Source organism: Ciconia boyciana, chromosome 15 (assembly GCF_034638445.1).
Source record: "Ciconia boyciana chromosome 15, ASM3463844v1, whole genome shotgun sequence".
Classification (NCBI taxonomy): Eukaryota; Metazoa; Chordata; class Aves; order Ciconiiformes; family Ciconiidae; genus Ciconia; species Ciconia boyciana.
Window position 1 is genome coordinate 14,033,104 of NC_132948.1, and position 144,179 is coordinate 14,177,282.

Below are 144,179 nucleotides of genomic sequence, written 5' to 3' on the forward strand. Positions count from 1 at the left end.
CTATCCAAACCTATTGTAATTGGCAATAAATGAATTTTCTCCAAGTCGAGTTTGTTTTGTCCATGCTGGTAACTGTCTTTTGTCTCAACCCACGAGCTTCTTTATCTTATTCCCCCCTGCACCATCCTCCTGAGAGGGAGCAAGAGAAGAGCTCAGTGGGCAGCTGGCCAAGGTCAAGCCACCACAAGAATATATCAAAATCTACTGCTTATTCTCATTTACTGCAGATAAGGGATTTTAGATGATGAAGTCTTTCTAAAATTGGGGAAAATAAGGGAGACAGTTGTAGAGTGCACTGGAGAAATTTCCATCTTGAGACCTCAAGAAGTTTTACAGAGATCAAAGACCACATTATACCTAGCTTTGTGGGGGTCCTCAGGGCAAAAATGAGAACAAAACAACAGCATCCTTGACCCCATCCAGTCATGTTTGCAACATATGCTGCTCTATCACTGCTAATGGCTGAACACAAGGGTTGTGAACAGTAAAAGTTAACACATCTGGTATCTCCTTGACAGACTTGCAGTGGGGAAATACAGTCCTAATATCTTGGTTTGGATCAGGTCTCCCTGGTATCCAGCTGTCAGGAAGCATAGTCAAAACACACTTGTTTGGAATGAAATTGTTCCCAGGTCAGTCTTCAGAAGCATTTCCAAACTTCCACTTTGTCAAAGTAAACCAGGTCTGTATGTTTGCAAAGCTTCAGCACTTTGGAATGGAAAGTAGAGAGAAGAAAAATAAAAGCCATACTATAAATCGTATTAAAGAGGGAAAACTGTGCTTTGTGAAAGAGAAGACTTTATGTTAGAACATGGTTTTAGGTGAAGAGCTACATTTATCTTACATAGGATGCATGATTAATGGAGGAGCTGATGCTCCTGCTGGTCAGTGGGAACAGCAGAGGGACAATGGTGTCCTCAGGTAACAGTGTTATCACCTGATATATGTACATTTTAGGTCCTGACAAATGAAGCTTAATGTTCCATAGGATATGAAAACAAATGAAGAAAGAGCTACACTAAGATCCAGCAACAAAGTGAGCATGGAAGAAGCACAGACATTAGTGGGCTACAGATAACAGCCTTTTAAAGGTAAATTGAAGTCTGGAGTAACAAAGTGTGGCTAGCGCAGCCATTACTCAGTAAATTCATTGGCACAACTGACACCCAATGCATTATCATTTATAATGCAACCATGCCAATCTAGATGGAGAATCTGCTGAAATCAGATTGGGATCCTGAGCACTGAAGAGCTCTACACAGTGACAGAGAGACCCAGGTAATGAGACACAGTTGCCTAGTGATCCTCCACCACGTCATGCTGAGAGACGGGGACATTGCTGCTGTCAACAGAAAAACCTCACTTTAAGATATATACTGCCTAGCTCTGCCTGGGGATATTCTGGTTTTGTTGTGCAAGATCCCATCCCTACTTTGATTTCTTCAGCCCTTGGCTGGGCTGAGACACAACATGATGAGAGAACTGTGGCCTGTAAGGGAGACAGGAGCACAAGGCCTTCAAAGCGCAGCTTCCACCTGTCTCTGCAGGAATGAGGTATTTCTGTTCAGGGTGATCAGGACTTCAGAAATTATTTTCTTTGATTTTCCAAAAGGCAAATTCTGCTTTTTAACTGAAGTGGTTTTGGTCATGTCTATGAAGAACAGCTATGCTCAGACCTTTGCCTTTCTCTAGCCAAGGATTCCTATGACCCAGAGCTGCAGCATCAAGGAAAGCTTTTGAAAGGCAATGCTGTACTTTTTAAGCCTTGCAACATGCTGAGAAGGAGGCAGGTCACCTTTGCTATATCTATCACCAGTGATAGCTATGTTCCCTGGAAGGGAGGCAATTCTGCTGGCAATCGCAGACTCCTATGTCTGTGTATCTATTTCTAAAACAGCTACAATGCAGATGCTAGAACGACATTTGTTTGGAGCAGTCACCCACCATATTATAAAATTTGCTTTGTTGATGGGAAAGCAAGTCACACCCTAACTGCATGCAATTTAGCTTGAAGACTTTCTCCTGTCACCACTGGCCCCTGCATGCGGTTCTTTACCATCATGTAACAGCGACTGCTGACAGTGCTTGTTCCTACTGCTGCATGAGTTGCAAAGCAAAAGAGAACTGAGCCCATTGACTTGATTTTTTTTCTTACTTATACCAAAATCCGATCCTGGCTCCCACCACATCCGTGGCACCATTCCCTTCAAGCTCAAATCTGCAGGTGTAATTCCTAGGGAGCTTTATCAATAGCTATTAACTTCCTTCTACAAGTTTCTAAGCTTCCAGTTGACTTCTGGGCAACAGTATTCATCACTATTTCTTGCCCAAATACAAAAAAATACTGCTTGTGTCACTTTGCAAATGCTTCATCTGGCCCTAGCTCCACTCCTTCACTCTTCCTGAGCTGAATTCTTTAAAAGTTGCTGATTGTGACTATAGATCTCCTGGCACATGACCAAATTTCTTCTTTACAGTGTTAAAGTCTGTCCAGCTGCCAACCCCCCTTTCCACATACACATAAATAAATGAGCTGCTGAGAGCATTTTCAGCCTGTTGTCACTGTATTGGGTGTTCCACACAGAGAAAACTGGAGCAGCTACAACTCTCACTCCTTTATTTAATATGTATCAATGCCAACCAGTATCTAATGGACGTAGTGATTGAATACTGACAAGCATATTTTTCCAGCCCAGTTCTCCTTTGGCAATAATGCCCGACCAAGATTGATGGCTCTAATACCAAAGCAGGAAGTTTGTTTGTTTCTTCTATAGGCTTCATTTTTCAACTAGCCTCAGATTCCCCTTCCTTCCCCCAAAGAAAAAGGGAATGCAAAATTGTGATGACTGCCGAGGTACCTATATGAGTTCAGTTGCTGTTTCCTCAGGCTACCAAACCACAAAGGTCAGATTCACTAACGCGCTAACTTGGTTTATTCTAGCATAATTCACATGGGTTTATATCAGTATAAAACAGGTCTGTCACAGTGACACATGCAGCTCCCTTGGTGAGGGATTCAGTTACTGGTGTGGACCGAAACCTGAGCAGGGCTGATCGGATCACAACAGGCACTTTTCACACATACTTATCAAGTGCCCACACAAGATTCAAGGCAGTTCTCAAGAATAAAAGAGTGCCAGCAGCACAAACGAAAAGAACAAAACAGTCTCCACAAGCAAGGCATGGTTTTCCTTTTTACGCTGTCTTTCAGAGTCAGCAGCAGATCCCAAGGACATCTGAAAACAGCCAGGCAACACTGACATGCAAAGCTGAGCTAGGAGCCATTTTACAGCAGGGAGCAAGACCACAGTGTATAAGACTCAAAAATAAGACAGTTGAAGTTTGTCTTGCCTAAGGAGAATCCACTGGGAGGCAAAGTACACTGCCGTATGCTACAGATGGCAATTACCTAGAAAAAGAACAGCGGAAATGGGAGAAAGCTCTAAAATAGGAACTTGATGGTATATTTTGCTCTCTAAGGAGAAACCTGGCAACGTTGTATTTGTAGATCAACTCTCCTGTGTTTTTATCAAGAGCAGTTTGGACCTGGCCTACTGCTTAGTTTTGTTGTTGTATCACTTAATTTTTAATATGCTTTTTACAAAAGGAGTCACCTGTGTTTTGGCGTACATTTAAAAAATGAAGACACAGGTCTCGCTCCTTACTGGCATAGCAGACCCATACAAGAGAGATGCTCAAGGGTTCAACAAAGGAACGTATCTGCTTTTCCTGAATCCTAGCCGTGGCAGAAACTGCTTTCGTGTCCCACTGGTGTAACAACAGCATCACTGTGACCAACGTAAACTGAACAACAACAACAAAAAGCAGGGGTCTGTCTTCCGTGAGCCTCTGAATGCCGCACAGTGAACACGCACAGGCTCAGAAACCAGCTGCCTCTTCCTCAGCTCCAGCCAAGATGCAACACATACAGAAGCAGAATTTCTTGTGAGCAGAAATAGCCTCTCTTTAAAATTTCCTGAGTCCCATTTATACAAGATCTTAGAAAGCAGTAGTACTTGTACTTCAGAGCCAAAGACAAAAAGCAATTGTAGAGATGAGTCCCCAGAGGGATCTTTGCTCATCCTTAGCCTAGAGAACTTCTTGCTAGTCTATTATACTGTTCCCAATTTGAAACAACGTGTGATATATAGGAAAGGTTAAATAGGACTGATCAGCAGTAGAAAGTGCATTTTACACTGAATTAGGTAAGGGTAAACAGGAGCCAGCAGCTGTGTTATATAGTAGATCTATACTATAGTGATCCCACTCTCCCTTGCAAATCTTCTGAATGAAGCATGACCACACTTACACGCCTGAAAAAGCTCACAAAATATCACTATGACATGCGTCTTCAAATAAAGATCCATTTTAGTTTTGAAGAGACAAGCAAGAGATTTCATTCTTTCTTGATGACCTTGAGCCATGATTCTCAGACACACATCCCTGACAACATTACCGACAAACTTCATCCAACCCCCTCATTCTACCCCCTTTCTTTGCCTCAGTTTCCCCTCCAGTTCCACCAATATTTGCTGAAAAGTCCTTGAACAGCTCACAATCCTGTAATCAAAGACTACAGATTAGACGAAGGGAAATTATAAGGTCTGGATTGAGTGCAAGGACATTTGGTTAAATGTCATTTAGAAAACACAAGAGCCACAAAGAAAATCCTAGACATTTATTGCTCTGAAGTACCCTTTGCTCTCAGTAATACCTAAATCTAACTCATCTGCTTCTTGTTTGCTTCTCACAGAGCAGAGGTGCCTTTGAGCAAACGTAGATCAACCAAGAACTAAACCTCACTTGAGCAGAATCTGAGAGAGGTTAAATGCTTGGGAAAGGGGGCAGCAAAGTAGGAGATGCACCATTAAAATGTAAATACACAGAGTACCTTATACAGACTCTAGAAATAAAAACAAAGCAAGCTCTCACTATGTTTTTAGTACTCTAGTTGTCAGGGTACTCCAGCGAACGGTGATAGAAACAAGAGGATGGACGCTATTATGTGTCCTCCACAGACACACAGGCACACGTGCATACGTACATAACCACATTTGTACATGGATGAAACCTGAATTTTAAGGATTGAAACCAAATGAACGGCTACATTAATAACAATACTGGATCAAAAAACTCCTGTGCCAGAATCCACAGCATGTGCACCTAATGCTGAGGCTCAGGTACCTCTCCAAAAATGTCATAAAAGTTAACATAGTTTTCCTTACTACGTTGCAGGATCGTTTTGAGTGGGATCAGTCTCATGACCGCAGGTGATAAACTCTACATGCAAATGCTGTGTAACATCCTGCTGAGATGGAACACCATGCAGCACTCCCACCAACATTCCATGCGAGGAAAGAACAAGTGACCACTAGATATCTTGCAGGAATATGATTTGCTGACATTTGTCTTCAAACACTGTTATTACTTTCGATACTCTCAAATGCTGTTCACAGCAAAGGATACAAGTAACTCCTGAAAACAGAAAGAGAGGGTAGTTTCCTTGCCTTTCAGCACAGCAAAGCAAAAGCTAGCCCAGGATTTCAAAAGCAGCAGACATTGATTTGAAATTTTCTTTATTTCACCTTACTGTCATAGGTACAAGTGTGTCCACAGCTCTGGTAAACCAGACTTTTGACTTTCTAGACTTCCACTACTTATTTTAATTCAATTCCCACAGCCTTTTTAAGAACAAAAAAAGAGGAAAAAAAACAGGCAATTTTTTTTTTTTTCACACTAAAAGTGGCATTGCCACTAGCTGCATTTTCTTTTTTATTGGGTTTTTTGTTTACTCTCTTGAGTAGATAGATCACTTGTACCTGTAAGATTCTGGTCTTATTTCCCACTTGGGGTGGGGGGGCAGGCATTTCTTTCACATTGTGATAAAAGACATAGTCACAAAATGCCACAGCTTCCAGAGAGTTTCATATACCATCAACTTCAGCTAATTCTTAATAATTCATGTGTGTAACAAGCGCCAAGGGCAAAAATAGGATGAACCACTTTAATAGGGCTGCTTTTTAATTTGTAACCTGGATCAGACAAAACTTTGCCTGGAAGTGCTCCTTCTCCAGGTGCATCTAGAACTCTGTTGCTAGCAAAACGTTACTGCCCACGTTGTAAATAGCCCAGCCCTGTAAGAATACAGATAATGAGCATCTACAGTATCACTGGGTAAAAATGTAACGGTACAAGAACAGAGAGACTCACAAGTCACTGAAGAGAGCGACTTGGATACAGTCCTGCAGTGCTCTGGTCAAAAGCAAATGCATGAAAAGAGACTGGAGAAAGAGAATTGACTTTTGTCAGCTTAGGTAGAAGCAAGGAATCAAAAGGATGAGAGAGCAGCACAAAGCTCTCAGGGAGCAAACTGAAAACAGAGTTCTGGTATTCAAACAGTTTAATATTAAGCACAGGCTGGGTCACTACTGATATTTTCAATTCGTTAGATACAAATTCCCAAACAAACATAGTCAAGAAATACAGACAAAATAAAGAAATGTTGCTGCTCATCAAATGCATACACAGAGTCTTTTTTTTTTTTCTTTATTTTGCAAGTGCTTGACTCGAATTCAAGATGTGCTTTTCTCAGAGCAGTATGAAAGTCTCTAGCGTTTCTTGTCCTTTGACGGTTTGGTTTGCACACACAACCCGATACATATCTATATGGGTAATTCACAAGAGTAATTTTGCATCATTAAGGCTCCCATTTGCTTCTACAGCAGTAGCACTAAGGTCTTGTTGAATAACAGAGACCCTGCACAGTCACACAGTGTATAAAACTTCCCGAATCCCTCACAATCCAGTTATAACAGAAGAGGTTCAAGTTAGCATAAACACAATCAAGGGCAAAGAGCCTCTACGAAAGACATGTCAAGGGACATCACGCAGGTGGGTGGTAGTTATGGGAATAGATCGCTGCCTCAAAGTCATTTGAACCCCCCGCTTTCTTTGAAAAATAAATATACATCAGCAAAACTCCAGACTCTGCTCCATCCACTAAAATTATCAGTAATTGCCTTAAATCTTATGGATGTCACAGGAGTGGAGCTCTCATAAAATAAGACTTTTTACCTCAAAAAGCTGTTTCATATTTAAAATCATTTGCAAAATATGGGGGATACAGTACAAACTCCAGGGTCCTAGATCTCCAGGTCCTGAGAGATGCCTCGCTGTTAACTTGGTAAAATAACTTCCGATATATTCTAATCCACCTCCAATGTGGTTCAATAGACTTCCTCTCTGTACAATATGGCAGGTGGTGATATGTCATCGGGAACTGTAACTCACAGAATAACTGGCTTCTTTGAGGTCCTTTGAAGTGATGTTACTATTCTTGGGATATTTTCTAAAAGCCCTTGCTAAATGATCCATATCCTCTACAGCAGCTAAACACTAATTGATTTTTCTGTTCTTTCTAAGCACTGTCCCATTGCCAACATATATTTCTCATTTAAGTTCCTGGAGCATTTTGTTGCCTCTCCAGCTTAATCTCGCCTTTCCATAAACTTACTTTATGAGCCTCCCCATCTGTTTCCGAGAGATGTGTGTGCACGTTCTGTATGTGTATCTCTATATATAGCTATTACCCAGACAGGTGTATGTTTGCCGACTGCACAGCATGTACACGCAGCCTGTCAGGAGCTGCCGTGACAATGCTGTAAAATGAGATTCTGAACCTGCTTCGCTGCTGATCCTGCTCCCCGTTTAATATCTGTGACCATGATGAATTATGTTGGACATCCTGGCTTCTCCTTACTGAATACAACATAACAGCCTGCAACATAACATCTCTCCCTGGCGTTGCACGGTTTGTTTTGGGATTATGAGCTCATTGTGTGCATTAAGACTCCATTTTTGGCCCATTACTATTCTGGATTTTATGCTGATAGTAAAGCAGATTGTTAGCATCACATTCCTCTTTATCTGTTTGCCAATAACACATAACATCGAAATACTGAGTGAGGGAATCTTATTGCACTGCCCAACCCTCCTGCTTAGAATTAGTACCTTGGGGAGATGCATCTTACACAATTAAGTAAAGGTCAGTCCTAGCTGGGTTTGGTCCTGAATAAAATGGATCCTCTGCCCCTTAAAAACAAAAACTCAAACATTAGCGTCCGTAACATTAACAAAGAGCCTCACACTGACATGCCCCTGTGGCTGGCTGTGCCCTGGTTGTCAGGCTCTGAAACCAGCCCTACCACATCCTGCTGTCCAGGTGTGGACACCAGCTCAGCACTTGTATAAAGCCTCAGGAGCAAGATCCAGTTTCAAGGGCTGCTTCATTCTTGCAGTAAGAACAGGATGTGAAACCACAGCTTATTTTAATGTTCTTGGGATGGCTTTGTGTACTTAGGTTAGCTGAAGAAAATAGCAGCCAGATATCTTCTGCTCAAACCACCGGTCTCAGCAGGCAGTGTTGTCTGCCAGTAACCTGTCACATTACATCTTCACAGCATTGTAGTTGTCACTGTTTTGGCTAGGGTTTAAAGAGAACGTACATAAGGCTCTTCTTTCACAGAAGCATTGCGCATGATCACCCCAACAACATGAAGCGGGGTGCATGCACTGCGGTCCCAGCTGCTTCATTTTGCATGCACGCTAAGGGTTAAAACACATCACCAGATTTTGTGTCTTTTTCTGCCCTTTGGTGATTTTTCATAACTGAGGATGTGTTTCTCTTCTTAGGTCCTCAGCTGGGAATTTCACCTCACTAAGCTCCTGCTATTGCAGGGACCTATGACCTTCAGCATGCCTTTGGGCCCTCCTGCTCTTTTCTTACAGCATAACGTAGCTGTAGCTTGTGATTTTACTGCAGGTCTTAAATTTGTGCAGGGAAGTGTTTTGTGCTTTATGTGAAGCCATGGAGGATGGATTCTTCCAGACACTGCATTTACCCCCCCACCCCAATCTCTTTCCAAACTTGTTCCTTCTAGAAGTTGAAAGACTGTCAGTTGGAATAAATAGCTGAAAAGCAAAAATACTGCTTCTGGGAGTTTGCAAACCAACATATTTTTCCAGGAAGTGAGCATTCCTCTCCCTGCAGATGAAACACTGCTCAGGATCACCAGCAAATACCATTTAATCATCGGGGAAACATGCATAGCAGCTCTAAAAGAGCCCATGTCCTTCAAGGATGGGTCAGGTCCCTACTTCACCAGATCTAAGCACAGTAAGGTTAAAGTGTCAGTGAACACACTACATCTTGACACTTTCCAATGAGTACTGGTAGAAAGGTCTCCTCCAGTACTGAGACTGGATCATTAAATACAGCACGGCATTCAAGTGCTTGAGACGCTATTTAAGTTCAAGTATTCCATGCTTCTAAAACACTGAACTTACCTGCCCTAGAAAGGGCAAGATCCAGTCTGTGCCTGGCACTCAAGGTAAGTGTTCTTAGGGAAGCATTTCTGGATCCACCTACACTCATCAGTTGGTTTTTTGTTTTGTTTGGGGTTTTGTTTTGGTTTTTTTTAAGTCGACACTTCCTGTAAAGAAAAGTAGAGAAAGAACTTGCAGCCAAAATGCCTTTATTTTGCTGCAAGACACATTTTCCAGACACCTTCTGCTGTTGCTACAGCCAGCCACCTCAGGTGCCACCAGCCCCTGTGCCAGGCTGGCAGCCAGGCCACGCGTCCCCGAGAGGCAGAGGATGGCAGAAAGAAATGGGCAAGCATCTCATTTACTCACGTTGCCTGGACTGTAAGAACCAGGGTGCAGATGGGAAAGGGAAGGAAGGCCATCGAACTAAAAGGTTTGCTTTGTTGTGGGGTTTTTTTTCCCTTCTTAACAAATTAAATAAAAAGTCTAAAGACTACAGCTTGCATAATTTAACATGTCTGTAAACATGGGACATGCATAATTGATGTTAAACAACATGCTAATCACCTCATAATGTGAATAGAGGGGCAACCTACCCTCAGTTTATGTATAAGTAACAAGATGGAAGCCTGCTGAGCTCTGTATAATAGTTCCCCCCTGCCCCCCGCCTTACATTTGTGTCTCAGCATGATGGTAAGCCACAGCTTAGGCAGGAAACCTAATGTATTATTTATGCTAAGCTTTGAACTGAAGTGCTTTTCTCTATTTTATATAAATATATACATTACTCCTTCAAACACAGTGATTGATTCTGTCAGGTCACTGTAAGAATAAGCTCCCTACTATAGTTAAAAAGGGGACAGCCATGCAGAGAATGTCAGTCGTGGGGCGGGATGCTTGTTCTCAGTGCAGCGCAGCAGACATGGTCCCAATCCTCTTCCCATTCCTGTAGCTGCTTTGGAAACTTCAGAGGTCCAAAGAGTTATACAAGTGCCTACACCAGGGAGCACTGCAAGAGATGCCTGCATAGATGACCTGTGATCTTTTACCTCTGCCAACTTTAAGACATCACTGAATCCCCTGGGGAGGAAAGTACTGCCAGGAGGATCCAGAGCTGTTACTACTTCTAAGACCAAAGCCCTGATTTTCTGGTAACTAACATTGACCTTTGCATGAAGTATGCCAAAGCAAACTGTTTGGAAACAAACTCCAGAATTATTCTCTGGTGGAGACACAGACGTTGATATGCAGAGATCCTGATCCACAATCAATGCTGTTGCAAATATAGATGCCATCAGCAGTGAGACAGAAGGACCTTTCCTCCAAGTATTCCCACTCAGAATGAAGGAAGTAGGTCTGTCTGCTCTCACAGAAACCGAGGATTTCTATCCAGAGGAGAAGAGAGGCATTATTAGGGAAATAAGGGAAAGCATCCAGGAAATAAAACCAACAGTAAAAATATTTGGAGCAGGAATTGCAGAGGAAGAGCAACAGGCATGCCCTGCTCCAGCCAGCAAACAGCAGGCATTGCATGGAAGCCAGAAAGCTGTGAACACCAGGATGCTGAAAGCAGGGACAGAGCTCCAGCTGACTGCAGAAGGAGTACGACTGAGCTTAGGAGCAAATTTAACATGAATTTCATCACATTTTCTCCTCCCAAGATGATGCAGATGGGGGCTGAGTTGGACTAAGAGGTATTGCACTAAAACACAGCAATGAATCTGCACGTAGCTTCCATCTAGCTAACACAATACATAGGACTTTTGCCTTGTCAGAGGTCTGGCTTTAATTAAAATCAATCTTAAATAATTTACGTGGCATTTCATTAAATGCATGCTGAGTAGACCAGGGCGCTACCAGTGCAATTTGATGTATCCAGAATATGAGCTGAGAAGCTAAGGTCCTAACAGTGCATTTCTGTTTCTTTCTCCTTTTTGGAATCTGCTGTTTAAAGCTAAAACACCAAATAATTTGTAACCTTGCTCCAGGCAGACCAGCTCTCTCCCATGGAATATGTTAGCCAGATAATTAAAAGACCACAGATAGCCACAAACAGAGGCAAGTCATTCTGTTTTAACGCCAGAGCTGTTTCATCAGTGGCACTTTACAAGTTTGACATGTGTTCCAACATGCCCAAATTGTGCTCTCAGCTGAACAAGGGGTAAATATTTAATGCTGGAGGGGAAAAAAACCCCACACCACAAAAACCCAAAACAAACCAACAAGGCAGAAAGGGAAACAAAAGATTGTATGAAATAAGATAATTGAGTAAAAGCCCTGAAGGCGGCAGACAACATAGCTAGGACCAGCTGTACTGAAGAAAATGTGTCTCCGAAGGTCCGAAGCTATGGACACGCCTTTAGGGTGATGGCTGGATGAGTTAATTGTGCAAACTCTAACTCCAGGCTCATTCCCACTGCCCACTCCACTCATATCTGTTGGGGCAAATCCTCTTTAACTTGGTTCACTTGGACTTCAACATCTTAAGACAGTAAATATTGTGTTTTTACTAATTTGACTAATTTTGGTGGAGGCGGGCTCCAAAGCTCCTGCGCAAGTCTTTGCACCAGCAGCAACCACAACAGAAGGCAAGTAAAGAGCAGCTGTGCTGGTTTTGGCTGGGATAGAGTTAATTTTCTTTATAGTAGCTAGTATGAGGCTATGATTTGGATTTGTGCTGGAAACAGTGTTGATTTAGTTGTTGCTAAGTAATGTTTGCACTGGTCAAGGACTTTTCAGCTTCCCATGCTCTGCCAGGTGCAGAAGAAGCTGGGAGGGGACACGGCCAGGACAGCTGACCCCAATGACCCAAGGGCTATCCCACACCATATGGCGTCACGCTCAGCATGTAAAGCTGGGGGAGAAGAGGGAAGGGGGGGACGTTCGGAGTGATGGCGTTTGTCTGCCCAAGTCACCGTTGGGTGTGATGGAGCCCTGCTCTCCTGGAGATGGCTGAACACCTGCCTGCCCATGGGAAGGAGTGAAGGAATGCCTTGTCTTGCTTTGCTTGCGTGCGTGGCTTTTGCTTTCCCTATTAAACTGTCTTTATCTCAACCCACGAGTTTTCTCACTTTTGCTCTTCCGATTCTCTCCCCCATCCCACCGGGGGGGAGTGAGCGAGCAGCTGGGGGGGCTGAGTTGCCGGCTGGGGCTAAACCACGACAGCAGCAGAGGTAAGGAGAGAAGTGTCTGCACCAAAACATGGACTGTGCGCTGCCAGGGAAGAACGAGCACACAGGACACTTCCATTGGGACTCCGAGAGGCTCAGTCCTGGAGCTGCAAAGGGCTGCAAAGCCAGCTTGGCTTGCTTCGGTACCTTTGTGCACCAAATGCCTCCACAGGAGACATGGATAGATGCAGTAGCTCCAGATTACCTAGAGGAAAGGATATATCTCTGTCCACCATCACTTTTCAGCTTCATACATCAGCCTTTTCAAGGAGCAGAGACATACTAGATACAAAGCCACCTTTGCATTCCCTTCCTATCTTATACCAAGGGCAGCCTTGAGAGACCAGTATCTCCAGCATGCCTAGATCGAAAACAGGTTTTGCTCAGTTCAAGTTAATCTTCCTGTGGCAGAACATTCAATGATGAAGGAGGGGGAAAAAAATAATTTAAAAAATCACAATCTTCAATAAGATTTGCAAAGTCAGGCTCCTATTAGAGAAATCTGCAAAACAAAAGGCTTTGAACTGCAGGGAATTCTCCTTGGCTCCTCCCTCACCCCCCTGGGAAGTAGGGAATGCTCCATGCGAGCACAAAGCCCTGCCTGCCTTTACTCGCAGCCCACGGGGAAGCAGGGAAATGGTGATCAGGAAAGTATGGTGCTTTCTGACTGCACAGCAAACCTTTTCTATTTACAAGTCAATGAAAGAAACAGAGTGTGTGCACATGTGAGAGAAAGATGGATTACACAGAGGGAGATTGGTGCGAGAATTACATTGCTGGGAATGAAATTCATCTCTAAGCCAGATGGAGTCGAGTTTGTTTACGAGCCTGAACTGCGATATCCACTCAGTCCATCTGGCTGACGCTGAAGGGAAGTCCTTCCAGCAGATACCCTGGAAGTTCCGTTCTGCTCGAGCTTGCGTTTCATCATTCCACGTTAATCAGTGTGTTATCTAGACTAGCGGTGAGGATACCATGTAGAGAAAACACCAAGCTATGAAATTCAGCACTGTTCCTGATCAATACTAATAATTTAAAAAAAAAAAAAAAAAATCTCTTGAGCAAACCCTGCCAAATTTCTGCAGCGGTATCTCTGCAAAGTCAGACCATGAATCTCATTTATATAAAGGGTACTTGCCACCCCCTCTTACAACTTGCTAGCGCCTTATTGTGGCTGTAAATTGTACTAACACACCAGAAGTCCTGTACCACTGCCAGGGGATTTAGAGATCTCAAGATCAACAGGAATATTTTTCTGGACTATTATGTTTCCTGCAACAGTTGAGGCACCCTGACTGTAACCACACTTATGTTCAAGAGGGAAGATGTAACATTGGACGTTCTGCCACAAAGTACCGAGAGCCTTTAGGAGACTGTTCTCACAGATACAGTTAACAAATAGCCAAGTAGAGAAAAAAAACCCAACAACTCCTTATAGTCGCAATGAGTTGCTGACATGCAATAAGCAGCTGGTACCTTGGCTCATACTTGCCCATCAGAATGAGATGACGGAGGGCTCATAGCCACCATGAAGAAAGAGCTATGTACTAAAAACCATCTATCTTTGTATTTAGTAAAAACATGCTGTGATACAAAGCTGAGCAAAGACATCTGAGAAAAGTTCACTGCAATTTACGTTCAACTCAGTTTGGCCACACAAAGTTTTAAGCAGATTTCATATTTGGAAGGAAACACTTCAGTGTGGTCAAACTCCCCAATCTGCTTACACAGCTTTGCCAGTAGAGTAGAATTTGACAGACTAGATATACAGAAGAAATGTTTTACAGTGAGGGTGGTGAACCACTGGCCCAGGTTGCCCAGAGAGGTGGCAGATGCCCCATCCCTGGAAACATTCAAGGTCAGGTTGGGCAGGGCTCTGAGCAACCTGATCGAGTTGAAGATGTCCCTGCTCATTGCAGGGGGGGTGGACGAGATGACCTTTAAAAGTCCCTTCCAACCCAAACTATTCTATGAATTCTATGAATTGTGCATAAGCCCACACATAGCAGAGCTGGCTGAGACCCTACAAATGCTTCTGGGACAGCTGATGAATGGTGAAACAAGATCTTCCAGAATTAAAAGCCACGCACCATACAACAGCTTGGTTGTATGGTCCAGACTCTGCCTGGGCCACCCCTCTGCATGCCTCTGTGGAGTCACTGGTGAGGGGCTTCAAATTATCACAAACAACAAATAGGTTATAGAGCAAACAGGTTATATTGCTACTTGTTTTCTACTGGGAAACAGAGCATATCCCTGATTCTGCATTACCAAGTAGGGCCTAAAAATCACAGTAGACTTCCACAGAGATGTCTGAGAAGATTGGCACCAAATCACAGTAGACTTCCACAGAGATGTCTGAGAAATCCAAAAGATTTTGATGCCATTCACCAGGGAATGATAAGGAAACTCAAAAGGAGACAGTTATAATTGTAGGCCCAACATCTCAGGCTTCTGGGAAGCTCTGTTTGCTTAGGAGCTTTCAGGAGAACACTGTTCTTTCAATGCAAATCTTCCTCCCACGACAAGTGAGTGAGTTCTGTTGCCATACTGGACAGCTATGTGGAGAATTATTACGGATTTTTGTTGTGGAGGGATTTTGTTGGTTTTTGTTTGTTTGTTTTTTTAAATCTATAGGGAACCTAGAGGACTACTAAAATTAGAATTCAAGCTAATAGTCTGTGAAGGCAGGGAAACAAGGTCTTCCACAGTCACCACCTTTGTGCTGGTGGCGAGTCTGGAGAGAGTCACCGCCATCAGGAGGAGTCTGGAATGTGCCTCATACAAATCACAGTCTGTCCACTGACTTCAAAGGAACAATGCAGAGGGAAGAGGTAGCCCTTTGAATAAAGCAGCGTCTTGTCAGCATGGTCCAGTTCTCCCATGGACCAGGTATAGTTTTTAACTTTGTTTAGCATGGAGCATTGCATATTATTCCAAACCAGCTTTCATGGTTCAGACACTTGGTATAATTACTAATAATAAAACTCAGTGAAGGCATCCAAAATATATCCTCAGTGCTGGTGCCACAACTTTGGCAGCCTCATTTCTCTTAAGTGATGCAGGCTTAATATTCCAAACTAAACAGAACAAATGAACTGAAAACAAGTACTCTTCTGTTTAATATTTGCTGTGAAAATTGCCTCTTATTTCAGAGGGGAAAATAAAAACAAAACAAGAAACTTAAGTAGGGTAAAAGTGATGATTACTGCTTTTAATTTAGCAGAGCCTGTTCTTCTCCACTGTGGGTGCAGCCAAATTACTCCAGGGAACACCCAGTTTCATGTACCGCAGAGTGAGTCTGTGGGACAGCACCGGCATCTAGTGGGCATCTGCTATTATAACAGTTCTCCCCCCAAGCTCCTTTTCTGCTGTGGGACCACACAAGGTGCTCCTCTGATTTGGTACCACACTCCTGGGAAACCAAGCTCAGAGTCCCCTCGGTGGTCCCACACGAGAAAGCTACTCGGAGCTGCCTCATCACCTCCATCACCTCCTAGTACAGAGCATGGTTCCCTCTGGACTTCCAGACATAAGTGGCCAGATTTTTAGGGACAGAGCTACCCCTACCATACCCTCCCCTACTACATCGTAGATATTTCTTTTTGGCAATCAGTAGAAAAAGACTCCTTTCCAGTAAGGAGTGAAGAGTTCAGGCTGGGAAATATAATGGACATTCATACCTGGAGGCATTTCTCCAATTAAAGCTTGCACAGTACACCAACCTTAGAGATCCCCACGTTAGTACTGTCCTGGATTCAGCTGGGATGGAGTTAATTTTCTTCCTAGTAGCTGGTATGGTGCTGTGGTTTGGATTTAGCATGAGAATAACGTTGATAACACGCTGATGGTTTAGTTGTTGCTGAGCAGTGCTGACACTGGTCAAGGGCTTTTCAGCTTCCCCTGCTCTGCCGGGTGCACAAGCAGCTGGGAGGGGGCACAGCCAGGAGAGCTGACCCCAGCTGGCCACAGGGCTATTCCATACCATAGGGCGTCATGCCCAGTATAGAAACTGGGGGGAGTTGGCTGCTCGGGGACTGCCTGGGATTGGTCAGCGGGTGGTGAGCGGTTGCATCACTTGGATTTTCCTGGGTTTTGTTCCTCTCTCGCTCTCTTGTTGTTTTCCTTCTCATTACAATTTATTATTATTATTATTTTGTTCCAATTATTAAACTGTTCTTATCTCAACCCACGAGTTTTCTCACTTTTGCTCTCCCGATTCTCTCCCCCGTCCCACCGGGGAGGAGGGTGTGCAAGCGGCTGGGTGAGGCTTAGTTGCCAACTGGGGCTAAACCACAACAACTGCCCTCTTCAAAATAAAGCTTCCTAATAAAACCATAGCAAGAAACTTTAATGGTAACATTAGTCCATCACTAAATTCTCTCTTGGGAGAAAACAGTAAAACCGCCAAGCCTAGAAGGGTTGCAGCTACTCCTGAATCGCAGTGTTTAGGTCTGCATCCAGATCTTATTCTGCACGTTCATCACTAAGTCCATCAGCTATTCTCCCACACTCGTTCCTCCAGCGCAACTCTTCTGCCTTCCTCCACTTCCCCTCCGTTCCCAAGACAATATTGTCACCAGGCCCTGCCTCCAGCCTGCTAAGCACTGGACCTTTCTCCTTCCAGAGGATGCTTAGCAGTGGGGCTGCCTCCCCTGTCTTTAGCTGAGGGAAGCAAGGGCATCAACGGAATGAATTTTTGCTATAGTTTCACGTTTTGTCCTCCTCCTGCAATCCCTCTCAGCAGCATTTGGAGCCTGGATGAGGACAGAGCGAGGACTGGGAGCGTCACGTGGAAGTTACAACACTTGCAAGTTTTTGATATGCTGCATCACACTCCTGCTTAAAAGCTGAGTCTTTGCTGTCAAGACACCTGCCTAGTTTTGAGTTGTAGGGTTTTTCTTCCACGTTCTCACTCCTTCCATTTTTCTAGCAGTCCCTCTTTCCTTTCAGTTTTATATCCTGATCAAAATTTCCCTTTATAACACAGTTTGCCCCCCTCCAAAGATATTAACCCACTTCATTTGCTGCCCACTGGGTAAAAAGGTAAGAGGGCTCCGCTTGTATCAATTTAAACTCTCTCTTAATAAAGGGAACCAGAGCATTTATGCCAGCAACTATTTACCTCATTATGTGGCATTATAGCCACATATATACTCCGAGTTTAAAGCAAGTGGCTAAAATCCATTCTCTTTCTTTCTAAGAGAGGGAGCGCAATCAATTACTAATGAGACTCCAGATTCTTCATTCCCAGCAGAGGAGGACAGAGCTATACAGCTATAGAGCTATATAGACAGCTATATAGCTGTCCTCTAAGCTCAACAGCAGAAGAGAAAGTGGAGTCTTAATTCCAAAGCAGCTATGTATAACACAAATTAAACAGCCAAGATTAACTGCATCGCACTGGGATCATCGAGTTTGCTATGATGAATGTATTATATGATCCTCATCAGATCCTACGGGCTTTTAAGATGCAGGGAGGTCAGACACTCTGTCATCGTCCTCAGAGCATGCAAGGCTCCATTGTACATAGGCAAGACCGGAACGCTCTCGAACATCATCTTGAGGTGCTTTTACGAACACCTCCTTCTGAGGGCTATAGCTACTTATAAAATACCTCCAGGTCGGAATCAGCCAGCTCTGTCAGCTGGTTGTCTCGCTTTCAGATGACCCTGTGTATCAAACAGAGAGAAACTTCCCCATCCTCTTGAAGCAAGAAGATGCCATCCTGAATACCAGTTCTTACTTTATCCATCCTCCGAGCTCTACCTCTTGCCAAATAATTGACTCTCCTTACCTAAAAAGATACACTGATGCCTTTAAAAAATGCTTTACCTAAAGTTTCACCTTTCTAAGTTTCAAATGACTGAACATAGTCCGAGCAGGCTCGCTGTGAACCTGCAGAATTCGTGTTTTTCCACTCTTCCCGCTGTGTAAGAGCTGTCTCTTACTTTTTCTGCTCTCATCAGATACATCTGGTGCTGGAAATCCCACAGACATTACCTTTACTTTCATTTTGACTTCAAGAAGCTAAAGGAAACACAAGTATTAGTTTAGCTTCGTGGTGTAGATGGCATTCATTTAGCCATCCTGCAAAAAGTGTTTCTAAGCTTATAAGCTTTACTGAAACTAAAATGAAGTTGTGATCACTGAAACCAGCAACAGCAAAGCAAACATGAAGAACAAGCACTCAGCTTGCTGTATTTTTTTAAACGGGTAGGTGGGAGGGATTCACAATTAGGAGTTGGATCCCAAGCATAAAAACAGCAAAGGAAAACCCTGATACTTTGCTTTAAAATATTCTCACAAGTCTCACTTGAAGCCACTAGATGTCATTCTTGGACTTTCAGTTGAAGCAATTGTTTGGGTTTTTTTTCCCTCTAGCTGTTATGCCAGTTGCCACAAAGAATGAAAACCTTGCTGTCATTTTACATCTTAATTTAGTATGATGGTTCCACAAGAATATATTGGGCTTAATGCTTATGGGAGAAGACACATGCCAAATTCCCCCCGGTATGAGACAGGAACTGGTCTGCTCATAATTCAGCTCAGTGCATGATCTTCTTAAAAGGAAGACCAGCTTCAAGAACTTCTTGTTTAAATATTGATCTTATCCTCAGAATTGTTTAATCCCTCTAGAAACACTAGAAGAAAGCAGTACTTTCCTGTGTGGGGGTTGTTGGGTTTTTTTTGGGTCATCTTCTATTTGCCAAAGCTAGGGGTGTAAAGTGATATGATGTTTCTGGAGGTCTTGTTATTTAAGGAAGCTCTCTGATGGAGGCAGAGCGCACCACTAACCCTCATTGCAAAATCCTTAAAATTTCCCCTTGAAGAAGGAAGAGTACAAGGGGCGGAATCGAGAGGCATAAAGCAGCAGGGTGAAAAAGGAGCAGGAGCAGAGGGGAACACAGCACAGCAAACAGACCAAGGCAGGACACCATGGATCAAAGGGAATTTGAGAAAACACTTTTCAGATTGCCAGCACCAGGATATGACTCCTCAGGAAAGACATCGACATATGGCCATGGTGAACAAAATGACAGAACTGGGGTGTATTCACAAACAAAAAGCATTCTGGTGTCAGGTCCAGGCTATGAGGATAGAAAAGCTTAAAACTCCAGACAGCTTTATTCTGAGTCCAGGGCTATAGCCAGCCCCTTGACACACACACAGGCTTGGATGTTTTGCCATGAAGGTTACTTAGATGCTTGAGTAAATCCATCTGACCCTTTTTTCAAGGTTGATTAATCAACACACTGGATAAACATTCCCTTGCTAGCAGCAAGTACACTTAGCCACGGAGCGATGTGCCCTCTGAGCTGATCCCAGCCAGGAAAGGTTACTGCTTCACGGCCTCACCTTGATCCAGGCAGCAGCTTTGACATGACCAGATCTCAGCAAAGCACAGGTTTCAATCCTGGCAGGATTAACCCAGCTCCTCACCTTGCAATTTACCCATGTTCAGTTCTTTTAGGGAGGGGGCCATAGAGAATTACCCTTAAAACCAGCAGAGATATCTGCCAGCTCCTCCAGTTGGGGTCAGTTCCTCTGGGCCCCTTTTTCCTTTCTGCAGCCAAGCAGGGATTCACTGATCACAGCCCTCCGTGTTTCTCCCTGCATAACTTAGAATGGAGAGGAGGAGGAAAAATAAAAAAATAAAAAAATCCACATGCATTAAGACACACTGCCCTCCTCTCACCAAAGTGTGGAGGGAGGGGGATTCCCATTGCCAGAAGGACTTGAGGGTACCTGTTCTCAGCAAAACAGCAGATGTGCTCCAGTCACCTGAAGCCATCACATTTGTGCTGGCCATCATGACACCCCTTTCCTGTTCCCCTTCCCACAAGATCTCTAATGTTTAAGCAAGTGAAAGTGATGATCTAAAGACCAATATTCACACTAAGGAAAAAAAAAAGACTGAAACCATGAAAATTCTAATCTAGTCAGGAAACAGGAAAAAAATAGCATCTTGCACAACCAAAGCAACCTGATTGCAACAGACTCACAAGAGAAAGCTGCACACAAGCTTTACACAGGGAGACAACTGGAGAGTAATAAACAGATCTAAAAAATGCAGTCTGTTTGGAAAGAGAGTGGGGTTTTTTTATGGAAGGAAAAACATGTTTAACATTGAATTGGAAATAATTCATCCAGCATCAGTGAAAGGTCCCATGCTAGAAGCACCTTTTCTCCTGAGGCAGCTTCAAAAGTGAAAAACTCTCTCACCCAGGGATTGTTTCATTTATTGCAAGCTACATCCATCAGCCACGGAGAGCCCGGTGACCACCGAGCAGTAGCACCACATGAGAGTTGAAGATGCAGCTGAACAAAGATACTTCTCCTGGACATGAAGGCATGAACTTAAAAATAGCACATTCTGTAGCTGAAGAAGCTTTGGTGGTCCTTACGATGGACACGTAGCTATATTTACAGCTAAGCAGCTGCTTGCTCTTAATCTTGACTCAGTCTTTTTTATCATATGAAGCTGCTTCCTATATAAGCAACCAACTTGACAAACAACCCAGATGTTTTCTCCCTCTCCTGTACCATAGCAGCTACATAAACTATGAAGTGCTTCAGCTTCAGCATTCCTTCTCCTGACCAAGAAATAGGACATGTGCAGTTGGAATTTGGGACACGGCATTACGTGGACACATCTCCCTCTCAGAGACTGTCAGCACGTCCCAGTTCTGCTTTGGTGCTGTGAATACAAGGGGCAGAGCAGCCTCACTGCCTGATTAAAGCAGCCTTGATTCATGCAGACAGTAGACCGGAGCTACAGTAAATGGATTTGTAACAACACAACCCGACCGTGTTACAAGGGGTAACTGGGGATGAGTTCAGGGCAGGTGTTCTACAGGATTTCTCATCTACATCTGTATCGTGAAGCAGCAGGGAGCTTATTTAAAAGGACAACAAGGCTGTGGACAGAGTCTGAAGAGTCCTTCTTTCCTTTTTTTTTTTTAAATAGGGGGAAAAAATCCAGCCAGCATTTGCACCGAGCCAGTGGTCCCACTGTACTTCTAACATGCTTAACATAGGGGAAAACATCTTAAGGGAGTTTGAAGTGGTAATGGGCCATGAAGCATATGGCAGTGTTGTGGCATCTCGAGAGCCATATGTACAGGCCTACAAACTGTCGGGATCTGATACACTACAGATAATATCCATGATAAATTATTCACTTAACCAAAAATTGTACATCAACCCTCAACAGCTGGTAAAAGCTGGATCCTTGCCCAGTACATTAAGGAAGTTTGCTTCCTCAAAGCTCTACTGTTCTTTGGGGGATTTGAATTATGCATGTTACCATGAAAGCTAATGCTGTACATATGCATTCAAAGTTATTATTAACCTCATCAGGCAGAGAAGGAGTAGAGAAGGCAGCTGTTTTTCTAGCTCATGTGCTTAGGATGTGGTGATGTTTTAAAGGACTTGCTGAGAGCAAGGGTATAGGAGAGTTTATTTTTACCCTGAGAGTAGCTTGACAGCAGCCAGTTCAGCCTGAAGGGTCTCCTTTGGGGTGGTCACTGACAGTGCTCAGCCTCTTCTTCGCTATTTTTATACTAGAAGAACTAAAAAGTAACTTTTTTTTGTTACCTATGGTATAGCTGTACTGTGCCTTCCATTTAAGGATCTTAAAATGCTTCCAAAATACATGAGAGGCGAGGCTGGCCCTGCTCCAAGAGCAGAGCTGCTACATTTAGTGACAACACCAAACTCCACCGCAACTACTAGAGACCCTTGCTTGAAGGGTACGCCACCGTAGGATTTGATCTTATATAAAATTGACCATGCTGTCTTCACTGGCAGCCACGTTAGCAAGTAGGGAACTGGACCTCAAACCTTCAGTACGCAAAACCTGAGACGAAGCATTATAAAATTATGGTGCATCTTTGGAAGCTGGAATGACTTTGGGGCAGATTTTGCACGTGACTGCAGAGCTCAACAGCTGTGAGAAAAGTGGAAGAGCATTCCACACACATCTACACTAACTCTGAATTAGCTCAAGCAAACACTCAACTGTTTGGTGCTCAAACATCTATGACAAAGTGAATGGGGCTGACATAACAGTTCCTGTGTCACCAGATCAGTACTACATTAATGGCAGGAGCCAGGAAAAAATTAGGAGAAGTTACAGCTGCTTAACCCCTCCCCTCCACCCCCAAAATTGTCCCTGCTTCTCTCTCCTCCCCTCCTCTGAGACAGGTTGAAAGTGAAAATGGAGCTGTCTTCTGTTCAGCGTCATACACAACCACCGCTCAGTCCAGACGAGGTCCAGAATACAGAAAAATGTAAGGCAGCTTTTTCTCCCCATTGCAGTATCCAGTATTTTCTCTCCCCATTGCAATATCCAGTATTTTTCCCAGCCACCAGTTTGCCAGTCTGCCCTTTCTCAGCCTCTCCCAGCCCCTAGGACCGCTTTCCCCCATCTGCTTTAGGGAATCGTCTCCTCATGACGATACCACAAACTTCCCCTTGAGGGTTCAAATCCACCAGGCTTCTACCTTTGATGTTCACACTTCATTATATCAATCCTGAGTTGAATTTATTATTACAGACGCAAAAACAATTTAAGTAGCTTCAACAACCTCTCCTCATCCACACCCTGAATTTCACTGGAGAAGCCTAACTTCCCATTAAAAAGGCTTTGATTTTTCCCTACACAACTTTACGCTGTATCTTCAAATAGTGCCTGCAGGCCTGACATTTTTCTCTTGATCCCAAACAGCGGGAGCATAGCTGTGGCACGAACTGCAGACGGAGTGCCTGGGACAGTAAAGGTAGCACCGTTATCTCCCGCCTGGCATACACATGCTCTTGGCATTCAGTTTCTGTAGCACCCCCCGTCGCACATTTCTCTCCCTTTCAAATATTTCGCTCTGCCAAGAGATTCAAAGCTAGGCTATCCGGATAAGTGACCAGCTGGTGCCATAGCACAGAGCATCACTGGCTAGAAATGGGCTTGGACAAGTTTGGGGGCAGTTTACATCCCTCGGCCAAATTAGACAGGGGAGGCAGACCAGACGGGCGGCTGGGACCTGGAATAAGATTTCGCAGCATTAACTGGTCTATTCTAGCAGCTGCTAGATAGAGCAATAATCTTTGAACATGACTTCTTGGTCTCTTCTTCCAGAAAGACAAGCTAATTAAAAAGGGGTTACAGAGAGATTATGTAGACTAAGGGGAGATTTCTGAAAGGCATAAAGAGCAGTGCAGCAGGCGGATCTCCCCAAAAGTCAATGTGAATTAGGCAACTAACTCCCACTTGCCCTTTGGAAAGCTCTGCTCACAGCTTTTAAAGCTTGTCCTCCGGTTAAAAAATAAATAAATCCCAATTTCTTCTAGCAAAGCTATGCATCACCTAATACAAATTCCTGATCCTTTAGAGGATCAGTGTGCAATCACTGTACGGCAATTTTTGGTAGTGCTATTCCCTTATCCCATCCCCCAAATGATCAATCCTTTAAACACAGCCCAACGACCTTCACTCCATCTTTAGTGAAAGGCATTTAGTAAATAAGGCCAGCACGTGCTTGGCCCTTTGCTGCACACACGAGCGGCGTTCCCTGTCACCGTTTGCGGAAATGCGACGATTCAATCAACGCGTCCCCAGGTTTCCTAGAGATAAGAAAGGAAGGAAAAAGCGCTGAAGTGAGAACAAGGCTCTGCTTGCTCGCTCTCCTCCCCAAGCAGCAAACGCCTTGGGAGCCCAAAGCAGCACCTGTTGCGAGAGCAGCAGCTCCCTGCTGCGAGCCCTTCTCCTGCGAGACCCGAGGAGGAATTAGCAAGCCGCTGCAAAAGCCAACATCTCATCTTGAATGTCAGTGTCATTTACACAGTAAATGTCACTTAAAGCTAACACCAGAAGGAGCTTGTTGGTATAATTCAGCAAGAAGCGGCAACAGCAGCTTAGCAGCTCTTTTCCCACATACATGTGTATATATAAAAATGTATGTATCTAAAACTGGATTTAGACTTGGAGAGGTTTTCTAGTGACGACATCAGAGTGCCAAGCTCGAGTTTACAGCAGTAAAATCTCCTACATGGTACAATCATGTGTCACAACGCAGACATTTTTTTTTGGACACTGTTTCTAAAGACGCAGGCAGTTTACAGCCAGTATCGGCTAAACCTTTGGCAGCTCTGCTCAGATAAGGGGGCCAGCCCTGTCAGTGGTTCTCAGACTAGATAAACTGTCCATCCATAACCAGACTGAGAATCGTTCGCACATTTTACAGTAATCACTGAACAACAATTCAACTCGAGTGACAACCAGTCACTGCTGGTCTGGATTTTAGCTGGGAGCTGGAAACAAGAGAACGGTTTCTCTCCAGCAGACTTGGGCTGCCCGGGCCAAGTGTCAGAGCTGCGCCTCAGCACCTTAAGCCAGCCCATATCCTGATCCCCACTCAGCAAACGGAGTTGATCTTCTTGCAGAGGTTCAGACAGACACTCGCACTAGCGTTTCTGATAAAGGGAGGGAAGGAGGGACACCCAGCACACGCATTTCATCCTCCCTGGCTCACAAGCAGCGGAGGAGCTGCAGAGAGCACTGCCGCCGCTCATTTCCCCTCCAGACTGAAGTAAGGGAAGCTGGCACCGTGCCTGGGGAAGCCATTTCAGATGCTTACCGGGTTGACTCTGACCACACGCTTTCAGCCCCGAATAGAAGATAAAGGTATTTTCAGCATTTCTTCACGAGAGAATCTGAAATTGGTAATTAACACATCCCTTAAACCACTAGATCGTGTGCTGGTGTCTTTTAGGATATGCCCATCTCCTCTCAAACTCTTTCATGCAAGTTACCTGGGACCTGTAGAGCAAGCACAAGGGCAGGCTTGGGAAGCAAATACAGAAGAACTGTTCATCAGACAATAAGGCTTTGTAACCACACATACTTTTCATTGCTCTAAAACAAACCATGTGCCCGACACGTGCAAACAAAATGTCCACCTGTTGAATGGCATTACCTACAGTGATGTGCAGTATATTGTTATAATGTAAAACACAGATTGGAGTCTTCATTTTCTCCTTCCTTGACATAACACAGCTGCACAGAATTGAGACTTAAGGCGAGAGCCTCATGAATCCAGAGCTAAGCTGCAGGAGACCAGAAGCAAATAAATATTTCACAAACTGTTAGCATAAGACACAACAGCATAAATAAAACAAAAGTGTGAGGATAACGGCTCCAAATGCAATTTGGCTTAAGTCATCTGTGCCTTCAGAAATAGAAAGATGATTTATTTCAAGACTGAACTACCCGAGAGGGAAGCAGTGGGGTTTTCTCGGGGTATTTATTTATTTTTAATCATTATCTTTGACCTTTATGCAGGCAGCAGAGGGAGCAGAAGCAGTGGGTCGCGGATACAGTATGTAGGTTAGCACTGGAAACATTTCTCAGTGGTCTGACAGATACCTGATGAAGCTGAGATGATCAGTGCAGTCCCCAAAGCCCCTTTTGCTGGAACTTGTTAACCGTGTGCCTGTGCCATGAGCGCACGCTGTGGCCGCAGCTGATGAAAGCTTTTATATTTAATAGCCCTCAATGGACATTTCTTCCTTGAATTCATCCAATTGCTTTTTGAGCCACATAAAAATTCAACATCTACAACACGTTGTGGCAAGGCAGGCCGCAGCTTGGCAGTGCACTGTGTGAGGAAGGATGTCCTGTTTGATTCGGATCTGCCTCTGATCATTTCATTTGATGCCCCTTAAGTCACACCCTGGAAGAGAAAATGCATGGTCGTTCCCTACTCAGTTTTCCTGTTTCGCTCAGGATTTTACAGCCCTCAGTCACGTCCTCTTCAGTTACCTCTTTCCCAGGAAGAGAGTCCTGGCCCTTTTCTAGATCCACTGAACCCTATTTGAGTCGGAGCAGGGCCCAAAACCGAACACGCTTGTCCCACAGCAGACATCCCATGGATTCAAACAGTGGCAGAACAAGGCTGGGCGTGCTGTAGACTGAAATGAACCCAACTGTTGGAGTGAGGAACGCAACGCTTCAAGCAAAGACTTGCTAAATCAGTGCCCTAGAGCTGACTCGCTCCAAGATCCAAGCCCAGGTCGGAGGGCTTGGCAATTACAGGAGACAAAACACGTCTTTAATGTATTCCTTATCTTGGGGCTTAACCTGTTTTCTCATACTGCCCCAGTTCATACAGAATTAGGCAATATAAAAACCAGGGTAAATCTTCGGCAGTTATAAAGCCTTCATCAAGTATTAGTTCCTAATCTGAAGCGCTGGAAAATAGTAACGAAACAAACGTGAAACTCTGGAATTCACAAAACTTAAATTAGCACAAACTTAAACCTGCAAAACACGATAGACTCAGCTCGTGAAGCAGAGCAGTTCAGGGTTTATTCACAGATAAGCGTGCTGGGATTCCCAGTTACACACACAAATTCCCATGCACCAGAGGACGAGTGTGTGTTACATACAGCCGCATGCCAAGTTTTCCACTATTTGGAGCCTGATGGTGCTTTCAGGCACCAGCAGCCCTCCCCAGCTGCAGAGGAACCGCTCCCATTTTCCACTGAAGTAGCTGGAATTTACCCACTCCGATTTCACACTGCAAGAGGCGTGACAGGCGCTGGCAAGTTGCCACCCTCTTTCAGACACAAATCTCACAGCCCTGAGCCAAAGGCAAAGCTGCATTGGCACCTCCAGCTCTCCAAGCAGCAGAAGATAAGAGCATGGTGGGGGAAAAGGTAAAAACCACATTATGCTTTAGGTAGGAGGGAAGACACGGGTTACACGCAGGCTGGCAAGCGAGTCATTTCCATTTAGCCAGCTGGAAGAACAGTGGCAAGGCGGTCAACACAAGCACCTTATCTCCAGCCTTAATTCCCATCACAGGCTCAAGCTTGCTCCAGGAGGAAGACCCCACTGGGGAATGCTATACTTGGCACCGCAGCTGCTCTGGCAGCTACTTTTAGATGCTCTCTCATGTTAGAGTAGGAGGTAGATTTGAGGAAGAAGCGTGCAGATAATTATTTCCTCCTCTGAAATCCCTGCTTGACTTGGCAATCCTGCAGCAAACGCCTTAGTGAGAGCCAACCAGAAGGCCATCCCTTCTTCCGCCTTCCTGCTTTGAGTGACTGGCAATAACACATCCAAACCCTAAATATCCCCTAGCCAAAAAAAGCATAAAGAAACTGAACCGGTAACTGCACTCCTAGAAGCGCAATATCTGGTTTGAGAGCGGTGCGCTCAGCCACAAAGGCAGTCTGCAGTTTTCCTTTGCACGAACACAAAGCAATAGCGGGTAGTTGACCATCTGCAGTAGGGCTGAAAGGCTACTTAAAAACAAACAAAGGGCCAAATGGCTGCCGCGTGCACACAAATCAATCCATGCAGGCCCAGTAGCTCCGATGGCACATGGCAAGGCCACGCTGACACCCGCCAGGTCATTGGGAAACCAGCCAGGAGGCAATGCTTTACTCCTTTAGCACTGCATTTCTTCTCGAGAGCCATCCCAGAGGAAGCCAAACCAGAACCCAACATTTCCAGGTAGGGAAGGAAATGCACTGTTGGGGTAAAGGCAGCGGTTTTTACTACCATTTTGCAACCTTCTTGTGTTAATACAACAAGTAGACTCAAGGCAGCTGTAAAGCAGCCCAGCCCTGATGATTTCAGGGGACTGAAGCCGATATGCTTCAGTGGAGGACTAGATCCTCAGCATTACAGTGGCAGCCTAATTGAATCCAACCCATTTGACTTTGGGGCTGGATGCAGTAACACAACAAACATCCCTTGACTGCCGAGGGAGCGGAGTTAGGCCAAGGCTGGATGCTTCTGAAAATCCTACCCTGAAGCTATCGCAAGGGCTGGCTTCAGCTCAGGAATTTAAGAGCATAGCAAGGGTTAGAGATGTGACTCAGTAAAAATGGTGGTCACATTCTCAGCTGGTATAATCTGGCATAACTCCACTGACTTCAAGTGGAGCAACAGCTATTTAGACCAGCTGAAAATCTAATCAAATTACTCTGCTTTGGACTGAGAGAAGGTACACAGTTCTCAACCACGGAACACAGCCACATTGGTCAAGGCCATGTATGCACATGTAGGAAAAGGAAGCTCTGTCCAAAATAAACTGTAAAATCTTCAGTGAGATTACCATCTAGTTCATATTGTCTTACTCAATTAAATGAAAAAGAGGCTATAAAAGATTTATACTTACTGAGGATTGTACTTTAAGAACTTCCCCCTCCAGCTCTGCTTGTACCGTTCCCCAAAATACATCATCTTATCTCCTGTAAACATGTCCTACTTGCGTACGCTTACATGGCACAAAGCAATGCCATAAAGACAACTCAATTACACCCAGTTAAGGTTTAAGTAGAGGAAGAGCTCCACCCAGGCAAATAGACCAACCAAGACTAATTAGCCCTACCCGAACTCTGTGCAAGTTCAGCTACGCTGCTTTTAGCATCCAAGCTGGATCATTTAAAACTAGCTAGAATTCCCCATGGCAGTCTGTGCTTTATAGCCATGTCCTTAGCCCCCTTCATGAGGATGTATAGAAAGTTACCTTTGATCTAAGGGTGGTCAACTGTTTTATAGTCTAGTGAGCTTTAGGTTGCCTCACTTGCAATGTGTTTAGGTGGCCTGGTTTTCAAAAGAGGGTCCCTAGCACTTCTTGAATATGAGGCTTCTTCAAACCATCTCAAATCCTCAGCAAACACTGAAAATGTAGACTTCTATTGTCCCAAAAGGCAGGGCTAAATACCCCGCCTTCCAGCAGGAAACTGGACAGCCCATCACTACGTTAACATACTGTGTGACATTTCCTCATAGATTTTATGACCCTAAATGAGGTACTCCATAGTCCCACACTACTCAAGCAGTAGACTTAACTGCCCTAGGCACAGAACGAATATACATAATAGACTTTGTCTTCACATATTTCCTTCAAAAGTACCAGTTATGTAGCTTCATCATCATTTTATTTGCACATGCTCATTCCATCTCCAAAGCTAAAAAGTAATGATGAATCAAAGGCAGATTCATTTCTTTAAAAGCTGTTCTTATACTTTACTCACACACGTTGTCTTGGTTGCTTCTTTAGGCCCACGGCCTAAGGAGAGACGAGAAAGCTCCTCGGGAAAGGACTGCTGTTCGGTTCAATCTCTGTAAAGTGCCCATGGTTGGGATCATCACAACACAGAAGAATATTGAGTTTCCATTGAAAGTTGGCCATGCTCCAAGCAGAGGCTGGACCAGGTAAACTCCAAAGATTCCTTCCAACTTAAATTACTCTACAATTTCCTTACACGTGGGTGAAATTCAATCCACTGTACTTAAGAGTACATAACTGGAGTAAGACTAAAAGTCTTTTTAAATGGTACAACCTACCAGTCTGGTTAACAGGACAATTAAACAAACCACTAGATCAAATAACGCTCAATATCCAAAATTAGCTGCATTACAAATATTGTTTTATTCAGTGTCATGATTTATTCATCTCCTCTGCCTTGAGAGCTTCTACTGACCTCAGATCCACCTCAATGAATCTTGATTTTTGAATGAAAACAGCAGTCAATAATATTTACTTCCTATTGACTTCATCCTCAACAGCACAAGGAAAAGACACAACTATTCTTGATCTCCCTGTCTCAGTTCTAATCACAGTAGTAAGATCCAAGGCACCATCTCTGGGGATCAGAGAGAGAAGTAACACCCAGCAACAACCCCACCATAAGGTGACGGACAACTCGCACATCCAGCAAGTTTATGCAGGGAGGCAAGGAGTTTCCCAAAATCTCATGGCCAGTTCTGTGTGACAAGAACTTTGGTTTAAAAATTATCCTGCTCCTATTGCTAGTCATCTCTGTTAAACCTATCATCAGGGAGCAGCAGCTTCAAACCATGAAACAAAGACTTGCTATAAGCATCTGGCAGTCAAATTTGCACTACCAGAGTGATTCAATTGCATTCCAAGATTACTGCTGTTTATTTACCCCTTTCCGGATGATCCAGTGATTTTAAATGGAAAAGCTTCCATTTGTTACTGCTCACCCACCACCATCAGTTTGACAGTCAGGTATCCTTCAGACAGCCAAAGTCACAGGTTAGCTTAACTGTGACTGGCAATGGGGAAACTCAAACTCTTCCCAGCAGACCTAATGGAAGGACAGACAGGGATTTTCAAGTGCTGAGTTTGTTTTCTGCCTGCAGGACCATCTGTAAACAGACTTGTGAGCCCCGATTCAGGCTTGATGGGTCCTAGGGAACACGTCAGAATCTCTTGCAAACTCACCTTTTGCATTTATCAGCAATTCCCTTATCTACTGGTCATGTTTTGATTCTTAAGTTTATTAGAGTCCCTCCTTCAAATTCACCTTGTTCTTTCCCTGACAAATGCAATCACTGCATTCACTACGAGTCTTGCGTTCAACACCCTCCTGTATTCCCATAAACAGATGCTACGTGTCCTGCCATGACGTTTCAAGGAAGAGCTTGGTAAGGTAGGTCCAGGTACATTCTCTACCCACCTCCTAAATCATGGCTCCTGTTCTCAGCCTCCCCAGTTCTGTTGCCATTTCATAAACCAGAGCCCCCAGACCACAGCACGTCTGCCTTTGCTCGGCTTGCCTCTAAACCACCTGCTTGGGTTTCCCCTTCTGTCTCATCTGCCTCTGTAGAACTTTTCGTCTAGACACATTATGAGACTTTCTTTACAACCACACACACTAAACTAAGCTTATATCCCCCAGTCTTGGTTCCATAGGCTGCAGGCAAAGCAAATGTCGCTGTCAGGGAATGTGGGCAAGTCCCACGTGTCCAGCAAGACATAGCTGTGACAACAGAAATCAAACACTTGTGTCCAGCAGGCACTAGCTAAAATAGTCCAATTGCCTACATTTTTTTTTTCCCTTGGTACACTCAGGCTCAGGGAAGCAGTTCCAGGTTACCCCTCATTAGGCAGATGTTCTTTAAATGATTTATGCTTCTATCAAGCTTGATATCCCCACAGAAGATTGTTAGTGAAAAGCTCTGTGTAATCATTTATAGTGGGATTTATGATGTTTAACTTGGTAACTCTCTGCAGGCCCTCTAACAGGATGAAGGTGGGCTGTGGGCAGTAAAAGGTCAGTCCCAAAGGAAGCCAAATACGATGCTGAGAGGAAACCAGAACAGGGCTCTAAAGGGCTTTGTTCACATTAGAGGATAAGCAGCAGAGACTTTAATCATCCCTGCCAAAGGCATGCACATGCAAGGAACAGAGGAACCAAGCAACATTTTGCCTCAAATTGTCAAGGCTGGTGGTAAGTGCGGTTTTAGACTGTTTTTTGGCTTAATCTTGCCCTCGTTTCTTTCTCTGTTTATATTATTTAAGTTGTCTCAATTACAGTCCTGTATTAAGCAAGCAGACAGTCATGCAAAATTTTTTTTTAACGTTGTTAATTTATTTTCAGGCTAAAAAAACCCCATCCAAGCTAGAAAAACACCAAAATGTGGGGTAAATAGTGAGTAATGAATTGTACCAGACTTTGGTCCCCCCTTGCAGCACCAGCATACTCAGGAGGAAGAGCTGTTAAAGTCACTTCAGGGACACCTACAAACTACCAGGACACTCTGGAATTAAATTACAAGTTTTAGCCATCTTTGTATTTCCCTGTTTCTTCCAGGACTGGGAGGTAAAGTGCTAGAATACACCCAAAACACCAGACACGCCACAAGAAAAGCTCGATAACTCCAGAAGCAGGAATTACCGACTGGCTCCTGGAAACGTTCTGAGTTTCCCTGCTCTGCGGTGCAGCCCTCTCAATGCTCGGATAATTCAGGTGTTTGGATTTTAGCTACCCAGGCTAACCTGAACCACCTGGAAGTGCCTGCTCCTGCAATCCAGGAATCTCACATTTATTATTCTGAGGCATTTTAGGCATCCTTTCTCCATATTTCTGACCTAATGACTACCCAGCTCTGGCCCGGTGCATGAGGCGGCCAGCAGCTTACCATCATGGATGGCATCGCCGGACAGGCCAGGAACACATACTGAAGGAAACTGAATTATAGTTCATCTGAGGAAAGAGCGTTATCCCGAAGTACCTCAGGGAAGGAACAAGCAGCCCTGCATTCTCCTCCCCAATGTACCCGCAGAGATTCTGCAGTGCTCCGCTGAGCTGTTATCTGCTTTCTGTCTCCGTTTCTTCACCTGTAAGATGTGGTTTTGTTTAAAAAACTGTTTCCAGAGCGTGCTGTGAATGCTCCTGGGGTAGCAGCTCTCACAAGACTAAGCAGTTTACAAACCTCTTACTTGGTTTTATGCAAAGTAGCCAAGAGACATGGGTCTTGCAGTTTATCACACAGTAAGGGTGCTTTCTACCCTAGAGAGGTTGCAGGCAAAATAGCCTGGACAGTCCTGCAACGGTGGGAGGAAACAGCAGATAAGCAAGCAGGGGCTCCAGCCAGCGCGCACCCTGCTCGGTGCACGCAGCCCAGGCTCTGCGGCGAGGGCAGATCGTTAACAGTGCTACAACTGGAAACCTGGCTTTTCCACAAAGTCTACAACTACCCTGAGAAAAGGCTCGCTGCTTCCTTCCCACCCACTTCTCCCCCAGGCCGGCTCCGCTGGAAAATCCCATGCTGCCTCCTACACACCACAGAGCAGGGTTTTGACAGTTCCTGGAATAAAACGTTTTAACCACACACTTGCACCTGCAGCGCCTGGCCCTGCGTGTCACCGAATTCAGAATTAAGTAGCACAGCTATTGTAAAAATGAGTTACAGCAAAAGCTCCTTCATCTCAGTCATCACAAGGGCTATATCCCACGTCTGTTTTGGTACCAGATGGCTCAAGGTCTATTTTTCAACAAGTGCTGTCTGCCGTACTTGCTGACACAAAGCCCTTTGAGTTACAAGCCAAATCTCTTCCCTTAATATCTTTTTCATCCTTCCTCCCGCCTTTTTGAGCTCACAAGTATGTCTTTTCTTAAGAAAAAGAAAAAAAAATCTATTATTCTTCAAAGGCCCAGTTGTGTCCTTCATTTACTGAAGTAGTCAAAGAACATTATGCGTCATTTTGTCACCATGGAAACCACAAATAGACCTTCAGGGTTTTGGAGAGGTGATATTATTTTGGAGAGGCCATGTAGGGTTCTCTGACAGAAAATAATAGGGATGGCAAATCAAGGAGACCTTTTATACGGACTGTGTGAAATGCAAAGGGTATCAAACATCATTTCTCTGCCACCGAAGACTACTCTAGGCAGCAGTTTAATATGGTATACTCTGACAGCTGAGCCCAAATGGAAAATTAATGAGGCAGCATGATATATGAGTCTTTTTAAATCTCATAACCAGCCTCCTTTATAGAATAAAAATGACCAAATCAGTTTAATATTAGTGGAGAGGTTCTCTGTGTGTCTTTCTTCAGAGCCTTGTCAGTGCAGTGCTGAAGAGACAGTTTTGTTTTATTGACTGTGTAAGTCTAGCTGTTTTCAAGTTTTGGATTGTCTAAATCAAAATAATTCTGAGCTTTATTGGTTTATCGAAATACAGCAAAGATATGAAAGTCTAAGGAACACCTGGGATCTCAGAGGTGCCGCGTCCTGCCCTTCGGGACCAGCGGCACGGAAAGCGGCCCAAGGGGAGTCCTGCCTGCCACGCGCCGGTGGCCGGGGACAGCAGCCCCTTCTCTGCCTCCTGCCAGCACGGCTTTCCCAATCCCACCCACCGGAACGCCAACCACTTGTCATTTCTGTCATTTTAAGGCGTGCATGAAAAGAGGGACTTCTCCACAGTGACGGCGCTAGCCGCTATGAGAAAATAGCAATGCAGTCCAGGAATATGCCCCAAATTCACCATAACACCCACTAGGTTCAGTCCATGCCCATGCAGACGTATCCCCTCTGAGATATTAGTGTATAGGAAGAGAGCCAATATATAGGAAGAGAGCCAACCTCAGCCACGTAAAGCACAAACTCTCGGCCTGGGTACATGATGCCTACCCCTGCCGCTCCATCTTGGATGGAGTTCTTCACGCTATGGCAATCTGGTAACTCCCTCCGCCACCAGCATTTCCGATTCTCACAGCCCCACAGGTCCTTACCTGCGCTGCGGGTCTGAGATCTCTTTAATCTTTTTTGTTAGGAACCAAACCAAGCCATTCAGCATCAGATACATTTTAAAAGCTCAGCCTAGCACTAGCCTATCAAAATTCATTGAATGTTGCATTTGATAAGACTTGTTCTTTTGCAAGCAAGTCTCTTAATTGCATAAATACCTAAAACCAGGCAATTCCCAGATCAGAAGACCTTTTCTACAGGCATGCTCGCAAACACATTCTCACAACCAAGGGCCAAGCTAAAGACCCGCAGAGGTGAGAGCAGAAGCAATTACAAATGGAGCTTACACAAAAAGATGTTCATATCCTACCTGGTGCTGGATGAATTCTAAACCTACAGGGTACCCTGATGCTTCAAAGGTTGCTGCTACTCTGAATTAGAACAAAAACTCAAGTCATTCTGCAGAACAGAAATTTCAAAATGCTTCTGTTTAGAAACAAGCAACCACTTTACTGAAGCATTGAAAAAACAGCTCAAACAAAACAAAGGAGTCAAAACAAACATTCCTTTCCAAACTTTTCTGCCAAAACATCTTTGAAATAGATGCACCTTCCTGCAAAACATTTCAACTTCAGCAGAAAAAGAGCTTCCTTTGGAAAACTGCTTTATAAAAGATAGTAACTCCGCTAACTTCCCCCGTGGAAGGGTTATAAGCAGATCCATAACGTACAATCACCCGTTGTGGTTCAAAGTTGTGGCTTCCCTGCCATCCCCCAGCTGGAGCAGTATAATTATCTGGGCACCTTCAGCATCCAAGCCTCCAATAAAACACTGTGCTCTCAAGACTGGAACTTCGTAACATTCAAGCAGAGGGATCAGCAGACAAACCGCACTTTGCTAAAATTAAACACTCAAGAATAAAAAAATAAAAAAAAAAAAGAGCATTCAACATGCAGCAACAGAAGGAAATTGCTGTAGACTTCATTTTAGCTTCCCATCTTGTTAAGACACCCCCAACCCCTTTCAAATATTACAGCGGCTAAGGTTCAAAACACACCGATGGCACTTTGCCTCTTACATTACAACTTACCCAGCTCTGGTAATGCTGTGCATCTCTTGTGAGGAACCACGGAGCAAACAGACTCAGAGGAGCAGGAGGAACTCGGGCTCTCGCGGTCTCACCCACACCCCCTCACCCCACTCAACCCCACCATGGATACCCAGCTGTTTTCCTGATTTCTACCCCACCGAGCTCCGTAAGCAGAAGGGCCCAGGTAAGCATGTGGCAGGGCAGGAGCGAAAGGCAGGATCCCCACATAGCTCCTGGGCCACTGGGGGAGGAATTGGATGAAGCTGTGTGAAAAGGGGTGGGGAACGGAGCATCAGCCAAGCCTCAGTGGTTTCAAAGATGCCCCACTTGATATGTTTAAGAAGAATGATGAGGGGGGAACAGGGATGTCAAAAGAAAAAGAGAAACTATTATTTCACTCATTCCTCAGCCCTTTTTAGACAGTGAATGTTTTCTCTTTCAATCATGCTAAAAGCTTATACTGAAATTAGTGTTTGATGCAAGACAGATTGAACCTAGCTCCTCCAGTGCTTTGCGGAACCTCCTGCACCTGTGCAAGGCAGAGGTGATTTCCACCTTTGCATATGCAGTTTTCTGTCCTTGCTAAGGACATGGCTATGTGCTGTAAGGTTGCCAAAGCGGTGTGCGGAAATAGAAATACCCAGCAATGCAGCAGAGAGAGAGAAATGCTAACGAGAAGGTGGGACTGCAGCTGCACTAATACTCCAGGTATCAGAAACACCGGGATATCCTGCATCTTTCCTGTGAGTTTAAACGAAGACCCTGCTTGGTTTCATTTCTCTAACGAACAGCATGATAGTACCAATAAATGTATTTATTGGCTTAATAACATCTCCATTCCTATTTCATCAAGAAGACTTCACTCAGTGGGTGGGAAGGAAGACAAGGAGGTCATTTAGTATTTCATGTGAAAATAAAGTTCATTGCCCAAAGCAAACAGTAAATGAGGAATAATGTGTACTTGTTTCCTTTATCATCTACTGGTGTTTTGCTCGAGCTGTAAATGCCGATGCTGTTTCAAGTCCTCCTGCTCCCTGCAACGCGGGCTGCGCTGCGGTGGCAACATAGATGGGCTGCACGAAGATTTTGCCTGCTTTAATCACCCCGCCTAAGCAGCACCATATCCTGGAAGCAGGACTCTGCATGGCATGAAACGCTGCCCAGCGTCAGCAAGAATATAGCAGCCCGGTGTTTCAGTTCTTCCTCCACTAAGTACTTAGAGACCTTTTCTTCCCTATGCTCCCTAAATGCTTTATAAACATTTATAAACAGCCAGAGTGAAAAATCAATGCAGAGATACTGTGGGGAGGAAGTGAGAGCAGGGAAAGAAAAGGCAAACTCAATGAAAAACGAAATAGTGCCCGTACGTTAGCCACCATCAGCCTTGCTGTTCCAGAGCTTTTTCCTTACTCCTCCCTATCCCAGCCTTTCTGTGCAGGCGGAAAAAAAGAGCCATTTTGTAATGATCAACTGAAAGAAATAATGTGGTTTTAATAACGGGACTGTTTTTTCCCCTTGCCTTAAGCTAAGGAGAGGTTTGGAAACTCAAAGACAGTTGGAGAGTTCTGCAAATAACTCCATTCTGGAGCCCGACGGTGCCTAACTGCGGTACCCGGTGCTTCTGGCCTGGAGCTGCAGGGCCACCCCGGGACCCAGCGCGACGCTCGGCACGTCCCGCGACATCACCGCCAGCAGACATCGCGGGGAAGCCTGCGACGAAGGCCGGAGCCAGAAAGCACGGCTCACCGGCTCGGTGGGAAGCCGTGCCTGCAGCACAGCTCAGCCCGGCCTCGCCGTGGGCAGGCTCATTCTCCCTGCCTGCACCTTGCCACCGGTGCGGGCAGGAGCGGGCAGCACGGCGACGGAGTGGGCAGCGTGTCCCCATGCACCGCCGGCCCCTGCTGGGAACGGCGACAGAGACACGGGAAAAGCCAATGCGCGCTACAGCCCCTCTGCCCTTTCTGTTACTTCTGCTGGTAAATCAGTGCCACGTCCTTGAAAGGACTCAGGTTAAGGGGTTGCACCTCGAATGCTGTGTTCAGCTTTGGGCCCCTCACTCCAAGAGAGACCTTGAGGGGCTGGAGCGTGTCCAGAGAAGGGCAACGAAGCTGGGGAAGGGTCTGGAGCACGAGGCTGATGGGGAGCGGCTGAGGGACCTGGGGTTGTTCAGCCTGGAGAAAAGGAGGCTGAGGGGAGACCTCATCGCTCTCTACAACTGCCTGAAAGGAGGCTGGAGAGAGGTGGGGTCGGTCTCTCCTCCCAGGTAACAAGTGATAGGATGAGAGGAAATGGCCTCAAGTTGCGCCAGGGGAGGTTTAGACTGGATATGAGGAAATTTTACTTCACTGAAAGGGTTGTCCAGCATTGGAACAGGCTGCCCAGGGAAGGGGTTGAGTCGCCATCCCTGGAGGTATTCAAAAGCCATTTGGATGAGGTGCTTAGGGACATGGTGTAGTGGTGGGCTTGGCAGTGTTAGGCTTACCGTTGGACTCGATGATCTTAAAGGTCTTTTCCAACCTATACGATTCTGTGGTTCTGTGATTCTGTGAAGGGGGAGAAAGCTACTGCCAGGTTACCAAGGACTTCTATTTCCTTGGTCAATCTTAAGTAGTAAGAATTAATGATCAAGCAGTGAAAGTTAATTTCATTGCTTAAGAAATGCTTCCACGTGTTTAGATGTCCGGGTGCTTTCCCCGACCTCTAATCAGAAGCTCCAGTCCCCAGTATTAGTGACTTCCCGTCAGACATCCACTTTACTTACTCCAGGTATTTCCCGAGAAGGGGATCCCTGCACAGAGGTTGGCTGAGAAGCAAGCAGCTTCTCAGGGACGTTATTTATCCACCACAGAGTACTTCCAGTGCGAGTTGAGACTGCTGTCCCGACGCTGCGGGTGGGAGCACGGAAACACAGAGAGGCAAAATGACCCCAGCTGGCACCGTGGGTCGGCGACAGCCCCGAGAATAGACTCCAAAAGGGCCATATCCCTACATCCTATACGCCGCTGAAAAGCAGGACTAGGACGCAATGAAATCAGTAGGATTGTGCAGACGTACAACTGAGGTGAGATCAGTCAGATCTCACTGCAGCCCTGTTCTGCTGCCTGCACTTCTCAGGTGAATTCAGAGACTTTTTTCAAACATCATAAACTTAATAATTCAGCCATACTAAGCTCAGAAGCTCTGCACAACCCCGACAAGACATGCTCTTGTCCTGACTTAAGCTGCTGGGAGTTTGCCTTCAGCAGGATCAGCAGCAGACCCTGCAACAACAACTTCTGCTAGGAACGTGCTCGGTGTACCTTGCCCAGGTGCTGTATTTTATGTAGCCTAATGCAAACACTGTTATCTCCCTTACTCTGGCACACTACTAATAACAAGTTTATACAGTTCATCTTAAACAAATATTGGGAAAGTCAGTCCATACAAGGTCTGCTAAATTGCAAAGACGTCTGTGCAATTGCAATTGATGACACGGTGTGGAACTATACAAAGGAAGAGGTCAATGCCAGTAAGGCTATTTCTCAGAGCAGATTGCATGGAGGTCTCATTTAACACTGCCAACTCTGAACATGTGCACTGTATAAAGCAGAGCTTTTATTGTTCTATCACAGGTCCCTAATTTGGCTCTAGGAGCCATCTGCTGATTTAATAGGGGATCTGGATTGTTAGGGGTTTTTTTTCATTCTTATAAACACCTAAAGCTTAGGCATTTAATAGAGAAAAATATTGCAGGGAGATAATCCTCTGTGCAGTAAAAAAGGGGAGAAATAAATGCATTTGGCTTTGTTTAATTTTGTCTCCTAAGCAACCAGCATATTGGACATTGTTGGTACCAAACCTGAAGTGTGTGAAAGTCATTAAGGCAGCCCTTCCGAGACTGCTGCAACCATATTATTACGAAATTTTAGATAAATTACACTGTCAAGACTGTTAAGTATCACCTTGTGCTTTTATCAGCCACTAATTAAGACTGAAACAGAATGTTAATGCCCATCTTACTTCAGCTAAACAAACACAGATAATATACACAATGCTACCTATACACAGATAATAGGCACAACAGCCCCTATACATGCTTTCTTCCTATATTTTCCCATGCATGCCTACATGATCGTTAAAAGCCCACTACTGCCAGAATAAGGAACCTTGAAAGGGTATTTCACCTACTGAGCACCGCAGCCAAGGCTGGTGACATTTTCATTTATCATCCAAGGCAACAATCTTAAGACCGTGCTTCCAGATGAGCACGACAGGAGAAGTGGGTTCAGCCGTTCACCAAGCCCCAGAGCTGGACCTCTCCACGCAGATGATCTACTGGTGTGATTTTTTAAAAAAAAAACCTGAGCCGACACAAAGGGACGCTGGGCCCAATTTGAACAGGAGTGGCAGAGCAAAGGCAAGGCTTGCACAGGACCGCTCCGACAGCTCAAGCTTTGCAAACGCCAGGGATAACCCCCGTAAGGTGCTCCCCAAACCTCTCCTCCCTTCCTCGCTTGGGTACGAGGGCACACACATGCCCTGTGAGCTCTGCAGCCCCAGCAGCTCTGCTCTGCATTATTCAGTGCAAGCGTTTCTGGTAAGACGAATGCCTGCAGCGCACGCTGCATAGCAACTGCTCCTTGTGAACCCGGGCAGTAACTCATGAAACAAAAGGTCTCCTCCTGCCGCTCGTCCTGTGGTGCCCAGCTGTGCCTGAGAAAGGAGTCGGCCAAGGAACCCTGACCAAGAGGTCTGAAGCAAAAGGCTTCCCTATTCCCTGTGAGCTTCCACCCATTATCACGATGTAATCACATGAGACGTCACACCCCCGCTCCCCTAAATAACACTGGTTGCCCCCAGCTCGCTCTTTGTTGGCAACAATTTGCTTCTTTCACAGTAGCCGTCTGCTTTTGCTTAAAAACTTGGGTTGTGTTCGCGTGCTGTCAGCCTGAACCATGTGTCCGGCCCTTCGCAGCTGGGCTTGCATTATTAATGCTTCCACGTGCAATCAGTGCAGCGCAGGTCTTCCTCACTCGCACACCAGCTCACCGGGAAAGGGGAGTAAAACCTGTGTGGGAGCGGCAGGAGTCAAGCCTCCGTAGCTGTCTCTCCCATGCAGAAATAACGTCTTCAGCCACCACCATTTCTCCTCCTTGCCTGCGTATCGTCTTTGTAGAAATGGCTGAGAGCCCCGAGTTGGTCCCTAACGAAGCTGAGGCTGAGTCACGCATACAGTGTCTGTCTGTGCTGTAGGTGGACATCAGCTGCCCAGCAGCAGTACGGAATGAAGACTTCATCCGATGCGATATTAACACAGTGCCGCTGAACTCAGCCCGCCTTCACCGGCGCTCCAATTCAATCACGTTCCCTCATTTATAAAGGGTCTTGAGCAAACACTTTATGCAAAGGTCTCGGATTTCTCATTTCAAGGGCTGTGAATCTCACAGGCAATTCAGGGAGTACAGAAGGGGGTTAGAGGTAATTAACTGGGTTGCACCTCAATTCCCTCCCGAATCCAGGGCAAGGAATGAGCTGGCAGCTGAGCACCTCCCCAAGACATTTTGCACAAAATCAAGGGCAGTTTCGGTAGTCGTGTGTGTTGAAGCAAGATAGTATGAATGACCACTGGACGTGACAGCACACCTCGCCACCAGGATTTCTCCAAGATTTACTTCAGTAAACAGGTTTTACCCTTTATTCATGCAGTTGTTTGCAGGTCGAACATGTTTATCTGGGCTATTTCCTTGATTCAAGCTAATAGGTAGGAGCACAAATAAGCAAACAAATAAAAAAAGAATTGGAGACCTAAAGCTAACATGTTTTTGTTACAGCAGTAAAGATGAGAGAGAAAACAATTTACCAACCAATTTACTGAAAAGCTACAGTACATCTCCTGCTACTTCCATAATGGAAAGTGCTTTGAAAATGGGTTTCCATATTTCTCATTTGTGGCGTGTTATGAGCACAAGTGGATTTAATATCATGGGCAAAATTGTTAATTAGACAAGAAAAAGTGTGCCTCGAGTTCATAATTCTTGTGATCCAATATGATTCCTTCTCATTCTCAGTCCATGGTTCAGACAGAGAGACCTGAAGCATTTCTGGGGCCCAGGTGGGAAGAGGATCCATCTTATCCAGCATCTGAACACATTCTAGCTCAAGGAAGAGGGGTTAAATTAGTGATGAATTACACCCTGATTGAGAGCAAACCTTTTCAGGTTCACTCAAATTTAAATGCTTCTAACTAAGAAAACCTGAATGTCTCAGTAGGACAGGTGTCTCTCAAGACGGCTTGAACCTCTTGGATGTGACTGGGAAGACAGGATTTTCCTAACAGCTCTGTCCTGATCTTGGCCCAGCGACAAATGCATATGGTGGAAAATTAGCAGGTGACTGAAGGATAAAAAAAGCCCTAAGTAATTGTGCTCATCCCTACTCTAGAATGGAAAGTGTACTCTTCGGATGTCACTCAGGCAATGGCACAGCTTTGCTCAGAGTGTTGCAGTTGTATATTTGCCTCAGTATATTTGCCCATATAACACAACTCCCCAGCAGCTGCTCCACAAGGAGCTGAGCTACCCCAGCAGCAGGGGAGGCGAGCTCCGGGAGATGGACACAACAGAGCAGACATCTACAGCCAACCGTGCCGCTTGCGAGCATCCCCATTACAGTCCTTGCTGCTCTTGAAGCGTGTCAGGTTTCCGGGGGGGATGGTTCTCCACATGCTGAATGCAGAAGACCATCAGCAGCCAGCCGCCTTGAGCTCAGAGAACACAGCCTCTCCGCCGCAGTCATCTTGGGCAGCCACAGCCTTAATAATTGTTAATTATCCTATAAGCCATCATTCAATGGAGCCGGCGGACCAGCAGCAGATCCCTGACTCCCAGAATATGACCGAAACGTTGAGGCCAAAGAGTCATCGCTGCTTCTTTGTGCAACAGGAAGAGTCACCCCCTTAGCTCTGAGAGGGACACGGCTTTGAGACAGGTCCACGCAGAAAACCCTAAAGTGCTTTTCCTTGTGGGGGTGTGGATTGCGAAGAACGTGACCTGGACCAGAAAGAAAAAAGGTGGGCGAGGGGGCAAGATACTAACACCTTACACGAGTGTAATTCCTGCAATTAGCAGACCATAAGAAGAAAGCCAGAAGGAGAGGTGGGAAGTCAGAGGAGAATCAAGCCTTAGCCTGGGAGCTGGGTCTGTAGGTATGCAGGGATAGACCAGAGAAAGCCTGCTGCAAAACCTGGCACTGCATGCTGGCACTCTGATTGACCTCCTACAAGAGATAACTTAAGAGTCTCTCTGTTTTTGTTCTTTTAAATACACGTACAGTCTGCTCCAGCTGCTTGGCTCTGGTGCTAGCTCACGGTGCCAAGCCAGACATATTTGGCTTTGATACGAAGTTGGCTCAGCCTTCAAATAAACCACTGCTGTATTGTCATTACGAAACAGGAGCTCTTGAGTGATGTCGCTGGAGAGGTCTCAGCGCCGCAATACCAGCCAGTGCTGGGGTGCAGCCGTGCTCGGGAGCAGCAGCAGACCGGCTGCAGGCAACAGACTGCTGAAGAGAAGTCCTTCCTTTTCAACATCTGTCATTTATTCCTCAGTCTCGCATGATTTGTGACACACTGAAAGCAAGCAGCGTTTGGACAATCTGCGTATCAAACGTGATGACACATTAGAGTTTGGGTTCGTTCTAGTTTATTTCAGGATTTTTAGGGTAATACTGCCCAAACCGATGGCTGGTAACACTAAAACTGAGCTCTTTGATGAGCTTTACACAGGAGCGCTGCTAATTAAACTCACTTAAACTTGTGTCATCCTTCAAGGCCAAGATTAGCAGCCAGGCTGAGCAGAGTGGTGGGAAGGAGGTCTATCCTATTGCCACAGTTAAAGTTAGGATAGCCCAAGCACAGGACTTAGGTATTTGCATTGTGTTCGTGATCCTCTCACACTCTTGGTAGGATCACACCTTACGCGCTGGTGGCACAACGTCTCCCTTCTGCTTGCTATGCGCTAGATATGAAACGTGCTGCGAGCACCAGCCAGCTGCCAGAAATCACCGGGCTTGGGCTCACAAGAAAGCGAAGTCCCTCCTGGCATCCCAGTGCAGCAGTTCTCTACTCTCCATTGCACAGCTCACCCCAGGGCACGCCACGGTGGGAGATGGGAACCTTGTGAGGTCTGCCTGCAGGAGCACCGCTGGGGCAGGGTATACCAGGGAAGCAGAAGCAGAACAGGATCAGGTTAGAAATACTTGCCAGGAGCCAACAGAGTGATCTTGCTTTCATCTGCTGACAGAAACTCTGACAACTGTGTATAATCTGCCTGATTTTCTCTAGTCCAAATAGTCTTAAAATAGAAGTAGTTTAGCTTTTAGGGGAGGTGGCCCTCGAGAACAGAAAGCTTGCTAGACAAAACAGTGACCATGGAGAAGACTCCTCTCTCTCATTCTTCCCATCTCTTCAGCATAACAGATCCAGAAAAACAAACACATCCATCAGACCGTTCCCCTGAAGACGGGAAATGCAAGGAGGGAGGGAGAGAAGGAAAGAGCAAGAGACATCCTTCTATTTTTAAACACTTGAGCATGGCTCCAGAACTACTGAGAATGGCATGGAAAGCACTTAGGAAAAATCACCCAAGTACACATCCAAACTCTGACCGACTCCAGCACGGGCCTTGCGCTCGACCCGACTAGGCAGGGATGTTTTCTTTCCTTCTCGCTGGGCTGGCTCACGTCCCCTGCCAGCACCCAACTGAGGAAGAGGAGGCTGCCGCACTCCTGCTCCTCCCCACCATCTCACCTCTCCGTGCCCTGCAAAGCGAGGCACCTCCGTGTACCCCAGGTGCTTTCCCCTTCTCCTTCATCTTGCCTACAAGCCCTATGAACGTTGCCGTTCCTGCGGCAGATTCCCAGCAAACGGCAGGGCAGAGCGAAAGAGGATAGGGCTACGGGGAAAGAGGTGTGTGACCAGCAGAAGCCTAGAAAGGATGGAGTCACACCGTTCTTCCGAACTGCAGAGGACTTGCTTGCTGGAAATCAAGGGTAAAATCCTGAGTGATGTCAAAGGATTCAGCATTTTTATTCACTTCTCTATATTCCCAACATTATCACAACAGTCTAGCAAAATTGAGGAGAAACCTATTCAAGATCTGAGAGTAGGCTTTTTGAATCATGTTCTGGGATTTACACAGGGTTGGGAGCTAAAAATTATGACTGAGTTATGGATTTCATCAAAGAATATTCTATTAAAATGAAAAATGAAATAACTATCCAGATGCTAATACAAAACAGGTGTTAGGCTTTCAACATGATAGCATTTACTGTTTTAGCCACATTAATATTATGGTTAAGACACACTGTACTGATTACAGCTTTAACTTAATAAATGTCAGTGGTGCAGAGCATCATATCCTTTATTTACACATGGCATCCTTCCTCCGCAGAAGAAAGAAACCAGAAAAAACAAAGGGACTTTTACCAAGTGATGTTCACCTCAGACTAAAGAAAGCTCTGCGATATTTAAGGTTTTAACAAAAACCGTGATACGCTGCTGAACTAATGGCAACACTATACTGGGTGCAGTGGGAGTGCTGTGGGGCAGGAGGGCCGCAGTGACTGTCAGCATCTGCATTCCCCCTCTCCATTCTTTTTTCTTCGGCTGTTTTGGGAGGAAGAGGGCAAGAATCATGTTCAAAGAAGAACCTAGAGTTTGTGGAACACAGTGCACCACCCACTTAGGTCAAGGGGAAAAGGCAAAGACAAAAAAAAATTAAACAAAAAGGAATATTCTTGCACAAAATTAGGGGAAGAGGTGTCATGAAACCCTGATGCAGTGGATTTAAAAAAACAAAGCCTCAAGAACCCTTGGAAGCTCTGACAAACCTTAAAATTACAAGATAGAGAAAGAAAGAAGAAGAGAACACACAAGAAAAAAGACAACACACAAAGACTTTGAAAAGAAAAGAAGCCAAGTACCGCCAAGGTGTAAGTTTAATCATCAGTAACTTTCTCTGTAGGTAATGACCCCCCAAATAAAGCTGCCGTTTGCTAACAGGCACTGGGTCCCCACAGCAGACCACAGTAATGAAAGCAAGCTCACGTTCACTCCAGAGCGGCTCTGCAGGGTCAGCCAGCCAGCCACATTAAGGAAGGGAGGAGAGGTTGATAGCCATTGCTAATAGCATTTTGCAAAGAATGTTTGCACAAACCATAAGAACAATAGCAATAACATTCTGTTGTCTCTAGGTTTTAGAGCCACTAAGACTAATGAGTTCATTTATAGCCCTGATGGAAGTAATTAAATCTGAAAATCAAAGCACAACATTCTTGTTTAGTGCTCTTTGAAACCAATATTCTAATGGAATGCTATCAACAGCTAATTGAAGCACTAATCTTGCCCAGGGTTGGGCCCATTGCCCAGATGGCTAATACATCATTTTCTAGTCTGGCAAGCAACATATTGCACTGGCTGGATAAAGCTGCGATTAGATATATCTAAATGATACAATGGAAGCATAAGAACTTTTCCAATCAATATTTTGATAAAATTGGCATTTAGTGTCAATCATGTGATAAACTTCTTGCTGAAGTACAAGGACACGTCCTTGGCTTTATAAATAAAGCTGCCTTATGCAAATAAAAGTTCCTACCAACTGCATAGGAATGGCGATACAGAAACATTAGCAAGATAAATGCCCAGTGATTGGTATGACGACAACTGGGAAGCTAAACAGCTTAATTTTCCTCCTATAGTTGAATAACTTAACAAATAAAGGTGACAATTTTCTGCCAAAACTTTCTGCAAGTTTTGGCATATTGTGTACTCTGTCAGAGGGAGGGGTTCAGGAGAGTGCAGTCATGTGTAAGATATGTCTGACAGGGGTGTCGGATCACTTGTACAGACAAGAGGATTCTCGTCACTTAATATTCATTATATGGTGCCTTCATCCTCTGTGCTTGGGATGCAATATTCTGCTATTCTCAGAATTGGAGGTTAAAAGTGTCAGGGACCATGTTCCCAAATTTTACGTGCAAGCAACACGACTAATGTGATTTCAGATTAGCATATCAAATTGTAAACAATTTTTTCCCGGCAGGTTGTTAATTCCTTTTTTTAACTTAATAATGGGACGGTTGTTGGCATCTGCTTTAGGTGTTCAGCAACGTTGGCCTCTATTATCCCTTTTCCCACTGTCTGCACATTCAGGTATTTTCATTCAGCTGTATAGTGTTTATTCAGCCCGATCCTCAGCTGGTGTAAATCAGCACAACTCTGCAAACACCAGCGGAGCAGTGCCAGCTCACACCAGCTTCAAACGGGCTTCGGAGCGTTTGGTGCACTTAGAAGCAGGGAGTCAATGAAGCAAGATAACGGAAAGAACATCCTTAAGGTGTCCAGTGATCTGTGTCTGCACTCTCTGAAATCGCGTTTTGAACTTCAACCTTGAACCATGAATTAAGAACTACTCGCAGCACATGTTTTTTCTTGTCAAGCTCCGCGTGAACCCTGGATTTTGCAGGCCGCACGGATGCTGTTACGCTTCCGTACTTGTGCGTGCTGCTCACACAAGCGTTTGAAACTGTACAACTGTCTGTGCAAGCACACAGTCCTCTCTAGAAGGCATAAATAATCTCAAGAATATCCTGGTTTATTGGTAGTTTTCCAGCGGCCCGGTCAGAGTATTTTAAAAGTTAAAAATATTTTTAAATACTAAATGGGATATGGCTTAATGCCAGTAGGAGTCCAAATGCAGCATTATCTGGAGCCCTGGCAGGAGGCAGCAATGGCTGCCTATCATGATACAATGCTATCTTAATTGAGAAGACAAGGATCTTCCTTGAGAAGTGGTAGAAGTGAGAGAACTAAACTTCTATGTTCATCTATAACTTTTTTTTTATATGTACATCAAAGATTTGGTATTTCTGGCCCTCTACCCTTAATACATATTTTGTGGCTTTACTTTCTATAATATGAGCTTAACACTTACTGTTAAGCATTATTAAGTATTTTCCTGAGGTGTCTAAGTCAGAAGTGTCATCATCCAAGACTCCCTCAAGAACAGGGACAGAGAGAGGCAGCTTCCAAGGACTGTTCAGCCCATCGAAGATCTGAATTGCCCCTCTCTCTGCCTCTCTCTTTCCCTCCACTGAGTCTGGGAGTAGCCTAGGACAAGAGTTTCCCAACTTACATGTCACTAAGTAATTGTCCAAATTCCAAGTGAACTGGAAAATAAAGGTTAAATATGAATCTTGACCCTTAAAAACTCAAGAGCGAGCCGGTGAAAGAGTGAAGGCATGCTCAATGCACCAAAAAGAAGCATTTTTTCTTCAGCATGTATCTCAGAATCAAGTAAACACACAGAAACAGCAGCAGATTTGGCATTTTCCAATACCTCAGGCCAGATGCCCTGTAAATCTGGCATAACAGACCCAAAACAACGTTGTCAGATGGCCCAAAGGACTACTCGCTCGGTTTGTTCGCTTCGTACCTGGGTACTTTCCACCACATGAGGGATCATCCAAACTGAAACTGCAGGCAAGGAAGAGTAAGGTCGGGTTTAAATCCCCACCATGTGCTCCACTTCTTGAAAAGGAAATGAAATCACATGCCCACACTTGACTGGGGCAAGGTGATCTGGCAGGGCACAGATCTGATATTAATGACTGCGGAACTACATTTTTCGGTCTAAAGGAAACCTGAGAACTAAGTCACAGGTTTAGCAGCCAGGGATGTGATCCTGCTTCCTCAAGAGCCCTACTAAAAAGAAACAGAGAGATTAACCTCTCTGGAGGATTCGAGTTGCTGGGAAGCCTTCTTCAACAGGCATAAAAATGACCCCATCAAGAGTCATTTCAAATGTTTGGTTTACAGTCCGTTCCTTTCTACAGATTTAAGAGTGGATGCAGATACAACAGGTACCGACACTGGCATCGTTCCCCAGAAGCCTTTTGAAGATGTCAGAGATCCATTGGCTTTCAATGGCAAAGCTCGTAATTCTTTCCACTCTATTCTGAAATGCTAAGTTACCAGGATACATTTCCTATTACTTTCTTGTTACCATCTCCATTTAAGTTCTTAATTGGGCAGAATCATTTCACTCAAGCACGGAGAAGAAAACCCACACGCGTTATTGTTTTAAAAAATAACTAAAAGGCATGGCGAGCGCTCCTTCAGCACAAGCTCAATCCAAAAACATATTAAAGCCTGTCTTGAAATCTACCCACCGGGTCGAACCGCAGCCGAGGCGTGAGCGGGTCGCACGTTGGGAGCCAGCACACGGGCGTCAGCGTGCAGGGGAAGGGAAGGGGCAGGGAAGGTGTTGCACAGCCACGCTGCTGAGGTGGGGATGTGAAGCGCCTCGGTGACAGCCGCTACGAATAATGAACTTGACGTTGTCAAAGGCCATCATTATTGATAATAACCAAGTTCAACAGCATTATTATAGGATTTCACAACTGTTAACCTTTATTACTGGAAGGCTAATTGTGACCTTCCTTGTGTCTCTTTCACACCTAATTAGGTTTCTGTTATAAAGAGATAAAAGAGTGTTTGTATCAGTGGGGCATCTTTTTCTGCAGCTGAATGAATTCACGAAAGAGTGCGATTGTTAAGAGAGAGACAGAGAGAGGGCAGGGGGAAATACAGAAAAAGGCAGGAGGCATTAATAGACTTTAGAATAAAATCCTGACAGATTCAAATTGATTCTGCTGCCGGAGAAAATTGAGTGCGGAGGGAATTAGATTTATGCACTGTTAAATGTAACTGCCTGGCAGTATCCATACAGAAAGCTGTTAAAATGGTAATCTTTAGAGATGTATGAAAATTGTGTGTGAATAGACCAATGAACCATCACTCGGAGCATGCCTCTTCTAGCCGAATAACACAAGACAGTATTATTAGTATTAATAATGTATTACAAACACTATGCATTATGTATGTAATTTAATCACAGTATCTAAATGTATAAACAACAGCACAGGCACTCAGTAACTTTTTTGTGCTTGCGGTTATATATTAACTTTTTCTCTTTTAGGACCCCCTGAGGAAACGGAGAGTGCCGCTGGCAGCCTGGTACAGCTTGTTACCGGCTGAGCCAGGTCCCTCGCACCCCGCATGGGAGAGCCTGGCTGGGCGCGAGGGGCTGGGACGGCTGCTCGTGGTGGGCGTCCATGGGTGTTTGGTACTGCAGCGTCCACGCAGGGCAGGAAAGCAGCAGATGGCCCGAGAAGGGGCTCCTTCTCAGGAGGATAGCCAAAGTATCTCCGATGGGATTTTTTGTTGTTATTGTCTTAACCTTCTCCACTAAAAATACCTGGTTGATAAACCTTCTAAAGGCTAATTTCTAGCAAGAGGCATGGACAGCACACGAAGTCAACGGGAGTTTTGAGTTACCATCAAGGAAGCTGGGAACAAGTTTCTAATAAACATATCCGTAGCTCAGATTAAGGGGAAAAATCAAGCTAGAAATAACTTCTTGATTCCCCCATTTGAATTCAGATCTGTGGCTCTTATGTCAGGCTTATCTCTGGCATCAAAGCAACTCAGAGTGAGACGATGTTACCACTGATGATAGGGACAATCACTGATTGATCTTTTAAGATCTGATTTAGATTAGATGCTGTCGTAGGCTCTTTTTATAACTCTAATGGTTCTAACTGTGCTCTACCCATATTTAGAAGTGCACTCTCCATAGTAATTGAGCTATTTCAGAACAGAGCAAGTTGCTCTTTGGTTCTTGCTTCATCCCATCAAGTACCGGGGACTGGGAAAAGTTGTAAACCTAGAAACACTTCCAGGTGAGCCAGATAGCTTCTTCCTTTGGACCATTCTGGTGCCAAGCTCGAGCTCCTCACATGCTTTCTTCTGTTGAGAAAATGTCATTTCTACACAGAACAATTAATTCACTAATGCTTTGCAAAGAAGCATAGCCATTTCCCAGGTCCAACCCAATAAACCATCAGCTAGTACCCGGTGCAAGGGTCTGAACAAAGCCTCTCACATTCTCAGCCGACTCTCTTATTTGCCAGCTGTATGGTTATCTTGAAAGGCGCGCTTCATGTTCGTGTTTCATGAACACTATTCCAGTTTTGTTCCAGTGTAAATGCCAACAGAGTTAGTCATGTGGAACTTCTGTTTTTCAGCTACCCTGATGATGGCACTGATGCACTAGTCAAGAAGTAAGACAGTATTCAATGCTCCAGCCTGAATGCTGCATCCCTGTCCCTGCCCTAGTAGTAGTAGTGGCATGTTCCACTTAACAGTCGTAAGGAGTTACGCTGCCAAATGGCTTCTCCAGATGATCTGGTTGGAGTCAGTAGGAACCCTCCTTGCATATATCTGTAGTTCACACTGCCACAGCAAAACACAGTAAACCAGCATTTGACTGAGGCACCGAGGGGAATCTCAGCATCTACCCATAGGGCCACCACATCCCACATGTCCACCACACCAGCTCCTCTGTGTTTTCCACTCTGTTTGGTGTTGGACTATCCAAGGCTCACCTCCATCCTACCGCTGTGCACAGGTGCCAAGAAGTACAGTATAAGCACACATAAACAGAGCATTGGATAAAACAACGTGGACCAGCTAAGGGTGGTTCACTTGCCATGACTTCCCAGCCCGCCTACCACCAACAGCACAGTGACGCCACACAGACGTACCCACTGCTGAAAAACAGGAACGTGGACAAAGTTTTGGCTAACATGAGATCGTTTTCCCTCCTGGTTGATTTAATTTTCTCTAGTTCTTATCTTCGTTCTTTATGAGGCAGCGCTGAAAATAACTTGCTCGACTTGTAACTGAGTCACCCAGAGCAGTTTGCTTCTGTGCCTTTGAAAAATAGGTGTAGCCCTGTGCATTTAGCTAGGAACACAATTCAGGGATATCTTTCCAGCTGAGCTAAAATGTGATTAATCTGTGTTAAGTTCATGCAAACTAGTAGAGGATTTAATCTCCAGCAGATGGGTTTTTCATTCTACTGTGTTTTAGCAAAGGACAATCCTCTCTGGTTGCAGAGCAGTTGTGATATTAGGAATTCCTTTTATGAGAGCTTTTGGAAGCTCTGAATGTAAAAATATCATAAAATCCACACATTTGTTGGATATGAACTGAGACATACCAACTTCAAAAGGAGGTTCTTTGTTTTAAACTGTTTAAAGAGCTGGAACTAGTTAAAGCACTCGCTGATTATCCGGGAGACCAAAGCACCAAAGCTGTGCAACAGCCTTCTTTTCTTGAAGAGTGTTATTCTAGGCTGGCCCAGCTCCTCATAAGGGATTTGAAAATGTAGGAAGAGCCCTTGATCCTCCATGTGATTCAAAATCACATACATAATATAGGACTTGAAGAAAATCTAGTCAACACAGGCACGTGCACCTCTGCTTTTGAATTCCCTGAACTTAGGTATAAACCCCAGGAAAGCCAGTGGGATTATCATCTATGATGATTGTAAGCAAGTTCATATCTAGTCTTAGACACAAGAGGAACCAAAGAATACCAATGCTGGAGTATTAGCATTGCCAAAATTGGCAATGTATAATTTCATGTCTCATCTCTGAAAAACGCTGGCATAAGGAACTGAACAGACGGAAGTAACAAAAATGAAAAAACTAGGCAACTTGCAGAGAAAAGCCATTCCTGCCCAGCTCCCACCCTAACCCGCGGCTGGAGTATGCCCTGCTGTAAGGCTGTTTATATCCTCCTCTGGGAGATAAGATACGTTATCTACCGCATCTGGTTCCATTCCAGTAACTCCAGAGTCAACATACTCCATCACGCTTCCTGAAGCTGCTAAGCGAGAGAAACAGGAGTACACTATCCACGCTTTGTCAGATAAGGAAAGAGCTTAATAAGCAAACAGAGAAAGAATTTTGTTTTCAAACATCCTGGAGAGAGCTACTACATGCATGTTATAAACATAGAAAAATATCAAAAACCCTTACTGGTTCCTTACTTCAAAAGTATCCAAAATGCTTTCCTGGTATAAAAAGCTGGATGAGCTGATAAAAGTCTGTCTTTTATGGGCTACAGACTTGACTAAAGATACATTTTCATGCATATTTGTGGAAAAACTTACAGAAGAGCACAGAGAATTAGGGTCACAAGTACTCACCATTACTGGGGTTTTCTGCATAGGGATTTTTTTACTCTTGCTGTAGACAGCTCTAAGGTGTTCCCCACAACTGTCCTGGTTACACCCTGGGGGAGCACTAACCAGGTGCAGTGTAGGTCTGATGGTGGGTCTAGATAGGCAGGTTCATTGTCTTGTTTCATTTGCAAATAAAAGGGAAAAAGTCCCAAAACTAACTGCATTAACAGCTTTTCAAACAACCAACAGCAGCAACATTTAAAATGTTATTTCGGATCAGCTAGCGGAAGCCATGCAGTGACTGCTCCACCCAGGCTAGCGGAGCAGCAGGATTTTTAAGGATAAACAGACAGTTTGAAGGCACAGCTGATAAAGATCCTGGCCACACAGTAGGATTCAGTTTTGAAACCTAAATGCTCACAGCCAAAAAAAAACCCCAAACCAGACAATGGGAGAAGAAACTCAAATACAAAAACGTGAACTGAAAGTAGACGCCAGAACTGAGGTTAAGAGCAACACATTCTCTAAAAGAAAAACTACCTCCACAAACAGGGTGATCGAGGGCTCGCTCAGAGGCCAGCGTGCGCTCGTCTTCAGGTGAAAATGCCACTGTTCGGAACGGCCCAGAAAAGGAAAAAGGAGTTGAAACCAAGGTCAAAACATGACTATAAAGTCACAGTGCAGTGAAAGCTACCGAGTCTCTGGCTTACGCCGTCCTACTCCAGCACACAGGGCCGAGCATGGCACAATATGGCAAAGCACAGCACAACAGCGTCTGCCCCATATGTACCGAGTACAACACCGATGCTCTCACCGGGGGCAAGGGCCGTGTCCCAGACCTTCCCGAAGGCAGGCACAGCCAGATGAAAACGAGCCACAGAGGGGGGGAATTTTGTTTAGTGTTTCATTTTGGTTGAGCAGATGTTTTCTGGGCACCACAGACTCCTGCTTTAATCTGCCTTGTTAATAATATGGAGCAGAAAACCCTGATTAACAAAATAATTAACAAGCATTTGAAGTCTTTCTTTTTTTTTTTTGGTAGCATGTTTCATTGTAGCAGTTACTGTAGGTCGACTCTTTGAACTGGAGGAAAAAATGGGGTATGGTTGAAGCAATAATATATTTTGCTCAGCAAATCTGGTGAAGGGCAGAAATAACTTCAGTCTTTGAGAAGACTCCACGTCATACTTAGAGACGTACCCTAAAGTGATCTACCCCCTCCAAAATCTGCTTTCTGCTTCCTCTTCCCAGTCCATCCCAAAGGACCCATGCTTTTAATGCCAGCTCTGCATGGCCCACACATCCAAAAGGAACCCCAAACCCATGCTCTGGCCCCAACAGGTCTCCCATCCAGCTGCTCCACAGGGCTGCCCTCCTCCATCACCCCCTACAGCCAACCTGCACGACCCTACGGGCTCTGCTGCTGCCCCATCCTGCAGAAGCACTAACCTCGGTGCTCCGTCCTCACGCGGCATCCAGAGGAGCGCACAGTGGGACGAGGCCAGAGCTGCGAGCGCTGCCTTATGCAGGAAGAAGATCTGGTGCCAGGGGATGGGACAGAAGCAGCGTCTGTCCCTCCGTTGCCACCGAGGCACCCAGCCGAGCCTCCCCCGCGGGGTGGGAAGCACCTGGGCACCATCTCACACGCACCATGGCCCGAACCAGCATGAGAAGAGCTCCTCAAAGCACCTGCCGTGATGTGGTTCAAGGTCATGAGAACCCAAGCAGACGCTTGGGCTGCCTAAGAATATATGAGGAATAACCTTCCCTTCTCCCCTGCATGTCCCTCCTGGACTTTGGGGTCAGGAATTACCCAGCGCTGCCTGCTCATGACTTCCGTAATCCCCACCTCGAATCAATAGGAAAAGCAAGTGCTCTGGGAATGTACTCAAACTGGTTTACTGCTTAAACAGGCATATGCAATAACGTGTTGACAAAAACGTATGGGGAAAATATTCTTCAGTATATTGCTCTGTAGAGATAAGTATGCTAGCAAAAGCAAGCATTATGTTTTATTTACCAGGTCGGCTCATTTTCAGACTAGCTTTCTGAAACAAAAGAGTTTAATAATATTGTTGAAGGCAAGAAAGATGCCTATAAATAGGACCAAGACCTGTCTGTGGAACTTTTACATGAAACTTTAATGGCAAGAGAAATAGCCTTAATGTATCGCACTTGGCAAATTCTTTATTGCGTTTCTGCCTACACTAACTTAGTGTGAAAGTAGGTAGCAGAATCCAGAAAAGGTTTCTTTGTGTGTTCATGACTCAGTTTTCTTAAAGGCTTCTCGACCCCACAGCCTAGGTACTAGCCCCTGTATTACTTCTCTTGCTCTGCCTTTGGACTCAGGGAACGGGACAGTAACAGCGCTGCTTACCAACACTGGCAGTTACCTGCTGAATCAGTTCCCATCCTCATCTAAGCACCTCTGCCTTCCCCTAGATCAGGGACAGTTGGACACCCCAGCCAAGCAAAAGGCAGTATTTTCTTCAAAGGAAAAAAACCCAAACAACCCAGCCCACAGCTTTCTCTAGAAACCTGCACTCCCGCCACAGTGACCAACAGTAGGGCTCACCAAAGGTCTGCCTCTGGATGAGGGTCCCAGCAGGTGGGGTTCATGAAGCATAGAAGGCTCAAGTCCAAGCCATCCACTATTTCTGTATTTAGTCACACCCTGGCCACGCACAGGGACTCTTGAAATGAATGACCCATTCATTTCCCTTCATCTGTTCAGGTGGCCATCGCTGTATCTATTAACTACCGAATCTCCAGGCTATCGAAAATGCAATCTGTCTTCCAAGACTTTAAAGATTTTATCTATGTGCCCTCTACACATATACTGCTACATCAAAACAAAAGGGATTTACTTGTGGGCAGTTCAAATGTTACATATAGCCCATTAGGAATTTCGGGTGAAAAAATATTTTTTAATAAGAAATGGTAATTTCTACTCCTAATTTCCATTTTAATAATTTTATTTATGTATATTACATATCAATTACCAAATACTGATAATAAGTATCATTGTTTTAATTACTTATGACTAATAATTATAAGTGCGATACCGTAGATTGCAAAGCCCTTTGTCTCTCCTTCCTCTTCAATCCCTCCCTCTCTAAATCTTTGCAGTGCATGTAATAAAAAAGCAGCGTGCCTAGCCTGAGATTGCTCAGAAAGAATCCAGAACTGCATTTCTATTACTGGCTGCTGTGCATGTTTATATGGATGTCCGAGAAAGATTATAAATGTCTCTACCTTTTAGTCATTTCACTTCCTAGAACTATACAGGAATATTTCTGGTTGGTGCCACCGCTCATCTGTCAGGCACCTCAGTCAGCGTCTTTATGGCGTGCGCGTCTCTAGTCCCACAGCTCTCGTCTTCCCAGAGGTTTTATTTTCCTTTAGACGTGCCCCTAGACAAGGCAGTGGAAAACGTCACATATCCCAAATTGCTTTTACTCCTCCACAGTCCTGTGAAAGACGGGAATTTGCAAAGGGAGCCTAGGGGAATTCAGCACCCAAATCCTATTGATTTCAAATGGGTTTGGGACACCAGCATTCACAGCCTCAAGGAAGACTGCAGTGTTGCTGAATTCCCAAATATTTCAGAGCAGAGCCAATAATATTATCATGTCAATGAATAACTAGCACGGGGAAGGGCTGGGCAAAGCATGTTTTCAGCTGGAATTTAAAATACACGGGAAAGCCCTTTGCAGAGGGGCTGGGCGGGCTGTTCCAGGGAGGAGCAGCAGCGGGACCAGAGGGTCTGACACTGCCAGGGATTTGCATGTGAGCAGAGGAATTGGGAAAGGGCCAGGGAGAGAGAGTACATCCACCCGATCTGTGCAGAAAAGGCTTGCAATAGCTAACGTAAATCTTGATGATGACAGCTCAGATGATAATTTCTCCTACCTCTCCCTCATTCATGATCTTATTTCATGATCAGAATTACAGACTGTCACTACGCCCACAGTGTTTAAAAACCAGCTCGTGGTTCAAGGAAAATCACTTCTACAGCAAGCACACAAACAGATGCTTCGGATCTCACACAGCCTGAGAAGAGGCAGGCGATGGTGATGGCTTTCTTAGTTCAAGGGGTGTTTGAATCTTGTGGCCAGAGAAACAAACCCCTTGGGCGTCTCTCTGCAGCATCTTCCATACAGTTTTTCCTCTCAAAGATGACTTCATTTTACAAGTACAAAATCACCTGGTAGTTTTGATGTCCTCGGTGTCTGAGGACTAAGCCACCAATAGCTGTTTCCTTCTGCAAGAAAAAAACAACTCCAGCAACACAGTTTATGCTAACACCCACCTAAGTTTTGTCTCCCCAGCTGTTCAGGTCGAGCAAAACCTCATTTGCAGCCCTGCTACTCAAATTCTCTATCGGGTCCCGAACTTCCAACTCCATCACTTCTCGCTGTCACGGTCAGTGGGTATCTCCTAAACAGGGGCTTGTAGCTGTAACAGCCCTAAACCCGAGCGCATCTGGGGCCAGCCCGGGTAATCCGGCTGGCTGCTACCCCGACACCCTCCTGCTTTCGCAGCTTGACAGCAATGCCTGGCTGGAAATCACCGGCCGCTGCTGCGCACCAGGGCCAGGCGGTGTTTACCTAATCTGCAGACCAGGCACATCCACTCAGGGAGAAAAAAAGAAAATCACAGGCAATTTGTCAGAGCATTAGCTGATAATTCAGACAGAAATGTTAGATCTTGAGGCACAGCTCCGGGCTGCAGGGGAAATGTTATTGACTCTGACAGATCCCTGATGACATATCCACTCCCTCTCCCTGGGGCAAGGCTACATTTAGATACACTTAAATTTTCATTCAAATTCCAGATTACCACAGCAAGTGGACAGCAGGGGAAAAAAGGGAGAGAAGGTTAGTGGAGGAAGAGGGAGCTTACATGGCTGGGGTTTGGCTTTTCATCCCACCTCTGTAATTGTGGCCTAATTATTTCCTTTAAAACTCATTGACTTCACCGTGGTAATTATTACTCAAGCTTAGAAATAAATATTCCTTCTGCTCAGAGACAGCCATTCCTGCCTACTTAATGCTACTTATTCGCTGTAATAGCTCAGAGTCCAGATTTAGACAACACTGAATTCTTTGGAGACTTGATCAAATGTTTCACAGCTATCTTCCCATCACCTCTGGCTTCCCAGCCAGCTGCATTTATTCATTGTCTCTAAGGCAGAGATTTTAAGCGCCTTCAGGTTATTTTTTTTTTTCTTCTTATATGTATTCATAGCAACCTGTCCTGAGCCTTCAACGACAGCCGTTAAGTAGCAAATAATAGTAATAATTGGAGCATATCTAATTGGGCTGCAGTTTTCAAATCTGGGTGCCTAAGGAGGTGCATTATCGTTGAGCATGGCTCTGCTCCTGATTCACTCAAGTTGCCTTGAAAACAACACACTTGCCATCATAGTTAAGCACCGAAAGAAACGTCTTCATTTTTGGAGAGGCTGAATATTAATTTCAATAAACCTTGGGTCTGATACCTCTGAGCATCAGAATAACTTCTACCCATCTTTAAGTGTATGTCCTCAATTAGATGGCTTTCTTGGACATCTGCATACAAAAATATTGACTGTTTCTATCTGGAAATGATGTTCACGGGTTTCATTTCCCTTTACCTCTGTTTCCACACCATTCAGCACTAAACCCCAGTTCTGTGAGCGCATTTAGTATTTCTCAGCTTTTGCTTAATGATTTACTTCAGCCAGCAATTCTGCTGCGAGTGGCAACGTGCGATGATCCCAGACGCGGCTGCTCTGCGGCCGGACGTACTCCTCCGCTGGGCGAGTGAAACAGCCCGCGAGCGGCGTTCCCACGAGCAACTGGTGGCTCCCGACCGCTGGCAGCAGCAGCGATGCCCCAGAGATCAGCGTGAGGGTTGAATTCAAAAGCACACACCTCCAGGGAAGGCTTTTCTCCTGCTTAACCTCAAGATAGGGAGATGACTGCATAATCTCTAAATGCCTTCTTGGCTCTTCCAGATTGTACTGAAACCGTCAGCTACTGGGTTCACAGGGAATACAGTCCCATTGCTAGTCCTCACTAGTGGCTTTCTCATGTGGCTTCTTCCTCAAAAATTCAGGACACTGGCAATTTTTTATTCAACCCTAGGAGAAATCTTGTTTGATTGCGGTTTTCTTAACTGGACTTGACTTTTGATGGCTTCTGGGTTTACAAAAGATATCTTTTTCCACCATATCTTTGGGGGAAAAAAGCACCTTTCATTTGATTTTTCCATCAGAATTGGGCAAAATTTTGCATACAATTTGTTTTTTTTAAGCACGTGGTTTGCCCCCCCAGTTTGTCAAGATTGAGCCTGGTTAACATCAAAACTTTGCAAACTTTAGCATAACCTTAATGAGATGTGCTGCACAGTGGTTCTGATACCACGGAAAGCACCCACCTTGCCCCACCTAACATTTCACCCCTTCCAGTAGACGGTGCTGCCTTTCAGGCTGTATGTTCCTGTCACTGCTGCCCAGGTATTTCCACTGATTTTGGGAATGCTCTGCATGGATTCAGCTAAGAGCTGCTTGACTTTTGGCAGGTGACCAGACCCAGCTGCTCTGGTGGCTATTAGTGTGTTTAAAATGGCATAAGGACTCTGCTGAAGCAAGCACAAGTGCTCCCAAAGCATCATGTACCCGATGAATCAGGGCCACAACGACCACGAGGGAAACAGGATCCCATTTAATCCTGGACACGGGCAATAATTTAAAGACGACCCTCTTACATCCCAGCTAGCACACAGGATGCAGCTGTTAACTTTCAACATGCTAAAGGCCAAAGACAATGAAAAATCCAGACACCGCGGACGTTAAATCAGTGCATCATTTGACAGGGAACTGCGAGCCATTAACCTTTCCACTGGCACTCGCAACGAAGAGCTGGAAGATAAACACATTGGGTGGGAAACAAATTGGTTCATTCGAATGCTATTAATGTGCGTGCCCTTGGAGGCCCTATTTATGCTTTTGGAAAATTACACATTCATGCATAATGAAGTGAGATATAGCTCACCGATTACCAACAGGGTGCAAAGCCCACGATACGGATTTATAGCAGGTGCCTAATTCTCTAAACATTTGCAAATTAAGTATTCACAAGCGTAATGCTGGCTATTTTATTGCCAGTTTAAGTTACCATCATTTGAGCTTTTTATTTTGCACTGAAACTGAGCTGAGCATTTAACATCCATGATGTGTAATTTATTCAAGTATAATTTGGTGATGTTATAGTGGGAATTAGGGCAATACCCAGAGACCCTAATTATGACACAACTACGTATAAACATAGGAAGAAATCTTCTGTCCTAAAGAACTTCTTCTCAACTGATAAAATCAGATAAAGATTGCAATACACACTGCAGAGTGGGGAAACGTAAAGAGAAATTAAACAACTTGCACAATGCCACATGAAATGTCTGTCATAGCTAGAAAAAAAATCCCGGTCTCCTGCCCTATACATCTGGGGCATAAAAGTAGATTCTTTTACGTGCTCACAGATGATGGGTGACTCTCCCAGCCTGAAGACCCTGGACCTCAGCATTACTGAATACAACCATAAAGTACACCCCAGCTACTGAAATAACTTGTTCACTTGGGAAGCTATCACAGCTTACAAGTGAGCAAATATAAAGATTTCAAGGAATACTGAATAGAGAGAGCATGCCTAAGAGGTGAAAGTATGGCTAAAAGAGAATATGCTAACTAAATATTCCTATTGCAGCTATTTCCCATGGAACATTCAAGAAAAATATGGGGATTTGCTCTGCGGTGAGTTCTTAAGAGAGATTTTGCACAGCAGCAAAGGGACCAGATTTCATGATCCAAGAGATCCTTTTCAGGCTAATGTTACTGTGAAAACACATTTTATAGTCTGTGTAAATGAACATAAGCATTTCTGTAAGTCACGCAAGCAATTTACACAACTTTTTTCCATAGAAAGACTGTTTTTCATACTGCACCATTTTCTAAGCTCTTTCAATGAGGAAAAGCTCCCATGACTTCTGCTGAAAGACCACCCCTAGGTCTGAGGTGAAGGACCAAGCCCAGACAGCTCATAGCCCCTCCCTACAAGTGGAACTGGGAGACCGTCAGGAACAGCCCAAAGCTAGAGAGATGTCACGGTGACCTGGTCTGGATGATGTACGGTGATATTTGTACCCAGTACCCTCATTCGTTCCCCACTAGTCGGTGGGGTTTATCTTGTTTAACCATTTCCCGCACGCCGCATCACGCGCAGATCAGTGGGCGTACCTGGAGGAGCATCAGCTCATCCCCAAAGAGGAGCTGCCTGTGCTCAACCAAAACCCAACTCGATGTCTTTAATATTCCCCCTCTCCCGCCTCCTGCCGCAGCTGCTGCAGCCTGGCTGGACCACAGGAATGGGCTGTTTGCTTTGGAAGGCGCCCAATTCCCCCGGCAGCTCCATCTACAGCCGAAGGAGAGCATGGATGGGCGGTTGAGTTTCAGCCGTGGAATGGCTTTAAAACTCAACATAAATGACTCCCAGGAGGAGGAAGGGATGGAATGATTCACATTGGTATTCTTCTCGCAGGTGGAGGGAGCACGTCTGTTTTTCTCGAAGGGAAGGAGCGGGATCTCTCTCCCTGCCTGAGCGGCCGGTGACATATTCAACCTGTCAACCTCCTACCCTGGATCCGCTGGTCAGCCCTCCGGCTGGAAGGTAAATAATTCCCCTGCCTCTCCCCTTCGTGTTTTGAGGAGCTAACAGTTTAGAAAGAGAGGAAGAGAAAAGATTACTCATTCATTAAAAATGTGGCTTTGAACCAGGTCTAAAGTGTTATTCCAGGACTCTCGTAATGAAACACATAAAGGCCGCTGCTTTTTCTCTCTGCTGAGCATCCCCGGCGTAAGGAGCTATTGCTCTTCAGGAGATGTCTGCGTGTGCGACAGACGCCACTGCACGCCCAGAGAAATGTCCCCTGTGGCATCTAATTCAGCCCCTCCGGTATAGGTCTTAGCAGGAACTACACACCGTTAGGTACGCGGAGAATGAAATTGCAGTGCATTTCTCGGATACTTAATTCCCCAGTTACGTTTCTCTCCTTAGTGAGGTCTCCGTGTGCCCACAGGAGTTTCCCTGAAGATGAATACAGGTATTGGGCTGCTTCCTCAGGCAGTTCCCCGTGCCAGTTCCCACTGCTGCTGGATGCCAGCAGTATCCTAAGCAAATTAACTTAAGGGTCATGACTTAAAGAAGCAAATCTTGAGCTATGAAATCTCTCTTGGCCAAGTCACCTCTTAGTCCAAACCAACATAGTAATTGCCTTTTGACATTGCCCAGACGCACGTGAAAGGAGCAGACTAGTCTTTGCTGCACATAAATACAGGTTCCGTGAATCAAGATAGAAAAATCTGACACCTTGCCTACCGCAGGTTTTTTTAAAGATGAGGATCAACTAATCCAGATGAATTCATGCCATACCCTGCGAGCCACTAAACATATTAAGTATTTCTGGTCTGCTGGAAAGTGGATAAAATGATAACATTATGGGAAAACTGTTAATGCACAGTGGTTCAGGAAAAAGGAGAGGAGGGAAAGAAACCAGATAGGACTGGAACAACTACCAAGTACTTAAGCTGTTTCCCAGCCAACGCTTATTGAGAATGTATTTTCAAGTGTAGCAAGGGATGCTGTTAATAATTGGTGAGTAAGCCCTGATGCTAAGTGCTGCATATAGGTTTAGAACAATTGACATTTGTAGAGGTTAAAATAGGGATTCTTCATCCATAAGATGCTACTTCTTTTTCTTCCAGAGATGCTGAATGAAACACCCATAGCTACAATGACAGATTCAGAAGAGCTGTTAACACCAGAGCAGCATTTAAAAGCACCTATTTTCCTGCAAGAAGCTAAGTGGGGAAGCACACACAGGTCTCCAATTGTTTTCCTTAAACCAATAGTGCTGCCTTTCCATTCACTCTCATGAATTCCCCTCTCCTGGGAAAGACAGCAATAGAAAGGCAGGCAGAATTTTCAACATTTGAGTTGAATTTGGTGACAAAGCAAAGAGGTCAAGGCTATGTGACTTTGAAAATCCCATCCTTTATCTGGGGCTGAAGCAATGACAGAAAAACAAATGGAGAGATGGAAGACACAAAGTGCAGTTCCACTCTTCTGAGATCAAAACAGACCTCCATCCACTAGCAGAAAGCTCATGGACTATTAACAGGCCTCGCGCACCTTCCCATATTGATTCAATATGAAGCATTTAATTCCCTCTTTTTAAATCATTCTCAGTTTGAAATTGTTCTTCTGTTACTTCTTCAGACTATCTGTTTTCCCTTCTGAAGCCATTATTCTCATCTTCCTGTCGCTTTACACACATGCAAGCTTGGGATGGTAAAGAGCTTGAGTTTTAACTACAGCGTGCTATAAACACACAGAGAATTCTCTTATCTCCTCATTTTTTCCATCATTAATCCAGATTTTCATGGGACTTCTGTATGAATTCGCGAAATCATCTCACTAAACAGCAAAACATTCACCTGGGGGAAAAACTTAAAGTTAGAAGTGTTAAATGAAGTACGGGCCATGCATCAACAGAAGAGTTCTCGCAGCTCAGCCAGGTCAGGTCGACAAAAATGAGGGATCCACACCAGAAGTGCTGTTGACGGTGTTTATCTTCACTTTCAAGATCTCTCTTTCATCCTCGCAGGGTTTGAAGATCTTCACAAACAGAACACGCTGAAGTCGAAGACTTGGTTTTGGCATTATTTCAAACCACTTTTACTTGTTTTACTTTCAGGATAGAGACAAGCCCAGGTATCCAGCAGTACCCAACAATTTTGCATATTTTCAGTTCTAAAAAGCCTTATTTGTCAGAGACAGGGTGCTCAATGCATGTGACATCCAACCCTGATGAGATGATCAAGCTGGGCCACTGAAATCACTATTCACTAATCATTTCTGAAAAGGGAAGGAAGATCTTACAGCCAGCACCATGCTAGCAAGTGGAGGAGGAAACTTCCTTCATGTATACAGCGAACACTTAAAACTGCGCAGCATATTGATGGCTACAATCAAACATTTTTATTGAAGCGCTCCTCCCTTCAACTACATGAGTGGGCAGGCCTGGCTTATCACCTGTACAAATATTGTTTCTGAATGTAGTTAAGCCTATGCTGGGACTCTCTTGAGAAATAAGCCTAGAGAAGCCAGTGATTTGTCACGCACATCCTGGATGTGTTTATAAGGAGTCTATATGTGAAACAAAAGTCATGAATAAGCACATGATTTTGCATAGACATATGAGAAGATGTGGCCGGGTACCTATAAAAACGACACAAGACTGGAGCAGACAAGCTCTATAAAACTTGTGAGGAGGTAAGGATATGATCTTGGAAAGACTGACAGAAAACTATCACAGAAAGAACCTTTTCTCCTAAAATATGACTTGTTTGAGACTTGTGATCATTCTAACCTTCCAGACCAAAAAGATTGAGAGCTTTGAGGCTGGCAGAAAACTTGGTCTACCCTGCATTTACTTTCCTTGTTCGCAGTACAAACCTTTGCCCAGTAAGAAAGATACCTTTCTCAGAACCAGGAGAGATACACTTATTCCCAGTCATGCTGTACGTGGACTTTTCTTGCAAATTTGTTAAAGAAACCTGCTTTTATTTTAAATTACAAAAGCAACCCGAGTGGAGGAGGGACACTCATAAATCAGAGTGAACGCGCATTGAGGTGATCAGACAGAAAGCACCCTAGGCTGGCGATAAAACAATTGAGATGTGGTGATCCATCCCCATGCGGTTCTGGACCACGATTCGTCCGTGGGCAATCACACGAGAGAGGTTATTCCTCCTGTCCGCAGAGGGAGACAAATACCTGTGAATCTCAAAAGCCGAAAACAAGCTTCCTGTGAAAGCAGAGGGAAAACAGATGAGTCTTCACCCAAACATAGAGCCGGGGAACGTCAGCTCCTGCCACAGCCTGGTGGGATTTCTCCATTAGGAAGCAATGCCCCAGTTCAAACCTGCTGCTGGGAAGCCAGCGCCAAGCTGAACGCAGAGTGCCCAGGGGCCGGGACAGCACGGGGGCTTCACAGAGCCTCAGTGCCTCCTCCTCGTTAGCGTCATCTGAGACGAGGGCCCCATCCCGACCCCCTCCGGTGGGCCTGCTGGCCTCGGTATCACCAAAGAAAAGCATTTGCTGAGATTTTCTGTCAAACTGTCAAGAACCAAAATCCGGATCGGCTCACCTACCATTTACAATCACTTGGCACCCCCTCCTTTGGCTGCTTCGTGTTCGCCCCCAACCAGCACGCTGCAGCTCATAAGGGTGTTGGTTTTAATTGCCAACATAAGGGTGTTGGTTTTAATTGCCATTTTTATTCTTTAGCTTAAAAGCAGCTGAAGGAGGAAGTAAAGTGCTGGTGCGTGCTTCCTCCCGCGGGCGCAGGTCACCAGCCCTGCCCCAGCACGCCCGCCGCCCCTCACCCCAAATGCCTCAACCACGCTGTCCACAGCGAGGCGCAGAATTCAAACACGGACCCGTCAGGGTACGAGACAACACTTCGGAGCGGTGAAAGGCACTGCTGCCAAGCGGGAGCCCCCTCCTCTCCAGCGTGCACGCTCCTTCCCCTCCAGCTGAAAAACAATGGGGGAAACCTGTACAAGCCTGACTGCAAAACAACCCCGCGCCTCTGAAACAAAGCCAGATGTGTTCGTGTGAAACAGAGACAGTTGTCAGCCCAAGCGAGGCTCACGACGGCAGAATTACATCTCTTAATTATTACCAGCCTGGCTCCCCAAATGTTTGCGTTTTTTCACAGTTACTAAATAAGTTAATCACTTCATGAACAAGGAAATCTGCAGATGCCTTTGAGGCTTTGTTAACATAGTGCCTAAGCCAGCTTTACACTCTCTTCTAATCCTCTTTAAGACAGTATGAGGCAGAGAAGTAGCCTGTAATCAGTTTTTAAGGTTATAGACAATATCCCCACTCAAGCTGGTTGCCTAGAGCAACAGTGCAGGAACTGAATACTAGCAATGAGATTGGATTACTTGCCTTGTTTATTCATCCATATATATTTATCCTCTGCTCTGCCTACAGCAGAAGCAGGGATTTTTGTAGCCTGTGCCATACACGTCCGGATGCAGAGCAGAATTTATGTAAAAAAATGCAGACAGGCTTCAAGAATTAATCTCTTTCCGTTTCTGATTTTCTCCTTTCCGTCTCCACCTCAATACCTGAAAGTTCAAAACACTCCCAGAATTGAGATTGCTTGCACTGTCTCAGCAGCAATAACAGCCTCCCCACTGCTTCACGTCTACACGGAGGTGGAAAGCCCTCTTCCACGAGTGCTGGCATCACCAGCAACCTTTAGGCACCCTGAACTGCCTCTGAGCTGGTGTGCGCTCGCCGGCAGGCAGCAGGAGCTGCTATTGCACCTTCGCTGAGGATCTGTCCCAGCCTGACCGACCGGAACCCCCGGCTACTGTTTGCATAAAGCAAATCACTCTGTATTTGAAATCCACTGATGAGAACTCAGCCCCTGCCCCTCTTTCTCTCAGTTACAAGCATTCTAACTTCATCTTCTTTCCTTGAAAAGCTGGATTTTCCCTCTGGCCAAAACCCACTTCCCTTTTGTACTTTAAAGCTTAGACATAATTTTAACCAGAGTCAGAACAACTTCTCTATCCATTCTTGCCTGCAGCGGCTCTTCAGATTGACCTGGTGTAACTGGTGTTAAATCCAGGCTCTTCCTTAGAAAACAAGGTGATACAAAAACTCCATTACAGATGGAAGGCTCATAGCAATGACGCGAAGACTGCAGTCAGCGACTGCCCAGTCGTTACCGACAAACTTGAGAGCTAGCAGGTGGCCAAAAAGTAATTCAAGCAGCATCCTGAACAGGAACAGCCTGCAGGCTTCCCCACACCTACAAAAGGTCCAGTGCAGGGTTTAGAGCAAACTACAAGAAGGTGAAATCAAGCTGCTGTGGACTGGCTTTCAGGAAGATCTACTCCTACTGCAAGAATAAATTTCAGTAGGGTTTTGGTAGTCCATCAGCCTCTTTGAAAATCCCAAAGTGCACAGAAAAGTATATCCTAAGGCTGCCACACTTCTCCTTATCTGAGTCTTCTTGGAGTTCACACCTTCTGTATCAAACTTAACCAGTCTCTCTTATGCATAGGCAAAAATACCTTCTTGGAGCTTTCTTGAACCTCAGCCAGCAGAGAAACCTCAAAGTCAGTCGTTAACGGTAAATCCAAAAGGATCTTCACCTCTCACATTCCAAAACTTCCCTGGAGCTCGGCTGCGTTCAGTGGCCAAACCGATCTACAGAGCTGACCTCTGCTGTGCAGTGGACATCATTTCTCAAAGTAGCCTCTCAAAGAAAAAAAAATTCACCCAATTTCCTTCCACAATTGGAGCATCGCACCCTCACGCAGCCCCGTTACATGAGGCTATGTTTGATTACACATCAGCTCGCTGAGGCACTGGCGTTTCCAGCTCTTAAGGGAAGAGGGGCTGCAGGAAGGCAGGATGGAGGACCAGGTCTCAGGGGAACCACCACACACTTTTTAATGTAATCTAGGACATGTCACTTTGGAACTCAGTTCTTTACCAGTAAAATGGTGTATTCATTCAAGGAAAGAGATTAGAGGTTTGACAGATAATAAATTTGCTGAGAAACTGAGTTTTAAATAGATCTAACTGAACAGCAGATGAACTCAGGAAATGGTTGTCACTGAAGCAAAGAGAGTGAGGAGCGGGAAGGTTGCTGCTGGGAGGGAAACCCCAAAAAAGAGTTCAAGATACTGCATTTCAGGACACTGCTAAAATGAAAGGCCTCATTTTGGGAAGGATGAAGTGTATCCTTTCAATATTTTCAAAAAGAAACTTTCTGGCTTTTCAGTTTGAAGTGTTTTGTTTTTTCTCACATTAAAAGTCACCTAAATTAAGAGCAAAGAGGAAAAGCAGGAGTTAAATAACCCCAAATCAAAACCGAACATTTCATTTTGGATCTAACCGGACATTTCAGGTTGACCCAAAATGAAAGTTTTGTGGCTTTCATTTCACCGAAAAAACTGAAAACAAAAATATCGGCCTCAAACTGACACGAACCGTTTCCCCCCACACCTCCTGCCTTGAAACCCGTCTTCGGTTTCTCAGCTAGCAGAAAAGACCAGTAATTCTCCCATATTATTGCCTGATTTCTTGCACCGTTCATCCAGCTGGTGACGTACAGCCTAAGCTGTTTGGGACCCTCTACCGTATGTCTGTGAAGTCTCTCACGGGGGGATCCCGTGCCACGTGCCGTCTCTCTGCTTCTCCCAAACCCTCAGAAAATGAGCTCCCACCTCATGGTGGGAGACCCCTCCTGCCCCAGCCCCCCGTGCCCCCCGGGGCTCCCCTGCCGATGGCACCGCGGGAGCGCCCGAGCCCCCCGCAGCCGGGAGGAGCCTCCTCGCCCCCCGCTCCCCGCGTTATCCCTGCACTCAAATCATTTCCTTGGCCTACTTTCTACTTGTTTGGGGTTTTTTTTCCCTCCCAGAGAAATTATTTATCGTAGGGATTGCCAGCGCTTAATAAACATCCCTCCAAGAATAAATTTGTTTATCTAAGGTATTTTATTATGCTGCCTCAGATAAAAGAGAGGGGGGAAAAAAAAAATCCTTGCCAGAATAGTTTTGACTGTGCAAACAGTGGAAGAGCAGTGTCCTTGAGCACAATTTTCAAAGGGGAGGTTTGTCAGAAGCCATTTCAGCTGTTAAGGAACGAGTTATCTTCCAAATGAACAAAAAGAGGTGGCGGCGTAGGCCCTGGCAATTGATCCAGTGTGACAGAGACAGATTTAGGAACCTCAAAGCATTTTGTTCCAGGGGCTGTGCTGGTCGTCCTCCTGTTTCACCTTCTGTTGTCATCCAGACTGGGTGGCGGGGGGGCGGAAGATGGAAGCATTTTAAATTCAGGTTGCACAGGTTCGAGTAGCAACACAAGACAGCAGGTCATGGAAAATCAGGACTTCTGTCACTCAGTCCCACGGCGTTTTCTGCCTCTGCCTCATCCCCCTCCTTTCCCCGGTGTAGGAGCCTGTGTCTCTGTGCTGATGAGCAACGCACGAGCTAGCAGATCCGCTACACCAGTCAGGCTCCCCACGCCACAAAGTCATCGAGCAACACCAGCTGGGTCCCTGGCAAGAGCAGCCCTCGGCTGTGCGAGGAGATAATGCAGTGAAAGGAATGCTTATTAGAAGCAGGAAGCCTGGCAGTAGGATTTCTCATCCCAAAGACGAGGTTTGCAGCACTATAAATAATGCATGTCAATTGCCAGCATCCTGAAAATTAGTTAAAGTAGGTTAGGGGGGGGGAAAAAAAGAAAAAAAATAATAATCACACTCCAATGCTCTCCATTCAAAAGGAGTTAGCTGCTCGTAATGGGCCAGTATGGAAAGAGGGGACAGTAATTAAAGCCTCATCTTTTGTTGCATGAGACCGTGCTAGCCTTATTTTTCCAAGTATTATTATATTTTCCAAGTATTATTTCCTTATTTTTCCAAGTTTCCAAATATTTTTCCAATATTTTCCAAGTTGTTGGACCCGGCCCTTCAGGTTCTTGCCCAAACTGCATGGCGTTGCCCTGCCTGTCGCACGTATGGCAAATCCTGTACCTTGGGTCAGAGCAGGCCACCCAAATGTGTGTCCAGGTCTCCCTCCAAGAAGACCCCTGGAACAAACACTGCTGCCACAGCTCCCAGGGCTCCAGCGCCTGCTCAGGGTCGGGGCAGCGCTGGCCCATTTCCCCGAGGAGCCACACCACTGCCGGCGGGCAAAGCCCTGCCTCGGGTGCTCAAACCACGCACAAGTCACAGTCAGGGAGCAGGAGGTGGTCTTCCAAAGCTCTGAAAAGTCTTCACTGAATTGGTGCTTTCAGCCTCCAGAGTTTTGAAAGCTTGCCAGAACGGGCCACTTTTCCCCCCGGTAAGTGAAGGAGGGGAGAGTCCTCGGCTGCTGCGCTCACCCATAGCAGCCCCACCTGGGGACCCGCAGCCCAGGCCAGCATTGCACACCCAAGCCCTACAAAGCCAAAACGCGAGGTGCCAGCAGACACGCAGGGAAACTGAGCTGAGCTGGGAAGGCCCAGCTGAAGCAGGACCTGGCCGGAGCAGTCCTGCGGGCACAGCGGAACACAGCTGGCACAGCACGCCCGCCACGGAAATGCAAAGGCCAGACACCGAATGCACCAAACGCTCACTATCTTCAGTGGTTTCAATCAATTCCATCTTTGGGTTGGGTGATAGGATTTGCCAGTGAAGTGTTCGATGCCCCGAACGTCGCTGCTAGGAACCTACTTTACTTTCTGCGTGTTGTTGCTCAAGTCTAACCAACCTACAGCCTAAGCAAAAACAATTAAGATGGAGCCTTTTGAATTCCCTGTCTTCATCCTATAGCAACCTGAGCACTGTAGATATAATCAGCGTACTGGAGGCCAGCGGCTCCCTCTGACTAGTCAAAAGCAATTTCATTACCAGCAGCAATTCGAGCAATGAGTCGTCCCCTTCAGATTTATCCAAATTCCAGCTCCCATTGAACTCCCCCCTCCCTCGGCTGCAATCTTCTCCCTAATCTAATAATAATTCCACCAGCAATAAAACACAGCCACGCTGGTAGAATGCTTCCTTGCTAAAATGCCTCTGTGCACGCGATGATCTCTGTGAAACTGTTACAGTAAAAAGAACATCCTAACAAAAAATGCTGAAAAACCTGCATCTTTTTCCATTTAATTTTGATCACCATGGCTGACTTCCAGCTCCTCTGTCTAAGTGCATGGGCCTTTAGAAAGTACTAGATAGCATGAAAAAATGGTCCCCGAGGAAAGCTAAGCACTAAGCCAGTGATTCTCTCAAAGAATCACCATATGCATGAAAACATACATCTTTCTGCATATGGCACCAAACCTTTCACTCCTGCTGGACCACACATATGTCTTCACAGAAGTTTTCCAGGAACGAACGCCCAACCAAACATGCAGGATACCACTGTCTGCTCTACCAGGCAAGAACATGTCTTCAGCCCAGCGGCTGGTAGATCTGTCAGCATTACAGGAATTAAAAGCTCTGATTCCATCGCAGCTGGGGCCTCCAGAGACTAAAACTCCTTATAGCATGGGAAGCAATTTGACTCAGAAAATACAGAAACATCCCCATCTGGCTTCCTGTCTATCCTGACCCAAACTTTGGATGCCATTCAAAAACACATCAGGGATCCAGAAAACTGCTGGAGCCGCCTCTTTCACATTGAAACAAAGCATCCATTCAAAACATGGCACTTCCAGTGCAGATCCTGGGAAATAAAACATTTTCCGTGTTACTTCTAGAGGATAAAGTTCCATGAAAAACAAATGGGACCCAGGGAGCTTTTTATTTAAATGAGAAACCTAGGTTTTTCCTCTTCAAAAACTGAATGATTCAGGATAAGAAAGGCGAGAAGATGTGTCACACCTTGTAGGCAAGGCAGAATACCTTTCTCCCAAACTAAGTTATGACCACTTTGGCTTTTTCCCTGGCTGTAGGTGTTCACTAGGTCCCAATCCTTTTTGCAACCAGATTAAAAGTATTATGGGTGGGAAGCTCGTTTCAACTGGGTCACATCCTCTGTGGAGTTAACCCATTCAGGCTCTACTGCGCTTAAAGACCAAGCAGCTCTTAATGAAGACGGCATAAAAATAGGGCAAAGCCCCTCCAGGTTTTGCCGTACGTTTCCAGCCAGAAAGGAGTGAATAAGTCACGGAGTCAGAGGATGCACTCGATGCCAGAGTCAGGCAAGGGTCACGAACAACCTTTTATATATTCTTGAAGGATAGCTGGACCCTGGCGTTAACATAAGATAAATGTTAATGAATATGATCAACAGAACTACCCAGGCCATCCCTATGTGTACAGCTAAAGAGAAGCACCTGATTTAGCTCTTCAACTGAATCAAGCCCCATAAGACTAGCAAGGCGAAGGCATTTTTTAGGAGGTATTCACTAACTTCCCTAGATATTTAGATTAGTCCTGAACATGCTGCACTTCATACCCTCCAAGTGAGGCTACGCTTCATTTTGTATGGCTTATATCACGAGGCAGAGCTCCTGAACTAAAATTAAATCCACACAGAGTGCTTTGCAGTCTTCTCTCCCAGGGCGTTTCTGTTGGGATGGGACTTTGCCTCCATCTCATTTTTGGGTGGCACTTAGCATAGTGAAGCCTTTTTCCAAAGCGGAGCTTCTCCTGGGGAGGAAAGCACCTGGATTTGCATCTCAGGAGGCTGCATTCAGTTCCTGGTGATGTCAAGCCTCCCAAGGGGCTGTGAGTAATTGTATGTCTATGTTACTTCGCTGTAAAACAGCAGTAATAGTTCCTCTTGTGTCCTTTGCTCATTTCTGTTAAGACTGAGCTATGCATGGCAAAAAGCATCTCTTGCAATGGGTAGTTACAGCATCTGGAATAATTCACCTTCCCCACTTCTGTTGAGATGCTTTTAAGATAAAACTGAATCACAGTAGAGTAACTGAGTTCATTTTCCACTTAAAAGAGAAGTCTCATCACAATATGGTGAAGCTTTGTAATGAATGTACTTCTTATGCTATGTTATAAAAACAGTGTTCAGGGAAATTCATATCATAATAAATAAACATGTTAAAATGCCATTTATAGATTACTGTGTGACAAGTTCAAAAGCAGAGATTCTAGCACTGGGATCAGACACATTTCACAGAACCACAGAATCGTTTAGGTTGGAAAAGACCTTTAAGACCATCAAGTCCAACCGTAAACCTAACACTGCCAAGCCCACCACTACACCATGTCCCTAAGCACCTCATCCAAACGGCTTTTAAATACCTCCAGGGATGGCGACTCAACCACTTCCCTGGGCAGCCTGTGCCAGTGCAGGACAACCCTTTCAGTGAAGTAAAATTTCCTAATATCCAGTCTAAACCTCCCCTGGCGCAACTGGAGGCCATCTCCTCTCGTCCTGTCACTTGTTACCTGGGAGAAGAGACCGACCCCACCTCTCTACAGCCTCCTTTCAGGCAGTTGTAGAGAGCGATGAGGTCTCCCCTCAGCCTCCTTTTCTCCAGGCTGAACACCCCCAGGTCCCTCAGCCGCTCCCCATCAGCCTCGTGCTCCAGACCCTTCCCCAGCTCCGTTGCCCTTCTCTGGACACGCTCCAGCCCCTCAAGGTCTCTCTTGGAGTGAGGGGCCCAACACTGAACACAGCATTCGAGGTGCGGCCTCACCAGTGCCCAGTATAGGGGGCAATCACTGCCCTGGTCCTGCTGGCCACGCTATTTCTGATCCAAGCCAGGATGCCATTGGCTTTCTTGCCCACCTGGGCACACTGCTGGCTCATGTTCAGCCCCAGGTCCTTTCCCACCAGGCAGCTTTCCAGCCTCTCTTCCCCAAGCCTGCAGCGTTGCATGGGGTTGCTGTGGCCCAAGTGCAGGACCCGGCACTGAGCCTTGTTGAACCTCATACAATTGGCCCCAGCCCATCGATCCAGCCTGTCCAGGTCCCTCTGCAGAGCCTTCCTACCCTCCAGCAGATCAACACTCCCGCACAACTTGGTGTGGTCTGCAAACTGACTGAGGGTGCACTCGATCCCCTCATCCAGATCATTGATGAAGACATTAAACAGGAGTGGCCCCAACACCGAGCCCTGGGGAACACCGCTTGTGACCGGCCGCCAGCTGGATTTAACTCCATTCACCACCACTCTTTGGGCCTAGTCTATGCTATGAAATAGCATATGAAATAGCATAGCTATGAAATAGCATAGACTATATTTAGTGGCGTTGTAACCAGAAGATAATTTTGTGGGATTTGGAACCGAATATGGGTTACCTCCTACAGGTAAAGAAGAAACAAAACCAGCTTAGTTTGACTGTGCTCACCATTGCCAAACAGCCACTGTGAGCTGAGCAGGCTCTTTTAAGTTTTTTCCCTTATTTGCTTAGGGAGCCTGGTTTGAATTTTTGATTTACAGTGGTCAAGTGCAGATTTTTTTGCTTAAGCAGAACAAATAAAACAGTAATATGAAAATTGCTCAGTTAGTAGAGTCTCACAGTCAGCAGAGGTGTAGGATTGCTCCTCGTTCCCCGCAGACCGGTTGCCTTACATGCCCCTACAGTGCTCTGTATTGAGTACAGTAATTACACCACTTCCTTCCCATCTGGGATTCAGGCCAAAGACATTTTACCAAGTAACAATGCTTTCTCTATTCGCCCTCTTCAGAACAGCATAGTATTGTTTAGTTTAAGTGGGCTTCCAGCCAGAAGAAGGTCAACCATAACAAAGCACTGACATTAAGATAAAGGCTAAAACTATGCTTTATGAAAAGTATCCAACTCTTGACAGTTGGCACTTGAGTGACAAGTTTGCACTGGGGGCGTTTCATGTACTTAGCTTTTGTAATTTGGGTAGTGTTCGATTTCACATTTGTGTTTATTTATTGCAAACCACAGAATCACCCTCCAGGTTTTCTCAATTTTCTCTTAAGGAAAATACAATGTTCTATTGCAATTAAGTAAACAAAGTTGGTTTTAACATACACTTTAAAAAAACATTGGTTTTTAAGCCTGCCAGTGGCTCAGCTTGTTTACAGTTCGCAGACTCAGGCATTTTCCCTGTGGTTCTCTATATGGTAATTTTGCTGTAGAAAATAGCTGGCATTGTCTAGTCTCCTTTCTTGGTGATGTTTGCAAGGAAAGCTGTCTCTAATAAGCGCTAAGGGTGAGAATATCTTTCCAGCTATCACACACCTACAGATTAATACTGCTTCTTTTATTTCTATTTTTCTTCCCTAAAACAGCCCCTCTTGACATTTGGTCCAAACTACCCCTCGTGTTTCCCCTCTGTGCTTTGAGACACACTGCTTTCCTCTCAGTTCTCCAACAAGTCTCTGATATCTAGCCAGTATCCTCTAGAGTACCTGTTTGAAGTTTTGCTGTGTCTCATCTTTCAGTCTCTCCATAACTGAACATTTTTTGCTCTTTCAGTGTAGGATTAGATAACCCTTCTTGGTTAATTTTCCATCCACTCTGATATAATGGGTTTCAAACTGAGATCCAAGAGGGGAGGACAGTTACGCGTTTAAGACCCTAGACTGGAGCTGGGGAGATTCATAGTCTCTAGTTTCTCATTTAACCTTATGTATGTCACTCAACGACACCATGCTTCCATTCCCATCTATAAAAGAGGACAATCCTTTCATTTATTCCACCTTTTTTTTTCTTTTTTTTTCTTTCTTGGCTATTTAGAAGGTAGGGGGTTACACAAAGCCCAGCACAGTGGAGCCCCAGGGCGATCTGGGGTTTGCAGCTGCTAGTGTAATAAAACTAACACAGTCCACTTGCTTTTGCATCCTTCCACTGATGTTATGTAGCAGTTATGCTTTCTGATAAACAGTCTTGCAGACAGACGGAGCCTGTGTCAAGTTAAAATGTTCCCGAAGAACGCCTTCACTGCTTACCACATTGTCGCCACCCTCCTATTGCCAAAAGGGCTTATATTAAGAATGAGTACATATTTTTGAAAGATGAGAAGAAGATTTTGTGATACACAACATACCGGCCAAATATTTAATATATGCCTCAGTCAAAAATTCCCCCATTGCCTCTCATATAATCTACATTTAAGTACTCCCTATGCGCTACATCATCTAACTAATTTTTCCCTCCACAGCCAGTAAAGGAAGAATTAACACCTCAACATTACAGTTGAAGACACGCTGAGACCCAGATTGCGCAAAAAGTTTAGGGGCAAAGTCCTACTGATGTCAAATGTCTTGCCCAAGAACTGCAGCTCTGCAAGAAAATAACAACAGCTCCCAGGAGTCCCTGGGCCGTCACCGCACGGACATCTCTCCTGCCCCTCGGAGGTTCTCTCTTGAAATATTTCAGGGTCTAGTACTCAAACCAAAGGTGGTAAGGAGAGAGATACTGCTTCTTCTTATGATAAGACAGGAGAAAACAAACAAACTCCCAGGCACCCAGTCTGTTCAGACCTGTCAGATAAAGACATTTTTGTGAGCTTGTCAGATTTAGGTAACTGCTGTCAGCTGATTTAATGCAGGATGGTATGTTTCCCCACAAACCTTACATTTCTTATATCCTTAAACCACTGTACTAGTAATTCATTTTTAATAATTTATTCCTCCCCCTTCCTGGAAATCTAGAAATATATTAAAATATTCATTTAAAGTATGTTTGTTGAGGGAGGAGGGAGGAGAGGAGAGGAGGATGAACGCGTGTGCGCTAGGGACATCAGACAACACTGGGAACTGCAGTCTTGGGAGAATTGCACTTTTCCGTCTTGCATCCGTCTCTCATCAGCCATATCAGTGCCATCGATAGCCACTGCCCAGCCTGCCGCGCTGCCAACATTCACTAGTCTCTGCTCGCTTTCAAGCAGACACAAAGCCTCATCACAGTAGTCACCCTCGTACTAACCGAAAGCCCTGTTGACAGCATGTGCTATATGCAATCTGGAGAAATTAAATCACCCTTCATCTCTGCGTACGGATCCTTCCAGAGGCTGGGAAGGAGAGCGTTAATGAGGTTGTACGTGATGCCTTGGCTAACCGCAGCTTTGTGGCACACTGCGTGTTGTCTGCTGGCTTTAGTCTCTAAGCTAGTTAAACTGGTTTCATTTGTCAGAACTAAAATTAACTCACACACACTCTCAATGTTATCTTAATTTGCTAAATTCTACAGTTCAACCTAGATTATCCAAACTTCAATTATCCAAAACTCCCTGGTATTCAAAACAGGGTCAAGTCTCTTGACATCCATTAAGTACATTGAAAATTCCCTCAGTTATCAGAGACCTCATTTATATGAACATATTCCATATCCCCAATGGTTTTTATATAATTGAGGCTGAATGTCAGTGAGGTTTTGATTTCAGGATATTTTGACTGATAATTGAAATTTCCAGAGATAGCAATTATTTCACTATATTCTTTTTTGCCTCTTTTGTTTTTTTTTTCCTGTCCTGAGAAACCTATTTTATTAAACGTTCAAATTCTGACTAAAAACTCCTTTTGACACCCCACCAGGCACTTCGAGACCTTCAGCATCACCTGATTGCAACACACGGCACTGCAGGAGCTCCTCGAGGCCCTGCGCGAGCTGGGAGGGAAGCACAGAGGCAGACGGTGCCTCGAGGGGCTCCTCAAGTGCTCCTCCGCTGGGCAGCGGGATGAGAGTTAGAGGGGGGCTCAGATCCATCACAAAATTTACAGTCACGCTCAAGCCCAGCCTAACTAGCTGACTGCACCTTGAAGCACACTCAGCAACTTCAGCTAAGCACCAGGGACATAGTTAAGGTCTCAAACGTAGGTCTGATAATTGAACCGCAGCCCCTGGAATATTAGGCCAGTGCCTTGCCGAAGACCAGGCTTCTCTATGCTTAACTGAGATGCTACCCAGCGTGAGCAGGGTAACGTCTGACTCCTGTGGCACATTCCCCACAAGAAGAGATTCCACGGATGCCAGAACAATTCTTCTGCAGCTAAATGCGGACAGAGTCCACCTCTGTGTTTTCAACCAGTGAGACAAATTTCACTGGATATATATCAAAATGTGTCCAAAGCTAAAATTAATGGCAAAAAAAATCAATTAATATGAAATTCAAATACTTATGAAATGAGGCTTACATAAATATTGCAAGTCAACTACTTTGTATTACAACTTATTAAAATCTACATTCCGTACTTATTTAATTAAAATAAGATACATTGCAATCAGTATAGGTAATGCAAAGTGTACATTCTGCACAAAATTCAAATGTTTTCAGCTGTTTTAGCATTTCACCATTGCAAACAATTTGCATAATGTGTGAACTGGAGATATTGATGTGGCGAGCACGTCCCTGGCAGGACTCATCTGTGAATGTGAATTTTGGAGCCGCTAGCAACGAGCAGAGCACGTCATTCACTGAACTACCCCTGCTCCTCGCGTGTGATGCCATCGGGCCCGGAATGGATCTGCAGAGCTGTGAGTGAGCGTGATGACAATGCTGGGGAAGGGTTACGTGCAGGTTTGAGGAACACCAGCTCTTCACCATTTCCTCATCTACATCCCTAGGAAGGAATGGGTGCTGTATGGATCTACCAGAATTAGAACGGGCGCTCCCTCTCAAACTGGCTCACGATTATGCTGGCAGATGTCTTTCTTCATAACATATCACACAGTGTTTTTAGGTTTCCAAAGCTCTAAACCACCAGCTGCACATCTCTGAGTGAACAGAAAGGCAGTTTGACTTGTAACACACAGAATAATTACAAAGACCTCACACGTGGTACGATGCTGGCCTGCAACCATTCGAGGGATCGGGCTGTATCTCCGGTCATCACGCACGGAGTTTGAGCAAGCCCCCTACACACCGCATGCAAAGAGGCTGAGGAGGATCACAACATTGCACGGGAGCTATAATGAAACACTTGAATATCCTTTATAAACTATTTATATGAGGAAGCATAACCTAAAGCGCTACCAGATAATTAATGGCTGCACTAATAAATTCTTAGTCAAAGTTGCTAGACAGGTCCAAAGGCAGAAGAATCAAGAGGTTGCTCATCAATACTCCTTTCCCCCTACCTGCAACACCTGCTCCTGATGCTCAGAGCACACTGCCTTATATGTAAACGTCAATAACATTTGTTAACTGGTTATTATTCCTTCCTCACTGGAACCTTTAGGAGTGAGCTTAAGCATTTGGTGAGTGAAAGATTGCCATAATTATTGGGATGGAACTGTGCTCTGGAAACTGCTTTTTTTAATTGCACGCTGTGTGCATGAAAAATATGTTCCACAGCAAACTGAACTATAGCTCCAAATACTAATTCACATGCTTAAACATACACATCTGTGTACTATTTAACTAACTGCTAGCTCTAGCAGAAGCAACACTATTAAGATACAAGAGCTGGTAAGGGAAGGTACTGGTATCCCAGTGTGAAATGATGCGATGTGCAGAGCTGTCCTGGTTTCAGCTGGGATAGAGTTGATTTCCTTCCTAGTGGCTGGTGTAGTGCTGTGTTTTGGGTTTTAGTATGAGAATAATATTGATAACACGCTGATGTTTTGGCTGTTGCTAAGCGGTGTTTGCACTGGTCAAGGACTTTTTTCAGCTCCCCATGCTCTGCCAGGTGCCCAAGAAGCTGGGAGGGGGCACAGCCAGTGTTGATCCAAACTGCCCAAAGGGCTATTCCATACCATATGGCGTCATGCTCAGTATATAAAGCTGGGGGAGAAGAGGGAAGGGGGGGACGTTCGGAGTGATGGCGTTTGTCTGCCCAAGTCACCGTTAGGCGTGATGGAGCCCTGCTCTCCTGGAGATGGCTGAACACCTGCCTGCCCATGGGAAGGAGTGAAGGAATGCCTTGCTTCGCTTTGCTCGCACGCGCGGCTTTTGCTTTCCCTATTAACCTGTTCTTATCTCAACCCACGAGTGTTCTCACTTTTACTCTTCCGATTCTCTCCCCCATCCCTCCCATCGGGGGGGGGGGAGGGGAGCGAGCGAGCGAGCGGCTGCGTGGTGCTCAGTTGCCATCTGGGGCTAGACCACAACAAGAGCACAGAGTGGAGGTGATAATGTGTCACCACCCTTCTCATCCTGATGCTCGTTATTTGTTTGTCCTGTATCCAGGTTGAGAAGGGATGCAAAGAGCAGAGGAGCAATGCTGTGCAATCCAGGAACACTCTGGGCTATCTTTCAGCTCACAGCAATTCCAGTTGATACGAAGTTAGCACGCAATGACAACCACAAAAATGTCCTCGTTAGCAGTGTCCTGGAAGATGGATATTCTTTTTGCTTACAAAATCTTTGGTTAAAAATGGCTGCCTTGCCTAAGCAAAGAGCCTTTGGGATAGTAAATTTGCTTGCACTGTGGGAGGACAGCTCATCCTTCAATATAAAAAAAAGAGAAGAACAAAATGTAGGGACAAGAAAGGAAGCAATAAAAGTAGAATATTAACAGCAACAATAAAAAACAGACAAGGAAGGTTGAAAAAGGTCTCATGAGGGAGCCAGGCCCAGGAAGTTTTGGGAAGGAGAAAAAAGGACTGACTGTGCTTTTGTAACAAGCAGATCCCTCTTCAACACCGAGTCAACCAACATCAGAAGAGACAAACCATAATGCCTCCTGCTTCTCGGGCTTAAGATAGAAAGCTGCCTTTGGGCGTCTTCTGTAGATTTGTCTAATTATTGTATTTCTTATGCTTTAAATAAAACCAAGATATATTCAGAAATTCTGGGAAGGTCCATGAAAAGGATCCCAGAGCTACGCTTGCAAATTTACTTCTTCAGAAGTATTTCAGGAGGAGGTGTGTGTTTTGGTGTTACCCTGAGGAGTCAAACCTGGATCTCTGGGAGGAGGAAACACCAGAAGTCAAGTTCTTGTGAAGTTCTAGCAGCTGAGAATCCAGACATCTGCCTTCATCATGTACCCAAAGTCACAAATTACCAAAACGCAAGTGACACAGAGAAGAGAATTTTCCTAAATTTGCACATTTCAGACAACACGAGACACTCATTACTCACAGGGGGAAAAAAAATCCTTCTGGATTGTTTTCAAGACACGGTGTCAGGAGGGGAATCCCAATCTGTCCCTTTGAATTGGAAAACACCCTTGCACTCAATAGCACTTGACTAGCGAAAGAATTACAGAAACAGATCCTGGCAGACAGCAAATCTGGTTTGGATACAAACTACACAGCAGGGTGGCCGGGGAGGGAGGGTTACTTTCATCTACCTTGAGTCAGTCTTCAGCACGTTACCCTGATAAAGCTAAAATATATCTTGCATGGCCTGCTTTCATAGGCTTTATCAAGCAAAGTTATTTTCTGCCGATCCGCAGCTGCACCAGCAGGAAGTGAGCAGCTCTCCTCGCCAGCCCCATGTGCATGCCTACAGTAACCACATTAACCGCAAAGCATGTTTTTATCTTGTTAAGCCGCTAAGCTCTGAAGTGTTCCGTTTAGTATGGTAATAACAAGGCTGAGTGATAAAGCTTTTAGTGGGTAGAGAAATACCAGCCAAGATCTCCTGTGAACTGGGGACGTGCAGTTTGTTTTCTTTACACGGATTCTTCTGGACATGCCAGCACAGAAATAAATCAAATTCCATACGCTAGATAACACCCTGGCCATGAGACAAACCAACAAAAGCCGGGAATTCAGCATTAAAGAGAGGCTGTTAAGTAATTTAGGCCAAGAAGTTGACCTGTCAAACCTGATAAGGAATATCATCTAGATATTAACCAACCAATAAAATAAACCACACTATTTAAGTACTCAGATGTTTTTAAATAAAGCCAATACATTGTCGGTATCTGCAGAAAGAAGTTATTTTTTTCCTGTTTTGGTTCTGCATGAGTAGTTCCCTAACGAAAACCGGAGCAGTAAACGCACCCACCCAATGTTCTGCCACACACACAAAACAGTCATTCTATCCACCCAAAATAGTCGCATCATTCAAATCAGGAGACCGGTCGAGACCCTCTCGCTAATGATTTAGACCTGGAATAAGGGTCAGGTGAAAGAGTTCAGGGCTGGAATAACCTCAGCGGTGGTGCTGCCTTCCCCTGTGCCGGGCAATGCACATCAGTTCTCTGACCCTGGGCTCCTCCTGGCTCCCAAAGATGCACCTCCACTTTTCTTTGATCTCCAACAATGCTGGAGCAGGTTGTTCTTCAGGATTCAGATCTTTCTACAGGTCTCATCAATGTAAACTGCTTTTCATGTTTTGAGCTCAGGCCTCACTGATTGCAACGTCCTGTTACAGATCAAAGGCGATGTTCATTTGCAACCCAATTTAAACTAATGGAAAGTTATGCAAGTATCTGCAGATGAAAGAAACCAGACTTTAATCACTTCTATTGCTATCGCACCCCTCCACTTCAACTAGCCTGCTTCATCCCAAGGCAACTACTCTTAGACAGCTGTAGATCAGTGGTCCATTTTTCACCACCACATATTTGTGCTCTCTCTCCAAAAGGCAGACCGTGTGTATGACCATGTCCTGCACTCACAGAGCAGTTTCAAACGAAGTTAAAAAGGACAATTTTCATAGTGTTTCTTTGTTTCGATCACTTGCAATAGAAAATAAAGTTAACAAGGAAAAAAAAAAACCCTCACAGATAAGCTAGAGCTCTGGTTGCCAGCTCCTAATCCTTACAAACCATGCGATTAGTGCTCCTCCAGACTGCTGCGAAACAGGATCCAAACCAGCCATGTGCATGAAAGGACCGAGCCCGCTGTCAGCCTGCTGTTAGTGATGGGATAGCGCGCGCAGCGCTTCCACCATGCAAAGAAGATCTCATGAATATTCCCCTTGGCAAAGACACTTTTATTTTGCACAGTGGAGATCTGAGGACCATGATGGTCCCAAGAGATGCACAACCTTGCTTCAAATTCCTGCTGCAGATTGAGTAAGGAATAAGATCTTTAAGATTGGAGCTCTTAGCACTTGGAATCAGCTCCAGGTAGTCTGTGTTTTGGTTCATTATTTTAACATCTCGCTATCTCGTCACAAACAGCAGCATCAGTTGCTAATTTGCAGATAACTGTTCCGGTCACAGAAGCCAATGCCTTCCATCTCCAATATCATTGGCCTCTGCCTTTTAAGATAAGAGAAACTATTAATTTTTTTCTTTTTCCCTTTTTTTTTTTTTAGTTTAATCACTGTGAAACAGTCTTTTGGACGCATAAATTACACCACTTCTGACTTGCCAACTTTCTGTTCAATGCAGTTTTGCAGCAATGCACGTTTCCTCTGTATCTCTACTCCTGCAGAAAACAGAAGTTCAGATAACGAAATGGTGGAAATATCTTCAGATTTAAATTAACCATGTTCTCCTGCAGACAGCAGAGCTCTTGTCAAGTATATGGCCTACTGCTTGCATGAACTTGCTTCCCAGAAGTTGAAGCTCTGCAATACCGGAGAGTGAGGCTTATAAATTCACTGTTCACATCCTGAGAGGCCAGGAACAAAGGAACTGAGATCTGGTGTCAGTAACTACACCTGTCCCCACACATAGCATACACATACCTGCAGAATATTATTCATACAAACCGCATGAGGGGCTTGGTGGGAAACTGGAGTTCACATAGTGGGGGACCTAAGTGAAGAAAAATAGGTCTCCCAGCATAGGCTTACTCATGTACGTGCTTCTGCCTGATGTTTTTCCAGACTTTATTAAAAAGGGAGGTTTTACAGCCCCCAGCAGTCTGCCTGCCAAGACAACTGCCTATTCTGCCAGTGCCTAGTGCTGCCTCTGAATGGCAGGGACAGAACAGAAGGAAGGAAAAGGGAAACCAGAAAAACACCGAGTAGATCACCAAAGCCAGGCTCTTGCTGCAAACACGTGCCTTAAAATTGTCATGACTCTTCCAAGACGAGCAAATCTGGGGCAGGCTCCAAACCAAATGCTCCAATGGTGGAGCAAGGCTGGGGGACGGCACCACTCCCTGCCATGCCAGACCAAGGATTTGGCTGCTTTGCAAATCAACAGGATGAAAACGCTCAGAAGGGTCAAGTGCCTTCATCTTGTTTGTCAAGTGCCATAGGATCTTTGGCTGAAAGCAAAGGGTGGGATGCAAAGAACAAAAATAGCAGAGATTAAACTAGTATTTTTTAATATTTTTTTTTCAAGGAGACGTGGGGCCCACAACCCCCTTCAGAAATCCATCAATATTGCCGTCCTTCGGAACTGTAGGCGCTTGCCTGGGAGAGCAGCAGCTGGTGTCAAACTGGCTAAGCTTGAATTATCACAGTCTGATTGGCAGATTAGGCTGGATAAGGGCTCAAAGCCGTCTTGGACTATGAGTGCTCCCAAGAGGCTGCATCTCTCTAAACAGCTCCGCATGGCATGGCTGGTACCTTAGCTGCAGACAGCCCTGGATTAAACCCCGCAGAGTCCACTCAGCCACCCAGGAGATAGTTTAATCTCTAAGAAAACTGACGAAGCACTTGGAGCGACCGCAAGAGAAGCCTGCAAGCTTGGGCTCTGCAAGGGGAGCTTTCAAGCCACCATCCAGACACAGACGTGGGTTGCCATGTAGAAGCAGGCAGGCTCCATCCTGCTGCAAGCCAGCTGGGGGAGGAAATAAATCTCCTCCATCTTACACAAGCACAAAGAGTTAAAGTGATTTCCAGCCTCCCCTTCCCAGTTCCCCCTGCACAAATAAAACCACCGATCAAAACACTAGCAATCCCCTGCTGCAGCAGGACTAAGCCACTTCTTTTGCCCACAAGGAGTTAAGCGGGAACATGGCAGCCCACTGCAAACCACCCCACTGCAACTTCTTCAGCTGCACCACCGAGTAGATTTGCAGGAGTCTCAGCCCCTTCTTCACACTCATAGTGCTCTCTTCAAACACCATTTAGCAGACTGTGCCAGTCTCCCTCTGCTCACCCAACAGACTTCCAGCACCCTGTCTGACACCACACTCAGTAATCCAGGTTGGTGCAGAGGCAACACGCGGTGACCAAGTTCTGGACCATAGTCTCTTCCCCGATTCCCAGTGCCCGACATTTCTGGTAGTTTAATCAACCAGCTCTCTTTGCATGTGGCTTTTTAATTTCATTCCCCACAAATATTTTTTTTTTCCATTCCTTTACTATTCTTCTCCATCCAGTTATCTCCACATCACATATTTACTCTTTCTGACCTTGCCACCTTGCACCCTTTCTTCTCGACATTCTTCTAAGCATATGCTGCTCTTCCCGAGGCTGTATTTTAAAGAGCTGTGATTTACTAACAGCAACCTATGCTGAAGTTGCAGAGGGGTTTATTGGCATCATCTGGTGAGTAGCTGACAGCAGACGACAGGCTGCAGAAGACACTCTGCAGGTCTCCAGCACGGCTCCACTCCAACCCCTGTCCAGACCAATACCCACCCACTTAGGCTGGGAGAGCTTACGGAGCAAGGGAACACACTCAGCAGCTTGCAGAAACAGCAGCAACAGACACTCCTGTCTCACATTCCCCCTTCATAAATGATAACTTGAAGCTTTCTGCCCACACTATGAACGAGCGAAGGGGCTGAGGCAATGACCAGTAACAACCTGTCCATTACCTGCAGTGGGTTTGGATAAGGACTGCCCTGAAATAACAACCAAAAAGTGAGTAAAACCCCTGGGGATATTATAAATTCTTAGACAAACGGTAACTTTACAAACAGACTATGCAAGAACATTTCGGCGCCTGCAACTTATGAGGCAGATATTCCAGTATTCTCTTTTCCATAACATTTTAACTCCCATTAAAGCTCACTCGAATGCCTATCCCGCCAACGCAAAGCACGGAAACAAAGGAAATAAGCAGTTAAGTCAGTCAAGCCCCAACTCCCATACAGTCACCAGTTCCCTATCGTAACCTCAATTACCTCCCTCTCACCACCCACAGCCCACATCTCCCCACCCGCACCTCGAGGAGCCCGCACGCACGCTTCGTTCCCCTGGCAATCACTGCTCGTTACAGCTGCTTCCACGCGAAGGGGTTGACGTGGCTTTCTTCACTTGGGCTCTAGAAAATTAGGGTTGCCTCGTACAAGGGCGACACAGAACTAGGGTTACTGCTCAGGTTTCCCCCGATGGGGATTGGATCGGGTTGGATGGGGATTGCTCCAAGAGCTTCAGGAAAGCCTCCAGGTGCGGTGTGTGAATTCCACCAGAGACTTCAGCCTGAAAGTAATCGTAAGCCTGTGATTTTGGCTTGGTCTTTTTGCAATGACTGGGCTGCTGCAATCCAGTGGCAGCCTGTAGTTCAGCTGCTCACTCTTTTAAAAATATGACTGTCTGGTGGGCATTGCTCTCACGGTTGAAACCTTGCACAAATCAAGCACTCGGCTAAACCTCAGGGGACTTGCACGGTGCAGGGCACTGTGGATTCACGAATGAAGACAGCAGCAGAGAGTGGAGAGAAGGGAAGAGAGGAGGAGAAATTAAGATCTTGGGCACTAAGATTTGACTAACTGGATGAGACAGGATTATTAAAAAAGGGGGAATGGGAAGGGGGGAGGGGGGAGGCAGACAATTTTCCCTAACCTGCCCCATCTTGCCATTAACATTTAAATTAAAATGATGAATTACCGAAATAGCCATGGTCAAGGCCTCCGTATCCTCCCCCATAGTAAGTACCATGATGCACTGTCATGTGCAAACAGCTCCTTCATGAGACACCAAAAGGCTCTTAATAATGGATATTACACTTCTGCAATGATCGCAGTGGAAAGCACCCAAAATTACCAGCTTTCTTTGCAGAGTAATTTGTTATTTTAATGCTGTCAACCTGCAGAAATAGATTTATTGTTATTAATAATAGTGATTTGCCACATTTTGCTAGTTAAATTACAGTGCTGTATAGTTAGTTCCACAATAAAGGACTGGAAGTGTGCCAGGAGATTGCTCATAGCTCAGCGTAACAGCAGTTGGCACCGTTCCCATTAAGGCATTAAAATTTGAGTCAGAAACATAACAGATGCAAAACAAAACATGAGGTCGCTCGCGGGGATTATATAAAAACAATTAAAACAAATTAATTACCAGTTATGTTAGTGTTGCTCGGTGTACACGTAGAATGATTACAAATCCATGCAGAGGTCTTTTAAAGACCATAAAAGTCAATAAGGATCCCTGAGGGACTACGAGGGAACTTTTGGTTTCCAGCACAGCAGTGGGTTTAGGGAGATGAAATATGGGGAGGCGCAGGCTGTGGGACAGGCCCAGCTTCCCAAGAGCAGAAGCGGCTTCCGAAGGCTCCTGAGGAAGACCAGGTTACGAGCGGAGAAGAAGCCACAGTCCCTTGGTGCTACAGATGGTAGAGGAGCCCAGGCGCACGAGGCTATGAGCGCTTTGGGGCAGCCCTGCCAAAGCACCTGGACCCCAGCTCAGAAAAGCTGAGCCAGAGCCAGTGAGATAAACCAGGGTTGAGGGGATGCTCAAGAGCACGCAGCGGGATAGACTTCATATAAATGAGCAGTTTGTGGAAAGAGACTGCGTTGATTTTCTCCCCTCCTTGCCCTAAGCAAGCCCGAAGGTTTCTGGTCCGTGCAGAAAACTCACTGGAAAGCGTCTATGGAGAATCCCTGTGGGGAGTCTGCCCATCTCTATGCTTGTTTTCCAGCCGTACGTGCCTCTCTTTGCAAAAAAGGGAAATTGTTTTTAGGATGTTAATACTCTTCATCATTACCCTGCAGTCAGGGGCAGAACTTGCAGTTTCCCATAGAAGCAGGGATCAGCCACTACCACATACTGCTGAAGACCTCCTCTAAAGCCCTGCCTGTCCTCCTGCTACCCCAGAAATAAAACACTAAGGGAACCTTGAGGGCCTGAACTTCTTACACCGACTTCACCCACCGACTTCAGTACTGCTGCTCCCAACAGTCACTGTCAGTTTGCTCCTGCCATACTCTCTCCCCACATCCACCTTACCAGCGGGCCAGCACAGCTCAACAGAAAACAAGTGTCAGAGCAGGTCCTTTACACCCTAAACCTGTGACGTGGCTGTTACAATCCTTGTCTCCCTGAAATCAATGGGAAAAAAACTGCCTTTGAGTTTTCCATTAATTCTTTGGGCCTCAGACAGTATGATCTCAAATCATGTCAGCCCCCTCCATCCCAGCGACACAGGTAGAACATGCGTTTTCTCAAAACGAACAATTTATCTGGCACCACAGATTTATTTGATGTGGTCTGACCAGCAAAGACATAATCATTTTGCCAAATCCTAGAAGCTGAGCTTGAATAAACTGTCTCTTAAAACTAAAGAGTGTTGAACGTGGTGTATACTTCTGGTTTCTCAACAGGATTCTCAAACCATTTGTCCATCTGTACGGATGTGTGCCATGGTTTTTACCTATGGGATATCTTGTCTCCCTCTTCTTGAGACCGTGGGGATTATCTGCATCTTAATACATCCAAACCTAAGCTTTTCCTTTAGAACATTACCTGGTATTTTGTGAAGATGTAAAACACAGCGTCACATCAGAAACTCCAGGCACACACAAACCAGAGAAAGTAGTAGAGAGGTACAGATTTCCTGAAGAGAACCAGGACTTTCTGGAAACAAGCATGCAGCGGCTGCAGCTTTCAATTATACCAAAGCTTCCAGAACTGAAAGAAGACTCTTTGGGCAGCATATGAGGTGCTACCTTTCTGTGTGATGGTTGTTTCTAGTTTTATATTACCAGGGAAAAGAAAAAGTGCATTGGTATTTTAGCATCTGACTAATGGTGTGAAAACATTATCTCACTATTACTCTCCGAGGGGTGATTTAGTTCATATTCTATCCTTTGGAAAGAAGCAGGTATGGAATAATCACACTGACTCTGCTTATTGTGCATGTATAATATCTGATCTTAAAGAAATCAAATTCAGACTCACTGCAGGCCTCTCCCTCTGTCCCCCATGGCTGCACACCCAAACCATCATTTTTCTTACTAGTTCTTTGTTAAGCGTCATTTATATGCTTGCTGCGGTATAGGAGCGTACCCAGTCCCTGCCCTCAGGGGCACAGCTATCTCTTTTTTCAAGAGACGTAACGGCAGGCATCGAGCGTTCACGTCAGCACTGAGCCTGGGAGGTGGTCCAGGCCTAAAGCCACTTATAATCCCTTGAAGGGAGGAATAACCTGATTTCTTTCCAACACTCCACGTATTTGAATTAACCCGTAGGAATCTCTTTTTCTGAATGGTTTTAATTTGCATGAATACTGGGAAGGAGGGAGAAAAAGAGGCGACACGCAACTCCGTGGCACGCAGACCTCCAGGTGACGACAGATGGGTCAGCAAGCGTCCTCCACCACCGTTCAGAGGAAATGTGCCCCTTTTGCCCAGACCACATCCCCAGGTGCAAACTAAGCAGCAAGGCAGGGAGAGACGGTATTTAGTAAGGAAAGAGGAAAGGTTCGTTATCGCCTCCAGCAGGACGTTCAGGAAGGGAGAAGGGAGACCAGAAGGGGTTCTGCTCCCTCTTCTCTCCTTCACTGGGAGGAGGCCGTGGTCTGCAGGCAACCTGCCCATGCCGATTCCCCTGATGGCACAAGGACCCACAGGGAATAAACGCTGGCTTTAACTATAGACCTTCCACTAACATTTCGCTATTTGACTTGGGAGCATTGACAGAGAGATCGGCAAAATGCTTCTCATCAATTGAGAGCACTTTCCATCTTACTTAAACAGTTTTCCCCTAATAATTAGAAAGGCTGAACCAGTTGGGATAAAAGTAAGGCCTAACCAAGCGACTTGAGGTCTGCAATGGAATAACGCACTTCCAGCAGGGACTGCGGCCCCCGCCCGTCAGGACGCACTAACGGGAGATGCGAGAGGGGCTCAAGAGGAGTCACGGAGATTTGTGTCCCTTCTTCTCACCCGAGAGGCACCGGGCAGCTTGCCGCTCCACTTGCCGCTCCACACGCAGCACCCTTCTCTGCCAGCGACGTCCCTCTGCATCCAGCCTTTGCCCACCAAGCACCAGCACGCCGTAGCACCGACATGCCCAAACCGGAGAAAGCTGGCTGCCAGGAGCAGCCCTGGCAGGCCTCGAGTCAAACCCAAGTGCTTTGCTCTAACTTACTTCTCAAGTAACAAGGAATTTGCAGACTCTTAACTCCACCCTCTCAAAAAGCAGATGGAAACGGGAAATATTGATGGGTATCACCAGATGTCACTGTTGTACAAAGTCATCCAAGTTGCACTTCTTGGAGAGCACATGGCAGGCTTGAAAAGGCACCTTAGGCTTTGCCCCTTGCCTGCCCCTTGGCCTCTCCTTGCCCTCAGCAGTCCGAGAAAAGGTTCTACAAGAGGAGCCGCAGCACAGTTTTTTCTCTGGCATGGATGGTTTTAAAGCCGGTTTCTTAAAGCAGAGGCATGCTAGGCTGTGGTTTGGGGAAGGAACCACACTGCACCACGACAGCTTTTGTTTCAGGTCTGATATGTTTATATCAAGCTTTGTTTTTCTAGTTTTGTTCCAACACCTTTCTTTCTGCTGGAAGGCTAAATTGCAGGGCTGCAACCGCTGCTATCAGCTAGCAAAGAGATAACAATAATTAATACTCGGTAATATTGAGCCTAGAATGTCTTTTGCGTGATGCTGCCTTATTAGTTTCAGCAGGGATTCTCTGAGATAATCAAACCCAGGATTTTAGAGTTCATTTGCTTAAAGCCTGTTTCATACAGATTTTGATGTACTTCTAAGATGGCTTGGATATGAGCATTTGCTTGCCAATAATAAAGTATTGTTCCCTATCTGCAAGATATCTATCGGAAGAGCAGAGCAGTAGCTAGATGAGCTTAGGGTTGAACAAGATATGTGCAGAGCAGTGTCCTTTCAAAAGCAAATCTGTTGAGGAAATAATTTCAGCTAAGAAAATAAACATAACTGGCACTGTATCAGAAGAGCAGCACAACAACGTTGATCCGCTAAGGGAACACACTTGATGTTTTAAAACAAAACAGATCTGTGCAAGGAAGTGCTTGCTTAAAATGTGTGTGTATTTTTATTCTTCAAGACACATTTAAAAACAGAAAGAAGACAAAACACACACGCACGTAAAGCCCTTCAGCCCGAGCATGCTGCTGCTGGTTTGTTATGTATCATTAGCTATTCCCAAGGTGACAAGTGTTATCTGAATGCGGTTTGTGCAGTAATCCAGAACCAATTATGTATAATAGTTCTTCAGCAGAGTACATTGAAAAAATAAAGAAAACGCGCTGATTGACAAATACACTTCTCCGCATGCAGGTCTCGTGGCGGCACAGGCTCAGCGGTTCCCCGCTCTCCCCCAGCTCGCCAGCAAAGCCCACAGCCGCAGCAGCCCCCAGCTTGTGCTGGCAGCAGGGGCCAGGAGAGGTGGCACCGAGGGGACCCAGCCCCCAAGGAGCGGAGGGACAGCAAGGTGTCACCCCCCCAGCCTGGCGGCAATCCCCCCCCCGCCCGCCCGCCGAGGAACGCACGTGCTGGTCTCTTCTCCCAGGTAACAAGTGACAGGACAAGAGGAAATGGCCTCAAGTTGCGCCAGGGGAGGTTTAGACTGGATATTGGGAAATTTTACTTCACCGAAAGGGTTGTCCAGCATTGGAACAGGCTGCCCAGGGAAGGGGTTGAGTCCCCATCCCTGGGGGTATTTAAAAGCCGTTTGGATGAGGTGCTTAGGGACATGGTGTAGTGGTGGGCTTGGTAGCGTTAGGCTTACCGTTGGACTCGATGATCTTAAAGGTCTTTTCCAACCTATACGATTCTGTGGTTCTGTGTCTTGCTGACGAGAGGGTGACGTGAGGAGAGATGGGGATAGCTGCTCCCCAACGGTGCCCCAGAGGCACTGGCCACAAAGACTAGTCAAGCTATTCCTAGGGCAAGCATTAATGGCGGTTAGCCAGGCCTCTGCTTTTCACTATCAAGGCGTCTAAAAGACAGCTCTTTCTGCCACCAGTCCTGCAGGGAAACAGTCTGCAAAGTTTGACCTTGGCACCGCGTAGAGCGTACAGTAAGTACATTTGGGGTTAAAGGCAACTCCTAATGAACCTCCCGTTGTTGTCAGCCCTCACGCTGGTACATCAGCTGCGCCTGAGCAGGCACTCGCTCCACGCTGCTCGGGGACGACAGATTTTACCAGCGTAAGACTCATCCTCCTCTTCCTCCTCCTCCTCCTCCTCCCCGCAGCTGGGCGGCCAGGGATGCACACACCTCTTTGCTAAGGCTGCGCCGCAGGTACCCCGGCAGCGGCGGGGCCCCGCACCTCGCTCCGGCACAGGCACGGCGCCCGCGGTCGCACCGGCGCTGCCTGCCGCTGGTTCTGCACCGCCATGCGGCCAGCGACATGCGGCCAGCGATCAAGAGACAGGGTTCGCTTAATCCGAAGATCACAGCGTCTGAGCTGTGCTGGATTGATACCTTGAGTACTTATCGACCTTAACATGAGCCGTCCCCTCCCCTCACAGCTGTGTTTTCACAACATTGGGCTATTTTACCCCACTCCTCATTTCACAAATGTAGAGCGATTTTTTATTACTCATCAGCTTCCAATTTGGCTCAGCTACACACACCTCCATCCCTGTTTCATTCTGCCTTAAGCGTAATGAACAAAGGAAAAATAAGGACCAGAAATGGATCAGCTTGAAGGGAGATACTCATGGGATACTACCGGGATTTGTCTGTAGCCTAGTACAATTTAAATTATTTTTATTAATGTGCTGAAAGTGGAGCAGAGAGCAAAAGGTACAGGAATTAAGTTCAGATCATTCCAGAATGAAAAGTGTGGCAAAGAGAAATAAAAATAACAGGCCTGGGGAAGATCACAAAATACAGGCATGAAGTGGCAAAATTATGTTCCAGCCAGAAAAATGCAGAACTAATGCGTACTGTGGAGGCTGGAGAAATAAATCTCACGTGCAATAGTTTGAGGAGAAGGAAGATGCTCGTGAGGCACGATCAGGGGAGCGCTCTGGGCTGACAGCAAGCCCCTCTTCTCCAGGGGGCCAGCACCACACCGCTGCTAAGTTCTCTCCCTCCTCCCACTACCCCCTCGCTTTTCCGAGGGTCATACGGAGGGACACGAAGGTAGTCCAGACTTCTAACAAGAAAACATACAGCAAAGAGCTTTGGGAATAAGACTCCTTGTTTCAGGATATAAACCAAGAGCAAACTACCCGAGGTTAGGCGGTAAGCAGCCTGCCGTCGGGCTGTAATTGCCTGCCGCAAGATTTCTGACATTTTCGTCTCATACAGCTGGTAGCACAGTGGGAGACAAAACATTATACTCTGATCCAGTCCATGAGTAGACTTAATCTCTCATGCTCTCTCCCCCGCCACCCTTCCGTAGTATTTTCTAATAAAATGGAAGCACGTGTGCTCCAAATAAAAAAAAAACAACGCTTCGTTTTGAAAGTCTCAAGCCAAAGCTCAGTAATGCCAGCAGCCGGGGTCAGCTACAGAACTATCCCAAGGTCGCCCAGGCAAGCTGGGGCCGAGTCAGCAAACCAACCCAGACCTCCTAAATCCCAGCCCCACCTGCCGGAACTTTTTAAGACTCTGTCTCAGTCTGGCTTTTTCACATTTCTCAAGGGCTCACTGCAGGGCAAGTTTTGCTGGAACACTGGGTATCTGCCCCTTCCCTCCCTGGAGACCAGAACCCATACGAACCCCGCTGGCACGCAGGATGCTCAGGGCTGGCGGCACTGCGGCTGGATGCTCTTTCTCCAGAATCGTGTCTGTCACGCTCGCCTTGCTGCGTCCCTCCTGTCCCCACCTCCGTCCCTCTGTCCCCACCTCCAGCCTGCTTCTTCCTCATACATCCTGCATCGCCAGACCCACACAGAGCCCCTCCAGCTGCTGTCCTGGGACATTATCATCACCACCATCGCTAAACACAGGGGTGACCTCAGAGCCGTCCTGCAGAGGCACTGGCAGATTCATAACTTCAGGAGGAACCTACCAAGCACGTCTCAGCCCAGCTGCCTCCCACTCCCACTGACTCACTGCCGTCTCGGTTGCCAGCTCTCGGCAGGAAAGACACCAACGAGACAGGGAAGAAAAAAAATCACAGTGGAGGAATGGAGGAAAGCCCAAACCAGAAGAGGAACAGCCCTTCGCGTTTGGTCTCGTGCATGCTGCAATGCATCAGTCTGCAAAGGAGCGGGCTCACAACAGCCTCCACGCGAAGGAGGAGAGTGTGATAAGGTATCGTGCGTTCATTTGTAAGCCCCTTTTGGCTACTTCTCTGACTAGACCAGCGTGAATGGGTCTTAGACTGTGAGGTCCCAAAACACAGCAAACACAAAGCAGTGAAAGAGAACGCTGCATTTTCACTCTTTACACAGGCGGGGGCTCTTCTGAAAGGATTAAAGTTTACTGCAGGGCCCTAAAGACAGAGAACTGGGTTTGCTCCCTTGTATCCATATGTTCAGCTCCAGAATTGTTAGTGAAAAGCTGAGCAGAAATACGGGATGTGACACACAAAAGCTCAGCCATAACATGAAAATCAGTCCTATAGGAATCAGCAGAAAAACGCATTGGTTTGAGAGGATGAGAATATAAGCTCGACTGCAAAAAAATCCCCCCTCCCAGCCATGACCAGTTCCCAGGCAGGTATGGGGCTGACAGGATGAAGGCACTACATCCAAAAAATGTCAGACACTTTGCTGAGACTTCCAATCACTTCAGCTCTCAACAGGTCACAGCAGGAGCCTGAAAAATCCCCCCAGACTTTCCCCCAGCTCAAAGACACCTTCTTTAGGGCAACCGCTGACACCCAGGTGCCCACCAGCGCTCCCTGCTCCCGCTGAAGGCTCCCTCCAGCATCTGCCCTGCAGCACCGAGCACCAACACACCAGCACCGGCGGCAGGTTTGGCTCTGCAGGAGCAGGGGCCGTTCCTGGCCAGCGGGGTTGGGGCAGACGGGCATGAGGGTGTTAGCTTGGGAGATACGGCGGAGAAATGAGAATAGGGGTAGGAAGGGGAAAGAGAGGGAGAGGCAAGGCCCTTCCTAAATGCTTGCACACATAAGAACAACGCTCGCCTGAAGCTGACCTCTGAAGTGATTTCCCCCCTGCGACTGCGCGGATTTTCTTTTGCTCTCCAAAGAGGGCACTCGGTGCCAGTACAGATGAGCAGCACGAGTTAGAAAAATCCTAAACCAAGAGAACACAGCAGCAATGCTGCAGACTCCAGCTGCACTGGAGGGTTCCTAACAACAAATGGGTATTACAGAGCTGGCGCAGCTGCTGGTCTTTGCTCCTGCGGCCTTAACCCCTGCAGAAGGCTGGGAGAGCAATTACAGCCTTTCAGAGCTGGTGGCTGGACCCTCCGCTGACTGCCTGCTCCTGGCCCCCCACTCCCGCTTCCCCCTGACATTGCAGCCAAACCATTTCCCTCCAAAGGAAACCCCAGCCTCGCTACCCTTACGAGGCACTGGGGCCAGCTTGGCCTGGGAGAGAATAGCCAAGCGCTGTTGAACGGCTGGAGCGCTGACACTGGATAAACGCTGTCACCAAGCCAACAGCAGAGTCATCGGGGGCTAAAGAAAAGAGCAAATGTTTGTAATCAGAGCTGCTGCAATATTACTGGTTCCTTGCTAAGCCCTAAGAAAAACAAAGAGATGAAAAGTTGGCTTCTGCTCTTTTTAGTAGGCACTGGAAACGCCTTGGCTCAGTGCGAACCGATGGTGTTTACATAGCCTCCCCCTTGCCTCCTGCCTGCATTCACTCCGTGAGCGGCTTCTGTTTACAAGCAGCAGGGAATGGGATCCCTGTCCATGAAAATGGATGATGTCAGGGTTAATTAATCCGACCTGAGGTGACACGGCCAGGAGCAGCCACTACGTCTCCCGCTTGGGAGAAGCTATATATAGTTCCGTGACACGATGCGACGTATCAATCATGGAGCAAAGAAAATAAAAAAGCACTTTGATTTAACAGCAAATTCGGCTTTGTGATCCCAGGAAGGCTGGCCAGCTGAAACGGTGCATGACAGTCGACTACGGTGCAAAATGTGTTTTCAGATGTGGCATTTTCTGGTAGTGATTTGCACCTTGAAAGAAGGGACTGTTAGAAGATTTGTGCATCTTTAACAGGGAAATTTCCTTATTAGTCTGGAGGTCACAGCTGTGCAAAACACCCAGCAGCTTTGCTTCCGAAGGGTACGTGAACATCGCACCCAGTTCAAGCTGCAGACCTTGTCTCCCCCTAATTTCTCTTGCAAATCTGCCTGAGCCCAGAATGCAAAGCAAAATTCAGTCAAATACCCAGGTAAAGCCATGAATTTCACACGGTTCTTGATGGGAAGCTCTAAATCCATCTAGGGTTGCCCCCAGATGTTTCCCAAACCTTCAGGGGACTTTTCAGCTATTTATTTCTGGGATTTCAAACACAGGTCGCAGCTGAGCTAAGGTGACACTCTCAGGGTGCTGGGTTTGTTCCTGAGCAATTTTCAGAGCTGATGGGGAAAACCAAAAATCCTCTTCGCTCTCTCTTCCTTCTCACCAATTACCTGACCATAAATCCAACTCACTGATCAGCGCCTTCAGGGGACATTTCAGGAGTCAGCTGATGTTGTTGTACAAAACAACAACGAGAAGAGGCTGAAATTTCCCTTTAACACAGCACAACGTGATTTCACTACGTGTGTTGTAGAGATGCCCGACAGCCCCAGTATGTACCGTCAACAAACACCAAGAAGAGACGACCGCTGCCCTGAAAGCCTACAATCCAGCATCAAAGGTCCATATTAAAAAGAAAAACAAAAAAAACAAAACACAGAGAGAAAGGGTCGGCGGCAGCAGAAAAATAAAGCCTGGAGCAGTGGTGGCCGCAGCGTAACGCGGGGTAAGTGGACATTAGCTTACCCTGGGTGCAGATCCTCCACAGCACCAGCACGCTGGCAGCCGTCTGGCTCAGCTCTTACTGTGCCGGACAAGAGAAGTGGGAGCTCAGACGCGGTCTTTAGCCCCAAAACTGAGCAGAGAGCCGATGCAAGGTGCGGGAACAGATCGAGGAAAGAATGGATACTCAAAACCGACGGGGTCCTCACAAGGCAGCAGCTTTGCTTTGGCTGCAGGTTGTTGCTGCTCCCTGGGAAGAAAGTCAGCAGCTCAGAGCAGCATTTTAACAAGCAGCCCGTTGCGCTGATGAGGGATGCTCCTGCAGGGAGGCAGCTTGCCTGCGTCACACCAAGGGCTAGGAGACACCTTAAATTCAGACAAATCCCACCAAGGAAACACCTGCCCTTGTTGCTGGTTCCTGCTCCAATCAAGAAACCGATCCCCATACCCCGAATTGCAGTCAGGATTGACAGCAGCTATGATTTTGTTTGCGGTGCCTGCAGGCTCGGGCTGACGGGCCGGGCTGCAGACGGCTGATGCCTTTCTGCAGCCTACGGCGGGCAGAGTGGATAATGATAAACACTCCCTTTTGGCCTTCAAACAGATTAATCTATAAATATTGATAGCCCTGAAGATTTAAGTGCTCTGTTTATCCACAAAACAGGTGAAATCTTGGCAACAGCCAAGTGTCTTCCTGGAAATGGCTCGGTTTTATGTGCTTTCCCAGCCTGGGGAGAAGAAATCTGCAGTGTGGTGCATTACCGGGCTACCCAGAGATTGCCACCTAGCACTAACGCCGCTGCTGGCTGCTACAGCAAAGCCAAAATGAACAGCCAATTTGTGTTACAACAAAAACAGAGCTGTGGGATGGGGCATTTTCCAGCCTCAGCTGAGGGACAAGAAGGAAAATTATTAAAAAATAAAAATAAAAAATTTCAACAACCCTCCATCTCTGAAGTAAAGCTCAAGTGACTGAACACGGTAATGACATAGTGGAGGTGCAGCAGGGATTTGTCAATGACAAACATGTGCGAGAAGAGTGTATGTTTATCCTGTACGTACACTGTGCAAAATACAGCCCCCATCGGTCCCACGCCTGAGCACAGCCCTGCTCAGCACAGCCCGCGGATCAGGACAGGCTGACAGCTGGGTATTATTTATGGCAGCTTTTCCAACTAGGTAGACATTTGCAAATCAAAATAACTGTCATCTGTGTTGTCTGAATGCAATTTTCGGTGTGTTTTATCCTCCGCTTTCCCCCACCTACTGTATTATTAACAGCCTTTGGCCTCTCCCTGCCAATCTCCATCTCCCTGCAGATGTTTTCCCGGCACGCTGCAGCCCCTGGAGCGAAGCCTCTCGCCTGGCAGATGGCACGCAGCAGCTCCCGGGAAACCCACGCGCTTCCAGAAGTCCCTGCCCACCAAGCAATGATGGGGTAATTGAGATTGTGTTCCTGCTGACACCAGCTCAGGGACGCTAAGCCCGAGAGCCCCCCAGGGCTATCCCGGGAAACCTGGGGTGCAGCTCCCCGCTGCCAGGAGGGCTGCGGGACACGGGGGGGGTGCTCTGTGGTCACCCCAACCCCTCCGCAGAGCCCAGCCTGGGCTAGGGGATGGACACAGCACCCGCTTTTCCAAAGTACATCAGCCACGGCGTACAGCTGCGAGGAAGGGAGAAGTGGGGTGAATTTTGTACTGTCCTTTAAAAGCTGCTAGAGGGGAGGTGTTACTGCCGCTTAATTACTCCGAGGTTTGTGGGAATGGTCCAGGTCATGGCTGCCGGAGACTGCTTCCTCCCTCCGGGATGTTTGCCCTGCAAAGCCAAGCGTGGGGTGGGTCATGCTACAGACCTGGAAAACACCCGCAGGGAACGTGCCCCAGGAGCAGAATTTGCCTGGCAGCCTCTCAAGAGGGGAGATTGCTTCCTCCAGCGCGCAGCAGCCGACGCTGAATTCGCCTGCGCTCCCCCCCTGGGTTTTCTGTGCAGCCACACAGGAGTGAGACCCGGTGATAATGAAGCAAAGTCCACCCGCAGTTCTGCTTTCCCCCATGGCAGTTTCATTATGGGAATAAAAATAAATAGATTAATAAATAAAAACCCCTCCCCACCTCCACTCTCCAGAATAATAATCACCAAAAGGCTGCACAGAAAATTTATTTTTAGCCCTTCACTGCAACGGGAACATGCATTTGTTTCCTAAAAATTGCTTCTCTCCGTATGATGACCCATGGCCTGCCTGTAAGCGGTACCTGCCTCGAGCGGTGTGTGGTACAGAGGCACACAGGGCCGAGAAGCTGGCGGGGGGCTGGATTAATGAGGGCTTAAGGAGGCTGCAGCCCTCCCCATTAGCTCTCTATCATGTGCAATAAGAGCAGCCGTCCTACTGTGCAGCCCTTCCCATTCCCATGGAAACCATTGGTGCATCCAGCCAGGAGTATAAATAAACCTTTCGTATGAACTTCATCCTCTGTGTTATTTTACAGCCTTCATGGCTAACGCCCTTCCTTATTCAGGGACACGGGTGCCCCTGCGTTTGCAGTGCACCGGCACAGCGCTCTTCCCCTTTGTACCTAAATACAAGCCGAGGGAGAACGCGCAGGCAGAGGCACAGGAGCCCAAGGAAGTGAGGGACCACATCGGGGAATAGAACAAGACATGGGCAAACACCACATCTAAGAACTGTGTAGAAAAAATAGTCTTACCATCAATTTTAATTGTCCTGGGTGAATTTTTAAAGTGACAACAGAGAACAGTGCTGAAGAGACACCGAAAATGCACGTAATTAAGGAGCCATGCAAAAACCAGCCCAGCATCTTCCATTCCTACTGTGCTCCCCACACTTTTGGTAGGGGAGCACGGCTCACCTCGAACGTTACAACCCCTCTTAGATACTCCAGATGATAGGGAATATCTGCTCTGAACTCACCTACAACGCAAGACAGGGACCTTGGGGCAGCGAGTCCAGCGCTCGCCCGTAAAGCTCTAGTGCTCAGCAAGCAGTTTTTATTTCATTTTAAGGGAGATTAGGATAACTTGCAGATGATTTACAAAGGTCAAGTCCTGTGGGACACACAATACCCTTAACGGTAGTTGTAGTGCTCCAGCTTTTGTCTACACACGTATCTGCTCACATGCGCACACCCCCCCTTTCCTGTCTTTCCATAAAGATTTTTCCCAGGGAAGGGCGTCTGTCCAAACAATTTCCATGTGTGCTTTACAGAAGGGATTAGACACTGCACAGTGTAAGATCCCCTGCTACTGCACATCGGGATAAAAACTGTAAGAGCGATCAGCTGCCACGCAGTGCTTCTCATCCCGGACTCTAGCCCTTACACACAGTCAGAATTAATCATTAGAAGGAATGGAAGCAAAGAAAACATCAAACCTTTCCGTTTTTTTTTTTTGCCAGGTCCCCAAAGCCTGCTGCCACCTCCACTTTATCAATTATTATTATTATCGCTAATAATTATCAGATTAAACTTCATGCAGAGGAACTTCTCCAATTAATTACAGCTACAAATAGTAACCACAAAAGCATTACCACACCTAGATCAAACTACTTGATGACTCTGTGAACCTGTGTTACAGCGGTGAGCCTCTGACAGCAAGGGAAAAAGCCCTGCTTGGCTTTGTCGGAGTAATTTTATTAACTCTGGCTGGTTCTGTTAGTTGACAAAATGACAGGATCCTGGGGAAAATTTCTCTGTGTGTTTAGTACATCTTTGGCAGGTGTCAAGGTATATTCTCTGGCTTGTCACTCACCGCGCTGCCCTTTAGATAGTTATTATTTCATGTAATTATGATTATTACATGCTGAGATGCCACCCTTATGAATAGCCACTGGTTGCTGTCACTCACTGCAGTGTGATGCAGGAGGATGAGTTGTCTGGAAGGAACTGCAGGGTATGAAAGTGTCACATCCCTCTATTTTAAAAAAAATAACCCCACACTTTTGCTGATCATCCCATTCCAGTTACCGAGTGGCACGCTCAGGACAGAAACACTTGGGCAGCACGGACAGAAAATCATCTGCTATGAAGCACCCACGCCAGAGTCACAGAGTAACAGCAGCCATAGCGCGCCTACAACATAATTGTGACACGAAGCCGCCAGGAGAAGGAGAAAGGGTAATAACCCTAGAGCTGCACGCCAGCGCTGTATTGTGAATTCTCTGCAGCGTTTCTCTTCCAGAGATGCTTTCTCCTTAGCTGCTCAATTCAAAGTAACTTCTGCGTTTGCCCTGTGCCTAACCTCCAGGTGAGATGCAGTAGAGCATCGCAACGTCATCCATCCCAGCTTCACGCACTTACCTGACAGCTGAGCTGCCTTTTGGAGGTGGCCCACGCTCCAATTCCTACAGAGCAGGCAAATTACACGGGATTTCACACCGCCTCCTCCAAACTCAAGCGTTCAGATAAAACCCTCAGTTCTGCAAAGGTGGGGTTTCTAAAGCAGACATACCAATCATTCCTGCTCTGGGGCTGTTTCACGCCAACCAAAGCATTTGACTTGGACTAAGTCATCTTTGATTCTTTTCTGAAGTCTGCTACAGACACTAATGGACCTTGGGCAAGTCATTTCGTACTTCTGTGGCCCTGTTGTAAAATGGAAGTCATGCTATTTTCTGAAAACTCTTTGGACCAAGTGTTCCTTCATACAGGATGTCTGAAAAGTGCAGCACAAGAAGGCTGCAATCTTGACTAAAGCCTTTTGGAGTAACTGCAATATTGGAAAAAAAAAAAAAAGCACTTCTTCAGTCGATTTCAGATACCTAACGCTTCGTACAGTACAAAGCTTCCACAGGGAGATATTCACAATTACAAACGGATCAATGTTCATAAATCATCTCCCTACAACAGCTGAACAAATAATTTGTAATGATTCATTTCCTTGATGGATTTCGCCTCTTTTTCTGTTTGCAAATTATGCGTGAACAGAGCGGGATTTTCCAAATTGATTTTTTTCAAACTGTTTTCAACCCCATGTAATTTCTGAGAACAGCTTTAAGCCTTAAAAGAACTCCAGACCTGGTGTCCTTGCCTGCCCAGAGCTGACGGTCAGACCACAGCCATCATTAGCAGCAACCAACTCACTACAATCGCGATTCCCCTACTTGGTTTAACGGCACACATGAGCTGCTCCGCTGCTCGTGTTTCTCGCCAGGATGAGTACAGCAACCAGCATCAAGTTTCTAGTGCAAATACTTAGAATATCTAAGTTTGAGGTCCTCTTGGAGATGAATTTGATCAAATATTTCCCTTCCCCATGAACACTCCTGCCTGTAAACGTGCTCGCTAAAATATTCACAGAAAGCTAACCAAAAAGGACAAAGCAAAGGTAATATTGAAGCCAGGCCTGCTGGAGCATTTGCTCAACTTAACACCCGGTCCAGCGCAGACACAATTGTCCCTGCTCAGCTCTTTTCCCGTTCCTGGAGCCATGGATGATACACTAAGCATCCCAACTCATGGATGCTCCCCTCGCTGCTCCGAGCCATCTGCTCCGAGCCAGAGATGGCTTGGAGCAGCCACAGCCATCGCTCCCTCCTCCCCAGCGTGCAGAGCCATTGCTAGCCACAGCAAACTCGGAAAGGACGAAGAGGCATCTCTCAACGCTGCAGTTAAACATTTGCCTCTCATCCAGATTTATCGCTCGAGCAAGGCCTGCAACCTAAGACCCAAGGAGCAACTGACTAAAAATAAGAACAGAAGAACGCCCTCGGCTACAATTCCAGACCAGAGTAGCACAGATAGGTCTGCGGCGCAGATCTATCTGCAAGCGCAGGGCAGAGCGAGCTGCCCTTTGCACGGACGCTCGGTGGAGCCCTGTTGGCCCTGCCTGCCCGGCCAGGACGGCAGCACGGGGCACGTCTCCGCTGCTGGCTCCAGCCAGCCACCACGGGGAAGAGCCCCCGCAAAGGGGTGATGGCGGTGCAGACGCATACAGCCTGTGCGAGTTGACACCAGTAATAAAACGAGGAGCCGCAGCGTGGAATTGCAGGCTGTGAGCCCAGACGATGGGACTCCCATCTCCCTTCTCGTGCCAGGAGCCATTTCCCTCCCCCTGCTTAGCCAGCCCACCTCCCTTCCTCCGCAGCATCCTCGGGTTTATTCTAAGCCCTCGGCACCCCAGCCGTGCTACTGGGGTTCCTCGGCTCCCCCGGCTCCGGGACCCGCGCTCTGGCTCTGCACCTCCGCCCTTGCCTCCCGCAGCCGTCAGCGATCCTGGTGCCACTTCGCCGGCACCGAGATCCACTCTGCTCCACGGGGGCAAGGCAGATTGATAATTAAATCCGCAATTGAGATATTCACATTCTGTTCCCTTGCCATTTACGCAGACATAAAACATTTTATTATTCTGCTGATTTAGGAACCTGAATTTAAATATTAGAGTATTAAAGCAATACTTAATTAGTTGACTGAATGTTCTCCCTTTTATCAGTGTTGACAGATCTTAATTATAGCATGGGCTGTGAAAGCTGATAGAACAGCTGATGGCAGCAGCACCGCCAGGAATACTAAAGTGTGTCAGAATTACTTGTCTGTTTTCCCTCTTCCCTCTTGCTCTGTTCTTCAGGCATGCTCTGAAGTCCTTGGCAAATACAGCCAATGCTGCAGCCAAGCCTGAGCAGTTTGGCATTTACTCTCAAGGACATGAGAAACTGCTCACCCTTGAGAGAGCCAGGATAATCCACAGGCCCAGACTTTCAAAAGGAAAAAAAACCCCAAATGATGGGAAATCATCTCCCAGTTAATCATTTTCCTATCCACTAATCAAGCAGACATGGAGATTACCATGGAACAAGAGTACTGAGGTTACTTATTCAATTAACCCCCGCTTTAAAATACAATTTAGACACGTGGGAACAGTTGTCCCAATGAAACCTGACCTTAAGGTTTTCCGTTGCCATCATCCATGGCAAGTCCCTGCTCTAGGGACAGCAGGGGTGGCTCTGAGGACCAGCCATGCCAGGTACACCAAGGCACACCGCTGGCTCCTATCACCTCAGCCAAAGCCAGCCCTCACCACTTGCCAGCACGGAGCCACCATGCCGGCACTGCGCCGTTTCGATGCCACCCAGAAGAGGCTGACGGTTCAGTCTACTTATTGACAGCCATGGGCTGGGCTCCTTCCTCCGCCGAGCCGCAGGGATGGATGGCTCCGGCAGGAGGCCTCTGCTGGGGTGAATTACATCTCGCAGGAGCACATCCTTCACCTTCCTGGGATAATAACAAACGTCCCACCTTTGGGGAAGGTGGCTGGCAGCGAGCATGTCTTGAAGAACGTGTATTTTACCTGCCCCCTGCAGAGGCCAAGCCATTCCCTCTGAAGCAGTAGTATTTAACACCATTTGCAGCAGTCACAGGGACAAAACACACCGCAGGCAAGAAGAGCGAAGAAGTGGTAACTTGGTTTTGGGCTACGAGCCCATGAAGTTGGGCTAGTCACTTGTCCTGGATTCCTGACTCACCAGCCCACTTGCCTGAAACCCACCATCAAGCCCGGCCAGGGCAACACCAGTATCTGACTTTGATTTTATTTTCCTATCTATTTCTTTTAACACAAATTAGGAGATCTGCAGCTTTGTTTAGATCCTGGTGTCCCACACGGCACTAGCAGAAAAACTCCACGTCACCCAGGAAAGACGTTCAGCCCCGCTCAGTCCCCAGCCACCCCGAGGACAGCGTACACTGTCCCCCAACTGCTCAGGCAGGGATGGGGAAGGACCACCGAACTCCAGGCTCATTTCTGCAAGTCTGCTCCTTAGTAACTAGCCTAATAGAGTCTGCTTACATTATGTCGTCTGCAGAAAAAATGGCTATGAAAAATGTGAAGTAAACAAGGTAGAAGCAATGTGTTGGAGCCAACTGCCTAATCAACTAAAGTTACAATCATAAAACAATCCCTAGACACCAGAAATACAGCATAGTTCTCCAAAGTGCTGAACGCTGACTGCATTTCAGCTCTGCATCCCCGTCCAGAATACTTAAGAATTGTTAAATTACCCAGATCCAATTTTATTCTGGGGAAAAAATGTGGTAAAAATAGTGAATAAAATCAGTATTTTTCATCCGTTTGTGTATCCTGCCTTTAGCTCCTTCCTTTTAAGGCTGGAGAGGAAGAGAAGTTTAAATCCCTGTGGTACATTGATGCTTTATAAGTTATTCCAGCATGAATGATCTCAACCTCAGGAATGATACGTGCAAGCGCTGCCAGAGTGGAGAAGGCAGGCTTGGAAGGAGAAACCCTTTGTTGTCACGATTCAGGCACGTGACGGGTTGCGACACCTTTTCTCCGAGTACCATCCATCACTCGCAGATGTTCAGCACAGAGCCATGCTACCTCCTCGCCAAAGGAGCATTGATTTCCACTGCCAGGCACAGCTCGAAACAAGCCCTTTTCCTTCCCATTATTGAATGAGGTAAGAAATTACTTTGCACTTAGTATGCGCATCACACTGGGCAGGCAGAGGATCTCTGCACTGGCTCAAGGCACCTCTCTGCTGCCCTCTGTCACGGCCACTGCTCCGGTAAGTGCGGCCATGTCCCGTGAGGACAGCAGGACACTTGTCCCCATCCGGTGATGGCCAAGACTCTCCAGGAGCTCAGCAGGGGATGCTGCATGCGCTCTGGGCTCCAGGGGATGCACCGTCAGCAGGTTCCCATAAACACCCATGTCCTTTACCAGAGTAACAAGGGATTATTTTACTCAGGCTGGCAAAGAGCCGAGGCACAATTATTTTAAACAGCTACAAAAATCCAGCCATTCCTAAGCCGGCCACCCAGACCACATCCAGGAAAGCAGAGGCTGGGAAATCTGGAAATTAACATCAGAAGGAAAAAACCAGTGCAGAGGCCATTCCATAAGACTGTTTTCCATTTAGCATTCAGCCCTACCAGAAACACTAGTTCTTCCATTACTTGTGCCACAAGCCCAACAAAGCAACAAACACCGATTGCCCTTTGGTAACAGCTTTAGAGCAGCCTAGCCAGGTGGTCAGTTTTGCAAGAGTAGATGTTCCTCAGACACGGTTTCTTATTGCCTTCTGCCTCTGATGGCGCTGGAAACCCAACTTCTTACCTTACAGTGTTTTCAGCATTTCTGCTGCTGGCTAGTACCCAAATAAACTAGAAAATAATGGCTTAGAGAGGAAGGGAGATATTTACTCAGCTTCTACTAATAGTCCCCAAAAGTTCAATTGGCAGCTTTGACTTGAAGCCAAATGATTTTTCCAGACCGGGCCTTCCTCCATCAAGGAGTCAAAGCTGGCGTTTGCTGTTTTCCTCCCCTGTGCCCACAGCTAATTCCAGCCTCAGCTGGGGCTGGGCTGGGAGAACACCACAATACAGTGAAACATCATGTGGAGCGGTTGATGCAGGCACGTGTTTTTCTTTCAAAGGCTCCTTCCCACCCTCCCCAAAACCCTTGCCGCTAGTCCCTTTAGAAAACCTAGGAGTAGGATAGTGAGGAAAGGTTTTGTTCTTGCCAAGGTTTTTTTTTCTTCTCCAGCATCCAGCACTCTGGCCTTTGTCTGGGCCAAAGGAGCGCTGAAACCGAAGCAAGTTCATGAACTTCTGAGAGCAGGTGCTGGCTCCCTGCAGAGCTTTTCCATCCAGATGAGCTGCGCCAAGAGCCCATCGTGGAGCACATTGCTATCGTCAGCAGCAGCAGATGTCAACAGCGGCGTGACATCGGCCAGCAAACTGACCGCCATGCCTGCGTCCAGCTTCCCGGAGCACGTGCTGGGCAGAGCAGCCACGCTCGGCTCCCCCAGGAACCCCACGTGCCGCTGCTCGCCGCCCACCCAAAGAGCCCACGCTGGGCACTGAGGCCGTCCTCGCAGCCTCTGGTGTGCTCTGGCCTCTGTCCAGCGGTGCAAAGCGATGAGTCTCTTGCAATTGATTTAGTGGACTTTAGAAAAAATTATCCCGGTAACAATTCAGTCTGCAGCACGGTCCACGCTAGAGGAAGGATTACTCGGCAATGGCTGCTCCTGTCAAAACCCCAGCACCTGCCTGTACCCTGCCCGCTGGGGCAGGCAGCTCCCTGCACCATGGCATAGGCCTGCACGTGAGCAGGTGCCACCAGGGCCGCTCCTGGCCCCAGACCCATCCCTCCACCACAGAGCAAGGCAGCCCTGCCGCCCCGGGGCCCCAGGGAGGGTACCCCCATCCACAGAGCACAACGCTCTCCATCATCGCCACGCCGCGTCCAGCAAGGCACGCAGCCAGTCCTTGGACCTGACTCGCATCAGGCTTTTTCAGTTTAAAAGTTAATCTAGCTGGGAGCAGAATTACCCACGCCGCATTCCCCTGCCGCTGGCTCAGCTACAGCAGCAGGACTGGATCAGCGGGGCCCTCCTGGCTCCTGGCCTTGCCTTTATAAACACACTTAATGATCAGCAATGATGTCTTGGCGGCTTCACCCGCTTACACGAATGCCCATGTGCTAGAAGGGCATTTTGCCTGCTCGCAAACAAGCCAATCCCATTTAACAGGGCAGAGATTTAAGCGAGACAGCCTGCACGGCGCAGCCGAGTGCCAGGCAATCCTCTCCCCGCAGCAGCCCGGCTCCCTGCTGCCACAAAGCTTCTTCGCTTAACGAACCTGCCTCCCCCGAGGAGGGAAAAGGCATCAAGGGAGGGAGCGTTTCTGGAGGTCTGCTGGTGCTGGTTCACAGCAGCCCTTTTCAACAGACGAGGAGACACTTCATTGCCTCCCCTGCTCCTCCATGCAGCGACTGGGACGCTGGCTGACAGGGACGGGCAATGAGTTAATTTATCGAGTAGAGGTTTGCAGGGCTAAACGCCACGATCATCCTGCCATCCTGCCCAGGCGATAAATCCACCCGCGCTTGGATTCAACCCGCCGTGCAGAGTATCCAAGGCAAGAGGCAACAGGCAGGCAGCGAGGGAAGGGGTCTGCCTGCCTCCAGCCCCGCCAGGATACCCCAACACTTAGGTGCTATTCTCCATCGGTTCTCCATCTCCAACTGCACGAGGATGCAGTTCCTCAGCATCCCCCAGACCGGCAATAAAAAGGCAGCAGGAGGCAGTTACACCTGGGCTGAGCGTCACCAGCTTGCGTTACTGGCGTGGGATTTCTGTTTCACATCGGCCGTCTCCCCGTGCAGCCCCCCGGTTTCGCTCGCACGAGAGCAGCCTCTGACCTCCTGCCTGGAGGATGCTCAGGGAGCGCAGCTGCTACTCGACGACTTCCCTTGAGCAATCCAGCCTTACGCGCTTCAAAGGCTAATGTCATTTTTCTCCAAGGTAGCCCATTACGCAGTCATCCAAAGCAAATCCGGCATGTTACAGAAGAGCACGTTTCAGAGGTCCACGCACCTGGGCAGCTGCCCACAGAGGGAGGAGAAGGAGTTGTCTCAAAATGGGACTAACTGTGTTTGACAAGCCATCTCTCATCGCTGACCTCAGCAAGCTTTTCTCCCACCATCGAAGTTTTTCTGCTGCTACAATTGCACTGAATGAGTTGCAGCTTCTTCCCGGTGTATATTGCCTCCCTTTGGCCACCGTCCAGTGTCTGCCCCACGAGTTCCCTTCCTGTCTCCAAGAAGCTGTCACAGATGGAGCCACAATAAACGTAATGCACAGACCACAGCTTTCCAAAGAGTTGGCAGGCACAGCCAGCAATGATAAAAGATCAACGAGAATTTCAAGTGTTGTTTTAAATGCCTGTTAGGCTGCGAGCTCCCTACCTTTGATCACTAGTCACGCACAGCATTTTCTTTTTTTTCTTATTTAATTTACATGCACACGGTGGCCAAGAGGTTTATGTGCCACAGTGATGAGGGCACCAGAAACAAAAAGTGCTGCCCATGGAGTCTTTCCCTCCGCGATGCACAGGCTGAACTGGAAATACAGAGCCGGCAGATCAATGAGCAGGCATGGACTAAACAGGCCCCTCCACGAACCCTAGAAAGAGAACCTCTACTGAACAAAAACCTCCATACTGTCGCACAAAAGAAATGCCAATGCCTTTTCCTCCGGATTTCTTTGCGTCTAAGACAATATTTTTCTTCAATATCCATCAACGAGAAGGAGCTGCACCCAATTTTCTCAGCACACAGCCTGCAAGCGTGTCTGTCAGTGCAAAGGACTTCTCGCCACGTGCAAAACGGGCCAGACCCTTCCACTGCAGCACGCCAGGCCTGGGCGAACGCCGACTGCTGCGGTGCTACCCTGGCTTACACCAGCTGAGGCTGTGGCCGCTTCTTTTCAATTGCAGTTGGCATTTCTCGGCCTCCTGCTGGCATTGCTCTCGGTGAGCAGCCATAGCTTCTGCGGCACCAATGTTACGGGAGCTCGCTGTCGGAGGACGTAAACCGGTTTGCAGCTGGCTGTAATATCATTTCAGCAAGCAGCACAATAAATCACTGGCTATAAATTAAGCATTTTGTTTACGCTCCACGCAGCAAGGCTCTTCCCCGGGTGCGAAGCCAGCACCAAAGAGCGCTGCCCTTGGATTTCATCGTATCCAGCCTCCGCTGTGCCAGGAGGAGCCGCGTGGCACGGCGAGCTGGTGAGTGAGCTGTTATTGCACTGCAAGGCATTGCGACACGGAGACACCCGTCCAAGGGACTGCTCCGGTCCTGCTCTGCTCCTGCTCCAGGCAATTAGCAGTTTGCTGATGGCTCATGCATGTTCCAGCACTGCCTGTACCGGCTGGAAGGCGCCCAGCGAGAGGTCTGCGCTTCCCTGCCTCTCTCCGGCTGCCCTTGGGAGGCAATACGAAAGCACGCGGGATCCCCGGGCTTGCAGCAGCAGGGCACGTAGAAAGGAGGAAGGGAAGAAGCTTCTGCCATCGAGTCCCACGCTCGCTTGCTGTCGCTGCTGGGGCTGCCACAGATGAGGGACTCTCTCGCCACCACCATGGGAGTTCCCCGCACCACAGCGTCCCCAGCCTTAGCCTGTTCCCCAAAGAAACGCTTTCCCACAGCGTAATGATGCTTCCCCTCGCTCCCACCCTCCTGCTGTGTGAGCGACGAGCCCTTTATTGGCACTTTTTTACAATTTCCTAGTAACGTGTATATGTCTCCCTCCTGGCACTTTACTGCAGAGGTGAGACTTCAACACCTATAAACCACCAACACCAAGAAGTCGAACAAGTCCCTCTCCCCACATAAACGGTGCAGAATAAGCACAGCAGTAATTCACCTGCACTTTCAGGGATTTTTCTTTTTTTTTTCCCCTCCTTTTCCTTTCATTTGAGCTGCCACTTTCACCCTCCCTCCCAGTGCCCAGCTCCCCCATCCCACTTGTGCTATCCATGGCAGTCGCTGGCAGGCACTGGATTAAGGAAAAAGCATGTCAGGAGCTTTGCTGCAATTGTCTGTCTAGCAGTCTGTCTCTACACAGTTTAACCATTATAACCCCTGCTTCCAGGTCAGATGAGGCTCCAGTCCACACAGGAGACAGGTTTGAAAGGTCCTACATGACTGCTTTAAGCTAGAGCTTTAATAGCACTTGGGTATCAGGGACCTCAGAGGACCACAGTACAAGATGCTGCATTGACACAGACAGAGGTAACCCCAAAGATGCACTGTACAGGCACACGCAGGGACAAGCTGGGAGTAAAAACAGAGGCACAAAAATGAGGAGGGGAAGCACTTTACACAGCAAGTCAGGGGAACGACACCCCAGACACAGCTCCGACAGCCTGGCCAAAAACTGGCGGATTCCTCAGGCCTGGCAGAGAAGTGCCACATTCTGCTCTTCTTATTGGGCGAATGAACAAAACCACGCCAGATCAAAGCACCCGCGATCCCAGCGGCCAGCGCTACAGGCAGCAGATGAAGCACACGCGTGCAGGCACGGCTGCACCTTATTGCCACGAGAGGTTGTTGCCTGGAGCAACAACCGGCAGCGAAAGGACCGTCAGAGGCGGACGCTTTCTGCCTTGCCAGAGTCAAGAGCAGCTGCCCAGCCTACTCGCAGGGTGCTGCGGACGTGGGAGTTAGCGTGGTGAGAGACTAAGGACGGACACTGGGATGGCTCTGCCTCCTTCCCCCCCTGCAGAGGATCGTTTGGACATGGGCCCTGCAGGCAAAAGCCCTTCTGCTCCGCGCTAAACACTCGACGCTCATGAAAATCAGGCTGCTGTAGTTTTCCCACTGAACTGTGGCCTTATGTCTGGACAAGCAACCCCGAAAATACCAATGTATGCAATTTGTCTTTCTCCTGCACGTTGGTCCAGGAAGCATTACTTGTATCCTTTCCCAGCCGTGGCTTGAAGGTGACTTGAGCAGAGATAAATGTTATTTCCCAAACCCCAGGCTGGGGAACCACAGGGCTGCAGCTAACGCACGGGCACAGGGGGCTGAGACAGCCATTTAGATCTGCTGGTTCACCTGCGTTGCCCTGGTCCCCAGGCCTGCCTTCTGCCCAGGAGAGAGAATGGTGATCGATGGCCAATTAAAAAGGAGGTGGAGAAAATGAAGTTGAGGTCTACACACACGCTTGTTTCTTCTGCATGCCCATCCCTGTACCTGCTTGCAGCGCGCATTAGGATGGAAAGCCTGTAAAAGGAGTTGTTTCTCCTGTCTCTGACCAAAAGCTGGTCAGAGACAGGAGAAATGGGCAAAACGCTGTTTGCTGGTAACTCGGCCATGCAGCTCCTTCTCTATACTCAGGAGACAGTTGCATTTTAACAGCAAAGCAATCCCTGCACTTACTTGTAGTTAGCACGGTGGTTGCAGATCCTTTGGGATTGGGGACATTACATATGTGAATGACAGCAATATTTCAGAGGATGACAGTGATAGCCAATATAGACTGTTGAGCTCCCTGTGAGGAAGTATTATGAAGGCCATAAAAGCTGCAAAGGACTTTGCAATTGCCATCAATTTAATGGAGAAGATGTTGCAGCGATGGGCAACAGGTAAAAACCTGAAAAGAGATTACCCAGCTGAGACACGAGGGAAATGGAGCATCTCAGCTAAAGACCACAAGAGGAAGAAAGGAAGCTGCGAATTGAAGACTGATTCCTGCATATCGAATCATGGCCATAGGCAATAACATGATGAGATTTCAAAGGGAATTCATTCAATAACTTACTGCGAGGGCTTTGTGGGGGTTTTGTGGTGTGGGGTTTTTTCGTTTTGGGTTGGGTTTGGTGTTTGTTTTTTTTTTTTTCCTGTGGACTGTTGAAAATTGACTATTATATAATTATTTGCGAACACATCTTTTCCACATTTGCAGCCAGCTCCAGCCCTGAGGAGGTGAGAAAGCTATATTTACTCTAGTTCAAGTGCTTTGACTCTCAGCAGAGCGAGTGTGGAACAAGTCCCCAAGCCTCCCAAAGGGAGTGCATGGGCCACTCTGACCTCCTCGACCCCCCTGCAATATTAGCCCTCCGTTGCTCCTCGCATCCCAGCCACAGCAACACAGCTACGCCGCTTCACGTGAGCTCGGAAAATAGCTGGGAGCCTCTAAGCCTCTGCTCATATCTCAGGGAACGCTTTCATTTCAGAGTGAGGTGGGTACAGGTACCCTGGGATGAATTCAACTGTAAATATTCAGAGTGATTCATTGTTTGGTTTTTCTCTCCAACCTAAATAGTCGGAGCTGTCAAAATTGATCTGCGTTTTTACAGTACAATACTTCAGAGAGAGAACAAACCGTGGATTAAATTTGCTGTTGTGGCCCAAAATAGCTTTCAAATATCAATACAGGCAAGATACACATAAAAGACTATTTCCTTATGAAGCAAGGCAAGTCCTCACATCTCCATTTAACTGTCTTTCTCCCTGGAGGTGCACAGCAGAAATCTGAACATTTGAGCTGCCTCCCTCTCCCTTTCCCCATCACTGGGTTAACTGGAAGCCATAGAAAAATCTCTTTTGCTCATGAAAAGTCCCTCCTTGGGCCCGGTAAGCTGTCCAGGGTGGGAGCAGAGCTGAAAATAATGAGTGGCCCTTGCTTTCTTATCATTAATGTAGTGCTTATCAGAACAAAAGATTATTTTTGTTCAGTGCGTATAAATGCTCTGACTTCTATTTCTGCACACTACAGCCTCCCTGTCCCCAGTAGAGAATAAAAAGGAGTATGGGTCATCCAGCTCTCAGGCCCAGGGATGTTCATGAGTTTGTGCACCCTCTGCAAGCACACAGGCCTCCTTACGGCGTCCATGGTCCTCTTCCCCCTCTTCCAATAAAAGGGCCTGGCTCTGCTTCGCCCCCCACTGCAGGGAAGCTGCAGACACAAGGGACTGATGGCAGACTGGAGATGAGTATCCGTAACAAGGAAAAAATTAGCTGCTTACAAAAATAAAGAACAGATAACATCACATCTAGCAATTCCCAGATCCCCAGGATCTGAAGGGGTGAGTAGCCTCTAAATGATTTTCTTCCGAGGTTGCCGCAACGCCTCCAGCAAGGATCCACGTATATTGGCCTGTCACGTTCTGATGGGGTGCGTCACTCATCGCGGGGCTTAATCCTGAGACGCTGCAGGTGACAAAATGCTGCCCCTCTGATTCTGTCGGGGTGGCATCGATAACTTGGTTTCCACCTTTCTTTGGGGTAACCCTTTCTCCACGGATGCCCGCTCCCAACAGACCCTCCTCTGCCTGCAATTCTGCTACAGGCAGCAGGCAGACAGGACCTGTTTTGTCACTTCAGGGAGAGAAAGGAGCACAACAAAGAAAAGCCCTGTCCAGAGCGAAAATGCTCTAAAGTTAGAGACAGAAGAAGAAAACAATTTCTTCCAGCTGGAAAAAAATCCATGGGTGCTTGTCACTGAAGCTTTCTAAATGTGAGCTACTGCTTAGGTGAGAAGCAGTCAAAAATACGGGTGGGTATAGTTGTAATTCAAGGCAGTCCACATCCCACCACGAGCACAGAAACATTCCAATTACACGAAGTGCTAGAGGAAAAGATAACATTTTCTTTTGTTGGTTTCACTTAAAAAAAACAGAACAAGGCAGTTTCTTGAAAGAAGGCCAGCTTTCACAGGAGGCACCTTCCAGCGTTTCATGCAAAAATTATCAAGCAAGCCACTGTGAGGCGATATTATATTGAAAAAGTAAAAAAAAAAAAAGGAAAAAAGCAGCATTGGCAGGTGAAATTTTGTGGAAAGGAAATTAAGAATTCCTCACACAAATATACCACCATCATCAGCTCAGGGATTGTGGGAAAGCAAAAAAGGACACAAGAAAAGAAAAAGCCAAACAATGCTCTCAGTTTTTACAACTATTTTTCATTGTGCTGTTTGGACATCTCCTAGTAAAGCTTTTTCTTTGTTCGAGGACACAATGTAAAAGTCACCAATTTTACCTTTTAAATTTTACCTTCTAATTCAAAGATTCAGCTCGGTGTCGGAGTCACAGGCTCCACCGCATGACTGATGTACTTGGTCAAAACAACGGAGCTGTTAAATCCGGTGAGCATGCAGTGCTCCCGCAAAGGTTAGGGGCAGAGGCCAAGGCACACTCCTTGGTCAGAAGATCAGCAATGATTGTTTCAAGATAGACAGATAAAGCAATTAATGTTCATTACGGATTGGAGATTTGAAGTAAATTGGCCTTCACCCAAGACACAACCATATCGCAGGTGTTTGCACTGTGACGCACAGAGCAGGAGGGGTACTACGGTGACACAGCAAATCAAGAATCCTGAGCAAACTCCCTGCCCACACGGACACCATATAACGAAGAGGCGTTTCCAAGGGAGACACGCACATTTATAAAAAGAAACCTGGAGGCAGGAGGAAGGGGCTGCTTCCCAAAGCACCAGGCTACTCTCCAGAAGCCACGTTGCACGCCGCTGGGCTCCCGGCAGCAGACAATTAATAATGTAGTGGCTGTCTGCTCCTGCAAGGGACCCGGGGGAGGCAGGCCAGCAGCTGCCTACCGCTCCATTATCGAACAGATCTGAGAACAAACGTCATCTGTTTTTCCATTTACTTTCCAGGGATTACTGCATGCTGTCTTTGTCTAGAAACTGTCTCCACTTTGCAAGCCTTCTTCCATCCATCTGCATATCCCTGGTCGGTCTCTGGCTTCTGAGGGGCTCCTGACTTCATGGCACATCTCTAGATCTCAGACCTTCTAGCCAAGCCATGCTGCAAAATTAAACCATGAATGTTCAAGAACTGGGAGAGGAGAACCCAGTTTCACAGGGTTCCTCTGCAGAGCAGGTGAAGAGGAGAGGAGTTGTAGGTGTAACAATTTGGGGAAGGCTTGGAGATAGTGTCTTACGTTCTGTCAATTAAAATCAAACAACCCAAAAGACACAGATTTGGATTTACCACTGGACCACAGCCACCTCTCCTCACCATCACTAACCGAGAGGAGATGCTCCCACACCACCGGGTGCAGGCATGGCTCCAGTCAAACCGGGCAGATCTGCCACTTCACTCACTCCTGCTTTGTTTGCCTTGCCTGAGTAGCAATACCTGAGTCATCAAGGAAAGAGGGACATTTGCTTTTTGATTCACCCAAGACTACGTGCTGTAGCAGAGGTTCTCGAACAACTCTCAGATCACAACTGCAAAGTAAACCCCATCTCTACGTGCATCCAAGAGGGGAGGGTGGAAGAAGACAGAATCTAATAGGATCCCTCTGAAGTATCTCTAGCACCATACCTCTAAGCACCAAGAACAACAAACATCTTCCCAGCAGATCATCTTCAGCTGGATCCTTATGGCTGTCCCATTGCAGATCTACAGAGCGGTGCCACTCCTGCAGTTTATAAACAAGGTTGGTCGGAGCAAGGCTCAGATTTGTTATTGCACTAAGGACAGATGGATGATAAGGGTGACTAATCCCTGATCGCCATCCAAGAGGCTTTTCTGCAAGATCTGGAGCAGAAACATGAAATTACCATTCCCCAGGCTATTTCTACACAGTTCCCATTTGTGTCTGTCAGCAGGTGGCACGGGAAAGAGAATCTCATCTCTGCTGCTGGAGGCAAGGAGACCATGGACGACTCTTACGGATACAAGATTTACTGAAAGCAATCTGTAACTTTTAGGTTCACTGTTTTTGCCTCAGTGCCTCCAGCACTCAGTATACCTTTTCTACATGAAGAAACAGCTTAAAATGTTGTCATGAGCTAACAGACAAGTCTTAATGGGTCTGCACATCACGGCCCAACCTGCAGGCAAATGCTGCTCTGCATTAGAGCAGGGCTATTAGAGGAAGAGGCACTCTTTGGAGTATCAGCTGGCACTTCCAGCGCCAGATAATGCTTTCCCTGCAGAGAGATGAAAACTTAAGAGGAGAGGAAAAAGAAAAACAAGATGAGAAGAAAGAGAAGAAAAATAGATGGAGTCTGCCAGTGTTGCAAGATGTGCTGGCGAGTGGGCAGTCAACTTCTCTCTGCTCAACAAAGGACTTATTATCACGGGTTCAGGCCTCAAGCACTTGGCTGTTGTATCTGGCGTTGCAAGATGTGCTGGCGAGTGGGCAGTCAACTTCTCTCCACTCGAGAAAGGACGTGTTATCACGGGTTCAGGCCTCAAGAACTTGGCTGTTGTATCTGGTAAGCACACATTCACTTTTCTAAAGTTATGTGGCTTCTCTGTAATCACCGCTGGCTGCCAGTATTGCACTACAGAGTTAAGTCTCCATCTAAGGACGTGCTGCCCCATAACAGGACCCTGGCGTTATGGTAAGGTGTTGTTACTTTTGGGTCTAACCTCAGAGCTGAAGGAGTCAGAAGAGCTTGTTTGCCAATGACACACCAGAGACCATTTAAGAGTTACTCAAAGAGGCTCCATAAAGGCCAGGGCTGAGAACAAAAGCCCTTTTGGTACAAATCCATGACAACACTAACGTATATTAATAACGTATAAGGTATATTAACCCACGGCACACAAACCCTTTAAACAGCATGAAGAAACCATTAAGCAAAACCCATCAAAAACATATAAAAACGATGCTTGCAGAACAGGAAAGGGATGGGGGGAAAATGTACAGTGCTTTCTGAATGTCTGGCTGGGAAGGAAATGTTCGCAAAAAAATGCAAAGGCCCCAAGGAATCCATTAAATTCACCATCACCACAATGCATTGCTAGTATGGAAGGCCTAATTACACTCTAATCAGCCTCTTAACCCAAGGTGCAGACCTGCTTTGCTGAGATTTGTACCTGGAGAGGACATGCAGTACTTCTTTTCAGAGATATTTGCCTGCTACAACCTCTTGCTCTAACACAAGAGGATATTTCATGTCCACGTGTAATGCACTGAACCAGAATGCACTCCCATCTCAGCATCTTGAAATAATTGAGAGTCCTTGGAGCCAAACACAGAAGTGGTTTAGCAGCCATAAGGCAGTAGCACTTTGCTCCCATGCTGTGCGTTCATCTGAAGACCTCAAACCTCTTTAAAAACATCACAGTGTCAGAAGGACCTTGCTGGAGCCATTATTAAACTCATTTAGCTGGTGGGTAGATGGAGGCCCAGACAGGATAAACAATCCTTCTACTCAAGATTGATCAGCTCTGTAACGGCAGCCCCAAACAATCAACTCTTATTTTCTTTACTTATCGCAAACACTTTTCCATTCCACTGGTAAAGGGACATTATTGCAAACTTTTCCCTCTCCATCCTAATTCACTCTTCATCGCTGTCTGCTTTGAGACAGCAGTAGCAAGAGAGTTACCATGGCTGCTCTTACCTCTGTGCTACTCAAACAAATGCAATCGCAACTGGAAAACTCTACTCTCAATCTATAATTGTCATGGGCAGAAGACCAGCCTGTAGCATAACAACAGGTTTCGGTAAGCAAGAGTGCTTGCCACGCCCCGAAGTGCTTGGCTAGCAAGGCTGGATACACGGAAGTAATGAAAAGTTTGAGCCATCCTTCTGCCACATTAAGAACATTGATCAATAAAAATGCTATATTGCACAGTGTAAGCGTTGTTAAAGATCATTGCTGCTTCTTTAGCTAACAAGTCAGCCTCTGAAAAAATCAGTTTTATATGGAACCTAAAGAAGATGTATAAACATTGGCTGAGATCACCAGCGGGTGTAAATTGATGTAGTTCCACATATGGCAGTGGAATTGCCTTGATTTAAAATCAGCTTAGGACTTGAGCGTGTAGTATTATGCAGTGGTAAATAATACCCGTAAAAATTTGGCAGAGGGTGAGGGGTCAGACCAGACTGAAGCTATTTGCTGTCTTTAGTCTCCATGCCACTTCCACATCACGGAAGTCTCCGTGACGCTCTACTTGCAATATTGCCAAGATACTCAGGGTCACCCCTAGGGTCCTAGCTGGTACCACTGATCTGCGAGGCTGTATCTCATGAATCTGGCTGATTCTTTCAGACTGAAAACCAAGGATGACAATAATGCAATTCATCAGTTCAGAAACGATCCCCAACTCCTGTCCTGCTGAGCGAACCTTTCCCACCCATCACTGATACCACACATTCTGTCTATCCCATCACGCCATGCAGTTACAGAAGAGACAAGCAAAGATGGATGTGCTCTGGAATATTTTATGACCTGCATTCATAAGCAAACATGGGACTTATGGTGGTAATTTCCAGTTTTTTACCTTAAAAGAAAATGGCTTTGAGTATTCAAATAAACTGAGGACTGCCACCCAACTGCAGAAGTCCTATCCCAGTAGAACGTGCATGGAAGGAGAGGGCCTGAGCACTTGCTTATGCTCAGTTTCTCACTTTGAAAAGCACTAGTGGCCTGTGCCCGGTCTCGCTGTCCTCCCAGTCTGGCTCAGCCCCTTGCTTTAGGAGAACGTCAGCGCGTGGGTTGCGATGTGAGGCTGACCCTCTATCTCAGCCTTTCTGCTCTGTCAGCAGCCAGCACGGGAAGGAAAGGATCTCGCCCGATCTCGGGAGCCCACCTGGGGTCAGGTCCAGTCCGTACTTGGACAGGGCACTGGTTGGGAACACCAGGTGCTGTAGGCTTGGGACCTGACGGGATGCATCCACGAGTGCTGAGGGACCTGGGCGATGTCCCTGTGAGGCCACTCCGTAACCTCTGAAAGGCCATGGCAATCGGGGGTGGTTCCTGAGGACTGGGAGAGACTGAATGCCACTTACATCTTCAAGAACGGCAAGAAAGAGGATCCAGGGAACTAAACCTTGATCTCTGGGGAGGTGATGGAGCAAATAATCCTGGAAACGCCTTCCAAACACATGGAGGATTTTCTCTCCCTGTATCAACCTGCTGGAAAGGGGGGGGGGGGGGGGCGCAAAAAGGAGGAAAACGCAGGCTTCCTGCTCTCGCCATAGCTACTGGTATAACCCCAAATGATTTGAATCAGAAGCCCTGCTCCAAAAAGGGCTTTATTTAAACAAATGGGGCCTCTGTTAGAAGAGAGAAATAGGGTCTGCTTTCGTGACTGTTTGTGCTTCCAGAATTCTCCACCCTGATCCCAGAAAGACCCCCTGAAGGAGGAAAAACCTTCACCAAGATAGCAGACCCCTCAGGGACCAAGTACTCAGGTGGGAGTGGGTGCAGGTTCAAAAAGCAGGGGTAGTTTGCAAAGGAAGTGCCTGCTATGCATGCAGCATCAGCGATCTGCAGAAACCCTAATCTGATCAGCTCAGATTAAGCCCAGTGAGATCATTAAGATTAGCAGGATTCCAAGGCATAATATCAAGCTGACTTCCCACGGGAATTAGACAAGTCCGATATCTTCCCCTTAGGCGCAGGCACTATATTTCAGCTGCCGCAAGCAAACAAAACTGGAGAAAATACAATCAACATAACAAAAAACAAGTTAAAAAAAAGGGTACAATTTCCTGCAAAAGTCCCCCATATGCTTGGCCTGGAAGTGGATTCTGAGGACATGAGTAATACCAATCCCTGAAGAATAAAAGAAAAGGCAAGGCGACTGCAGCATCTCCCATGAAACACTGCAGGGAGAGGGCCAGCATCCCACCCAGGATTTGCCAGCATGCTCCACGAGCCCTGCCCGTGGGTAGCCGAGCTGGTACCACCCATCCAAGGCAGGTCCTTCGGTACCAGCCCAGAGGTGAGTCTGAGCTCAGATTCCTGCCCCCAGCCTTGGCCAGCCACGCCGTGCATGCACGGCGGGTCAGCGGGCTCAGGAGCTGAACCTGCCCTCGTTGCCCCTTCAGGCACCCTTGGCTCTCAGGTATTGTCCTGCTTTAATCCCATGAGCCCCAGAGCTCAAAATAGGCTTTTTTCATCTTCCAAAGGAAGAAACCACTTCACCGCAGAGGGCAACAGATTAGAGGGGGTTTTATCAGGGCCTGATCCTTTATACCAAACAACAGCTAAGTGGGGAGAAAGAGTTCTCCCATCTATCCTATCTATTTACTCCTCTAACCACAGCAGACGTCTTCAGACTCCTCTGTGGCTGGTGCCACCGAGCACGGCAGAGCAGACAAGCTGCGCGCAGCCCTTTGCTGGCATCGTTTGCTGTGCCGCCTTCCAGATGCTGGGCAATCAGCAACTTCCCCAGCCCATAAATTGCACAGGACTCAGAATGAAGTCTCCTGCCTCCTCTCTTGGTTTATTAACCCCATGAGGCATTAGGGGACCTTTTAGAAGCAGAATGACAGATAAAGGGAAAGGTAATAAAGCAGAAGTGGCTCCCAGACAAACAAGCTTTACTCCCCACAAAGGTGCTTTTGGTCCTATCTTTGAAACATTAATTTTAGCTATGGCTCTGCCACCTGCCTGCCTCATCTTCCCCAGCTCTGCAACAGAAATGCACTTAGTTACCAGCAGCGGATGATTTTCTAAAGACCCTGGCATAACCACGAGGGAACAAGCAGCCACGCACCATGTTGTCTTCAGCGGGACATTTCAGGAGCATTTGTGCCTTGCCCACAAAACTCAACTCATGTCTCTATGATCCAGCACCTTTGAACACCTCTCCAGGTGCTGGAGAAGGAGCCCCCCCTCTCCCTGACTTTTAGGAGGAAAATCTCCGACAGCTTCAAAGGCAGCAACATTTTCACCTTATGCGAGCAACAGCTGCCCAGGTGCAAAACAAAGACGCTCGTATCAGCTCACATCACTTGGCATAAAGGAGAGCACGTGGGAGGCTCTGGTGTCACTTCTGTCTCATTCCAGCTACGGTCTCCAGGCAGAGAAAAGCACCGCGACACCCAGACCGGGGCTCGTCCACCTCCTTAGCATCAGAGCCCCATCAGCACGACAAAGACATGGGATGTTACGGTGGCCCGTATCGCTAATAAGCTGCAAGGTCTCGGCATTTCTTCACCTTGCTGCCCCTGTCTAGTGAGCAGCATCACACTAATCTGCTTATTTCACCTCGCCTCTGCCTGAAGTTTCCTGCCAACAACAACAAAACCCATTCCGTGTATTAGGTACGCCTCTGATCGCAATCACCCAGCCCCGTGTTACAGCCCGCTCCCCGGAGAAGAGAGCCTGCCGTGTTTTCCAATTCCGTGCCCCAATCTCTTTAGACAGATTTCACAGTAATTGTAAAGCTGAGCTGCCCGGATTGCATGCAGCGCCTTCGCTTCACTGTTTATCCAAGGTGCCGCAGATTTCCAGCTGTGATCTGTCAGCGATTATTTCCATACCCTTCACTTCACCCTTGTATGCAAGCATGTACCGAGGAGCGAGCAGTAATTAAAAGAATTGGGGTCTATTTAATTACCTTCTGACACGATAGCGCAACGTCTGCCTTCAAAGCAGCGCGACTCCCAGCAAATTGAATCTAACGGCAGTCGAGCAGCAGCGTGGGACCTGCATCGCGTTAGCGCAGGTTGCCTCTGTTTGCAGGGGGGAAAAAAGCAGCAAACTTCTCATTTCCAGTTAGGGCAGGAACGTGCCTCTTTCAGACCAAAACCTATCGCGGAAGATAAGGAAATTTTAAGGGGTCAACTGAGTGCGACCTTTAGGCTGTGGCCGCTTTTGGCCCTGGCAGGTTCAGTGGGGAGCAGGCTGGGGTTATTGCAGACAGGAGCTGGGGGCTGCCCAAATCCACCCACACGAGCCAGAAAGATTCGGTTTCACACGGATTCACAGTAACTCATTCCTCAGGCAGTGGAAAGGTCTTGTCCCACACAACTTTCCCCTCACTCCTCAGCAGCGGTGCCTGTTTTTAAGAAGCTAATAGCAGCTGGGGAAAGCAATGGGGAGAGGAGGTAAAACCTGCGCCTCCTGCAGCCCGGAGACCCTCAGAGGGCTCTGGGGAAGGACCCAGACTGTTCACCCACAGCCTCTCCCATGGGAGAGATGAATTGTGAACGTCTGCCACCATGCAACCTCAGGCAAGGCACCTCAAAGCCCCATGACACGAGTGGTCCCTAAAGGAAACTCCAGTGGCCTGCAAGTCCCAGTGTGAACTCGTGCACTGGGATACTGGGACTGAGCGGTTCCACCTCTGCCTGCTCCCAGCATGCCATTGCGTCAGGACATCATTGCTTCTCCTCGTCACCCTTTCGCTCTGGATCCCATGGGCTGGGTCTATGTGAGTTTGTACTCATGAAGGTCACGGTCCTGCAAAAGGCATCTTATTTTTATCTCCAGTTCAGGCAGAGGGCATGGGGCGGTGGGGAAGGATCCCGCTGCCCTGCCTCCCAGCAGGCAACCTCAACCCTCCTGCTGAAGGAGATGGCTTTTAGCAGCTCTTCTTCCCTAACAAGTCTCACCTCTGAGCCGTACCCTTGATCTTTTCACATACCTTCTGCCTTAAGGGAAGACATAATGATCTTCAGAGATCTTTGGAAATTAAGGCAGGCTGAGTGATGACTCAAACCCCCCTGCACCAGGACCAGCTTCAGGCTCTTTCAGTCCTGCCTTTGGGGATGCTGGCTCCCCACACCAATCCGTTACAAACCTGCGGTGAAGAGACAGGATGTAGAACCCACAAACTGTTCCTCTGCAGAAAGGAAATGAAAACCAAGTAGAAAAATCAAACCACACACTCTCAAGCCCATCAGGAGACGACCAGAAAGAAAGCAAGGAAGGGAGATCCTTCAAGATGAGAGCAGAGTCCGTGCCACCAGCCTAATTCACACCAACTCCAGGAGGAGCTGCAGGTGCAGAGCACCTCTTAAGACAACATGCTTTGAGTTTTGTAACTCACCTAGAAACTCACAAATACAGGTCAGATGTTCCTTGAGAAAGACATGCTACCATTTCCTCCTTAAACAGAAAGCCCTTCCAGAAGCTGTCAGGATATTAAGAGAGTTTTTTGTCATGACAAAAATTGAGTTAGGTGAAAATCTCTTCCCCCTAAACCATTCAATGAATTCTGTCCCCACTTCTTTTTTGTTTCTACTGGTGCAAAACAAGGGAAGAAGATGCCTGTCTTCTCCTAAGCTGTTTGCTGGATGTATTCAAAATACAGGATGTTCTGATTGATTTTGGATGTAAGAATCGATGTCACGTCTCTGTTCTGCAAAGGGCAGTTTCTCTCAAAGCCCAGTGAGAATAGTCACATTTATGACTTGAAATTCATTCTCTGGAAAAGTCCTCCACGCTTTGTTTAAAATTCATTGTTTCTTGTAAACTCATTCACTAGAATCTTAATAGAAGGAAAATATATAAAAGGAAGAAATGCAGCTGACAGGAATTTGGTTAAAAATTCAAACCAGTGTTCACAGGACTTTTCAATTTCCCAGCTCTGGGTTGCATAATTTTCAATGCACAGGCCCTGAAACAGACCCGAATTCTAATGCTATTTTGAAAAGAAAAGACATGACGAATGTTTTGGCAGATTCTTGATTTTCTTTTTAGCTCACTGTGAAGATATGATTGAAAATGCAAAGAGACATCATGAAAAAAAAGAAAGGAGACGAAGGACAGAACGTTATGCAGGAGGAAAGAGCCTGCAGAGCCAAAGAAGCCAAAAATGGTGTTTCTCTTCAAACAAGTTTGGGTCCAAAGCAACCACATTCAAGACCAAATGGTGCACGAAACCACTTGCCTTTGGTGGTGCTCCACAGGGGTGAGGAGACTCCTAAGGGAGACAATTGATGGGACCAGTGGCTGGGAAAACATCCGTGGGCTCCTCTCACATAGCTATGATTTCCATTTGCCTCCACGCTCCAGGGGTGGACGATGACTGTCCCAGTGACCAACCCATTAAAGCATTCAGGTCCTGTAACTAACTTGCATACCATTGTATAGATTTCCATTAGACAAAATAAATACTTACGATCTAGAGTAATATCACTCTAAGTTGCAGACTAAAAGAAATTGGTGGGGAAGGTGGGAGGGAGAAATGACTGAAGTAGTTATTAATGAGGAACTACCCTGTCATTACACAGATTACCAATACCCTGTCAAAAGGCAGCAAAGCCACACTGAACTAGCACCCAAACTCTTCCAATAGGCACCCAAACTCTTCCATAGAACCTCTTCCATAGCCAGAGCTCTCCTTACCACAGACTCTGCAAGCAGCAGAAGACTTGGCCTCACAGATGGCATCTGCTCTCTATCCTCCCCCTGCTTCTCTCCAGCCATAATTGAGAAAATCACCAGCAATCAGAGGAAGTCAGCTGCTCCCAGCCCCTAATGAAAGAGGCCTGGAACAGCTGTGCTGCATCTTTTTACAATTATCTGTCCTCCACCTCTCTAACTAATAACAGTTCCATGAAGAATAAACCTTGCTACACCTGAAATGCTTCAAAATAAAGGGATGCCCTGGCTCTGCTGCACCAGTAGCAATGAGGGGACAGCACCAGAGCAAGCTGCCTTACTGGATCCATTCAGGCACTGCTATGGGTGTGAAAATACCACCTGTAAGAGGGGCTGAGGTGTGGGCTGGCACCACTGGTGCAGGGGGAAATAACACACCTAGGGAGAAAAAAAAATAGCATTCGAAGATGCAAAGGCAGCAAGGTAGGAGCAAAACGAGAAAGGATCTCAGCAACGCACCCTACTCTATAGGAGACATCCCGTTATACTCCAGGACCTCCTGGGATTATTGCTTGAATTAAAGGGGGGGGGATATCTAAAGATATTAATAAGGACTGAAGTAAAACAAGCGGTGTACTAAAGCCATCTCAAGGCAATTTCATATGTAAGGAAGACAAACTGAGGGAAGCCAGTTGCCAAATGGAACCAAACGACAGTAGATAAAGTACTAGAAGGACTACCAGTGACCAAAACACATATCGTGGACCGTAAACAGAGGCTTTAAAATAGCCATTTCCCCTTTCTGCACTTTGTACTGTGAATGCAGAGGCTTGATGTGACTGTGTCACACCAAATAAAGGAAAGGTGGTGAGGGGGAGTATCGTGTGTTCCACACACACCCCCCAAGACCATATAAGACAACCTGAAAAAAAAAATACACACAGTAAACAATAGTAACCAAGAAAATAAATAGCAGAGGATATTTCACTCGGTCTTTATCCAAGGACAGGCAGTTAACCAAGATCACTGCAACTGATCTGGGGCTGGAACATGACCCACAGTAATTACGCTCACCAGTATAGGCCAGAGGAGTGAATATCCCTCATGGAAACTGCAGCTGCAATTTCCAATGAGCAGAGCACAACCAGCTGCACTGGAGTCTGGCTAGGACAGCTGCGTTTCAAGACTTCTTCAGACTTCCAACATCCTTTTAGGCATCTTTCATCTGCTGCGCAAATCCCCTCCCAGAACTCAGCCCCTTGTGAGAAGGCCAGGAAAAACGAACTGTCAAGCGTCAACTTAATGCAGGGAAAGAGCGGGGCCAAATTCAACACCGTCCTCCACCCAGGGCACAACCAGAGAGGAGCAGGTCAAGGGCATTTGGTGAGCTAGCCCAGCAGCGCTTGCCCCGCTGTATAACCGAGAGCAAAGCTGAGGACCTCTGCAGCCCTCTTCCCTCCAAGCTCTGGTCCCTCCTCACACGTGGGCTATGGTCTCTCGCATCATCCATGTCCTGGCACTCCCCGCCCTTTTGGTAGCATCAGACGAGCACAAAGCAGCAGCAAGGAGGAGTTCATCCATAGTCGAGGCTGGGACAGAAGTGCCCAGGCACTCCTCATCCTCGGTGTTTACAAACAGAGGTGAGACCCGGCATCGTACCGCACTAGCAACGTACGGGTCATAGCTCCAAAAGGAGGTCACAGCGGTGTAAAATACCACCCAGAGCAATGTCTGGTGGTGTTACTAAATTAGCCTCCCAGCGCCATCGATACCCAGCGATACCCACGTGCCTGCGGTACCCAGCAGTCCTCCCTGCCGGGCTGAAGGCAGCATCGCTGCGTGGATGCCAGCGAAATCCTCCCACCAGAAGTGGGATCTGAATCCAGTCCAGCTCATTCACCCCCCCCGCCCCGGCCACACGCACACAGTTCCGCAGAAGGCAAACCGCTCTTCACGAAAAACCCCAAAGTTGCTCTCACTTTAGTTGTGTGCTTGGAGGGAATTCTTCACTGGTGAGAAGCACTCACAGAGACTCTTCCCAGGATAAAAATTTGCCAGCACAAAGTGCACACTCCCCAGCAGCTAAAATCCCCATTGCCAAGCGCAGCGTACCTCCGAGCCGAGCGCAGACAGGACGGGCCCCCAGGTACCCGTCTGCATCAGCAGAATGAAGTCTGTATAAACCACAGAGCTGTTATCAGGGGTAAAATTAGCTCCTGTTACTGACAGCATCTATCACTCATTCCTACTCTAATCTCTACCAGGGGAAGGATTTACAAGCAACAATGATGAAAGAGAAAAGGGAACGAAAAAAAAAAAATCAAAGCGATACAGAGGGGAGGGGAAAAAAAAAAATCAAAGCAAAGATAACAAAAGCATTTGTGAGTCTAGAAGAAACAAACTACATTATATTACAGGGACCAAAGGGTCCTTATCGTACCCAGATAAGATTTTCATTCAACGTGTTGAGAATATTTTTTTAACTGCTTAAGAACGTTCAAATACACTGCCAGGTACCTCCAGCTCTATAAGGGTTTTCTTTTAGCCATGCATCATTGCAGCAACTTGCCTCAATAAAAATCCTAGGGAAACACATACAATGGGAAGCGCATCAAAGGGACACAGATGTTGTAAGACTCTTACTAAACAGGTACAAGAACAAGTGGGAAAAAGATAAAGCTCAGATTTTATGTCAATGTTATTCTTTACGAGGTTTATTAACCCTTTAAAAAGGGTTTATTAAAAACCTGTTAATCGCAGAATAATCGGTTGTGACGAACCTAACCCAGAGATCAATGGATAGCACGCTATTAGATAGCATGTATTAGTAAATGACTACGTAATGCAGAAATTAATGAGCCATTATGAAAATCATTCTTAACATAAAATATGACCAGGAGAAGAAAGCAAACCACCAACAGTGCTGCTTGTTGGCTCCCACATACTCTTTGCTTTGTTTGCCCTTAATAAATCTCTTCATTTCTTGGCAGAATTAATCACCACAAATAAATGAAACTTCTGGATGCGCTATCCACTGAGCAGCCTATGGGACAGACCTCTTCCTTAGCTGAAAGCATGCAGCTAATGCTAACTCCACTGGAGTCAAAGGTACCTCAGTCACCCGTATTAACATCATCCAGAAGAACAGCGTGATTAAAACGTGCCTTTTATGCGCAGGTCTCAGAGCACCCAATCAGTAATTATTAACGGAGCCGTACAGCAATCCATTCACACAGCTACTGCGGAAATGATGCTGGTCCTTTCGCCATCGCTGCGCCAGAGGGAGAGCTAGCCCTGAACTTCCAACCTGACTTCATTTCACGTAGCCGGCCGGAGGTGTCAGGGGCCTGTCCGAATCAAATTATAAAGGAGAAGGGGGGGGGGGGGGAAAGAGTGAAGAGCCTGCCCTATCTTCAGAGCTTCACCATAGGCAAGTCTCCCATGAGGTTTCTCTAGCATTATAGGGGACTTCGGCTCCTGAGCACCCATTTGGAAGGGAATGCCTGTAGGATATGGGCTAACGGGAGCTGGGAGGTAGAGCCCAGTGCTCACAAAACATACGCTCTGGAGCTGCTGCCGTGCAGGGTCTCACGATGAAGAGCAAAGAGAGAACGTGGGGCTGTCTTGCCACCCAGGTGTTCCCCTCATTCCTCTCCCTCCCCTCCTGGCAAAGAGAAGGCATCAACATCTCTCTTGAAACAACACTGAAATGAATGTGAGGGAATTACCCACTTGCTAAGAGAGGCTATATGTATGCGTATATGTTTTGGGAAGTTTAATTTGCATTTCTGGGCCTCAGAGTGCCCCTAATAGAATTTACAGTGGGTTGTGAAGATTGCCATCCCAGCTAATAAAATATAATAAATAGCTCTGACTGAGCAGATGACTCTCCTACAGCACTGTGGTTATCAGAGGGATCGGTCTTAATTTGAGACTCCATTCATCAGCCCTGCTAACAGGATTGTGCAGAGAGTGATATTTGACAGAAGTGTTTTCGAAATTCCTAAATGGAGAGTGCGCATTGAGGGAGACAAGATGGATGTTTCCATTACGGTGACTGTGCAGGATGTCTCACTGCCCCCGGCTTCCACCCAGCAACAAACGGCTAACGGACACATGCCATTACAGTGAATATGGTGGCCACAGATTCCTCCTTGTTTTGTTTATCTAAAGAAAAATAATAAATTCATTCTAGGGGTGAAGGGTGTCAGGAACCCGCCTCATGCTCCTGGCTGTACATTACACTGACACACAACTTTGAAGCTCTGCCCAGAGAAGGCGGTGAGGGCAGGAGAGCCCCGAGGGACACGTACACGCCGTGCAGGGAGTCAGCCATGAGCTGCTGCAGCACCTTCCTGCAGCCCTGGGCAAAGGGGCTATTAAGGATTAAAGGCCAGAAAGGACCTCCTGATTTAGTGATCCACGTACTCTGCAGGCAGAAACATCATATAATCCTGTTCTCCAGGTTATCATGTATCCCCTTAAAACCAGTTTGCTTTTTAGACCCCACCACTCTCATGGGCACCCTCACCACTCTGTGTTTTGTCGTGACCTTAACCTGCAAGAATGGTTCTCCCCCATGGACGTTTATCCTTCACCATATGTTCAAGGAGCAGCAGTAACCCCTCTCAACCTTTGCTTTGCTAGGCTGAACGTCCCAGTCTCTTTAATCTCCACTCATAACAAAAACCCAAGTGACTTCTTTTTGCAGCCACGCCAAACTGAGCTCATCTTCCTTGGTCACCTGGGGCAACATCTTTGTACAGCAGCATTAACACATCTTTGCTTCTACTAGAAACACCATAGTGGACATATTTCAGATTTGCATGGGTATAAACCCCGCTTTGGTAACTCTTCCCTACACCTTGATAACCCCCAGTGTCATGAGCGGCTGTGGCGGCAAAGGGAGGGATTCCAGTCTGATTTACACTGCAACAGGACTCAGGTTGCGTGGCGGACCACAACCATGGCACGCATGGGTTTTGGCACAAGTCCTGTCGCAGGTGGGTTTATCCCTTGCCAACGCCTGCCCTTCCCCACCTTCTCAGGAACCTCTAGACCACTGAAGCTCTCTCCAGTTTGCCGCCGCTTCACCGGGACGCAGGGGGATTCGCTCATGCTCGGAAGAGCTGTGATGAAACAAGCCGTTTAACAGCGAGAGGTAGAACTGGCCCGCAGCAACGCGGGCAAGTCAGACCTGTTTGCTTTGAGAAAGCTCTCCCACAGCAGATTAAGCCTGTGATGAGGGGTTAATGAAAGACACGTTAATTATCACCACAACCACCCTAGACCTGCACAGTTTTTGAGATATGGTTGAGAACAACTTTCAGCACAAACATACGCTCTTGCATTTCCTGGGAGGAGGATAATGCAAAGCCATTTTCTCCTTCTGTCAACAGCGTGGGCTGAGGGGCTGATCAGACTCAGCACATTGCTGAAGGGCAGTGTAAGAAACGCTATTCCTGGCCGGCCGCGCAGCGCGCAGGTACCCAAGCCCCCAGGGCACATTGGGAGCAGCGAGCTCTCCTCCCTGCCGCAGCCCCTCTGCTGCCTCGGACCCGGGGGACTGCGAAGGTTGGTGGCTCCTGGCAAAGAACAGGGCAGAGGGGCAGAAAGGAGCAAGACAAAAAAAGGAGCGAGGAAGAAACAGGAACGAGCAGGTTCTCTCAGACGCATCCATCCAGGCAGAACATTTTGCCCCAGATTTTGTAAACAACACAGTAGAAAATGGTAAATCATAGAAGTTAAAGTGATCCCCTGTATTCTTCCCGCCTTCCTTTTCATTCTCTTCATCTGGAGCCATTCTCTTTGGCAGAAACAAAGGGGACATGAAACACGTCGGAAAAGGCTTCTCAGCTCATGCCTGCTTGTTCCAGCAAAGACCTTGAACCTGCAAAGACCAGGGCTGAGAGTTGCTGTCGCAGTGTGAAATGAGAATTGCTGTGAGTCCTCTTCAGAGACAACCCCGTGCTCATGGGACAGTGGGGAGCAGGGACAGGTCAGCAAGGAACAGGGGAAGGAAAAAAGTATTTAGAAAAATAAAAGGAAAGAGGGAAGCTTATTCTGCAAGTCAAAAACAGTTTGGCATTTCCAAGTTAAATACAAGCGAAGCCTTTGTCCGCATGCTTCATTGTAACACTGTTGCTCTAAATCCCCTTTTATTCCTTTAATTATGCATGAAAAAACCACACGACCTCCATGCTCATACGCTCAGCCGAGCAGCGGCTCACAGTGCAGAAGGCTCATTATACAGCTTTAGCGGGGCTGAGTGCTCTGAATTATTTAAATCTCCATTAAGCCTCCGCTATGGCATATCTATGTGATAAACGGATCAGGTGCCGCCGGATTTCTCCCCTGGCCAACCCGCTCTCCCTTCTCCTTCCCCCTCTTTCTCCTTCCTCCTGCACAACTCAGTAGGAAGGGAGATAATTGCCAAGAGGGAAGGAGTTTGCACTCGTGCTATCAAGTGTTTCATTGTCATTTAAAAAAGGCCAACTGAGCCAAGTAATAAAGACACTTAATCAGGATAGCGCTAGAGGGCATGGTAAGGTGGTCAATGCATAACTTGTTTAATGGCCATTTTACTGTTTAAATTAAATAAAACTTAAATCATTATGTTTTACTTAAGTGGCGCAAATGCCCTGTCCCCGCAGCACCACTGCGGGAACCCACGGAAGGAATGGTGGATTGCCAGAGACAGGGGTAGTTGTGATGATGGGGCTCAGCGTACCCAGCGGGGGGGGATCTATTTTGTCCTCCCCGTCCCCTTTTCGCATGCCCGCTGTTCTACAGGCCGGTATCATAAGGAGAGCAATGGTCCGAGGAGAAGCTAGGAAAGGTGGACCGAGAGATCTCAGGGCACAGCCAAAGCGTGAGGCGTTTGTGGAACAGCCTTCTGGCTCCAGAAAGGGGGAAAGAAAAAACAAATAGTCACAGTAAGACATAGCAGTCCCTGCAGCTTCCCTAGGAGCAAGGGAGGTCACCCCAGATCAAGGAGAGGCCCTTAACCCCTGTGAAGCGAAGGGGAAGATCAGTTCTCCTTAGAGAAAGCTTCCTGCTGCCACAGACCTCTTCAAGCACGAAGGGATGGGGGAGAGGGAGGCAAAAACTCTTCATACTGCTATTCAAAACCCCTCTTCACGGCATGGGCAGACCTCCCAAACAGCACCCCAAGGGCCACAGCAGGAAAAGCTCAGGTTAACACTGTTGTTTTCCTTGGTTTCTTGCCGCCAGGGCCAAGCAGGCACGGGTGGTATCAAGTCTGGGCACCTAGCAGCCACAAAGTTTGGAAAAGAAGTAACGTAAGTCTCAGGTAGAAATGCTTTCAGAATACTTTTGGTTTGGGGGAAAAATCCTTTTTAAATGGAAAACAGTGACAGCCCCTAATGTACCTCCTTGCCCATCTCAACACCGGGAAAGAGGAAGGATGCCGTGGTCCTTCCATCACATCCCACCACCGGGGACCAGGGCAAGCTGATGATGAGCTTGGTAACCACTGGCCTCGGTACTCCCGAGAGTTCATCGCCACAGCACATTCAGCTCACCAAGAGCTGTGTAGCACCTACGCACCATCACAAGCCACAGGCACCCGTCACCTGCGGTACAAACAGCCGCACAAACACACCCCAGTAAAACAAACCTTCAGAGCAAGTCCGTCCACAACGGCTGGTAAGGGAAGCAACAACCCAAAAATACAGTTATTACGTCAAATTCACAATTCCCTACCCCCCCAAAAAAATGAACAGGATTTAGATCCTGCTCAACCACCAGTTTCCTGAGTGAGCGTGAATAAGTCCCAGATCTCCGCAGGCTTTGGCTCCTCGGCTGCAAGATGGAGATAAGAGTCCATCTGCTACCCCTCATGGCTGCGGCAAGGCCGGGGCATCGCGAGGGGCTTTTGGAGGTCGAGATAAATAAATGGCTAGCTCTCCCCGCGGCCTCAGGAAGCGCTTGCTGAACGGGGCAGGAAGCAGGTGGAGACAAGGAGGTGCATTAAGTTGTTTATTTGTGAAAGCAACTGGAAAATGTGCTGAGCAGGAGAGAAAAAGTCTTTGGTGTTAAAAATAACCTCTGCCAGAAAAAAAAAAGAAAAATTAAAGGCCTCTTATTTTAAAAGTTTCTCCTCATATTTACTTGAGATAAATGGAGGCAGCACAGTGGCAGCATTTTCTTAAGACTTGAGAAATAGATGGCAGGACTCTAGAGGCAGATTTTGCTCATATATCATTCCCTTCCCCTCCCAGTCTCTGGGGGACACGTGTGGCTGTGACATCTTTTACCGAGATTTACGGAGCAGTCATCCTGTCAGGGATGTGAAGGCAGCCTCGCTGCCACAAAGCTATCGTCAAGCCTGCACCATGTTCAGGAGGCAGCAGTTAACCTTGTTTTCAAGCCACGGTTTCTACCTAGAGAGGCAACAGAGACAAAGGAAAAGCCCAGCCTGCCCCACGTCAAGCCGCTTCTGCAAGGGGACTATTTGCTGTCTACTTACACCACCAGTTTTTAAAACCGGTAGTTATTTTGCTGCTCTGGCAGTGCTTATTTCTTCAAGATGCAGGAAAGCGATTAGAGCCGGGCATCCTGTTCCCCGCTCGCTCCTGGTTCCCCTGCGTTACCTCTGGGGATGGCGGCGGGGGAAAGCCTGGCCTCGCCGGCCGCAGCGGCAGCGCTGGGGCTGCCCTCGCCCACCCTCCCTGCCTCAGTTCGTCTCACTCTTGCCAGCTCCCGCCTGTATTTTTAAAAACAGCATGAGTCGGGCATGAGTCAAAGTCCTAAAACGTAAGGAACTGGCTTTAAATTCAGGCTGCATTTTAAAGAGGGAGGTGCCAGGTTTTTTTGTGTGTGAAATCTCTGGTAATGACCTCTGGGTGCCGAGACTTTCTTTTACGAGTCTGAGATTGATAGTAAATATACAATATTTACAAGCATGAATCATCTAGGTTTATACAAGTGTCCCTTTTGCTGACAACTCTCAAACTAACTTAACTATATCAAGACAACCTTTCCCAGGGAAAAAAAAAACAGAAGGCATTGCCTGCCATTAATAATAAAGGCAGGAGAATTAGGCCAGGAGGGGCACTTAGAGCTCAGGGCTGCACTGGGTGTCCCCAGCCCCAGCGGCTGGCTGGACCAAAGCTCAGGGGCTCTGCCAAGGAGAGGGCACCCACCACCCCGTCCATCCTCCCGGGCAGCCAGCGCGCCCATGTGCTGCTCCCAACCTCAGCAACTGATCACACGCAAGTGCCTCGAGATGGATAACCGGAGAAACTTCAGTATTAAAGGAAAACCACTATCAGTTTCTAATGCAATTAACAGCCCCCTGCCAAGAGAGCCAATAAGAGCACTTCATCAGACCATTATAACCCTGGAGGGTATAGAGAGGCTGCCACTGTAACTCCTTTAATTGCCCTTAATGTTTCATTAAACACAATTACATTTAAACCTAAACTGTGCCATTTGTTGTGGTTTTAATTAGACAAAGGGCAAGATAACAGGATTGGATTAACCCTCCTCTTCCCTCCCTCCCCTCCACCAGGGGCTGGCAGCAGTACGAAACTGGATTGAAATAGGGAGAAAAGCAAAGTCGACCGAAGCACGAAGCAAATCCGCAGACCCACGTGCGCGGTGAAGAGCCGACTTCAAGGACGGGAGAAGATGACACCGGACTCGAACTCATCAGGGAACTTCCCCCGATGGGGAAGGCAAACAGCGGATGTGCCCCCCCACAGACTCGCAGCCCCTCTCCTCCTGCCGCCCGCCTGCCTGCGAGGGCACGAGGCACCCCGAGACCTGAGGTCCCTCCCGGCCCTGCCGGGTTTGCGCGGACGAAGTCGGAGATCAGCGGGTAACTTCCTCGCTCGGCGCAGCGAGCGGAGGAGAGTCCCCGCGTGGGTGGGAGCTCCAGGTGGGCGCCGGCCTGCAGGCATCCCCTCCTTCCATAACCACATCGCCGGGAGCCAGCAACACTCCTCGAGCTCGTGCACATCGTATCTCCCCATTTCACCCCTTTGAAATCACTTCACTAATTTCCCTTGTACATAATCCGGTTTACACCTCTTGCACCACTGATTCAAGTCTCTCCAAGATTACCAGCTTGTTTCCATGACCTGCTCTGGTAGCCTTTGCAAGGGGAGCTGGCAGCACTCCTCCGCTCTCAGCCTTTCTTCCAAGTCCAGCGCTCCTTGCTACAGTCCCAGGCTTGCTTTTTTTTTTTTCCTTTTTTTTTCTTTTTTTTTTTTTTTAATACAATCCTGCAGTTTCTTTGGCACAATCAGTAATTCCCACGGCCACCTAGCCACACTTGTTACTGATGCCTTTCCTCTGTTAGGGAGATGCGTCAGCCCAACACCTCTAAAGAGAGGCTACTCTGCTAGACGTACACTCGGTCCTCCCATATGCTTGTAAAGCCATTCTTGAAAAATAGACAAAAAAGCATGCAAACATTTATTTTAGCCTAATAAAAAGGAAAACCATTTTTTCCTTTACAGAATTTATTCAGTACTCGCTTAAATATTGCTTCTAAATTAGGTCTAAGGCTTAAATGCTGAAACTCTGCACCCCTGTTTGATGTTGCATATAGCTTTGGCAAACCAGGCTGTGTCCTCCATCTTTTCTGAGCTTTTCAGTGACTTAGAGGAAAAACAAAAACAGATTTAGCTGCAGTGCCACACACCCAAATCAGAACAAACTGCTCAAATGCTGCCCTGTTCAGAGATTTATGATACAATTAACATTTTCGTTGGTTTCTAATGACTTCTTTCTTCCTTTTGGAAGCTGACAAGAGAGTAGGAATAGCCACGGGGTATAATCAGACTGTCTGCAAGGTGGAAGGGAAATGAAGCAGAGCAGAAAGGGACCCTCTGAAGCAGGCGGGTATCATTATTATCTCTTTGTGGGAGCATTAGCACCATTGGAGGGCACTCAGGCACCACTGGAACAAGAGCAGCATAAGAACTTGAATAGAACCGAGGAGAAGATGAAAAGAATGAAACAGGCACTCAGTGACAGGTCTGAATGGTCTCCTTTGTGCCACAAGACTTGCTGAGATTTTGCTATCTCTTGACAAGTGCCAAAACTCCACAAGTCTGATCCAAAGACTACATGTGTCAACAGAAAGCCTCCCATTAACTTCAGGGAAACTTAGCCCAAGCCAAGGTGTGATAGATCATGTACCACCGTCACAGGGAAATAAGTGAAATCCATCTTAGAATTCTCACTACTAATTTCCAGCAATTTTTCACAATATATCACATCCTCACAGTGTCTACTCACACAATAAATCAATGCTTTCGCAGAGCTGCGAGTAAAATGAGGGGATGGGGCAGATGAGAAAGGTATTAGAGAAAATGTGTGCCATTGCTGAGAAGAAAGTAATTGCAGCAAGAACAAGCTCCCCTTTGGTCCATTAACACGGCTATGTGCTGCAATAGCACACGGTGGCCTCACCAGTCGTAGAGCAAAGCCTTACCATCTCCACTTGAGAGAGAACTGAGGCACGGACTAGGAGGTTAATCAACATTGCAGCAGGGCAAGAGCTGTGCACACGAGCTGAGTCAGCTCATTTACAAAGCAGAGGTGGGAGACTTGGGGTGGGAACCTGCCTTTGTAGAAAAAGCTACCAGTCTTACTAACTACTAGGAGAGAGAGCATCATTGCTCAGCATGGCGAAAAAGTGCCACCAGCAGCAAAAGAAATCAGAGTAGCCCAGGGAGGAAAAAGCTAGGCTTCCACTCTGAGGTTGTGGACAGAGCGGAGCACTTGGCCTGGGGACCAGAGCGCTACCGGGCAGAAACACAGGACTTGGAAGCAGCCAAAAATGGCAGAGCAGGCAGCAAGCTGGCAACTCCCTGTTACTAGATGTGCGCTTCAGAGCCATTAAAAAAAAAAAAAAGATTCACGGGGGAACATATCTTAATGTGTCATTTCCAATTTACTCCATCGTTCTTTTAATTTTCTACTCGCCCAGAAATAAAGCTGTAAGTGGTCCAGTTAGAGCTATGCTGCCTCTTCACCTCTGCAATCGCCGCGGCAGCTCCTTTCCCCTCTGCCGAGCTACAGAGAAAGGAACATCTCTTCTGACCATTGCCATGGCCAAGGCAACCCAACATTGGCACGATGCTGTCGCTTAAGAGAAAAAATTATCAGTGGAGGCTGCCTCTGCGGTAAAGCTCCGCTGGTTCTGGGAGAGCACGTGCACATTGCTGTTTCTGCCTCCAGGATTAGGGGGTGACCCTTAGGCTTGAGCTTTGGGGAGCAAGAGGGAGTGAGGGGCAGGGGGGTACGAGGGAGTGGGGAGAACAGCTGTTAAGCTCTTCGAGATAATAAATTGAATAGCTCTGAAATTGGACCCACAAGGATAAAAGTGTTTTTAGTGCCTATAAGACCGACTATAAACTCAATCTGTCAGACAGCAGCAGCTGTTAAAGATAATGGTCCTGGTAAATTTAACTTCCGAACTGCCACAAAGGGACTAGTGTGATGTTAAGTTTCTCCCTTCTTTGAAAGGGGGTGGGGAGGGAAAAAAAAAAAAAGGGCATCAAAACCCGCAAGATCTAAAACATGCATCTCCAGTCAGCTAATCAAAAAACTTGCTTTGAAGAGCAAGGATGGGCTGTGTCCCCATGGGGGAGAAGAGATCCCCCGGAGGCCTTTAGGCAGATGAATACCTCTGGGCTGCTTTGATAGGATTCCACAAATGATACCAAATATTTGCTAATCAGCCAAGGTCAGCAGGGAAAGAAATAACTCTCTGCTCCGAAGCCAGGCATCTCCTAATTATTTAAGTCCACGCTGTGACTTTATCATAAGCTCCAGGCAATGAAAAGCGTCTAGCTGGACTAGCCCCGAGCAGATGGTGACTCAGAAGCATTCCCTTTCCCTCGGTCCTCCCTTGCCCTGGAAGGGAACAGTCCTTCATCCGCACCATGCCCCTTTGGGACCGACGATCCTTCCCGCAGGAGCTGCCCTGCTCGGCCCCGGCACAGGGTGCAGCAGGGCAGCGTGAGGCCGGCCCCGCCGAGGAAGCCCAGTGCTGGCACGGCACGGGCAGGCAGCCACACTCCGGCTGCTCCTTGCCACGGATGCACTTGCCAGCTCACGGCAAAGTGTTGCTTGTACCAAGCGTCCCACCAAAAACACAGGGAACTTTATCACTGAACCCAGCGGCGCCAGGGTCTGACCCACAGAGATCAGATAGAAATCTCTAGATTGGCAGTGTAATTCTTCAAAACCTATTTTCCCTGCCAAGCAGGTAATACAGCATGATTGAGAACGCGTTTTATACAGACCACTGTTCCAAATAAGCTATTCGCAGCAAGTGTTTTTAACGTGGCAATCAGAACTACTTACACAATTTCGAAAAGGCAGCAGGATTTGGCTACAAGAACAGAAGACAGCCCAGGTAACTTCACCTAACAAAGCAACTATTGCAACCACATAACCATCGTCAACCTTCTACAGAAGAAAGCAAACAAGACCTGAACGGTCCCGGCGAGAAGCGAGGAGGAGGGCTGGCCTCTCCGCACTGCCTCCTCACCCCTGCTCAGCTCCACACACCTCCAGCATGGCTTGCAGCATGCCCACTTCTCCAGCCCCAGCCCTGCCCAGGGCACACTGCAGGGACGTGAACCTTTCCTTAGCACATATCCCCAGTATCCTGCTTGCTTCAGGATCAGAGGAGGGTTTCGTCTCGAGAGGATTTCTTCACAGCTCATTTTTCAGCTGCCTGAGCGGTACTCTTGGACTCTTGCCACTCGGAGGGAAACCTATAGGTGACCTTTACTGAGGAGACAGGGAAGAAGTGGTTCCTCTGGAAATGTTTTTACCCCAATGGGGATGAGATTTCTCATGCGCTTAGCATAACATCTGTGCCTTGACGGATTTGGGTTTCACTGGAGTGAAGGATATGGTGTCAAACACAGCAAAGCTTCCAATCAAGTCCTTGGGAGAGGACCATGCAACTACTTTGTACCAATATTCTCAAATTATTTCCCAAGACAGGGATATTTTTCAAGGGGTTGGAGGACTGACTCCTTTTGGATGCATTTCAGCAGTACTCATTATTTCCAACCAGCAGTTAAAGAGTGTTGAAGGTTTCAAGGCAGAAGCAGAGCAATGTAAACTAGCTTTAAGCTACTTTGAGATTAAAACTCCTGATTTTATTCAACACTATGGATAATTTATCATTGTTGTTATTACCCAAGGATGTAGGAAGAGTCCAATCAAACTTAAATAGACAGAATATCTGGGGGGCATTTACAGATACAGTAATGAAAGAAGAGAGCAACCCCAAACCCCAGTGGTTACACATCTCATTGCCACCAGAAAGCCCTGGTTCACAAGCAGCTCCTCCAGCCTTTTTCTCATCAGTGGTATGTAAGGACAGTACAGAAAGGGTGTCGGATTAATCCCTGTGAAATGATTTGTCATGCACAATACAGCTTCTGTCACAGTTGTCCATCGCTTCCCAGCAATGAACCTGGGAACTTTATGCCCAGGAACATCCAAGTTTGCAACTGGAGTTCCCCTAAAGCCATTCCCCAGCCATAACCAGCCCCGTGCACATGGCACACACTGGCGGTCTTCTCCCTCCCTCCACATTTCTTTGTGCTCTCAGAGGGGGAAAAAAAAGAAAAAAAAAAAAAAAGAAAAAAAAGGGGGCGGGGGGAACCACCAGCCTCTCCAGGCCTCTGGGTTAAACTGCGACCTACTTCAATCCACACTGCTGTCCGTTATTACCAATCCAATTATTCCAGACACGTTAACTCAGCTTTAATTTATGTCAATCCAATTACTTTTTTTTATTATTATTAAATAAAAAGATCACTTCATGCTTCAAATGATTTATGAATACTGGGTCAGCACCCAGGGAAAGGACTTGGGAATGCTCAAGGTCAAGGTTGGCCTCACGCAGGAAATCCCTTCCAGAGTTTGTGGGGAGAGCTTTACTCACCTCATCTCTCTTTTTTTGTATTTTAATTGGATCTCTCACACAAGAGCCTGTGGCTTCCAGGACTCTGCTCAGTGAGCAGGAATGGTATTCTGATTGCAAATATGTGTCAGCTGAAGTAAGAGGCACTTAAATTAACTAGATCTCCTTGTCTGCTGCAGTATAATGGGACAGCTGAGCACAAAGCTTTCCCCTTCAGGGGAAAAAGGAATCCAGGATGGAGATTTTTCGAAGGCACAAAGGGGAGTCAGGTATCTAATTCCCACCAACGTCCACTCAATTCCCCTTTTCAGCCTTCTCCAGAAGTCAACAGCAGGGGTGTTTTAAACAACCCTGTCACTGCCTTCACTGCTACCTTCAGTCATTGCCAGGGTTCTGGCAAACTTCTCTGAGCAATCGACTGGCTTGTATTAGCGTGGTGTGAAAACACGCTCAGCAGCTCCTCCTCAGCCTCTCTGCCACCAGTGCCAGGGCTGAGGCATCATGAGAGGCTTTGTCTGCTTTCTTACACGTTTAGAGCCAAGAGATATTCCACCTCCCTCCAAGCAAGGACTCCAGACGACTCAGTTCAACTCCCACTTCTGCCACTAACCCACCCCATGACCTTGGCAGACTCCTTTTGACTTACGTGCCCCGGTTTCCCCTCCCACAGAGCCACCCTCCTGCTCTGCCTCCTATCCACACGCAACGGGCCGGTCGCTACAGCCCCTGCCAGGGAGCAAACAGATCTGAGACCCAAGAGCCTTTTGACTGAATATCTCCCTGGCTCCTAGACAAGCCATGAGCAGAGCTGGTTAAGCCTTTAACATGCATTTCTCAATTATTTTTCCACAGTGTTTCTAATTAGGACCAAAAAAGGGTTTGCTGCTTCCCCCCCCCCCCCCCCCCGTCCAGCTAAACTTTCCAGCTGATCTCAGCTGCCATGGCAGAGTCAGTTCTGCAGATAACTTGGATCCCGGACCATTTCCAAGGCTTTGAGTTAAAACCTTGAGAGGTACCTTGAAGATAAGGGACAGTTGCTGAAGTCAGTGAGACCCAGTTTCCCAGGCCCCATTCCAGCAGCCGGGAAGACACACTCTATAGGGGATGGGGCTTCCAAGGGAGCCCTGGAGCAGAGCCCCGGGAGGTCAAGGCCACAGAGGCACGCCGAGTCACAGGGAGGAGGATGTAAAGCCTAACTGCATCCAGATGGGGAAATAAAGGGAAGAGAGGTTTCAAGGATGAGCACTAAAATCACTTTAAAAATAAAAATCTCCCTTTTGGGCAAAGAAAAGGGAAAAACATCTCAAATCAAGAATGCAATTTCAACAGCCTCCTCAAAGTGCTTCCTTTACCTCCTCACCTGAATGAACCAAGGATTACCTACACCTCGGTCTTAGCCAGACAGTTGGACAACAGGGCTATCCAAAACCATCTCTGTCCAGGACAACACAACAAATCCTCTGCCTGAAACAAGGTCCAGACATCCAAACACTGAGTCACTTCAGTATCCCAGCCAAGGTGTCCTTAAGGGAGAAAAGCCAGACACTCAGCTGGGACACCCCGCAACGCCAGACACCCTCCCGGGGCAGAGTCACTTCAAAGCAATGCCATTCAGAGTGCAGATCCCTTGATAAGAGGTGGGATGTTACCTCACCCTTTCTCAATCGCTCTCTTGCCTTTTCATCCTCACGCTACCCAGTAACTCCAACAGCCTGGGCAGCATCTCTTCCCCATCCCTCCCGCATTGCCTTGGGAATGGGAATGTCCCTTTTTCCCAAATACAGCTTTTTATCTAATATCCTAAGAATAATTATCTGTGTGCACACATTACTTGTCATTGACTAGATATTGCCATCCTACCCTAATTTTAGATGAGGACACAAGAACAGGTCAGTAGGCTACTAATAGGGTACTCAGTTCCCAAAGACACCACATTAAGTGGTGAAGGACTTCAGAACTTATTTAGTACAAAGTTAAACACTGGATAAGGAAAGCACCAACATGCACAAGGCTGTTACATTACTCCTTTCCTTATCCTCAGGCTGTGCCATTAAGAAAGTAGATGAGAAACTGGAATTTTGCTGTTCGGCTACAATAGGTGTCCACATGCTTCTCTTGAGGACTCTTTGGATGCTGCTTTGTGGAATGCAGAACTTAATGAATTTGGGCTGTGAAGCAGTTGTCGAGTTGTCTGAAAACAGACAAATGAAAACACAACACCAACCAAAAATAATAGCTTTTGCAAAGAGGGATTTTTGAAATTCAGGAAATGCATTACTAAAGCCAGAGAACTTAAAGCTCCCCTTTTGCATGCCACCAAAGCAATGTAGATGGGCTTCCTTGGAGAGAGAGAGAGAGGAAAAAAAACAACAAACCAAAAAAAAACCCAAAACAAAACTAAAAAGAAATGCCCATGCCATGCCCACCAAGCGGCTTCGACATTTCCACCCCAAACACCAAGATGACTCCTTGGGCTGGGACAACATCGTCTCAATTAGTGCTGCTCTGCCCAGCCTAACTAAGAGCTGGAAACAGCCAACATTCCCGAAGGGCCACAGCTCTTTCCCCTATTGTTTTAGGCTCAGCATCGAGAGAGCAAGTGAAGGAGGAGTGACAGTGACAGACAGAGGGAAGCAGCTGTATTCACTTTCCCCAGGGCTATTTCTGCCAAGTCTTAAAAATAATACTGAGATCCTTCACCCTCCTCCCTCTACCCTTTCTATCACAGAGGCCAGGTTTCTCCCAAGTTGTCTGTGACCTGGCACTGTCTCTCCTAAATGGGACCCCTCCTTTGAGGACAAAATCTGATAAGAGCAGGTGAAAGAAAAAGCCTCACAGCTCCTGCTGAGAAGGCTGCATTTGGGTGCATACAGGGAAGAGTTTGCTCTCCGCAAACAAGGACTAGAAACATTTTCAGTTCCAGCCTGAGTATGCGCTGAGGGGAACCAGTCCTTCAGGATCCCCTCTCTGCCCTTCACTTTGAAACCCATCCCTGAGCAGGCTCCAGCTCAGCATGTATTTTCATTTCACTCATGACACGTGCCAGTATTGGTTTTCTGCCCACCCTCTTCAACAGCCAGAAAGAGAAGAGGAGACAAAAAAGAAAAAAGTGCAGCAAAAAATGATGCCACTCTCAAGCAATGGCACTTTAGGCAGTCTCTACTACATCAGTAATGACAGTCAATAGTGCCTCCAAGGACTTGCTTTCTTCAAGTCAATACTACATTCTGACAGCCAGTTTATTCCTGGGATCCATGAGCCTCTCTTCCAGATTCAATCTTGCTCAGACAATCATTCCTCTGAGGCTTTTATCCAGCTTACCGATAGTACAGGGATACAAGAGCCAAGCAGTGAAGAAATCTTACTGCTGCTCTGCAGAAATGCACTTCTTTACTAAGTGGCTTTTCCTACCCGCCAGAGCCACCCGTGGCACTGCGGAAGTCAGAGGTCATCAGAAATAAAGCAGAGATGCTTAAACAAATACCTCGTCCTGGATTCTTCACAGCTTAGGCTTCAGGCGATCCTCTCCTACAGCTTTCCCTCTTAAGAGATTTACCACTATACTGGCTTGCGTACACATGCACAAGAGGAAAGCGAGGCAGAGAACGTGACCTTCTAAGAAGAAGCCAGGATTTAAAGTCTGCAAAGCTCATTTCACTGACTTGGCTGCCTGAGCCAGAGCCGAGAAGGTACACACCGACATCCATCACCAGTTTTGGTGTCTCAGCAAGGAAGGCTCCATCTTTGTTAAAGAACTGCCCACCTGCATCACTAAAACATCTTTAGCGGACAGTCCTTTTCCTCAGGCACCAAGGAATAAAGATACAGTCATCTTTAAAGTAGGCTTAGAGGAAAGAAAGCATGTACTAAAATAATTAAGGTCAGTGCAGCAAGCCCCTGGCCTTCACCTGCAAAGACACAAGCATAATTGCAATATTAAACAGACACATGAAAGGCCTCCAGGACAGAAGCAGGTTCTGCGGAGATCAACAGCAAGGTCTGTGCCTCGGCGAGAGCAGCCTTAGCAGCTTCCACACCAAAAGGCAGATGCTTTGTGTTCATCTCCATTGCTGTGCCAATTTTACCCACATCCTTGTATTTCAGGAGAGCCCATCTCAGCTATAAACCCTTGATACAGCCTTGTTTCTAAGGCACATTCTGAAAGCACTTGTTCCTGCTGCTGCAGAAGTCTGTTTTTAATGTGCCTGCCTGTTGTGGGTTGCTGGGAGGAGCAGAGGGATTCCTTGCCAGCTGGTGAGCAGCACGGGCAAAGAGAGAGAGTCACAGTAAATTAACCCGCTGCTCCCGGCTTTGGGAATGTCATCCCACAGTGGGAATGTCATGCCACAGAGCTGCAGCAGCGTCCTTGGGGTGCTACTCCTTTCCTTTCTTATATGCCAAAAGCCTTTGGTGAAATGAAGGCTGCCTATCAAAGAGCATCTCTCCCATCAGCTAAACCGAGCTCTGCTTTGTGCATCACCACAGCCTTTGCCCTCCTCCTGCACACCCCATGCCTGGAGTGAAGGAGTTAACGTGAAGCTCACTTGTGCCACAGCAAAGCCACACAGTTGATGATGTTCATGGAATAGATGAGGGCAAGCCTGGGAAACAAAGGAGGAGATTTTTTCCAGCACCCTACACCTTACGCCTACCTCTGCAGCACCAATAACAGAGCATTACGCTCCTGAGGGCAAAACTTTCCAGTGTCACAGAAAGTTCACCATCTCAACCTGAGAATTTTAGACACGGTTGGTGAGTAATGAGGTCCAGGGAAGTATGGATTAATGCTGTTTGTACAGCTTTATGGAGGAAGCTGTAAGAGTGCTCTGCAGATGAAATCAGTACATATTTGCACATTAATGTAATTTAACATGAACTCATTCTATCTTTTAAACCTCTGGAGTGGCAGAGAAGACTCATGAGCAAACAGGCAAAGAATATCTTTATTATAAAAAGGCTAAGGTGACAGTCTATAACACGTCAGACAACTAAGGCTAGCAGGAGGCTGCAGATCCAAGCAAGAACAAAGAGTGCAGCAAAGAAATACCTGAGAGGTGTTCTCCGCTACACACAGAAAAGGAGAATTTTGCCTGGCCAACGCAGTTAAAGCACAATAAACCTACACACTCACAAATAACTTGTTTGTGTGGCTGTACTCTTAGAAGGAGCTGCTTTACCAAAAACAGATGTTCGCACAAAATCCCCAGAGGCTTCTGAAAAGCCCCTGCAGTTACGAGCTGCCACAATCAGTATTTTGTATAAAATAATGCCAAGGACTGCTCAGTTCCCCACAGGGCAAGGTAACTCTTTCAGAGATTTTGTTACCTCAGCCCTCTTCTGCTTGTTCTGCTGATCCAGGACAAACTCACCTTGCCGGCCCAAAGCAACGACGACAGGTTGCCTGTTCTGCTTGGCTTTGTACCAGCTCAGCCTGTCCTTCCACAGATGGTGCAGAAGCATAACAAGTCACCTCTGGTGCTCCAGCTAATTCAGCAAATATGAGTGTAGACTGGGTGAGCTTGTAGCACACAGAGCCCCAAATACCAACCGTGGACCCATGACCTCTCACAAAACCTCCGTGGAGATGGCCCTTCAAGTGCGGTCCATTTCAGACCCATATCTCCAGCCCAGCCATGGCCACCATATAGCACAGACACACTCTGAGCTGGCTCACACACCAGTAGCAAGACGGGGCTCGGTTCGGGCTATCCATGCAACCCAGGCAGGTGTTCCCAGCCATGCTGAGCTCCTTCCTGTCATTGCCGGGCAGACCCCAACATCTGGCCCAGGTCCCCACCCTGCTGTAATCACAGCCCTGACAGCATGACTCTGAGCCTAAACCTGCAGCTTTGCCCAGCTGGAGTTAAAGGAGGTCTTTAACGGTAATTATGAACATGGCAGTCATAGGAAG